This window comes from Gavia stellata, chromosome 1 (assembly GCF_030936135.1).
Source record: "Gavia stellata isolate bGavSte3 chromosome 1, bGavSte3.hap2, whole genome shotgun sequence".
NCBI classification, from domain to species: Eukaryota; Metazoa; Chordata; class Aves; order Gaviiformes; family Gaviidae; genus Gavia; species Gavia stellata.
In genome coordinates this window covers 38,586,406-38,730,584 of record NC_082594.1, presented here as the reverse complement: position 1 = coordinate 38,730,584, position 144,179 = coordinate 38,586,406, and positions in this window count along the sequence as shown.

Below are 144,179 nucleotides of genomic sequence, written 5' to 3'. Positions count from 1 at the left end.
ACTATTTCTAGTCATCTTTAATCTACAGTTCATTGTCATGATAACCTAGTCTGATTCCAAATGCTTTATTTTATGAATATGTACTTGGGGAGTCTTTAATCCACAGATCATTGACACAATAAACTGTAACTCTTTTCGTACTTCAAGCTATTACTATCCATTTGGTCAATAGCTGCTGTATTTAAAAAAAAAAAAAGAACGTATAATCCCTTTAATTTATATATTAGTATATGCACAGCAGGTATGTCTATTCAAAATTGCTTTCAAAAAATCGCTAGCAAATATCTGTAATTTTTTTTCTTTAGGACAAATGGACTATTTCATTTTATTCAAACAATTCTGCACTAATCCAAATTACAGACTAATGTTTCTCTCTGCAGACTGCTTTTGAGATTTACTAATCCAAAAAGTGCATAAAACAACTAAGGTAACGTTTTAACTGGAGCGATTCTAATTAGCACTGATACATACAAATAATTAAAAGAATAAGAACATGCTCTGAAATGTCAGGTATGCAGGTGAAAATAGCGTCTGTCAGTCTAACTTGAAGGTCTAAAGCAGAGCAAATACCTAGTGACACTTTTCTAGTATTACAAAAATAATATTTTACCTTAGGTAACTCCTCTTGTAAGGTTTTTTTCCCAAATTTTGGACAGAAATTTGAGTTCTATGGCTACCTGTCTCATGTGTGCTCCCTTCTAAAAGCACATGCTTTTATTACACCCCAGAATTAATGTAGTTAAAAAGTTATAAGAATCACCACTTTTTCAAATGTCTTTGTTTCTAACAGATCTATTAATCACAAGCCCTTTCAAGGTTACCTTACAAAAAGGTGGTCCCTAGAACCTGATGATCCAATTTCCATGAATTAAATATAGGTTAAGACCATGAACTTCAGTTATTGTCTTAATGATTTTCTCATCTCCTCAAGAAAGAGTTACAGTTCTCTTCCATGAGACACAGTGAAATATATAGACAAAATGCTTATTACAAAGCATTGTAAGACCTGATCCTATAGCTATGAAGCTGCACCTAAGTGAATCCATGATTGGCCATATGTCACAAGCAACCAAGACAGCTTCAGGAGGCCATGCTTTGAAAAGGGGTTTGTAACACATCACTTCTCTGATGGGTGTAGGAGGAAATGAGGACTCTTTCTGCAGAAGGCAGAAAACGCATGTAAGATTGATTTGTGTCTTAGAAAAATGAGGAAGAAATTAAATACATTGGGACAGGTAATGAAAGAAAGTCATAATGAATATATGGAGGAAATGGAATTAGTGGAAAGTAAATGTGTCCATAAGAGATAGGTAAGGATCCTCCTGGCAGATGTATAAAAGTCCACTCTCCCTCCTGTCCTCCAGAAAGGACAAACTAAAGGCAGCAGTCTTAGATTGAGGTAGACATAAAGATGTAATTGGAGAAAAATTAAGAAATCCTTAAGATACATGAGAGATAGTTATGATTTAAATACACTGGGCAAGAACAGCACTGGTCTTGGGATGCCTTCAGCTTCATTAGACTGCCAGGAGCTGTGGGTGGCACTGAGGTGGCAGAAACTCCTCACCCTCCACAAGTTCATGCTTTCTAGCTGGGTGTGTTCAGTCATTGCTTAATTACACCTTCCTCCTGCAGGCAGGAACCAACCAAAGAAAAATCATTGACAAGGTGCACAGGGAAGCTACCAGTCCATGTGCATACTGGCTCCACAACCCAACACTTTATCAGAACGAGGCCATTTTCCCCCTCATCTGTCTGCTTTTCTGGTTGCCACATAGAGGAACCTGGATGCACAGGCCAGATGAAGTCAGGTCCAAATCTGAAGGATGAGTTCCTCTAGGAAGACCACAATGCACAGCAGATGCATTTACCTGCAGGTCATTTTAGACACAGTCCAGGAGAGCGGCTTGAGGGACAGGAAGAAAAACACAGGGGTTTTTGTCCAAAAAAAAAAGAAACCAGGGTATGAAAGCCAAAACTATTCTGCTTTTATGTTATGGACCCTCCCTTTCCAAATATTTACAATCTGTATACCAGGCCTGCAACATTACTATACCTTTTGCCTCCTAAAGAACGGGATTTGAAGAAGATGATGTCAGGGAGATCACGTGCAGATTAGATTAGAAAGCAAAATCTTCTTTTCAACACACCTAATATATTGTATCTTTATTCCATTCTTGTTCTCTATGAGTTTCAATTCCTGTGTTAGAGGTCCAGTGTTGCTAGATATTTCACAATTAGCAGTGAATTCCCTTCAGAATTAAAAAAAAAAAAAAAAACCAAAACCCACAAAATATGCTGATTTTAATGTTTCCTCTGTATTTTAATTGTAAAACATTTGTAATGAAACAGACTAGTGTCCTTTTGTTTTGTGTCTGCTTTTCCAACTGAAATCTCTCAAGGTGTTTCCATGTCAAGTGTGATTTTTTGTAATGCATGACCTTTACCAGCCTAGCTTCATATCACTTTCCTCGTAGGTACTAAAAATACAATTTGCTTTTTTCTTAAGGCAAATTTAAACCTAAATTTTAGCCTTAGAAGACAGGAGTGAAATCTATTTTCTAAGGACATTGCTTAATTTCTCATTAGACAATCACTGATTAAGTTCCAGTGTCTGCTGATTTAAAGCTTGAAAATTAAAACCAGATTTTTTTTCCAGACTAAATAGAATTGTTGTTGACTGGATAATTAACTACAGCTATTGTATTTGAAACAGCAAAAGCTGCCTGCAGCTGCAGCTGAAAACATTTTCTCTAAAATAGATTGATTCCAGAGTTAATTGTCTTGGGTCTCAAACAAAACTAAATTAAATCTGGGCCTGCAGTGTTTTTAAATATATGAAATACTATTTTTTAAATTTCTCAAGTAACCAGGCTCTGCACCAAATAATTCAAAAGAGGAAGGTGCCATCCCTCATTGATCAAGTGTCAGGGTGGCCATTTCAGGTGATATAAGGATACAGAAGTTTATTGTTGCTGTTCAATGTCTTAGACACAACAGTAATTATAAGAGCTTCTTTCTCCACCACAGGCAAGTTTTTATACATACTCTTTTAAGCCACATGTACTTCAGCATTTGCAGCTTAATCTAAACTGGTTCCATCTACCTTATCTCCAAACCCAAGGGAATATACATTTGCTTGGAGGGATTGGGACTATGGAGCTAAAGCCTGTCATTAATGCAACCGTCTGCTGAAGTTAGTTACATTAGAGATTGAAAAATGAGGTTGTGCTCACATCACTGAAGAGCATACCCAGTACTGTTAAGGCAACACAGAGCAGACAGACACCAGCTGGACACATATGAACTGCCTTACACACGTGTACAGGTAAATTTATACTGTACCCAAATCTCAGGAGATAGTCCATATCACTGCGCTGTGGCTTTCCAATCCTTGTCAGAGCTCATATCTGTGAACCACATTCCATTTTGTGATGTGGTAGACTGTAGATGCTGTACTAGTCTCACTCTCACCAAAAATGTTACTCTGATGGCTGTATTGTGAAGAAAGGAATTACTATTATGAATTGTAACAAAGTTAGAAAGACTGCCCTGGGGAAAAGGAGAGCGTTTCAAAAAGGATCAGAGTCACTGTGGTTATATGCTACACTGTTAAATAAAAGAGGGCCAGGAACTAATCTCTGGTTCCAACACCAACTGACACCAACTGGCATACATCTACACTGCTTAGGGCTAGTTTTCTTTAAAGCAAGAAGAGAAGGCTAGTGGAAGCAGACCAAAAACAGTCTGTGGAGTGGGCTGACACCTACACATACAGACCAAATCAGGGTCCTGTGTCAGAGCCTGCCCTTTGGACATCATCAGTTTATCAGTATAGACATATGTCTACCACATCAAGCCTGCCTGTGGACTTAAATACAAAGAGGACAAAACCATAAAGCCTGACCAAATGTAAGCAAGAGGTATGTGAGGAAATGCCAAGCTTACCCAAAATTATGGTGTTTGTGGACATGCAGTAGGAAACCATGTATACCATTTTATGTTTCCTTCAGCTTTGCTCCTTACAAAGAACATCACAAGGAGACCCACAATTCCCTGCCATCCTTCCTTGGGGTGAGCTAGACCAGTTGAACCTACAAAATCTTAGCAAACATAATGACTAGCCTGAAGGGAGCCAGAGAGTCTTAATATGTATTAATTCAGAGTTAACTTTCAGATATATCCAAAATACTTTTCAAAGGAGGAGAGATCTTGGCTTTATTTTGCATATAAAGAAATTACAAGTAATGTTATGGTAGAAAAGGCTTAAATAGAGACAAATCGGTAGAAAAACTACAAATTGGATGGAAGTAATTTTAAAAGAAGTTAGCATAATATTTTATTAGCTAATTTTTTTAATTAACTCTAATACCTACAAACTGCCACCCTAAGCTACTGTTGAAGGATATAGTGATACAGACTTATAGTCCCTGTCTCAAAACACTAATAATCTTTCAGCCATTTCTATTATAAACATTTTTAGACTTCCTTTTAGATATAATTAAGATCACAAAGTTAAGACACCTGTGTTTAGGCATCTACATATAGGTTTTTACCTGAGAGTTAGGTGTATAAATTCTCATTATAACCAGTGGATGTCTGGGGTTTCTATCAGTGATTTAAAATACCACTTCTAGCACCAGTGAAAAGCCATCCCATCTGGCCTCTAGCTGCTATTTCCGAGGGGTATGAGTCTCACCTGCTTCTCCTGTCATATCTGCCAGCCCAGTGTGGATGCTTAGGCTGTCTCAAATGACATTAAGTTCTCAATTAAGTTACCTCAACATAGCATCTAGTGTCATTTGAGATGCCTTCATGTACCTGAGATATCCCCCGGTGATGACTCTGAAGCCATACCCTTGTACAGTAGCATCCAGAGGTCTGGAGACACACCTTAGGGCATCTCGTAAGACAAGTCACCTATGTTTAGGCAAATAAGTCGTATCTCTAAACTCCTTATGCGTAGGCAACTAAATCAAGCCTCTAGTCAATACAGTTGATGGAGCCTGGATGTTTAATTCAGTTGGCCACACATAAGCACCTAATGCTGTTCGAGATGTCTTAAGGTATCCCCACTGTCCACACAGTCTCCTGCATCCCCAATGGTATATCTGCAGCTCTAACATGATGTCTCAGATTCTCTATGACATCCCAGATGACACTAGACTCCTATGTTTAGTCAACTGAATTGAGGCCCATAGAGCTATTAATCTCACCCTAAAACAGATGTCTGGTGGCTGGACAGATGAACCATTACCCAGGACACATTAATTGAACTGGACATGGCTGAGCTTCAGTTGCCAAGAAAAGAGCCATCTGGTACTACCTGCAATACCCAACAATATACGACATATGCATGTGACTGGCACAGTTGACCAAGCTAAACATACAGATATTTGCATGTGGACAACTATATCTAGGTGCCTCAAGCTGTGAACTCTATCCTGCTCTGTATAATACTTATATTGTTTCATATTTTGAATTGTAATATTAATGCATTTGAATTATAAGCAAATGTTTATCTTGTTTTCTATTAGTTAAACAGGTGGAGAAATTTTAATGTAATTACAATGGCTCCAGCTCTTGATTAAATTTTAAATCACTTTTTTGTTTGAGCCTATTTTTTCTTTGTTTTTGTTGTTTTTTTTTTCTTTTCCTGTACAAATCTGCACTTTATGATTGCACTCAATTACAGTCTTTCTAAAGTCGGTTTTAAATCACTATTGGATGGATTTCAAAAGTCAGGCTTGCAATCGTACATAGTGTGAATGAATCAAGTGAAACTATGCTGAAAAGAGTAAGACTCTTTAAATATATGTGTAAAATAGCAAAACTAATAAAAACAAAGTGACAGGATTGATTCAGTTCTGGATTGTGGTATTGCGATATGCTGGTATCATGCACATGATATTGTGGTAACAAATACGCTAGACAGTAAAATAAATTTTTATTGAAATTTCTGTCATTTCAAAAGTTATTTGTCTATATAATTACATCACAGAGGTTCAAAGGTTGTTTACCTTTCTGTCATTCAGTGTGTAGGATCAAAGTCTCATTCTAAAGCTGTAATTTGTTGTCTGAGGAAAAAAAAATTTAAAAAACCTCATATTTTTCACTTCAGTAGTTGCATAATATGTGAACAATAAATAAAAAATGGAATTTCAGCAAGTAATTTTCTTCTGTGGCTGGATATATACCAATATAAATAAATATCTTTCAATGAGCTTCTTCTCACATTTCAACAAAAAACTTTAGTAATGTTAGTAAATCTTTAGCACATTAAATCTCCAAAGAGACACCAGTGAAGATGAGCATTTAGTACATATCTCTGTGTATATGAAATAATGCTAAAGAGCCTTAATAAGCATAGATACTTTTACAGAAAAACAGCATGGTTTTAGTAATACACATCATTAGTATGAATATAGATGAGTACATTTGATTTGCATGAGTGAGTGTATTCCTACCACTCCCTTGTCTTTGAAGACTAAATAAACATAAAACTAAAATTAATTTTTTAGTCTGACATTTTGAAACCTGTGACAAAACTTTTTTATACTTTTTCTTGCTATCAAAGCTGGTAAAGAAATAAAAACCCATGAATTTTCAACAACATATATGTAATTAAAGCTTCTGAAAAATATTTTAATACATATTGAAAGGAAACTGCTGAGTGTTCATAGCAATCTTCCTTCAGAATGGAAGTTACAGGGTAAATTTACTTCTTGCAAGCCTGTGCAAGCAGTGCTTTCACTGTGTTTTAACATGATTTACTCTTGCTTCAGTGAACAGAACATTTATGTAGTTACAAAACATGATCATTAATAGGTTTGTTCCAAACATGCTATAGTATGATTAAGGTGATGCATATGATACGTGATTCTTCTGACAAGGTAAATTTGACAGATACAGATTACAAGTTTCAGTGCTTCCCTGAGTTCTGGTATTTAGGGATTTTTCCTAGGAATGCTTTTCTCATCTTCACTTCTTCAAGGAGAATATCGAAGTGCTTCAGTCAAATTTAGGAGCTTCATTTTTATAAAACCACATGTTTCTTAGATTTTTGTCAGGACCAGTAAAGATCTGATTATCATTTTCCTTAGACTTCCTTCCCTGGCATCATTATATTAACAATATTTTCAACAGTAAGCTATAAGTATATGCTATTGTTTCATTTATAATAAGGCTACCTTAAGCCATCATTTTAATGTAAAGCAATTGTAAAGAGGAATGTAAATTCACAGAATTCTTAATGCAAATAAGAAGCCAAAATTATGTGCTTAACATTTTCCAAGTTTTTGTCTGACCTTTTACTGATCATTCTTTATCATCCGTTAGATTTCATTAGATCTCGCATCAGATGCAAAATGTTTTATTAATGACATATCTAGGTGCTGTTCTTGATTTGGGATATTCAAGTAATTTTTTATAGGTTGTCTGAATATTCAACAAAGTAGGCAGTGCACAACAGCTTTGAATTCACAAGGAAGTTACTGAAATTTATATGCAGAGCATCACACTATTTTTTTCTAAAATGGTTGGAAAACCACTTCTTTTCCTGTTCTGGTCCCAGATAGTTCTCAGTATTTGATACTGTGTTTGTCCTTTTATGCGTCACTGAGTTTCCAAGGAAAGGATTCCTTACCTCCAGCACCTTCTCCCCATACCTGGGAGTAGAAAGGCAATGTTTGCAGTCTCTCATCTTCTGATATTCCCTCCCTAACCAGCAACCATTTCTTGGTGTGAGATAATAGTGCTTCTAGGGGAGGTGAAATGGAACAGGAATACCAGATGAGGAATGGCTAATGAATATGGCTCAGAAAGTGTCTTAAAAACAAAATAAATGTTCTGGGAGGCAGAAAAATGAGGCTCCCCATGGCTGTTTTTTGGTTTCTTTGATTTTTTTCTTTTAAAACTTCTTCTAGGAAAGATCATTCTCTGCTTCTGATTTATGACTCCCTGCTTTCATTGGAACATCTCTGTGGTAGAATTAGAATAGTGTGAAAGATTCTTGTAAATTAAAAACCTTGAGTTCAACATACTGATAAATACTGCAATAAAGTTAATGTTTGTTCTATTTCTGGTTCTACTGTAGAAAAGTATCATTGCCTGTGTTGGCCTTAACATTTCTGGTTTTCATCATTCAGCTTATTTTGTTTATACTGAACAACAGAACTAATATAGTTGCCAGAAAAGCAGCTTGAAAGCATTTGCATTTGAATAGATGATAGTTTGGTCTTTCAGTATCAAAAATTGAGGATTATAAAATAACCTATCACCCAAATGGTTCTGCTAAATTACTGACCCTTACAATCATTAATCACCTTGATATTTAAACAGGAAACTCTCAATAAAAAGACACATTTCACTCCTCTCAGGGTGATTGTTTCAAGATTACATTAGTCCAATGCACTTTATATTTGTTATGGGTATGAAAAATATGATGCAAAAAATGTCCTCTTCATTTCCAAATGAGCCTTCCTAATGTACCACATTCCTCAAAAAGAAGAGAGAGTTAAAAGTGGTATATGAAAGGTAGAAGAGTGTGACTGGGAGGATAAGATTGCTCAGGTAGGATTTTATGATCCAAGTAGAAAAGGAGAGAATGAAAGGCATGATATAGAGGAAACATCTAGAAGAAAACCCGATTAGAGTAAAGATAGCAGTCAGTGCCAACTCCAGTGTCAGTAAGAAATCTTCAGCTTAATATCTAGAGTAAATCTAAGCAGTACAATGAATGATGTGCCATGAAGATACACCTGAGCTGACAAATTAGTTTGTTTAATGGAAATAATACTGTTGAGTTACCTTCACTCAGGCTAATGAAGCTCATTACTCCGTAGAAGTTATTTGTCCCAGTGGAAAACTACAAAAATGCAGTTAGCCATAAGGAAGTGCAAACATGTCTGTCAAAACAGGGAGGGTGACAGGGCAAGAGAAAAAGCATGAGTCAGTGAGGTGATCTAGAGGCCAAGGCAGGGTTGAGTGATTTCTTTTGATAGAATTAACAGTTTAAGTTGGTTTTGGAATTACAGTCCCAGTATTAACCAGTGCAGAGGCTAAGATGTATTTTAGTACTGCAGGTGCACTAGAGAGTATCCCATTTTATTGGGTGGTAACAATCATGTTCAAAAATTTGTTTCCTTAGCTGTTCTTTCACAGTGAGATCATAGCTTTGTGGGTTCTTTCCAGCATTCCTAATGGACCTAACTTTGTCTTGTTAAAGGCAGATTTGGCACAGAATTTTTTTATCTCAGCCATTTCAAAGTCATTAGTAATTTAATTCTCCATCTCATTTATTAATGGACCTACTTTATAGTGGTACTGATTTTCCCCTGATACATTTACACAAGCCTATCTCATTCTCCTGCCATAACCTCATTAAGGGTGAGATAGTGCAGTTTGATAACAGACAATAATAAGAGATACTTTTAAGCTTCCAGCCACTTTGTAAGTTTATACTGTTAGTCAAGCACAGGTCTGTTCAAATTCAGACGTGTCATTGTTCATGATCAAGAACTAGCTCAGTCTCAGTCTTAGACCATATTCAAGAATACTCCCAAAGGGGAAAGTTCAGTCATCTCATGGTATACTCACCCACCATGCTTTTTCTTCAATTTTCTGGACATAGTGAGAATGGATGAGCTCAGTTCAGCAACCAGTACTTCCAGTAAGAGTGTTACTTAGTGATTTAATCTAGTTAACATTTATGATTCTCCTGTGCAGGTAGCTTGTTTTTCATAGGCCAGCGGATTTCAGACAGCTTGCATTTGCAAGGAGGCAAGCAGATAACCCTCGTTTTCTTGAGATACAGGGCTGGAATCTTGCCTAGCATTTAGACAGACTGTCTGAGTCTACAAAAGTCTCCTTCTCTCTGCCACTGTTCAAATACATAAACCTCTATCTTAACACTTTTTCCTTTGTGAACATATGTATTACTGCAGGAATGATCCAACCTGTAAAGCTTTTAACAACTCCTTTACTGGTCCACCTGAAGTTCAGGCACCTGTTTAAGACTGAATCCAAAATACTTCCATTCCAACTAGCCCTCTTCAAAGGCATGCCAACTTGCTCTTCCTTAAACAGGAGTTTGTCTTTGAGATTATCCATTTTTTTTTTCCTCACAGATCTTGAATTCTTCTTCCTACCATATTGTGTTTAACGTATTTATTAAGTCTTTGATATATGCTTTCCCAGAAATTACTGGTTTTGGTATTCTTACTAGTGCTTCAGAAAAAAGTAGAAAAACCCTCTAGGAGCCCTGTAAAAAACATAGAATGGGAGAAATGTTGGGTTGGAATGGACATCTGGGAGTCTTCTTGCCTAATCTCCCACTCATGGAAGAACTATTGCCAATACTAGACAGGTCAGTTATGGTTTTGCGTAGTCCTGAAAACCTCCAAGTTTTTTGGATTTTCTATGGTCACTTTGGTATTATTTCCCAGTTCAGTAATTCTTTTCTGTCTCACAAGTAGAGATCAGATAGGAATAGGAGCCATCAACCATTTAAACCCTGATTTTCTGCTGGCATACGAATAATGATGCACTTTTTATTGCAGGAGTACATTATATTCTGACAGCACTTCCAGGGATACAGTACAAAACTTTTAGGAAAAACTCCTAACAAGGTCAGTATAAAAAGTAGGCCAGTTCTCATAAAAGTTGAGTTATTTAAAAGTCGTGTATCAAAGTATCATAAGTTATACATCTCTAACTTATAGGCAATTCACCCTTCCAATGGAATTTGCTTAGGCTTTCTATACAAGAGAGGTAGGCACCACAGACACAGACAAAAAAAGATCTAAAGGAGTCAGTACCCTCTGAAGTAAGCTAACTCCAATCAGCATGCTCAGCACGCAGTACCCTAAAGTCAGAAATGACTCAAGGCTTAATCAGAATAGAAAGGTGCCTAAGGCAGCTGTCTGCTTGGGGGGCAAGGCAAAAGGCTATGCAGGCACAGCCTAGCTGCCTGCAATGTTTGGTCCCACTATGTCTGCATGCCTCCTTTACTCCCATCTTCCACTGGAGAAAGGGAGTGGTGACTCTGGTCATCTCTCATCACATAATGGTCACCTAAAAACAGTAGGCAAGCTCCTGATTTTCAAACACCTTGGCTGTGTGTTTTGTTTTGTTTCTTAGTGACTAATCTACACGATTTTCTGGCTGTCAAGACTACAGACTCATGAGATCTTATAGCAATCATTTTTTTTAAAACCCCTCTTTAAGTTTTAACAAATGTTTTTCCAAAAATCAATTTGTATAACCTCATATCAGCATTTCTCCTATGCTTACACATAAGTATGCTTCCATTATATTATTGCTTAACTGCTCAGCCAGCATTTCTTCAAACCATGTATTTGGTTTCATACAAATATATTTTATATGTATATTTAAATATGAAAAGATATGATGTATATGACATTTTGGTCTGAAATTTACAGAAAAATCTTCACAGTTTTTTTTTTAAAAATAAAAGTGTTCAACTGGTATGGGGTGGGAAAATGTAGTGTTACTAGAGAATAGTACAGAAGCAAATACGCTCAGTGCTTATCCACAGGGCCATGTACATTTCTGCAGCCAGTCAGGATCAAGCTCTAGCTTTTTTCTTGTGGAGGTGATTACAGCAAAAGAATAAAATATTGTCATTCTAATGAACAAAATTATGTCGCACCACATGAATCCCTGTTAAGTCCCTTTCAATGAACACAAAATCTCCCCTTACCTGCAGATCCTTGATTACACCCAACTGTTTCTGTCTCTAAAATATCTACAACAACAATAACCACACCTACAAGCAGCTCATAAATTTAAGACCTGCATAGATCACATAGTTGACCACAATTAACTCTGGTTAAAAACATGGTAGAAAAGCTGGCAGGTTCCACTGTGAACCCTGATTTCCAAGTCTCTGTGACACATCCAATTTATTTTTATATCAAACTAATTTACATGAGATTGAAACCTGGAATCAAAGTTGTAATTTTTTTAGATGAGGTGCAATATTTTTTATAAACAACTTGGATTTTTGTCTTATTTTAATTTCATAGGGATAATCATAAGTCAGGGAATGAAGATGTGGTTTGTTTCAAGGGAATTCACCAACGCTCCCCAAAATTACTTTGCTTCTAATGAGTTTGAGAGAAGTCATTATACATTGCAAGGTAAGTGTTAAAGAGTCAAACCTGAAAAAGGTATATAGATCTTTCAAGGCTAGTTTTAGAAAGTGACTTAAGTACATACAAAGTAACTGTTGTCATGGCTTATATGAAGGAAGGCTTTGGCTCACAGATTCATTGGCCAAGTCACCTATCCTCTATCTTCATGGCTGGGGAAGAGACAAGCATATGAAAGAGTAGCCTAGAAAAAGACACCTGAGAGTCAGCAGGGGTTTCTGAACAAAGACATGTGTCTTTAGCCACCCCTTGGTCAAAGTTGAGGCAGAGTGCAGGTCATTAGGAGGCCAGCAGAAGATTATGTCAGCCAAGGATTCAGAGGCACAGGGAGGACATCTTCTGCTGAGAGCAGATGCCTTAGTTATCCCTGTACAAATTTTAGCAAAACACACTCTTCTCCTTTAAAATGTGTCCAAAGGTAAGGTCACATGCATTACAATATAATGCTCCAGTAGTTAGATGTCTTGCTCATAAGTGTAAGACCAGGCTGAGAGTTCAAACCACACAGGGTGTTTTCCTTTCAATATCTGCTGGAGCCAAGCTGAGAGCAGAGAGTTGGCAGGAACTGATCTCCCTTTATATTAACATGTGCCTTCACACATGGGATCACTGAATGTGAACCTGTGTGAGTGAGCGTACCTCTGGAGAACTGTTCTTGAGAGCAATCCCAACTCAACATGAGCAACTGGACCAAGGGGCGAGATACGGATTCAAGCACCAGATCCAGGACCCAACTGTAATGTCATCACTGAACACAATCAGTCTGAGCCTCTCCCCATATAGAAACAAGCACACCTGGCCATCCAGGAGCATTTTCTAACTGTAGAGGACTCAAACCCATTTTGAAACCATGCCACCAAGCAAGAAATTATGCCACATAGTTAAGTTCTGTGAAAGTGAAGAGATCTTTTTTTACCTGTCACCCAGGTGTTTCAGAGAAAGAATCTGAGGCACAGCCATGGCCACACCATCTAATCATCCTCATGAGCTAGGAAGTTGTCCTGGTTTAACTCCAGCTGGCAACTAAGCACCGCACAAACACTTTCTCATTCCCCCCCAGGTGGGATGGGGGAGAGAATCAGAAGAGTAAAAGTGAGAAAACTCGTGGGTTGAGATAAAGACAGTTTATTAGGTAAAGCAAAAGCCACGCAGGCAAGCAAAGCAAAGCAAGGAATTCATTCACTACTTCCCATGGGCAGGCAGGTGTTCAGCCATCTCCAGGAAAGCAGGGCTCCATCACGCATAACGGTTACTTGGGAAGACAAAAGCCATCACTCCGAATGTCCCCCCCTTCCTTCTTCTTCCCCCAGCTTTATATGCTGAGCATGACGTCATATGGTATGGAATATCTCTCTGGTCAGTTGGGGTCAGCAGTCCCAGCTGTGTCCCCTCCCAACTTCCCATGCACCCCCAGCCCACTCACTGGTGGGGTGGTGTGAGGAGCAGAAAAGGCCTTGGTGCTGTGTGAGCCCTGCTCAGCAGTAACTAAAACATCCCTGTTTTATCAACATTGTTTCCAGCACAAATCCAAAACACAGCCCCATACTAGCTGCTATGAAAAAAAATAACTCTACCGCAGCCAAAACCAGAACAGAAGTGACCCACAGTTTTGGCATAAGTGTATATTTCAGGAGGGCTACTTAACTAGGTGCATAAAATTCCAGCATGAGTCAGTTGTTTAAATTACATTGACAGGATTACAATCAGAGTGTAAATTCACAGTATTTTTTTATTAACAGGTGGCTTCAAAGATGATGATCAAATAACAATTGACTTCATTTGGTACACAAAGAGAAGATTTATAAAAACAAGAGACTATATTTTCCTAAACAAAATTTCACACTGTACTATTGGTGGAAGAGGAGTAAAATGCAGTCCAAGCTGTGGGCTTCAGAGCTGCTGTTGAGACTACAGTACTATGCATTCAGACAATGTCACTCAGTGATCAGTATGCACAAATTGGTATTTGGAGACAACACAGGAAACATGATAACGGTGTGAACATGTTTTGTAAGTGGGTCTTTCAGTATGTAAGCCAAATAGAATCTAACTTTACAAAAATGGAAATGTTACAGTTGTTTAGAGGGAAATTATCTTCTGAGATGAGTTATTTTTTCACAGAGGACAGCTAATTCACTGAGATTTGACCTCCTGCCCCTTTACTGACATGTACTGAATGCAAGCCTAGCCCAAGGGTAATGAATGGTGTTTGAATGAGAGGTGTTTTACACCAAATAGTGACAAGGGTAATAGCATGTCACTGAGACTACAACAAATGTCAGCAAAAGGCTGAAATCATAATAACTTTGGGGTAATCATTATTTGCTAGTGGAAAAACTACAACAGATTAATTCACCACATATCTAGTATGAATGTGGTACATCTCGATGTAATGTGAGTACAAGTATTGTGTTATTGCTCACTAGTCTTACTACATAAAACCCCAACTGATGTAGCAAGTTACATGTCAACTAGTAGCATATTACTTGCTTTGAAGAACCGTATTAAAATTCATTTTGCATCAAGTCCTTCGATCCTGATATGAATAAAAAGTGCATGACACTGATTATGTATAGAATTCTTATACAAAATCCTGGCATATAAAATGAACACTGAATCAGACCCAGGAATCCAGATGATTTGAGTAGACAGAGAATTTGTTTTACATACTCTTTTAAAAAGAGAAGGAAGGGATGCAGGAAAGAAAATAATTTCTAATTAAATGTGATTGTTACTTTAATAAAATCAAATTAGATTACATTTCTGATGGTTCTGCTATCCTTTCCTCAAGTCGTTGTGACTTGATAATGTAAGAGACAGGAACAAATACATTTAATGCCTTTCAAGATATATTTTTTTTTAAAATCCCTAAATATTGAGCTCAGCAAGAGAAGGAGAAAGAGAATTCAAGACAGTAAATAAAATAGGCTACCAAACTGTAGGAAAAACTAAAGAATGTATCACAAAATGCATACTTCCTAAAGCTGCAGTGCCCAAGGATTTCTTACGATGCAATACTCTCCTCCCCACAGAGTCTTCATACATTTAAAGTGATTGTATGCATATACTGTTATGATTTTTATTTTCTACTAAAAATTTAAAAACAATTAGCATTCTAATAAAAATTGTAAGCACTAGCCCTACCCAAACTGCTTCTTACAGATATTTTCACTGAAGCTGATATATCTCTGACAGATCCTCATGTCGTTCTTCTGTCCTGGCACCCACATTTCAGTCCTAACTGGATTGGATCTTACCCAGGCATTTTCCCTTTCTGCACAATATGGAATAATAAAGATAAGCCTCAGAACACAGAAAACCCATATCTGTATGCTAATCCTGCTTACCCTTAAAGGCCTTAAAACCCTAGAGTAGCTCATTTGGGAGAGTTTGTAGGATCAAAAAACTAACAGCCTGAATTGTTTCCAAAAGACAAAAAATACCTCTTTGTGGTCAATGACATCAAGACCAGAGACATTAGATGCTACACTTTCAGTTCGTCCAGCAACAGAGGCTATTCCATACTAGCACAAGAAGTAATTATAGAGGAGAAAAGCTAGAACTACAGCAAACCCCCACCTTTAGCAAGATAAACAAAGGTCTGGTGACCAATCAAAAAAGGTCCTTTACTGAATTGGAGACAGTCTGTAATCAAGATTTCTTGGTCTAAAGATCATTATCACTATCAGTAAGTCAGCAGGTGAATTAGAAATTTATCTATAGTGTTACCATTAGAGGGAGGGAGAACGCTACACACAACAAGCCGTCATGGTTTAAGCCCAGCCGGACGAATCACCACACAGCCGCTCACTCACTCCCCTTCCTCAGCTGGACAGGAGAGAGAAAATATGAGGAAAAGGTTCGTAGGTCGAGATAAGGACATAGGGAGATCATTCACCAACTACCATCATGGGCAAAATAGACTTGACTTGGGGAAATTAGTTTAGTTTATTACCAATCAAAATCAGAGTAGGATAATGAGAAGTAAAACCAAATCTTAAAAAAACAACACCTTCCCCCCACCCCTCCCTTCTTCCCAGGCTCAACTTCATTCCCAATTTTCTACCTCTCCCACCGAGCGGCGCAGGGGGACGGGGAATGGGGGTTGCGGTCAGTTCATCACACGTTGTTTCTGTCGCTCCTTCCTCCTCACACTCTTCCCCTGCTCCAGCGTGGAGTCCCTCCCACAGGAGACAGTTCTCCACGAACTTCTCCAATGTGGGTCCTTCCCACGGGCTGCAGTTCTTCACGAACTGCTCCAGCATGGGTCCTTTCCACGGGGTGCAGTCCTTCAGGAACAGACTGCTCCAGCGTGGGTCCCCCGCGGGATCGCAAGTCCTGCCAGCAAACCTGCTCCAGCGTGGGCTCCTCTCTCCACGGCTCCACAGGTCCTGCCAGGAGCCTGCTCCAGCATGGGCTTCCCACAGGATCACACCCTCCTTCAGGCATCCACCTGCTCCAGCGTGGGGTCCTCCATGGGCTGCAGGTGGATATCTGCTCCACCGTGGACCTCCATGGGCTGCATGGGGACAACCTGCTTCACCATGGTCTTCACCAGGGGCTGCAGGGGAATCTCTGCTCCGGTGCCTGGAGAACCTCCTCTCCCTCCTTCTTCACTGACCTTGGTGTCTGCAGAGTTGTTTCTCTCACATATTCTCACTCCTCTCTTCTCCGGCTGCCGCTTCCCGGTTTTTCCCCCCTTCTTAAATATGTTATCACAGAGGCGCTACCACTGTTGCTGATTAGCTCAGCCTTAGCCAGTGGCAGATCTGTCTTGAAGTCGGTTGGCATTGGCTCTATCAGACATAGGAGAAGCTTCTAGCAGCTTCTCACAGAAGCCACCCCTGTAGCCCCCCCTGCTACCAAAGCGCTGCCACGCAAACCCAATACACAAGCACAAGCAATGACCAGCTGGCATTTAATTTTTCAACCATATGAAACATTTCCTAAACCTGGAACACTTTTTTAAAAGGGAATTTCAAGGCATAATTAGCCCTGGGTTTTTCAGTTAGATTGCACAGTCATTTAAAATAATTGTAAGAATTACAGTCAGAGTTAATCCTGAGATGTGAAACCATCAGGAAAAAAAAATGTGTTACAAAGATTAAAATAGAAAAATAGTGAGCCAACCCAAGATTTATGTCCAGCAGCCAGGTTCTAGGTTTAAATTAGCTGGCTCATCATGAGATGGCCCTATGTATAGTGAGCATAAAGGTAAGAATTGAATTGCTGGTGAGGTACCTGAATCAATATGGCATTAGAATATTGGACAACTCAAAAATCTTGTGTAGGAAGTGCCTTCATCTTAGTGCAATCAGTGCTTACCTGGTAATGAGAAAGCATCTTATTTTCTCTTCCTTTCTGAATCTTATAATGCCTGTACAAAGTAGATTTTAAAGCCACCATTTTGATTTACTAGTGTTTTTTCAGAGAACCTTTTCTGGGCTCAAAGACGATGATAGTTATTGCAAGCATCTAAAGTAATATAGAACCTTGTAAGTGGGAAAGGAGCATTAAAACAAGAAAAAGAGTATCTAGAGTGACAGTATTAAAATTAAAACAACTAAACTGCCTTTGTTTGCTTGGTTTAGAGCCCTTATCCAAAATCACAGCTTAATATCAGAATATATTTTCTAGCTAAATATTAATATCCCATTTCTTATAAATCAGAGCTTTTATTATCTAACTGCAAACATCAGCCAATGCCTCTAGAATAGAGGTGGATAAGAAGGCTCAAGATTGAGTGCTCCCTCAGCAAGTTTGCAGATGACACCAAGTTGGGTGGGAGTGCTGATCTCCTTGAAGGTAGGAAGGCTCTGCAGAGGGATCTGGACAGGCTGGATCGATGGGCCCAGGCCAATTGTATGAGGTTCAACAAGGCCAAGTGCCGGGTCCTGCACTTTGGTCACAACAACCCCATGCAGTGCTACAGGCTTGGGGACGAGTGGCTGGAAAGCTGCCTGGCAGAAAAGGACCTGGGGGTATTGGTTGACAGTCGGCTGAAGATGAGCCAGCAGTGTGCCCAGGTGGCCAAGAAGGCCAACGGCATCCTGGCCTGTATCAGAAATAGTGTGGCCAGCAGGAGTAGGGAGGTGATCGTGCCCCTGTACTCGGCACTGGTGAGGCCGCACATTGAATACTGTGTTCAGTTTTGGGCCCCTCACTACAAGAAAGACATTGAGGTGCTGGAGCGTGTCCAGAGAAGGGCGTCGAAGCTGGTGAGGGGTCTGGAGCACAAGTCTTATGAGGAGCAGCTGAGGGAACTGGGGTTGTTCAGTCCGGAGAAGAGGAGGCTGAGGGGAGACCTCATCGCTCTCTGCAATTACCTGAAAGGGGGTTGCAGAGAGGTGGGTGTTGCCCTCTTCTCCCAAGTGACTAGCGACAGAACAAGAGTAAATGGCCTCAAGTTGCGCCAGGGGAGGTTCAGGCTGGATATTAGGAAAAATTTCTTTATGGAGAGAATGCTGAAGCATTGGAACAGTTTGCCCAGGGAGGTGGTGGAGTCACCCTCCCTGGAGGTGTTCAAGGAACGTGTGGATGTGGCATTGCGGATATGGTTAGTGGTGGACTTGGCAGTGTTAGGTTTACAGTTGGACTTGATGATCTTACAGGTCTTTTCCAACCTTAATGATTCTGTGATTCTGTGAGTCTTGAATATCCAGGATAAGAAAGAGGACCTCTTCACTCAGTCATGAATCTGTATAGTATGATTAGTAGAATCTGAATAGTATATCTGTAGAATATGGATCTAAGCACCCTTGATACTGTTATGCAGCTTGTTTAGACTGCTTACGACAGAAAACCAGGGAAACTTGATTTGTGGTGAATTGCATAAATTAATCAGTTTATAGTCACTGTACCTGAAACAAAATCTGAAGAAATCAGACTCAAATATCTGCGTTAAAATAATAATACAATCACAAAATAAAATATAGTCAATGTTTTTTGTTGTTTTTAAAATCACCACTTCATTTGAAAGGCAAAGAAAACAAAAGGTTGAAGCTGCTAATATTGACAGGTCTTGGTTAACATCCAGAGCTCCACAGACCTCTCTTGGTGTTCATGAATCTATGCTGACTTACACAAAGCCAAGATTCATCTTTTTTTAAAATGTAATATGTGGCATGGAAGTGCTTTAATTTTCTTTCAAATAGACATCTTCAGCTCTGGTAACTCTATTGAATTCCACTCTGTATCATCCAGGTCATATCTCATCTCCCAGTTCCAAACATCCATCAAAGACTGTAAAAGGGTCTGGCCTATTTTACATGTTTTTAATAATGTTACAAAGACTGACATAACACAAAATTCACTTTGTGAAGATCTAAACAGAAAATATTTTAATGTCAATGTCAGGCACAGTCACATAAATGTGCCCATCACAAAACCATTAAATCAGATTAGCAATGATTTTTAAAGAAATGAATGGCATTATCTCCCAGCCACTAAGAAAATGTGAAAAAAAAATGGCCAAAAAGAATAAAGGCTCCACTTTAGTAGGAGCCTTTTTAGAGCAGCTGTGCAAGTTCCCTGGTTGCTGTGCCGCCTTCTTGTTGTTTTAGATTTTACTTTTGTAATTTTACTATTTTGTTACGCAATGGATAATATAATGTGGGTGAGAACATTTACTCACTCTCAAAAATAGATTAATATAATTTCACAGTGCATTGCAATAATACACAAATGTCAGAAGTTTCTTTTAACTAAGGCAAAGAAAACGTTAAAATCGAAAAAAGAAAATGGCAAAGGACAACTAAGCATATTGCCTAGGAACAAAATTTACACCAAGACTTAGAGTATATTAATCAAATAAATAGCCTCAGTGCAGTAAAAGCTTTATTAAAAGACTGATGACAATATGCAGGCAACGTATTCTGAATTTCTCAGCTTTCTCTGATGTTGAGTGGTTCTTAATAACTCTCAGCAAGAACTTAACAAAATAAATCCTATGGTTAATAGAATAAATTTATGCTACAGTGTAATTATAAAACCATGCAGTATAACATGCAACTTAAAGAGAAATTATTATCACATAAAAGTTACTATAAATTTCATATATACATATAAATTTTAAACTTCAAAATATTGTGTAAATAATAGTAAATTTGTTAAACTTGTAATGTTTGGATGAATTTGGATGAATCTTACTCCCTGACATATCTGTTTATCTCATATCTTCAATACACCTTGATTGACAAGGATAGGAATCTTTGTTAAGAATTTCTATTGCCTTTGCTACATAGTAGCACCCAAACAACTTAGAGTTTGCACAGAACTTAGTGTTCTTGCATCATCTCATAAGTCTTATTGCTCTCCTGGCAATGTTCACTTCTAGCCTGGAGAACTTGTTGAAAACATCTACACATGCCTGAACACACCTTCTGAAGTAAATCTTGATACTGCTTTGTGAGTTGTAAGGCTAGTACACATCGTAGTGTGGGGTTTTTTTAAGTATCCAAGTTATCTTCGGAAAGGCTCATGCTCTGGTGCGACATCTACAATAATCTGAGAAACGGAAGTAGATGTCCAGGGCAAGAAACTGGTTTACTTTGTCTCAGCTTACCAAGATGGTAGAGAATGCAAGGTGCTTTATAATGGGACTCTGTATCAGAAAAAGATGTGAGCTTGATGTGTCTGCACTCTTTTTTTTAAAGTGAAAATACTAAGAACATCAAAAGGGCTTTGACTTGCTACTACTATTAGAAAAAAAACATGGAATAGCAAACTTCTAAATAAAGAATTTTTTTGTTTTGTAAGACAAATTTTTTTTAGAAGTTCTCCCATTTCCCTTTTCTATGTAAAATGTATCTTTTCCTTCAGCCTTTCTCCAGTAACTTCTACTAGCTCCCTGGGCTGCACAAACTCTATACAGTCCTCTCAAGTAACAGGAAAAATACTTTTGTTTCCTGATCCCCTGAGGTCTGGGCATCTGTTCAATGCTCTCTTAGTCTCTGCTTATACTGCAAACTCCAACTCACCCTGCCTCTTCTTCATCTGCTCCTGACACTTCTCTCCAGTAGAGCTCACTTAGCTGACCACTGGGAAGGCAGAGTCCCTCCCTCCTACAGGTGCTTTCTATTGAATCAAAATACCAACAGCTGAACAATGGAAATACAGAAAAGAGTTGAAGCTTTTTAACAAAAGTGTATTGCAGAGCAAAGAGTAAATAAAGAGAACATCGACCACAAACCCTTCTACCACCTTGCTTCAGCCTCCAGAATAGCCTCTTGGAAACAGGGTAGAAGGCGGCAGCCAAATGCTAAGATGGAGGGCTAACTCTAGGTCTACCTCTGTGGGAGGAAGGAAATTTAAACATATATTGTAGGAGCATGACATTACCACAAAGCTACAGTGGCAGGGAGCGGTGTCCCTTCCTCCTGTTGAAGTTGGGCTGCTGCACAGTGAGTGCCTGGATGAAAGGGAAAGCAAGCAAGAGTGATCTTGTCTGAGTAGCCTAGTGATGAGGCATCCATGAGGGAGTGGGAAGTACTGAATTCGAGATTTGTTTTTTAGGGCTCATTTAGGATTTCCCTACTTATCTTGGGTAGGGTGTATCATCCTCTTGAGTTGCCTCTCTCCATTGAGAATAGACAGAGAATAAGTCAATATGCTTTTAAATTTGGGGCCTAAAATTAAGAGGGGTGAGTCTGGACCTAAGTACTTATGCTAATTAGACTCATCCAAGAACAGGAGACAGGTAAAGAGAATATAAATTTTTAACTTAGGTTTTATCATAGATTTAGTCCCAGATCATTCCATATCAAACATTTGAGGACTCTGTTATTCCTCCTCTTGCTTTTTCCTGCTTTTGAATTCATGAACCAAAGAAATATGGGGGGGAAGATTAAAAGTGTCTGTTATTGGGGTTTGCTTTTTCAACAACTGTTTGTATTTTCTGCATTATCTCATTTTTGTGATTATCAATGCATCTGAAAATAGATCAAGCCATTAGACAGAAATTACAAGATGAAAGCATCCAGGAAAATTCTGTATCTGCCTGTAAAAATGAGAAGGTTTAGAGGGAAAAAAAGGGATATGATTTCTTCACTGTGCTATGTGCAGTATTCTGAGCACACGTGAGAAATATTCTGCTTCTCATGTCTAGTAATCACCTGATATGAAAAGATGGATGGATGGATGGATGGATAGATAGATAGATAGATAGATAGGTAGATAATGTTCTTTATATAAAAAAGGGAGTGGAAGGGAAGAAAGGCTATAAGCAACACAAAAATTAAGTCGGATGCATCAAAATTTTGTTGTATACAGAGAATATTGAAGATGAATGGCAAATCAACCCACCCATGGACTATGTCCATAACCTTTATCCAAGAGGTTTCACTCAGTAGCCTCTCAAAAGGAGTCTTCATGTTGTAAGGAAATATCTCATGTTAAAGAACATGCTTGGTTTTCATATTTTAAATGAACCAGGCAATCTTTTGGCTGATTGCTGTGTAAGAGCTTTCTCAAAGACAATTAAAATAAAAGCAAGCAATGATCTTGAAATTAAAAATGTAGCTGACGCATTAGGGATGAAAATAACCTGCAGTCATGCAGAGTTTGGCAGTTTTGATGTAGATTATTTTGTTTGAAGCCAAAAAGATTAATGCCTCCCAAATTTTGGCTTAAGCTTCAAACTTGGACATCTCAAAAGAAAACTCTGTTGAAAAACACTGAAGCTGAATTCATTTAAAACTGTGCCTAATTTCAGTTAAAATACTTGCTTGGTTCTTGTATTGGGTTTGAGAGGCAAGGCTTTGGTAGCAGGGGGGCTACAGGAGTGGCTTCTGTGAGAAGCTGCTAGAAGCTTCCCCCAAGCCCAATAAAGCCAATGCCAGCCGGCTCCAAGACAGATCCACCACTGGCCAAGGCTGAGCCAATCAGTGATGGTGGTAGTGCCTCTGTGATAACATATTTAAGAAGGGGGAAAAACAACTGTGCAACGGCAGCCAGAGAAGAGAGGAATGAGAATATGGGAGAGCAACACCTCTGCAGACACCAAGGTCAGTGAGGAAGGAGGGTGAGGAGGTGCTCCAGGCGCCGGAGCAGAGATTCCCCTGCAGCCCCTGGTGAAGACCATGGTGAGGCAGGCTGTCCCCCTGCAGCCCATGGAGGTCCATGGTGGAGCAGATATCCACCTGCAGCCCATGGAGGACCCCTCACTGGAGCAGGTGGATGCCCAAAGGAGGCTGTAACCCCATTGGAAGCCTGCACAGGAGCAGGCTCCTGCCAGGACCTGTGGATCCATGCAGAGACGAGCCCACGCTGGAGCAGGTTTGCTGGCAGGACTTGTGACCCCGCGGGGGACACACTCTGGGGCAGTCTGTTCCTGAAGGACTGCACCCCATGGAAAGGGCCCACGCTGGAGCAGTTTGTGTGAAGAACTGCAGCCCGTGGGAAGGACTCATGTTGGAGAATTTTGTGGAGAATTGTCTCCTGTGGGAGGGACCCCACGCTGGAGGAGAAGAATGTCAGGAGTCCTCCCCCTGAGGAGGAAGGAGCAGCAGAGACAATGTGTGATGAACTGACCGCAACTTCCATTTCCAGTCCCCCTGTGTTTCTCGGGGGAAAGGACATAGAGAATTCAGGAATGAAGTTGAGCCTGGGTGTATGGGATCACCCAGCTAAAACGGTCTTGGAGCACAAAGGCGAGGTGCAGGGAGTTGTGATTCGACTCAGCTTTGTCTCACCTTGACAGATCCTTATCTATGCAGAGATGACTGGGGGGAGCTGCGGAAACAGCTCAGCCCGGGGTTGTCTGAACACTGCATCATGAAAAGAACCCAAACCCGAATGGAGCCGTGAATGATCCCTTAACAAACAAACTGCCCTGAGTACCATTCCACCACTATTCAGTAACAATGTGTGCAAGACATCACTAAATTAGCCATACAGACTAAGGAGCTATCAAGGCACCAGATAGAAACATTCATGCATAATCACAGAATCACAGAATCACTAAGGTTGGAAAAGACCTGCAAGATCATCAAGTCCAACCATCAGCTAACTCCACCATGCCCACTAAACCGTGCTCCACAATGCCACGTCCACAGGTTCCTTAAACACCTCCAGTGATGGTGACTCCACCACTTCCCTGGGCAGCCTGTTCCAGTGTTTCACCAAATCCTGCCCCCACCCATCAAATCAGGGAATAAAAACCACAAGGTTTGGGCAGAAAAGGGGGAGTCTTTTTCCAAGGATACAGCTGGCCTGTAGGAGATTCTTTCCCTCTTGTCCAGGACGCTGTACAAGGTAACTTCCCAGGGATTAAGAGGCCTTACCTGAGAGAGAGGGTAAGTGATTAAGAAAACATACGTATGGTATTTGGCATGCTTTAAGATCGTGATTAGTGCACTCTTTTTTGTAAGGTATTAATATCTAGCGCACTTTTGAATAGTGTATTTAATTGCACTATTGCATTCCTCCATTGTATCCATAAAAACCTGCAATAGTTGTGTATTGGACCTGTGAGTGAAGTTCAAATAAATTGTTAATTTGAACCTTACAGTGAAGTCTCTTTCTCTCTGTCACACCGGGAAGAAGGGGCGGTGGGGGGAAGGTGTTTTAAGATTTAGGTTTTAAGTTTTCTCACTATCCTACTCTGATTTGATTGGTAATAAATTAAACTAATTTCCCCAAGTCAAGTCTGGTTTTGCCTGTGATGGTAATTGCTTAGTAATCTCCCTGTCCTTATCTTGACCCACAAGCCTTTCATTACATTTTTCTCTCCCCTGTCCAGCTGAGGAGGGGAGTGATAGAGTGGCTTTGGTAGGCACCTGGCATCCAGCCAGGATCATCCCACCACAGTTTTTAAGACATTCAGATTTATCTTTAGGTGTTCCTCTTCATTTAACATTTTATATCACTACTGGGGAAAAAAAAAAAAGGTGGGATAAATCACTATAGATTACTGATTTCAGTAAATCAAGGGCAATTTATACTATCTGAGATTCTAAGAGAATTTTCCATACAGACAAAGAAAAGTTTCTCACAAAGAGAAAAAATCTGATGGGGGAGGGGGGAAATCATACTCTTTAGCCATATATTTAAAAACCAAACAAAAATCGGCCTTCAGAATGACTGGTTTTAGCTCTCTGTACCTGTATCAACTAGTGATGAGTCTTAACCTGTTGCACAGTTTATTTAAAGGAAGGGGTAGATTTGGTTCAGAATCACAAACCATTTCTTTATGATGCCATCAACAACTGTATTGATGACATTCCACTGCTCTGAGATTAAAAATTAAAAAATATATTACCCAGACCCTTACCACTCATTTTGTAAACATGCACTTTTGTTCAGATTCCCCTATATACAGATCCAGTCACCCATGACGGCAGCAGATGTAACAGCAGATATCATTGAAACTCTGTTTAGGAGGAAGACTTCAACGATACACATTTCTGCATAAGAAGTACTTTGAGAAAGTCCTAATCCTGTTTTGTCATTGTCCTGATATGCCACAGGATTCTGGCTTTCAAGTTAAAGCTGAGTGAATCCATTTTCTGTACAATTATTTAGATAGTACCTGCATACTTCAAAGCATAAGTATGTGTTATAGCTCTCCTAACAATTATTCTGAAGTATTACCAAAGTTGATTGCATGCGATGATTTGAATGTACTTCTGTATCTACTTAAAAATTTCATAGCTCCATGAAATCCACATTAGCCCCTCAGTCTTTCAAGTGCTCCAGTCCCCTTAGCGGCCCTCCGTTGAACTCTCCTTACTTTGTTGATATCTCCCTTGGGCTGTGAGCCCTAATCTGGACACAGTACTCCAACAGGCCTCCTCCCAATTGCTGAGGAGAGATGAATAATCACTTTCCCGGAGCTTTTGTCTTTACCAGTGCAGCCCAGTATGTAGCCAGAATTCCTCTCCCCAAGGACTGAACATACTTGTTTTTTTCAAGTTATTGGAGAATTCTCCTGGTCATCACAACTTCTGGAAGATGATAGCAGCCTCACAATGATAGCAGCCAGCTCCCTCAACACCTTTAAATGCATCATTTGTGTATGTCCAGTTTACTGAATTTATCTCCAACTCACACCTCCTTTACCATAGGTACCTCTCTCCCCTGGAGTTTACTGACAAAACTGTGTATATAATGGATAAAATGTATCAGCAGGAATTTGTGAACTGACGGCATCTCCTCATTGACTGGAGTGGTACACAAGCTGCATTGGTAGAGTTTGTTAATTGTTTCAGAAGAGGTTCTTAGATGGCCACAGAAAAGTGCTGGGCAGGGCTTTTCCTAAGGAACTCCTTTGACCGTCATTACAGAAAGTACTAATGTTTAATTCTACAGGAAAACTGGAATATCTTCTTTTTTATCTTCTTTAGGCCAGTAAGAAATAAATTTAACATTCCTTCTTACTGTTTTATTCCAAAACAGGAAATAATTGTTTTGTTTACATGAGTTGGTAGTGCTGTTGCCCTTTTATTTGACAGCCCTGCTTGTAGTGTGCTCCTGCAGATTCCGAGACATCAGAGTTTGTTTTCTTTTCCTATTTGAGAGAGTTGAAAATCTTTTGTCTTACCTATAAACATGACCTCTCACAACATGCTATTAAGCGCAAAGAAAGCTTTTTTTAAACAGGAAAATAGGCATTCCAGAAGTCCCCAAGTAAATTCAAGCTTGGGTCTGAATATGAGAGTCTCAAACACTAAGCTAAATGAGACATACCAAGGCAGGATTTTTTCAGTCCTTGCTGTTTAAGTTGCTCTTTCTGAATTAGCTAAATATTTATTGACAAATGTAGAAATGACCCTCTGACCTGCTAGCTGGACCTTCACACCTTCTGTGGCAGATGGGATTTTTGAGTCTTAGTTCCAGTGAGTGTGTCATATTTTCTGCAAAGTTAACTAAGTAAGCCAGAAAGAATGAGGGTATCACTACTGTATTGTGTCTGAGCCAGTTCTGTGCAAGACTGAAAACCAAACTCAGGTATGTTTTCTGACTGCGTCAGGAGAAACAAATAAAGACAGTTTAGGTCTTGGTGTTGAGTGATTAAGGTGACAATGGAGCCTCATTTTCTTATGAGGATTCTAAAATCTCCTTCCTCTGATCTTGCTTCCCCAAAATTTAGGACTGGCTGGATAGTGAATTTTGTTTTTGTCTAATTTTGAAGAATTATTAGTATTATTACTTTAAAAAAAAGTTAATAATAATCAATACAGTATCACTTACCTTTGAAGATTTTAGAACTGTAGAAAGAGTTCTTTAAAAAAAAGTTACTTAACCTCTCCAGCTGTAGGTCCCTGCTCTACCTACCTACAGATTTTTGAAGTTGCAGCCAATGAAGCATTTGCTTTGTTCACAGAAAACAAATAAAAATAATTATTATTAAGCAGTGGAGTGTCATCTTGATCTGCACAGCTCCCTTTTCATAGGTCTTGAAAATGTAGAAGCAAGTGTTAAAAAGGTCAGTCTGGTTTGTGTTTCTTAACTTCTGTACAAGCAAGAGCATTGCAGCCTCAGGCTGACCCCAGTATTCTCTACTTAAGCTGCTGGAACAAGTGAAAACATTAAAACTGTAACAGTAAGAAACTCACAAGGTGGAGACAACAAAGAAAGGGGAGTAAGAAAAAGAGAAAGAGACCTCATGGAAAGAGAAGAAAAAGAAGGCGAAAAAAGCCCTCAAAGTGAGAATTGTAGGGGTAGCGCATTTGTTGTTTGACCTTCTCTGTTGCAAAAGGATCTATTGAGACAATAAAGATCACTATTGCTAGGGATTTTAGACAATTGTCCCTGATTATTTTACTTAGACTCTCAAGTCCTTTTACAGGTGTTGGCAACTTTTTCTTTATTTTTCAGCCTAACTTGTATTAACATTGTGGCATGAAATTAAAGGAGTTCGACAGGTGAAACGAGAGGAAAAGAGTGGAAACAGTACTGCCAGTAACATATCAGATATTTCATTGAAGTATTTGGAAATAATGGGATGCAGAATAGTAACACACAATGAAACTGGAAAGATTTCTTAATAAATGTTTAAAGCTATAGGGTCACATACAGCAAGCATTTTGCCAGAGCAACCACTAATTTACCTGATTGTTACAACGCATTCCGTCTTAAAGCATTTATAGCTCGACTGAGCTTGCCTAAAAATACTGCATTAGAGTGCCACTGTCACCCCAAGCTTTCAAGTACAGTCAGTAAAAATTCTTAGATGTAGAGCTTCACAGGCCTTCTATGCTGTAACTTCAGAAACCTAAGTAAATAAGCAAGGTAACTCAGAAATTATACACCACTTTGTTGGATGTTCTGAAAGCACTTACACAAGTCTTCTTAAATAATATTTCCAAGATACCTTTAAGCTGTCATTACCATTTTTATGATGGCAAATATAATGCAAATAACACAAATGAACATTAAGACAATGTCATAATCAAGATTAAGGTATTGATGTTCCTTCTAGCTCAATACATGATGTTGCCAATGTGTTCTTTTTCTCTAATTCTTTGCCTCGATTAGTAAAGGTTGCAGTGTCTCAGAATGCCTTTGAGGGTAAAGAGCATGTTTCGATAAATGCTGTTTTCACTTATTATAGGGAGAATATATATTAATATAGGGAGAATATATATTAATATAGGGAGAATATATCACCTGTACAGTACATGTGCCGCAAAGAAGCTTCGGAGTTTCATACATGAACTGTGCACACATGGCTCAAATATGCACAGTAATCTACCATGACAGGACACACAATGTATCATCTGGACAAGTATTGCTTATGCAATGCAGAGCACTAATACACTTTTTTTTTTCTTCTCACAAAAGACTTGATAGAAATAAGAGACCCCTATGAAAATGAAAACCCCAGCAAGCTAGGTACATCTACTGAGAAGTAAGGAATTCTCCATCAGTTTTTAAGTACTGCCTTTGATAAGGAATGAGCTCACTGAGAGTAGCTCTCTTAGCAACAAAATCTCAGTTAGGGAATAGAACTAAGTCTGACAATAAAGTGATTTAAAAGTATGTAATTTATTTACAAAACAAGGTTAAATCAGTTTAGCACTTGTTATGCACATATCACAACAGCCATGTGTCGTTTTATCCCTTCTATTCCACAGTTTGAAAATAAATGGTTCGTTAATCACAGAGAAAGCCCAAAATATTTGTATTATACTAATCACTTGCTTTGAAGGAAGCCCTGTGTTCTGTTTTCTGCTAAATCTGAAAGTTGGAGGAAGCTTGTAAATCTCAGAACTGATGAAGATCAATGATCTAAGGAGGAAACAGTCCCGGAGGTTCCTCGAGTGTGTCGAAGATAACTTCCTGACGCAGCTGGTAAGCGAGCCTACAAGGGAAGGTGCCCTGCTTGACCTGCTGTTTACGAACAGAGAGGGTCTGGTGGGTGAAGTGAAGGTCGGAGGCCGTCTTGGGCTTAGCGACCATGATATGATAGAGTTTTCAATATTTAGCCAAGTAAGGAGGCGGGTGAGCAACACCGTTACCATGGACTTCCGGAGGGCAGACTTTGCCCTGTTCAGGACACTGGTCGGGAGGGTCCCTTGGGAGACGGTCCTGAAGGGCAAAGGGGCCCAGGAAGGATGGATGTTCTTCAAGAAGGAAATCTTGAAGGCGCAGGAGCAGGCAGTGCCCGTGTGCCGTAAGAAGAGCCGGCGGGGAAGACGGCCGGCCTGGCTCAACAAGGAGCTTATGCTGAGGCTCGGGGAAAAAAAGAGAACTTACCACCTCTGGAAAAAGGGGCAGGCAAGTGAAGAAGAGTACAAGGACCTCGTTAGGTCATGCAGGGAGGGAATTAGGAAGGCGAAAGCCCAGCTAGAGCTCAACCTGGCCACGGTCGTGAGGGACAACAAAAAAAGCTTCTATAAATACATTAACAGCAAAAAGAGGGCCAAGGAGGATCTCCATCCTCTACTGGATGCGGCGGGGAACCTTGTCGCGAAGGATGAGGAAAAGGCTGAGGTACTTAATGCCTTCTTTGCCTCAGTCTTTAACAGCCACACCGGGTATCCTCAGGGTATCCGTCCCCCTGAGCTGGACGACAGGGATGGAGGGCAAAATAGGCTCCCCATGATCCAGGAGGAAGCAGTTAACGACCTGCTATGCCACCTGGACACTCATAAGTCTATGGGGCCTGATGGCATCCACCCAAGGGTGCTGAGGGAACTGGCGGAAGAGCTTGCCAAGCCGCTCTCCATCATTTATCAACAGTCCTGGTCAACGGGGGAGGTCCCGGATGACTGGAGGCTTGCCAACGTGACGCCCATCTACAAGAAGGGTCGGAAGGAGGATCCGGGGAACTACAGGCCTGTCAGCCTGACCTCGGTGCCGGGGAAGGTTATGGAGAGGCTCATCTTGAGGGCGCTCACGGGACACGTGCAGGTTACCCAAGGGATCAGGCCAAGCCAGCACGGGTTCATGAAAGGCAGGTCCTGCTTGACCAACCTGATCTCCTTCTATGACCAGGTGACCCGCCTAGTGGATGAGGGGAAGGCTGTTGATGTTGTCTACCTGGACTTCAGCAAAGCCTTTGACACTGTTCCCCACAGTATTCTCCTAGAGAAGCTGGCGGCCTGTGGTTTAGACAGGTACACTCTTCGCTGGGTAAAAAACTGGCTGGATGGCCGAGCCCAGAGAGTTGTGGTGAATGGGGTGAAATCCAGCTGGCGGCCGGTCACAAGCGGAGTCCCCCAGGGCTCGGTTTTGGGACCGGTCTTGTTTAATATCTTCATTGATGATCTGGATGAGGGGATAGAGTGCTCCCTCAGCAAGTTTGCAGATGACACCAAGTTGGGAGGGAGTGTTGATCTGCTTGAGGGTAGGAAGGCTCTGCAGAGGGATCTGGACAGGCTGGATCGATGGGCTGAGGCCAACCGGATGAAGTTCAATAAGGCCAAGTGCCGGGTTCTACACTTCGGCCACAACAACCCCAGGCAACGCTACAGGCTTGGGGATGAGTGGCTGGAAAGTTCCCCTGCAGAAAAGGACCTGGGGGTGTTGATCGACACCCGGCTGAATATGAGCCAGCAGTGTGCCCAGGTGGCCAAGAAGGCCAACGGCATCCTGGCTTGCATCAGAAATGGTGTGGCCAGCAGGAGCAGGGAGGTGATCATGCCTCTGTACTCGGCTCTGGTGAGGCCGCACCTCGAATACTGTGTTCAGTTTTGGGCCCCTCACTACAAGAAGGACATTGAGGTGCTGGAGCGTGTCCAGAGAAGGGCGACGAAGCTGGTGAGGGGTCTGGAACACAAGTCTTATGAGGAGCGGCTGAGCGAGCTGGGGTTGTTTAGCCTGGAGAAGAGAAGGCTGAGGGGAGACCTTATCGCTCTCTACAACTACCTGAAAGGGGGTTGCAGAGAGGTGGGTGTTGGTCTCTTCTCCCAAGTGACTAGTGACAGGACTAGAGGAAATGGCCTCAAGTTGCGCCAGGGGAGGTTCAGGCTAGACATTAGGAAAAAGTTCTTCACTGAGAGAGTGGTGAAACACTGGAATAGGCTGCCCAGGGAGGTGGTAGAGTCACCCTCCCTGGAGGTATTCAAGGAGCGTGTGGATGTGGCATTGTGGGATGTAGCTTGATGGACATGGTGCTGTGTGGTGTTGGGTGGGTTGTGGCTTGTTATTGTTGTTGTGTGGCGTGGGTTTTGTGGTTGTGTGGTTTTTTTTGTTTTGTTTGTTTTTTTTTTTTTTTTTTTTTTTTTTTTTTTTTCTCCCCCCCCCCCCCCCCCCCCCCCCCAGGTTGGACTCGATGATCTTACAGGTCTTTTCCAACCGTACTGATTCTGTGATTCTGTGATTCTGTGATTCTGTGATCAAATTCATGAACTCCCTCTACTATTGTGTACTACTCTGATGATGCAAGGACCTAGTAGCCTGCAGTGTTAAATAAGATTTAAAGAAGTTTTCTGTTTCAATGCTAGTATAAATCAGCTGATATATATATTATTGCATCTGATCCACAATGTCATGAATCTATGACTAGTCTTATGCATACGCTATAGAGTTTGTTTCTATAAAACCTGATTCTTGATGATTATTCTTTCTGGTTCTCTAGGATACCACTTATAAGATGTCCTAACTGAAAAAAACCACCAAAATTTTTACTTAGTGTCTATTTAGGGTAGAGACTCATGGTAATATCACTTGCCTAGCAGACAGCACATTAATGAAAAAAATAACAGCTATTTTAGGTTAAAAAACAGGCTATTAAAAAAAGTAGGGATACAATACAGTATTGAGTAATGCTGTAAGTCCTTTGCACAGCTTTATAGGTATACTTAGTTATAATTACATTCTGTTACAACAACGGACACTAAAAAGCAGGTGTATGTTAACAACTGGCACCCAACAGCATCCCAGCTGTCACGTTATGTTTAGATCTCTTAGCCATGAATCCCACTTCCATACATTTGAAAAATTATTAAAATAAGCAATCAGCTATCCAACAGTCTCATGCTGGGAAAACAGCTTTTCTAAAACATTTGTACTTTGCAGTCCCAACAATTTGTGCCCAGTAATGTTTCTAATGACTTAAGATATTAGCCTTTGCTACTCTTCCCTTTGTAAAGACTATCTTCACAAGCCTGTAGACTAAACACAGAAATAAAGCAATTCATTGGAAGAAAGAAATTAGCTAACTGTAGAAGCATTCGTATTGTTCTAGCACTTCATCTGCTAAGAACAAGTCCAAGAATGGACTTCAATTCATATAACAGTATCAGCAGTCAATGCTGGGATTTCAAGTCTGCTTAAGATTTAAATATTTGTGTCTATGTGCTAATGAGTTAATAGGTTAAATGCTTATAGTTTCATTGTTAGCTCCTATGTAAAGTTAATTCAACAAAATGTGGTACATGCTCCCGTACCAAACTGGATGTCAGGCTACCCTCTATCTCTTCTTTATAATTTCACATAGGTGTAGAGGAGCTCATTGAAATTCTTCATTTTCAGTGTACAGCAAGCTCTGTAAAGGGTAAGAATTGATGGTGTTGTCATTCCAATCAAAGCTAAAAGCTTTTATGAATGAGTGCTCAAATCAAGCTGATAACTAAATGTCAATTCTTTCCTACTTCATGGCTGAAAGTGCCATGAATTCTAAGTACAGTTAACAAGAAGCAAGGCTATGTGTGGTTTAGAGGAACCATCTAAGCTTAGGTAGTGCAAATTGAAAAAGCAGAAAGCAGAAGCAGAGCTATTCAATCAGCTTAATTTTACTATGAAAAATAAAATGATTAGAGTCTAAAATGCAGGAGTTAGTTACAATACAGAGGTATAAGGAATTACCTAATCACAGAAAGTATAATTTGCATTAACTTGTTCCAGAGAATAACACTGTTCTGCAACAAAATACTGATTTCATCTAAGGATGTCTCAGAAATAAAAAAAAAATAGTTAAAGAAACAGATCATTAAAATAGCTTTCTCTATCTGACACGTATGTCAATGGATAGTAGTTACAGTTATGAGTCTAAAACTGTAAGTTATTTCTATGGGTAAAATGGAATAAAGGTAAACTATTATATTCTACTGATTAACTTTATTCACCAATATTACAAAAGCATATTATATAGAGTAAAAATGTGTTTGAAAATGCAGTTAAGATAATTAACAGCAGTAAAAGATCTCTGACCAGAGCCTGAGTTCAATAGTTCTGCTTTTGAACTTCCCATTTTCATTGCACAAATGGTCCTTCTGCAGGAATCTTACTGGTATGAATAAAAATTTGAGCTAGGTATAGGGCCATACACATTTTGGGTAAACAGGTTTAGAAAAAGAAGGTAGGGAGGTGTTGTGTCAACTAGTCTTTTCATCAATCCTGTCTTGCAAACCTGCCTGAAAAGACCATCACACCTGAGGCAGAAGGCAGAATTATCTTGTAAAGAGGCAGAAACTGATTTCTACGAGCTCAAAAACACCCTGAGATTTAGTTCTACAACCCAGTTACATGGGATACAATTAATTTAGTCACACCAGAATCTTTTAAATTTAATAAATATATGTACATCCACAAGCCAGTTAATTTAATTTATTTCCTCTCCACTGGCTATGAAGAGAGTAGATGGTGATTTGCCTATAGGCTTATAATATTTAAAAATCTAACTTAGTCAAATGGATCTCATCAAGCATTTTTTAAACACAGTCACAGAAAGCTTAGAAAGTTACTTTAAACTTAACCAGATAAAGAGGTGCATGGCATTCACCAAGCTAGGATTCACCTGAATTTGATTTAAGAAGCAACTAATTGTCACACATATTTATATATATCAGAAATAGTTTATATGTATTTTTATATATCATAAATAGTTTATATTATAAGAAAGAGTATGTACAGCATATAATGCATATATAAAACAAATATACATGCACATATATGCACAATATGGATGTATATACGAAAATAAAACAACTTTCTGGGAAGGCCAAGCAAAAGGAAAAGATTTTCTTCTTGTTAAATATTTGCCATCTAAATCTTCCATGAACATTTACAACTGTTAGAAAGGCAAGAAAAAACAGAGATACAAATTGCAGAAATCCAAAATCTCCTCTGATTTGTGTCATGCTAATGAAGTATTCATCCAGTACATTGTTATACAGACATTTAGAAATAAAGCAGTTACTTGATCCAAATGGAAAGATGTTGAAACCCCAGAACATAAAGCTGAATTTTACATAGACAGCCAAGTTAAAGCTATTAAGTCAACATTGGACTAAGAAGGAGACGAACTCATCTTCCAAAGATACTTTGCAGGTCTAAACACAAGAAAACAAATTTAAATTAGCGTAGAAAATTTCTTTATTCCACGCCTAACTTCTCTTTCCCATTACTATTACTTAATTTAAATTTTGCACAATACATGACACTTACATAATAGCTCAAGGGATTTGTATTTAAAGTTTCATTGGTTTGAACTCCTTTTAGTAATAAAGGATTTTAGCATGGTTTTTAAAGCACACAGATAATGAAATTGTGAATACCTCTACTAAGTTAGAGATGCAAATTCAAACAATGAACCCAGTCCTGCAAATAAACCATGCTGAAGGTGTAAGGGACTCTTCCATGCAGATGAGCTTAGTCACTGCTCCTAGCTCCAAGTAGAAACTTGGAACAAATCGGTATGCCTTATTTTTAATACATCCATATTATCAAATAAACCAGAGATACCCGAGTCATTAAAGTAAAGCAGATATGAGCTGCAAGACAGCAGATATTCCCCAAGTTTTTCAGCTTGACATTACAGCAAAGCGAATTGTATGAGACTAGTTTAGGAAAGATGAACATAAAAGATGCAAGAAAGGCAAAAATTGGGTATGAAAACAAAGACTACCAATTCAAAATGTGACTGCAATAATAATGCAAAGGTAAGTAATTCTTCCTACTTCAACTGGTTATAACTACTATATGAGATTTCCAGGAGTGTCTATCAGAAGAATGGGAATAAGAAGGTGAATCTATGTATTCTCATCAATTAGGTACAGGTCCTCAGGTGCTTCTGAGAAGTGTTAAAAATATTTCCTTGGTCTTGGTGCTCTGGTAGCTTGTCTTAATGGCCTCTGCTTCTAAACTGCTTTTTATTTGGCCAAACTGAGCACACTGGCAAAGTGTATTCATGTCACAATGAACTGTATTCATTGCACAAGACTCTGTAATACCTGATGATGGACTTCATCTCACCTAACTGTAACTGCTTAAAAAAATGGTATCTAGGGTAAACTAGATATCAAGGCCTCTTTGGAGACAATGGAGAGCAACAAGCGCTTCTGGAAGCTGATAAGGTCAAACTTAAGATAAGAAATTCTTATCTCTCCCAATAAATAGAATATAAACAACTAACTTACTTAGACACTTACCTTGTATGTGGCGAATGCTGGGTGAGATTAATCACCCTCTTAAGGAGGAGTACCTTTTAGAGAACATCTGGCAGGACAGCTTCCTTCTCTGTTTCAATTATGTGGATGATTTCTCCTGTTAACAGTGAGATAGCATGCCTGTAGCCAAGTAAGTAAGCTGATATTATGAAATTGCTAAATGCATTTAGCCATCTTTGAGTGCAGTTTAGTAGGATTTAAAAATAAGGAGAGACAGCATAAAATGAGAATCAATGCGTATGAAAAGTGAATGTCCTTAAGACCAATAGTGATTCAAGGACAACAGGATGAGAACCTCTGTTCTGGGCAATTTCAGAGAAACACTTAGTTTTCCCATTGCTAAAAGCAACAACTCCCCTGCCAGTTATACCAGTTTATTCCACCACTTCAGCTCTTAAACTCTGCTGAAAAGACCTCCATTTTGCCAATTTATATTTATACATTGCAAACTGTACAAAACATATTATAAAAACTTACAGGTTGCACTAACACCAGTCCTCAGAATAATCAGAATAGCACTGATGCAGAAGAAAGGCATGCTGCATTAGCAATAATTCATGCCTGCGTAGTGTATAGAAAACACTACATTGGAGATGATTGCACTCCACTGGACTGTATAAAAGCTATGCAACAATCAAACCAAAAGGGAGTATAAGGACTTCTGATGCAGTGGCTGTCATGTCAGACTTGTGGTTGCCTTTTAGAACATTAATCTGAGTCTGAAGAATTTAGAGCAGAAAAGTCCGATAAAATATATTTTAAAAGAAGGCAAATTAAAAAAAAAAAATTCTTTTTGGTTGCTGTATTTGTAGTCTGTTTACATATTAGCTATTTTCATTACTTCGAAAGCCCTTAATATTTTTTCTGAATATTTTAGGTTTCTGAATATTTAGGTGTCAGGACATGTTTTGGTTTTATGTTTGTTTATTTGTTTGTTTGTTTGACCTATACTGGACTGGTAAGTCCTAGACTTCATACTACAGGACCATACAGCAAACATTAAAGTGAGACGTTATTGCCCACCTGAACAAATGAGCTGGCCACCAAAGAGCAGCTTTCTTCATTTATTTAAAAAGAAAACAACCTAATAGGCAAAAACCTGATATCAAGGTAAGACAACACATGCGTTCACACTAGTTATTGCCTGTTTGAGACCAACAGCATACTGTGGGTAGGCAAAAATAAAAGACAGAGTCATTTGTAGCTTAGCTCAAAGTGACTCCCAAAGGGAAACCACAGCTTCTCTGTAACAGTGGGAATGTCATCTGAGGAGAGCACACTATTCAAATGGTTAAGAAACATACTGGATTTATGTATCCATATCCTTACACACCCAAACAGAAAAACCACTGCTGTAAGCCCTGCGTGTGCAACTGTAGAACTAGTTCCCCTCCTTAAACTATAATGAGTTAATTTCTAGGTAACCAGAAAAAGCAAAGTGAGTGCCTCATGTCTCTGAATCATTGCATGAGTAAAGTGAACAGTCAGATGCAAAAATAAGCATGTACTATTTCTCCTGTTGTTTTGAGCTCAGACTAATAATCTGAGCAAAGAGATAATTGTTTGGAAAGGAAACCCATTCTCTGCTCTACAAGTATATAGCTCGCATAAATATCATCTTACTGCTCTCCATGCCTCCTCCCTCTTTCAGGCATCTAAGAATGCTGCAGGGAGTTCTGCTGACAACTTGGGGACACACAAACAAGGAGTTAGTATAGCTCAGATTTTTTTAGCTCATGACCTGCAAGACATACAAGGAACCAGAACCTCAGCTTCTTAAGATGAATAGAAGAAAAAAAAACACTATAAAGTATATTTTTGCCTATTAGAAATGCGTGTGAATAAGTAAAAAATAAAGACATTACTCTTTAAAAATCTACTTTTTTCAATATATGTGATAGTAAGTATGAAAAAATTTTGCAGCTCTTACTGAATGCACAGCATGATCCCCTCATGTAAATATGGCAATGCCCATATCCTAGTTAAAATTATCATACTATTATTGACATTTCTCTCTTGGTTTTCCTTAATCAGCACTTGCACCTTGGAAAGAGCATTGATCAATTAGAGTTTCCAGTATACTTTTAAGGGTGCAGTAAGTGTCCCTCTGAATTAAGATCATGTGGTTCTTTAGAGATAAACATCACCCTATAATAGTATAAAAAAAGAGTGCATAAAATCTGAAAGCACGGTTTCTGGCTTGAGATAACAGAGCTCCCTTTTTAGTTCAAGCAATAAGCATAAACCCAGGGGGCACAGAGATCTGAATTCTTGTTTTGCCACCTACCTCTCTGCAAATGATTTTGTTAAGTGGGATGAATATCTGCTTACTTTGGAGATATTAGCTGAGCATGTTTCTATTACAAATATTGCAATCAGGGAAGGCATTAGAACAGACAGTAGAGAAGAGCCAGCTGAATACTGAATGGTACTTAAGATAGGCTAATGCCAAGAAAGTTCCCTTTATCCTCACTTTTACAATATTTGTTTTCTACTATTATCTCTGAAAACTGTTATGCAACTATCCTATCACTGATGCCTGTCTTCAGTGATCATTGCATGAATCAAAAAAGCTCTTAAAATTCAACAGCACTCCTTCCAAGCTACAACAGCAGGGTATCTTTCAAATGAATCCAGCAGTGTAGCAAAGATGTAGTGCTCATGTTCAAGGCAGGTACCAAGTCTAAAACCGATTTCACAGATGAAAGACAAGTTATCAACAGCATAACAGCTGTACTGGCATATTTTCTTTGGAAATTATCTACCATATTCTACAGAATAATGATAAAAGGGAAATCTATGAGGCCCTCTGCCTTTGCAGCTAACTTCCCATTGGCTACCACAAGCCATTAAATTATGCCCTGTACCTGTGCCAAGCAATTGAATGACAATGACCCTTCACTTTGCTTTGTTGTGCTGAACTGAATGACAAAGTGACAAACTCATGCTTCAAATTATATGGGAGATAAGTGTTACTCTCTAGAACATCTATGAGTGTTACTGTTGTTAAGTATATCTTCAAAACACATGACCTGCCTACTGAGTTTGTGTGCAGCCAAAGCAAACATTTTCATTATCTTTTCAGTTCTTCTTCCAAGCCCTAGAGGAAACATGTGCCTCAGCTTTCATGGTTCAAGACGTAAATTTCTAGCAGCAATGGGAGACAAGAAATACAATACCTGACTCCAGCAGCGGTGCCATTAGGCAGATCTCACTTGACTGGATTTCTCTTCCTTCTTTCTACTCAAGCTAAAATGCAGATAAAGAGTGACATGAAGAAGTAACATTAGTTTCTGTGCTGACTTCACTTTATCTAAGTCAAAAGCTGCGTGCGAAGTCTGTGGAAGATGCTGATCTTTGTTTATACAAAGCAGCAGTTATTACCCTTAAAGCATGTTTAGACCAGTGCTACACAGACTGCCTTGTTCAAAGATGAGTTTTATATAGGAGAAGTAGTTTCAAACTGAAGAACTGTTCATTTACATTTATTCATCAATGATACTTTTGCCATGGTAGGAAAAAATTAAGTATTATGCCCTTATTTACAAAAGACCAAATTCTGCTCTGACTTCCAAATTCAGTAACAAGGTTTTTGAGGGAACAGTATTGGTAGCTATTATTTTGAAGGTGTGAATATGTTTGTAGGGTAGGAAAAACTGAATAAGCAAGATAAAACAGTAACCAAATTATTGATACAGAAACCTTCCTTGAATTTGGAAAAACAAGTAACAGCTGCTGAAGATAATGCTTTGGCTTGTACATGTGACTGAGGACTTCTGAATGAACACTGAGGAACTCATTCTAAATATCTGAACTTTCCTATTATAGATTAATTACGTTCTCAGATTTCTGGTTTGGAGACCAGGAGGCAAGACTATCTAAGTGCACTAAAAAATATTATATTATAAAAATCTATTTCTGTGCCATACAACCCCTTTTTCAGACGAAAGAAAACTCCACATTCTGCCATCATTATAAATATAAGAAATTAAAAAGTGAAAACAAAAACAGTTTGCTTGCTAAGTGTGACAACAAGAAGACTCCTTTCTGCATCACCATTCTTCCAGCTTGTGTTGAGCTACACAATACATTTTTTACCAAAAGGTAAAAGGTCAAAGAAAGTCAGTAGATAAGCAGATACACATGAAACTACCCACTCTCTCTTTCTGCTTTGAAATTCTCCTCCCCACAAGTAAAAGGTTTCAAAATGCATTACTGGACTTGCAGAAATGGAGTTCTGCTAGAAACTCAACAGAAAAGACAAGAATTAGAGGACTGATTTTGCAAGCTGGAATTTTACATAGGCAATGGGTATCCCAGAAGTGCAATATTCAAAAAAGACATTTGCCTAAAGCTAGGCTTCGGAATCATAGTCCTACTGTAACAGACAGGTGGAAATGCTGCCTGTCATAGGTGACTCAAAGGTGCTCCACTTTTGGGTCAGAATTCTTTGGCCTTTGCTTTCTTTGTGATGTCTGTCTGCATTAAATGTATTTCTGATCTCCTTCTACCATCTCCTTTCCTCTGCTATTTCTCATTTATTTTTTCACTGACCTCCTTTTCTTTGTCTTGCTTGTGTTTTCCTTGCATGATTTTACCAACGGATTCCGTCAAAGCAGTTCAGCCATCTCCCTTCTAAGGCATTTACTGCACTTGAACTTATCATTGACTTGATATTAACTCATGTCACACAGCATCAACATCAAGTATTAAAACAAAAACACTATGCAAAAAGTACTAATTTTGTCTTGAGAATTTGTAAATTTTATGATGTAAAAAAATAAAAGTTAAAAAAAAAATCTTAAACAGGCTCAAGTGTTTAAGTAGGGAACAAAATGGAGCAAAAAGGTCCTGAAAGCCCAAGAACTTTGTGAATAAATAAGTACCTAGCCTCTAACCTTGCATTGTTTGCATTAAGTGTAGACACTATTTTCCAAACTTTTTATGAAGTTCACAAATTTCTTAAACCAAGGCTGTTTAATTAGTAATAGCTTCTTGCTGTGAAGTGTATCTAAAAACCAGCATTTTCAGCTTACACAGCAACATAAACCATTCTGTTTTGTCTTTGAAAGGCATTCAGGGCCACTCTACCCAGGAGGAACTTTTACAGTCAGGCAGCCATAATACAGGAATGCACAACAGTAATTTGAAAGGGTAAACTTGTTTTCTAAATGCTAGACTAAATTTTTGTAGTTGTTATGAGAAAGCCATAACCTGTAAGATGTCTTGTGGTTTTTGGTTTTTTTTTGTTGTTGTTGTTGTTTTTTTGCTTTCCTGAGAATTCTAAAATTAGGAAGATCTTAATCATTAATGCTGGAATAAAAAAAAAAAAAGTGTTACAGTCTTTCTTTGGTCCAGTAATAAACACAACAGTTTATTCTGTTCAAGAATTTTAAATTAACTGTTTCAGTTGTACCTATTAAGCCTGTTTGAAAGCCAGCTGTCTCTTTAAACCCCAGAGAATGAAGAAAAATAATTAATCCCTGTGTTTTCAATATTCAGAAATTTGGACATGTAGGGTTTGGATCCAAATCCCATGTGATTTTCATTTTAGCCTTCCTTTGCAAATCAAAATACCTCAGACCTCCAATACTTTCTTCTTTGAACATAAAATATTTCAAAATTAATTTTCAGCTTTTTTTTTCATCATTTTTTCCCAAGGGGAAAACATTTCTGAGCAGTGCCGCAAAAGATCTGTAATAAACACCAGAACAAAAAATAGAACTTTTTATTTCTTTGACAAAATTCCTAATGCTTCCTGAAAGAGGTATGCATTAGTCTCACTCTGCAGATGATGAAACAGGTCTATGAAAACCAGAAGACACCAATGTGTGTAACTGGAAACCATTATGTGACCTGCAGTAACTCTACTCATGTCAATAATTAAATCAAGTTCTGATTTCATACCAAGGAAGAGCTTAATATGCAGTCTAGTGACTATCATCTGCTCCATATCCTAACTGTGGTTAATTGGCTGCTTGTGGAACTGCTGTTTCTGATGTAATTCTACAGCACTGATATTTAAGATCCCAAACTCAAATTGAGAGACTCTATTTCACAATGAGCTATTTTTTATTCACAATTCAAGGATTTTTTTGTTATTTAGTCTCCTAAAATCATCTCCTTCATAATTTTTTCTTTCTTCTGTGTTCCCTGTTAATTCTGTTCTTATCATTTTAATATGATTTTGTTCTCTATCAAAGAATTGCCACTGCAGCTTACTTGATCAAATGGACTGGATGATTTAATTCATCTTTATCATCTTCCTTTTCAGTTGAAGCCTAAATCACTTCTTCACTCATAAATATATTCAGATCAACACGCAAAAAATTATAGAATTAGTCTAGGAGATACAAACTTCTTTTATGCTTTTCTCAGCAAAGATTTTTTTTTTCTCTGAAAGGTTTTTGACTTCTATCAGCAATTTAGTCAGAAACCAAGACATGAAAATAACCTCCTTTCTTATTTATTCAGGAAGAACACTGAGCAGAAACTCTCTAAGCAGACTGTACTGGGCAATAAGAATTTTTAGATGGGCTATTTCTGCAAAAAAGAAACTCCTAATGAGACACATCACTACCTGCAGTTTTGCACATTGCACGCTGGAGCCTCAAATATATTTTTTTCCACATAAAACCAAAAGTATACAATATAATTGTTCTGAAAAGACAAGCTCATGTCTAGAGATAAGAAGGCTTGGTTCTGTTCTCAGTTCTGCGTATGACTGCATCTTGCTTTCTCCATGTATAAAATGACAACGGGAGTGTTTACACTTCTTTATAGTTCCATTTTGAGATCTAAGAAAGAAAATAGGCATGTAAATGTCAAGTATTATATTTAACATATCTGTGTTGTCAAAATAGTATTCTGGAAGCAGCCACAGACAAAGGGAAAGAATACAAGTGAGGAAGGAGATTCACTTTATTCCATGAGTCTTTGTGATACAGTTAGAATAAAGGTGGGGACAGAGAAATAAAATAAGGACTATTGTTTTTCTGCTAGTGTGAGGGCTAAAACAGTAAATATTTTCCCAGCGAATACTGTCTTTTAAAAAGGGAAGGCACATGAAACAAATTGTGCAAATTGTATTGATAGCTAAAACATATCAGCAGGTGAGTCTCCTAAGATACAGCTTAAAACACATTTCTGATGTCCATGGTTCTCATTGACCTGGTTTTGTACACAGAAATACCTTGAAACAGCAAGGAGGAGTTTTTCTTTCTTTCAAATGTAACTCCCCAGTGCATACACTTACTTTAGAACATTGTGTATGCCTGAGAGCTTGGTTCTTCTTTTCTGTTTTGGCTAGCTGCTCAAATAAAACCTCTTACCTCCACCTACAAACTTCTTTTCTCTGTCATCAGACTATCACAGCTGTAATATCCACAACTATTTCTTTCTGTGACATTATCAGAGTGCAAGACAGCTCTTACAGGCATTAAACTTTGCCTTCCCTTCATGGATATTCATTTATCACCCAGTTAGTCAGCCAATCCAAGGTAGGATTTTATTCAGCTTGCTAGGTTAGGGCTGCCCTGTTTGAACAACATCTTAGCCCTGGGGAGTCCCTGTAGACTGCAGAATCATAGTGTCCACCTCTTGCTGTAGAAAATACTGCAGTATGGGAGGCTTTATACTGCACAGCATCAGTTCCAGCATGTCAGTATTAATGACGTTTTGAGTCAAGAGTGAAACCCAGCTGACACAGAACAACCCTCCTTGTTGACTGGGGAATATTTTCTACAACTAACTCTCATTTAGAATTCTTCAGTGCTGGCTTTCCCACCTCACAGATGTGAGCTGACAAAGCTACAAATGAGGCCTCCAGTTAAAGAAAAAAAGGTTAAAAAATCATAAACTGGAATGCCTCACATTTTTTAAAAGACAAACAGAAGAAGGAGAAAATATTCTTAGGCACTGGAAGGGTTCAGTGAAGAACATCACTTTTGCTGCACTCCAGCTGAAATTCAGCTTTGCTTTCTTATCTGTCCTTTTCATTTGTTTACTGCCTTTGCTGGTGAGTAGTAATTTGTTATCTGCAGAATTAAATGCTGCTTCTAGCTTCTTTTACAGAACAGTAATAATATAGATCATCTGGCTTAGTTATGCACAGTGCTTAAGCAATTTCTTCAAGGAACTAAGCACCATTACTTATCATTTGTTATATACCCAGCTTCTCTCTTCTTGAAGTTCCAAGTTTCAGTGTTCCTTTTAGCATTCTGGTTGTCTTGTTTCAAATCTATCCATTTCCATATGCAAACAGATCTGAATCACTTGGCAAGGCCATTTGTATGTCAGGACAAGGAACGCAGATCACATTTGTAAAGCTAGAAATGGTTATATGGAAAACAGTACAATGAAAATGCAATGGTAAAAAAACTACGATAGAAGTTATCTACCTTAATCCAAATTAGGTGTCTAATTCTGGATTAGAATAAGGTAAATCCTGTCTCCTTTAACAGACAATGAGGATACAGGCACCTCTAGAAGGGAATTCATCTCCTCCAGCGATAGATATCTAAAGTATCAACATTAGAATGATTCACCTTTTGAAGATGTCTATTGTTTGGCTATAAAAGGAACCTACCATTCCTAGCCTAGGCACAGATGTTTCATTCTAGATATCTACAGGTAGGTGAATCCCTTCCTACATGTAAGGAAGACTCATGTTGTTGATGCAGAACTGCCAGATGTGCAATCCTGCAAAAATCAAACAAGTACCAACGTGATAGTAAATTTATATAGCTTTAATGATATTATTCCTTGCATATCGTTCCCAGTTAAACAGTTTTATAAAGGATGTAGAAAAAATAGAAAGCTTTGAAAGAATGACATAGGGGCTGGACTGCCTGACATACAATGAAATGTCTGTGTGAATTTGCAGCTCATCAGCCACGTGCATTATTGGCTCTTTGTATGTTATGAATTCATGGAACCCACAAAATTACTCAGGCTAACTGTTCTGTGAAAGTAGGGAGGTAAAATTAACCACAAGGTCTCTGATTATCTGAAAATAGATATAATATTCTACCAGTGCTAATGGGACTGTTCAGTGTGACTACTCCTGACACTGACATAGAACAATATGTAAATTTCTGCACCATTTAATGCAGCCACATCCATGAAACAGATCCTCTTACCCCTCTTATGACCTTGAACCTTATCTCAGATCATGACTTTGTTTGCCTTTGGAATTGGAATCATGTCTTTTAGATTTATCTTAAACAGGCCAATTCCTCTGAGGATATAACTTGGTATAGCACCATGCAGTCCGGAGATCTACCTCAGCATCAGCTGAGAAGCTTCCTTTATTATTTTTCCCTGAGTCACAATTACTCTTCTTTTTCCCCCAGAGAGCCAACATTCCCATGTTGAGTTAATGGAATTTAATTCAGATATCGATTTTTCATGGGCCTAATGTTAGGATCCATACTGCCAACCTAAAATCTCCATGTAACAGCTCCACTGACATGACTGGAATTATTCATAAGAGCAAGAATTTACTGCAACATGACCAGAGTCCCATGAATGCCCTGTGAAAACAGTTATTTGCCTTACTTATATAAATCTCTCTGCCACCTTATATGATCATCTGTTTCTGTATCAGGTCATATGTTTTCTGATCAGGAAAATCTGAAACTTGCTCCCACAAAACTCAACGAGCAATATCTATCATCTACCTCATTTAGGAATAACTTTTTCACCATGAAGACAGTCAAGCATTGGAAGAGTTTTCCCAGTGAGGCTGTGTGCTCTCTGTCCTTGGAGATTTTCAAGACCAGACTGAATAAAACCCTTAGCAGCCTGGACTGACCTTGTAACTGACCACACTTTCAACAAGAGGATGGATGATATCTTGAGGTCCCTTCCAGCCTGAATTATCTTATGATCCCACAAGCACTGAGACACAGGTCAAAGCCAAACCCCTAACATCTGCTCTTTCAGTACAGTGAAAGATCCTTCTGGCTGGCTCTGGGTGCTGCAAGAAAGAAATCCTCTCCTGCACCCTGTTTGGAGCCTGCTTTAGGGCACACTATTTGCCACCATGAAGGGACTGTTCTTGGACAAAGAATGTCCATCTGTCCCATCTGCCCTTGTGATATGAGGTCATATTATCAACAGCAACTCAGCAATGTAGAGAATTGTAATAGAAATATTATCATGTATGAAGGATGAAATTTAACATCTGGTGTGGAAAAAATGGAAGGAACAAATACTGAGAGAGATTTTATGAGAATGGCATACACTGATATCCACTAGATTTACAGGTCACCGAGAGCCCGGACACCCAAACTGAGAAACAAAGTACAGTGAGTAAATCCTGACAACTCACACAGCTGGTACAGAACAGAGAAACCAAACACTGTCAACTCCTAAAAGGTATGAAAAAGCATACCCAAAACAATATGGCTGCCATACTAAGTGAGAGCCATGAGATGTGAGGAAGAATTGATAGCTGGCATCCTTTGTCCTTCAGGCCACTGAAGGGAATCCGGGACAGACAGCCTGCATACAAGCATCCTGGTGCATATGAGAGCGTGAGTGTGAATGAATGATACAAATTTTGCTTAAAAATAAAACCACTTTATCCTGTAAAGTCTGGCATTGAGATTTGCTATATTGCTGTTTTTCCTACAAGACAGACTGAGACTCCCCAGGGACACAACAGCAGTGTGCAGGCAGGGAGCAGGAGTGCAGTGAATTTTAAGCCACCACCCTTGGAACTGCCAGGAGAAGTTAGAACAGCCAGTAAGACACCCAAGGCACCAAACCAGCCAGGTTCATGCAGTTTTATTCTCAGTACACGGAGGGCAGTCCACATCACACTTTGATGCACTGTGATTCTGTATAGAAAAAAAAAAATTAAAATGTTTGTTTATTCTTTATCATCATTGTCCTCAGACACTTCTCAGAATTCTGTTGTGTTTGGTCATTTAAATTATGTTTTCTTTTCTTATTATTAGTATGAAACTCCCCCTAGCTACAGGAGTTTAAATTTCTCAGTATTGAACTGTATTTATCAGTTCAGGCAATTAGTCTATCCAAGTAATTTTGTCCTATACTTTCTTTTCCTGTCAATGACTACTATGCCTCTCTGGTTTTTAGTATCAGGAAATTTTTCTCTCTCTACTGTACATCTCCTCCTCTGGGTCATTACTTTACAAAGTGAACAGAATTGCCTTAGTGCTCATCCATAGTCATTCAGTCCCTCTGCCCATTTATTTAAAACATTTTCTCTCTCTTGGAGTTCCAAACCAGTAGGTCATCACTGTAATATATTCACCAGCTTTGTAGGTGTATTTCAAAAAGCATTCTTGCACCCACAATTTGAAAGCAGGAAATAAGGTTTCATTTGCCACCTCTAATGGGAATTGCTTAGCTAACAGCCTGTGTAGTACTTTGAAAATGCAGTTGTAAATTAATGCATGGACATATTATGTCTATGACTTTCTCTCATCAGCTTTTTCTTAACTCTTAAAAAAAAAAAAATCAAGTACTGGCTGTAAACTCATTTTTCCAAAAACATACTGACTACACTTAATTAAATTACTACTTACTGGATAGTACCCTAGAGACTGTCACTGATTAATGTTTCTGATGTATTCACACTGAGGAATTCTAGCTTACATGTCCACCGTTACTTGAAATTTCCTTAACTCCTTTTTAAAATGTAGAAGGCATATAAGACTCTTTATTCAGTGAGTTCCACCATCTGTTTCCAAATGTACCTATACAAAGATGTACCTTTTTTCAACCAATGCCAACCCATGTCCTTGAAGCAATCCCTTTTTGGAGATAAAGAAAAATCTAAAGGAAAGGACAATTTGGACAAATCTTCCCATCATTCAGTGCCTGGTGAAGTCAATCTGAGTTTCTGATGTTAACATTCAAGTTAAGTACAGATGTCCTTGAGGACAGCCTCTGTGACTGCAAAGAGCTTCTCTACATATGTGCTGTTGGAAATGTTTCGTTTCTACAGAGCAAATGGCAAGTTTCTATTAGCCCCTTATTAGCTGAGGCTCTTCATGATTTACGTTTTTGCATTTTTCATCAGCTGAGCTCATTTTGATTTCAACTGCATAGTTTGTGGAATAGATTTGGCAGGAGATTAATGTGGCAAGTACCAACCATAGATTTGTTTAAGGAGCTATCTTCTCTACAAGGGTAGCAAACAATATGAAGTAGTCTCTAGATATTGATTTCCTTGCTGGTTTGCCCAGTCAAACATTGAATCTATCAATAAGGCAAGAGGCGCAAAGGGGATAAATGCCACTTGTATCCTCACCATGCAGAATGTGTTAATTGACTGCAAATGCATCTGTTGTTTCTTTTTTCTGTGAGACATAGTATAAACCTATTAATTTTAATAAATTTATATTTTTGTTTTGTTTTTAAAGAAAACATGGTAGCAGTACAAGTAAGCTGCTATAATTTTTATGGTATATCATATATGTTCCTACTTCATGTTACAGCTTATGGTGACCAAGAGCTTTCCTAGTTGCATGTTATCAAAACAGAAGGAAAAATGTGCTTGAGAGCTTTTACTTGGGCTGACTATGCCACCTGATTTTGCAAACTAATTTGCATTCTTTTATAGCTAAAAACCTCTCACTCTTCAGGTATGAATATTGCTTTTTGTTGTAATTGAGCCTTTAGCAGTCAGTATCACATGTAAAACCAGCCATTTTCTAAACTAAAGAACACATTAAGGGGAAAAAAATAAATACTTTTTTACTTGCCTAGAAACTGATAATAATGTCCTTTTAAACTGTAAGACAAGCTGTAAGACAAGGTACAAGAAAAGTAGTACATAAACCAAAACAAAACCAAAAAAACAAACCCAAAAGTAGTCTGCATGATAATTATAATCTTCCTCTTGCAGTCTCTTTTTTTTTCTTTGCTGCATCTCATTCTGAGTATAGTATGTTCTGTAGGTCTGAATATAAAAGCAAGGGTAGTCACTTTTTTCTCCAACTTTAGCTCCAAGGAAAAAGAGTTACTGACAAACCCCAAACAATTCTGGTTCCTGAACAGAATTTTTATGTAAAGAACACCTAGCCTTTTAGTAAAAAAAAGGAGTTACATGGTCTATTTACTTTGCAAATATTATTTGCAGACTGTGGAAAAAGGAAGACAAGAAAAATACATAAAGCATGTGGTACTCTCGTGAACCCAATTCTTCAGTTTTCCAGAGCCATAATCTAACTAGTCATAGACCTATTCAAAAACAAATGAAGGTTACATCTACACTGTCGAGTAACTTTGCACTCAAATTTACCCTTGAACCTTGGTCTCTTTTTTTGAGTTATGTGGTATGGATAGAATACCGCAGCAGACATGTTTTTTTCCTCTCCTACACTGTCTTCCAACAACATCCCAACATTCTTTATCTTCTCAAATGGCATCACACACCCTCATGTCAGACATTCAGCCCAGCAAAACGGACCTTCAGTTTCATGTTGAAAAGACTCCACTCTGTTCAACTGTGCTGCATTTTGAATTAAAAAAAAAAAAAAAGCCACACATCAAAAACAGTTTTTATATCTTAGAGCTTACACTTGTGGCCCAGAGGAGATGCAAAACCAAGTCCTATACAGTGTGGATGTGTCCAGCCTGTGTGGAAGGGGAAGGGAGGGTGCCCTGGGGCATGCATGCACAAGAACTCATCTCTACCAGGTTGGGTTCCAGAGCTCGCTGTCCAAGGTAGGTGTACTCAGTGGTGGAGAACTTTCCAGAATGGGGCAGGAACCCACTGATCATTCTTCCCAGCAGGAAGGAACACTTACCCAACAGCTGAAAGGGCACTGGTGGTATGTATATGAGGGTGGGGGGTTTCTTCTAATTTATTTCATTATTATTTCTAGTAACCACTTTGTAGATCCCTTCCCACTGTCTTAGAAATCGCTAACAGTCTTGTGGCTTGATGGGCATGGTGCTGTGTGGTGTTGGGTGGGTTGGTTTTTGGTGTGTTGTGGTTTGTTTTTTGTGGTGGGTTTGGGTTGTTTGGGTCTTTTTTGGTTTTTTTTTTTTTTGGTTGGACTTGATGATCTTACAGGTCTTTTCCAACCTTAGTGATTCTGTGATTCTGTGAAAACTTCAGGGTCACTTTATCGTGTCAGAAATAAGAGGCAAAACAGCAGAATAGCCCTTGGCAGACCAGGGAGCGAAGTGTTAGCCTTCACCTCATAGCTCTGCCTTATGAGAACCCATGTTTTGTCTCCATGTATGAGAAGCACTTAGTGAGTCACAGACCAGAGTGATCAGCTGGGACCATGACACAGGGTCTAAGGCTGGGAAAAAGCATGCAGCACAGCATGGCAAGTGGGAGATATATGGGCTTACATCTGGGTGCTAAAAGGTGAGATCCATGCATGTAATTCTCACCTTTAGTACGTAACACTGTGGCAAGTCTAATTACAGACTACAGATTTTGAAATGTTTGAGAAACATAACAATAAATCTAACCAAGAAGCATTTTTGAGATAATTCTGTTTTAACATCATATATAAAGGGATAATAGACTGACCTTGTTTTCTGTGGATTTAAGATTTAATGTTACTTACTCCTAAGGGAGTATATTTTTTGCATTAGCACTATTCTGCAGCCACCTGTGAGTTACTGATTAGACAGGATATGTAAAAAACAAAAGGTATCTTTGGGAAAATAGGGGAACAAAAAAATGTCACTGAAACACTATTATGTATTCCCTTTGGAAACATTCATTCAAGGCAATAACACTTCTTCAGGAGTGAGCAATGCTATTCTAATTGCTTGTATTATCTCGTTACCAGTGTTTCACAACAGGTAGTAGATAGATTGTAACTGGCAAATCTCTAAAGACTCCAGACAGAAGCATAAACACACAAGAAAAAAAAATAAAATTCAGTGATTACCTTCCAAGCCTTTAATAAAAGTAGTTAAGGCCTGATTTAAAAGCCTCCCCTCGGATGGTAACAGCCTATTTGTCAGAAGTTATTATACAGTAATGATAGTCATTGTGCCGTAAAATGCTTAGCTTTTAACACTAAATGCTGATTTTGTTTTTTTTCCCAGATGTTTATATCATGGCAAACAGTGGAGCAATTGGCCTGAAGACTGGCTATCTAACCCCAAAAGACACCAGGCTTTAAAATAAATTTTCCAACTGCACACTTATTTAGCTTTGAAAGGAAAGCTATTGCACATTAATAAATAAGAAATATGACTAAGTGCCAAGATGATATAAGTCTTAAAATGAAAAGGATTTATATTAATTCTAAATAAATACTGAATTAATGTTTAACCCATCTAAGACTTTAACTTTGAGTTATTTTTGACTGAAATAGGAATTTCATGAATGGATGTGTTTCTCTGTAATTTCTAGCCCTTAGGTATGCTATATCATTTACATTATATTTTAATATTAATGAATTATTATAAATTATGTTCAGATATATTTAACTGTGGTGACATAAAAACAGGCAAAGTATTACAAATCTTTAAAATCTTGATAGAGCCTGGAAGAAAACGTCAAGTATTCAAGTTATCCGATCTATTTTTACATTTATATTAGTGTTCAGCCGAAGGATGTCTAAAAGACTCAGTTGTAAACATGTTATGCATGTCAGAACTTGAGCAAGAGGAATCTCCTTTTCACTATTCTCAAAAGAGCTGGATCAGGTTCTGCCATTTAGAATAATATTTTCTGGGTATCTTCTATGGAGTTTTATTATATCACTTTGTCAATTAATCATATCACGTACTCTGTTTATTTATTTCTCTCCTTTCACAGAATATATGATGTGGAAATCTAATCACTAGCGAATATGTGTTGGAGGAAAATTACTGCTAGCTCTCTATAAGGTAACAATGTCATAGTATTTAAATTATCTGTGATTTTTCCCCATAAATTTACATAAAATTAGAAAGATCATAATCTAGTAGTGATGAAAGAAGCAAGACTAAAAATTTAGTATTAGAACACATAAATTGTAACAGTTCTTTATTTACCTCTATTTTATTTACAAATAGTTCTTGTATATTATCTTTATCTAAAACAGCAAATAAATCAATGCAATAGCAATAACTGTTTTGGAAGGAACTATAGGTTATATTTTCCTTGATCAGCTTTTACTCTATAAATAACATGGATACTTGATATTCAGTGCATGTAATGCAATAGACACCTCACATCATTTACTTAGTGCAAACCAAAGACTTATTTTGTCTCCAAAAATCCTTACCTACAATAATCAGTATGAAGTATATCCAATTTCCTGTGAAAAGTACCAATATGTTCTGTATGAATGACAAGATATGCACCTAATTGACAATGGATGCATGCAAAAAATGGGAATGTGATCATTGCATAGAAATAGTAAACTGGAAAATATATTTTTAATGAAAAATACTGAACCACGCTTAAAAATCAGTACAGGTTTTCTCTTATACTGTTCTACAGCGAGGATCCTCTGGGTAAAAAAGTTTCATTTTATTTGAGAAAATGCTTTAGATGTATATTAGATTTATTTACCTACCTCACCCAAATTTCTCAAGAATTTTCTAGCTTATATTTATCCAAAAAGTAAAGCACTATTAATATGAGATAGAATGTTCAATGGTTTAATTACTATGAAAGGTACTGGTTCATTGTTTTTAACATACTATCCTTAATGAGTTTTCTCTCCATAGTTATTTCTAATTTAGTCTCTAGTAATTTGCAGTAGCAGGTTAGCTTGCTATTAAGGAATAGAAATGCACACAAACACTATGTTTAGATTGGCTGCTGAAGGTGTGGAGGCAGTGGTTTGGTGACTTCTAGATAAGAAAGGACCTTCTACTGTTGGACTGATGGCAGACAGAGTTGTACTCTAACAAACTTATGATCCTATTTGAACATCTTTCCAACAAACTAAGCACCCCCTAAAAACGTTTCCAGATAAATGTACAGTGCAAAACAGATAATGATTGCCAAAATAGTTTTTATCAAATTGCACAGAAAATTCCTCAGAATTTCACAATAAATTCAATTTATTTAATTCCACAATAAAGTCAGCATTACATATAATACTTAAATGTAATACATAACTGGTTTTGTCCTGAACCAGAAAGAAACTGCATTGCATCACCTCCATATATTTCTTCAACACAAACGTTTACTAAACTTACATATATGCTGCTGAATATGCCCACTGTGGGACCCCAAGCCAAGAGAGGCTATATAGGCTTGTGTCCACCCTGCTCAAGGCTAGCCACAACTACAGCAGATTGGCTGCATCATGTTATATCATATCATATCATATCATATCATATCATATCATATCATATCTTATCATATCATATCATATCATGTCATATCATATTTTCAGCATTGGGTCTCTGGCTTCGTACTGTGCTTTTGTTGCCATAAGACAAAACTGGGTGAGAAAGAGAGGGACTGGATGTTGTTTTCAGTTCAAAGTGTTTGAAATAATTTGAGGACTATGCTGCAGCCCAGTAAAGATGTTTTCTGAAAACACAAAGATGTGAATGTATTGCATAACCAACACCTTGCCTGCAGGGTATGTGATGGAATTTCAAGGTGCAAAGCCTTCTGGGAGAGGGCAAAGGGTGCAAAATCTGGGGCGATCTCATCCATACTGCTTACCTGAGATGGGTCACTTACACTTCCTAAACTATCCAGGAGAAATTAGTTTCTTCTAAACTGCCTTTTGCAGGCAATGCTCCTCACTGAATATATATGGGTCCCACGACCCTAGCTTAGCTGGTTAAATTCATCCTGTCCGCCAAGATACTTATAGTTCAGGTGCTAAAATGCTTTAAGCAACTTTTTTTAAGCATCAGACTGATGATTTGGGACCACTTCTTCAATGCTGCCCTTTACTCTCACTATACGCACAAGCATTCTCAAAAACATGAAATGTTTTGAAAAGCTAATAATTTATGTTAAGCACTTAATGGAAATAGGGCAATTTGAAAATCTGCCTTTAACTCACAAGAGGTCTGCCACAGTTTCATTAATTATAACATGCTGATAACATTACCCACTTACTCACTGCATCCAAATATTGCAAGGATTATCTAGATAGTGATTATAAAGCAGCTTGGCCCCAACTGAGAAAAGCATAATTTTTCAAGAAACCCTTCAGGCAGTCACTTAAAACCTTTCCTGACTGAAGGTCACTGAAGTTTAGGACACTGTCATCAGGACGTAACTCTGGTGCTTCCATGTATTTAAGATGAAAGATAGCATCTAATAATACTTTTGTACAGACAGCAGCATCTGGATTTCTTCTTTAAACTAGATGAAAATATAAACACAAACTCATATCTGTATATAATCACTGTTGGTGAATTAAATACTGTTATACTAAAAGTAAAGGATTCCTGTGCTTCCTAAATTCCTGTCATCCAAATATGGGATTCAATTTTAGTTAAAGATGTTAAATACGAAGATTATTAGTTCTGGAAACATAAATGAGCATATTGTTCAATTCTTTTGATGATATAATATCTTTAGGGAAGATTCCCATTTTATTTTTTCTCTCTTTACACAGTGCATGTGCTGTGTGAGTTGTTTATTGAAGCAATAAAAGGTTCAACCTTTAATTTCTTTTCTTCTGGACAAAACCTATTAATGCACTATACCTCCTGAAGAAAAGCAAATTGCAATGTGATGTTCAATTTGTTGTCTCAAGAAACCTAACAACAGGTCAAATGTGTCACCAACCAGAATTTTGGAAAAAAATTTGGAGAAAGATTTTGCATATGTTAAAGTAATTTTCAAAGGACAAAAGGCAACTAACAACTGTTCAAAAGGCAGGCTCATTCAGTTATTGCTTATGCATTCATTATTGATAACACTACAGCCACAATACAGTGTTCCATTTTCTAGTATTTGATTTAGCATCAGTATGTAAATCCCACTATCATCATAGCATTACTTACATTTAAACTGAATTTAACAATGCTGCAGATTGTTGCAGCTCTCACTGCACTGAGATAAGACCATCATATATTCATTAGATAGCATTTTTTTACATTTGAGAATGAAAGTTATACCACCGTTTACAGCTATTACTGAATTTCTCATGTTGGAGACGTAAATGGTAATAACACCCTCTCAAGATTCTGAAATTGCAGCCTGAGATGTACACAGTATTTCTCAACTTCCCCTCATCCTTTCAGAACTTTTAATTACTTTTCTGTGAAGGCAGAAGCTAGCACAGAGTCTCAAATACTTTATAATTATAGACACTCTTGTGTCTTTTCCAGGCAATCTCAGGCCATTTGCAACTTATTCCCATGACTCACACAGAAGTTTCTGCAACAAGTTCATGTATAAAAACTGTAAAAGCTATTAATGAAGTAATAGTTTTTGCCAGTATTACACTACATACTACACTTTTCCTGAATCACTGAGTGAGAGCAACCCTCATTACAGTTCTCAGCTATCCAACATTGATGTACAAATACTCAAAGGGGGTTCTTTTTAAAAACTTCATGTAATTCCCTCAAATGCTTTTGAATCATATTGCCTGTTGGGATATAGGTTTATTCACTTAGATGCTTTAACTGTTACACATGGGGAAAAAAAATAAACTGGTTTTACTACACTGACTAAGAATTCAGCTGAAAAGACTGAAGCTGCATTTCCTGCCATATTTGCTCTCTTAAAATGAAAAACTCAAATTTAGCAGCCCTGTGACTGAATAGCTTTCCATGTTAAGCAGCATACAGCATGAAGAAAGCCACAAACATACCACTCCACCAGTATGAAAGATACTTTCTTGTAGTGGGTAAAACATAGTTTCCAAGCTCTTTTAGGTCCTTTGCCTTCCTTATCAAGAGTGTATTTATTGTGGCCCCTTCAATACAGAGAAACAATGTGATCTCAGAAGAGAATGGATTTTAGTCCCTACTTTCATGGCTTGAATTCTAACTGATAATCTGAAAATACATCATTGATTCACTGAGATCTGTCTCCATTCTACAACTGTTAGCCAATATTAGCAAGATCATATTTTAGAAATAATATTAGGCTCCATTAAGCTTTAGGTAACCATAATTTCAGGCTACTTGAGTCCTTAAAGTGTGGTAGAACCACGTATTTCATTCCTCTGATACCATTAAACTTAAAATTATTTTGGTTATCATCAGAAGTATTCATCATTTATCAGTATACATCATCATTTCAGAAGCATTGATTTCAGAAAGATCATATAATAATAGAATATTACTTATATTATTTTCTATTAACTCATACTGGTAGTACTTGAATACTTTGCAAACACAATAAAATTTATCCTGGCAGCACACACAACTATTATCCCAACAAATGCCCAAACGCTATCTTCAAGCCTAAATGTCTGTTTTAAAAGTATATAAGCTGGACTTCAGGCAGGACATGGAATTGACACTGACTTAAGATCACAAATTGTGGATTTCTCGTGTGTAGAAGATAGATGTATGTTTTTATCTTCCCAATCTTACTTGCAACATGTACCACTAATAAAATCTTGTTTCATCAGAGAGAAGCAACTTGTACCTAAAAGTGTTCTGAGACCCCCCCTACTTCGTACTAATAAATAATAATGAGAAACGGAACCTCAGTTCAGCTGATTTATTAATTCTTAAATATAGCTGTCTTCCCACTGCTTTTCAGCCCCCAGACACAAGTAACCATGGTTGCTCCTACACTGTGGGATTCCCCACAATGCAAAATTACATCCTGGTTATATCTATTACCATGTTTTGGTTTCCATTGGAAGGAAACTCTGGCATGGGTAAACTGAAAGTCACAGTGCTCTCCAGCTGTTTTCCTGATCTGGAAGAACAAGCATATTATGGAATATAAATGCCACACAGTCTAATTTCAGCCATTGGTACAAAGTCAAGTGCCAATTATATACAGAAGACACACAGTGCTACCTAATCTTCACTACATCTGATTACTATAATTGTAATATTAGAATGCTGGGAGAGGGTTACCTCTTGAATGAAACAGTTGGATGAAGATTCAGCTGTAACTGAAGCTGAATCCAATCAGTTCAGCAATATTTCTATCATCTATAGTCAGGTTGGCAATATCTCTGCTGTTACCTGACAAAAGGCTCTGACTTATCTTGATGGAAAATGATCTGGGCTCATTAATTTATCACTGCTCAGCCAGAGAGCATTCTAATGTGACTCCCTGGCTTTGGGATCATTTCCTACATAACATATTTCTGGGCAAGGGCAATCTGAAGGAGTCAGAGTTAGGGAATGAAACCTGCTAACTGTCTAGAAGGTAAATATGCTGCATTCCTGGGCAGTGTAGACATAACCCAGTTGGTGCCCCTTGGCCTTAAGGCAATGGATTTCGTTTTGACTCTTATTATTTAGCAACATAGTTAAAGCCTCCTCTAAATAATGCCCTCAAGACCAGATTTACATACCTTTGCTGTTCTAAACCTACAGAAGCACCATCAAAGTTTGTCATCTCTAACATGTATGACCCTGCATGTCAAAGCATGCTTAAAATGTCTGTACCTCCCATGAAAACTTCCATCTTATATTTGCTCCAGAAACTGTTCCTTCCTAGTGCTATCTGAAAATAATAACATAAAACTTCAATGTTGAGGCAGATATGAACTATATTGCAAGAAAATGGTTTTCATGTGGGGCAGCTCAAGACTGGGAATTATTAAATCAAGAACTGACAGTTATGAATGTTGGCACCATCTGTTCTTGGAGTAAAAGTTACTTTTTTCTACCTTTCATACCCATACACACATCTACCAGGTTGAAATACTGTTCTAAACACATTTCATCCTCACAGGGATGGGCAAGAATAAACACAGGAGTATCATTAGTCACATTGCTTAACCCAACACTGAGAGGCACTTGGATGTGAACGTAGTATAACAATCTATACATTGTGGAGCAGAAATTCACAAAAAAAGGAAGTAAGGTGCAGACAGAATAAGTGGCCTACAAAGGTCATAATGGAAGTTTCTCTAAAAACAAGAAATAAAACTTAGACCTTCCAGTCCTATGCTTTTATCATAAGATCATCATGAAAGGAAAGTCATCTCTGGTTAACACTGCATGCTCTATTCCCAGCTGTACCATGCTCTCGGGACAGTAGCTATCATCTGTTACAGAGCGACTTAAGACCCCTTTATTACAGCAATAAACCAATCTTTCATAGACATAAAGCTGAATCAAGATTTTGATTGCCAGTCCACCGTTATTTAATAGCACCACAGTGCAAATTTATGGACGTTACTAATCTGACACCCCCTTTGTTTGTATCATTTTTATTATAGCCCTGCCCCTAAGATTTAAAGTGTTCTGTACCACTGAGGAAAACTGATGCTACATCTTTAGTGCACATACAGAAGTTTAATCTCACAGATGAAGTTTTTCTAGTGTAATTTTCCAAGTGTCAGAAGTGCAAGTGCAATCTAGATATTAAAGCCAAAACTTGAAGTAGGGAGACCTGTGTTCTAGCTCTGTCCTTAATCTCCAGTTATTCAAGTAGGAATAATTCTTCTCCACAAAGAAGAAGTATTTACAAAGGCAAATACTATTCATAAAATAGATGGAGATATGTGCAGGAAAGTCACTATATGGGTTGAAAATGTTCTTAGGGCTTCTCCTTTTTATTCAATGTAGAGCTTGTCCACACAAGGAGACTATTTTGTGCTGAGCTGTGGTACTCTAGTCAGAATGGAACAAATGTTCCACCATCATTTCTATGGCTAGATTGCTCAATGCAAATTTAGTACTGCATAGGGCTACTCTCTACACAATATTCTGTACAGGTATTTTGGGGGCATCAGACTGAGGTTCAGATATCAGTAATCTAGATGTCTACATCCAAGCTAGACACCCTACTTTTTCCTTCCTGGTCAATGGAAATGAATGGGCACTTTTAGGACACAATCCGTATGATCCATTTAATGATGTCTAAGTTAGAATGAAATGAGTTAGTCATCCTGAGTGCTTTTCTGTAAAAGGAATGTAGGTAAATACCAACATTTGCACTGGCAATGTCTATATTTCTCAGATTAATTCTACCTTTCACTGTTTGAATTAATGGACCACAGTCCTCCAGTGGCAAGTTGAATGCTCAAGTTTTGACTGTTCTTTGCTTCCTGTTCCACTGTACATCTTTTTCTGTTCTTTTTGATAAAGATCCTCATTTTTATCTTCCAGTAGGGAAATTGAGACTTCTGGCAAAATATTTCCCATCTTAAGGTGGGTCAGTGTGTGTCAGTTTGGACAAGAAGCTTTGGCAGTAGTACCAATAGTTGCCTGATAGCAGCAAGAAAATGAGAAGTGATATATAGATGAGCAGCTTGTGAAGTTGTGTCCATGGATCAGGCTGTGATTCAACCACAGCAGTAAATGAAGCTTCAGCACTCCTGGTGCTGGATAAAATATTCCACCCCAACAAGCATTGATTTGATATCAACTCCTTTTCTAATCATTTGAACACAGAACTATGGCCTCAGTTCAAAACTTTTTATGGGCTCATTTCTAGGAGGGAAAGATTGATCTGTGGTAATGGATGTAGAATATCAAGAAAACAAATGCTATTTTTCTGAAGCTCTGTGCAGACCTCATTTCAGAACTGTAGGTCAGTGTGAAACCTCCTCTATCTATTTGTAAAACTGTGGCCATCACTCACCATTATGAGCACCAGCGTAAACATCAGACCTAAACTACCAAAACTCCCCAGCAGTAACTAACACCTTATCCAGTCCTGATTGTCTGTATGGATTTTAAAGTTTGTAATTTCTCAGAGGCTGTGGATAACTTTGCATGGATTTTTGATTCCCACTTTACACAGGACAACAGACAGAACCCACATGCTTATTTCTATTGCTTCTCTTCATACAAAAGTTGGTTGACCACACTGGCAATTTCACCAGTGTTATTCAAAGTTTATTATGAAAGGATTCAGGACGTCGATTGACACCTCTTTTATTTAACTTTAAAAATATATTTGTTTCCAAACATTATGGATGTTAGTGCCGTTGAAAGTCCCTCGTAATTTTGGATAATCCATTTTTTTCTCTGCTTAATTGACCTATGAAGGCTTTAGACACTAGTTAGTCATTGGCTATGACTAATTGGCTATGACTAATTTACTCTGACTTCAGCTCTGTAGACCACTAATCACCTAACCTCCCTCTATAACCAATAAGGAATAACATCCCAGGCTAGAATACGTATCCAGGTGGTATGAATTGCCCTCTGCAGTACTAATTCTAGTCAAACTTTATGAATTTCCACTGGATCACAGAAAGAAACTCTTTATCTCTTGTCTAAACTGACATCAAATGACTGTGAAGGGTGCATTTGGGAGACTAAGGGGAAGCTGTTGTTGCCTCATGCTGAATGTTGCATGCTTTGTGCCATGACTCTACATCACATACTCCAAAATACACAAGGGGAATAGAGAAAAAGCTTCCCTGTGAACCCTGGCAGGTGCAGTAGAGGAGGTTCTTAAAATGCAGTGAGGAGTTAAAAAAACTTCTCTCCCTCCAAACGACAGATGCCAAAGGCATTGACTCAGAGATGCCCAGTGTTCCTATTCTGAGGAATAGAGTTATTTTAACAATTTTAAACTTATACTTTATCCAACTGGCTATGAGGTTTCCTTGCATTATATTTTATTATATATTTCATATAAATTCCATGTGATAGCTCACGAACAACTTCATAGATGTTTGAAAGAAATGTCACAAGTAGTTTTATGTCAACAAACTGCTTTCATGTTTAAGAACTGGGATGGCTTGCATGACTGGAGTGCTGCAATGGAAGGATACAAAATCTTTAGGAAGGACAGGCCGGGAAGATGAGGAGGTAGAGTAAGCTGGGGTTACTGGTAGACAGTAATTTGAACATAAGCCAGCAATGTGCCCTTGCAGCAAAGCCTATCCTGGGCTGCATTAGGCAGATCATTGCCAGCAGGTGGAGAGAGGTGATTCTTCCCCTTTACTCAGCACTGGTGAGGCCACACCTGGGGTGCTGTGTCCTCTTACTGGGCTCCCTAGTACAAGAGAGACAAGGACATACTGGACACAGTCCAATGAAGGGCAACAAAGATGAACATCTCTTCTGTGAAGAAAGGCTGAGAGAGCTGGGACTGTTTAGCCTAGAGGAGAATACATAAATACCTGCAGGGAGAGTGTGAAGAGGATGGTGCCAGGCTCTTTCCAGTGGTGTCTAGTGACAGGACCAGAGGCAATGGGCACAAACTGAAACACAGGAGATTCCCTCTGAACATAAGGAAACACTTTTTCACTGTGAGGCTGACTGAGGGCACTGGTAGCCCAGGGAGCTCGTGGAGTCTGCATCCTTGGAGAACATGGTTCTGGCCAACCTGTTCTAGGTGGCCCTGCTTGAGAAGAAGTCTTGGGCCAGATGACCTCCAGAGGTCCCTTCCAGCCTCAACTATTCTGTGATTCTGTGAGCAGTTCTTCTGGAAATTTCCATGAATGGATATTTTGTTTCATGTGGTATTTCACTGTAGTTGTAGCTCAGTGTGCTTTTTTCTTTATACGTTGCTTAATATTTCATGAAAATATCATGAATCTTACATGACAATTTCAGAGAGATTTCTCATGAGTGTTTCATGGAATATTTCATGAGCATTGCTGTGACATTTCATGAACTTTCTCATGCTTGAGAACAAAATATATCATCAAATATTTCATGACTGTTTCCAGAATACTATCCATGTTTTTATGGAAATTATGGTATTTTAGAGATAGTTCTGTTAAATACTCATTGACTACTTTCCAAGCAAGCTTTTTTTGAATATGCAACTTCTAAAAATAAATAAAGCACCAAAGCACAAACATGTGAATCTCCTCAGGTATTTTTAGATGTCAGTTTGACACAAAATAGATGACAGTGTAAATATATCCAAGAACCTTCACAGACATACACATTGTCAGAAGGTGAAAATACATGTCTGTTTGGAAATCCAACTTACATCTAGGCACAGAGTTATCTAGGGAGGGTGCTTAAAAGAATGCTTCCTCTGCTTATTTTCCTTTCCACCCCCATTACTACTGCTGTTACAACTATACGCCGCCAAAATCACTGCTATGTGTATTTCAGGCTTTATATATGGTCCCTTTATAGCAACTTGTGGAGTGATGCACCTTAGAAAAATGCACCTCTTCGTTGTGAAGTCACTTTCACACTGTTTGATGTGAGGTGAGTGTGAGATACGGTATGTAACATTTACCAAGAGTGGTAGGCTGTCTGAGCTGCCTTTCAATGGTAGACAGGAAAGAGATAGCTACAGCTGTTTTCAGGTAAAGCAGTCTCCAACAGATGCCTCCATTCATCCTTAGCACTTTTATAATGTCTTGAGCTGTATTGAATCAGCCCTTTATTCTTCCTCTTCTGAGCCCACAGGAACTCCATTCCAGAGATACCTCACTCATGACCTTTGAAACTCCTAGAAAAATCACCAAAGACATTCATTTTTGCTTCCTCTAGCTACCTAGTCATAGGGATTGGAAAACCAGTAACACACTTATCTTTGAGTGCCAGACCAGTTAAGATTTTGGGCTTGTGGGAGATGAGAAAAGTAACAAGAAGCTATTACTCTTTACACATTTTTACTGATTTACACATATCAAAGATAGAATATATCACCCTAAGTTTTGGCATAACATTTTCAGCTCTTCTTCCTTCCCAGTATTAGAATAATTTAGAAACAGTAAGATATTTTCTATCTTACTTATGCCACATTCTGGAACCATGCTGCAATGAGCTTTTTTGGTACTATTTGATAATGTTTGAAAAATGGATGCAAGTTCTGTGCCCAGCTTTTTGGGAGAGCCTGGAAGTATACACTTGATTGGCTCACAAGAAATGGTTGGTTGACTGGCAGGAGTCACTCCTTGACAAGCAACCCAAGCCACTGAAGGAACTCCCAAGCTACTGAAGGAACATGGCTGACATGATAGTTCTGGAAACTGTGGTGGGGTTGTGAGGTCAGGTTAGAACTCACGTGTGCATATATGCAGAAACTGCTTGTCTGGAAGAGATCACTGATATAAGTTCCTACAAAAAAAAGAATGAGCCCACTCAGACCAGAAAGATACTCAGTGATGTCATTTACCCACAAAATACCTCAGGAGGGATCAAGTGCAACCTCCTCCTCCAGGCAGGGTAAGCTATGCAATCAGACCATGTTGCTCAGGGCTTTAACCAGTCAGGCCATGAAAAAGCTTCTAAGGATGAAGAGTGAACAACCTGTTGGTTATTTTCTATCCCCATGGTGAAAAAGTTTCTCCTTATATTCTGCCTAAACCTTCCTTGTTTCAGTTTATGCCCACTGTCTCTCGTCCTTACACCATTCAGCACTGTGAAGAGCCTCGATCCATCCTCTTGGTACCTTTCTCATAGGTTTTGGGGGAAAGCTATTAGATCCCCCCCTGAAACCTTTTCTTTGCCAGGCTCAACAAGATCAGTTTCTTCGGTCTTTCCTCACAGGGAACATGCTCCAGAATATTAGCAATTATAACTGCATATTCAGAGTCAGGTAAAAAAAATCCAAAAAAAAAAATTATAACCAAAACAGAAGTCTAGCTCTGCTTAAGGGCCATTTTATATCCTGTGCAATGCTCGAAGTAAAATTAATAGATTTTTGTTATTAGTGCTGAGAACCTCAGGGATTAAAAATATTCTCCACCATTTGCTCCCCTGGTGCCTTACTATCTCTGTAATTCTTCATCTAGATGCAAGTTTAAGCTGTGAAATGTTTCCCCGAAAGAGTTTATCTACTGCTGAAATGCAAGTCTTTGTACCAGATAAAAATTCCAGATAAAATGCTGTGCAATAAATGCTGTGGTAAAATATTGTATACACAGCTATGAAACGTGTCCCAGAAATTCTGTTAAGTCCATAATTTCAGCCATAGCACTAACCAAACACTGAACAAAATTAATTTGGAAGGTATTTTCTTTTTACAGTAACAAATTCAATTACGTTAATAGTACATTGCAACTTGGACATATGGTAAGAGAGAAGGTGTTACAAAAATAGCAAGAAGAGGATGGTATAAGAAATGATAACGAAAAAGAAATTATTTGGAAGGAGTTAAAGCTGGTTCCAGGTAGAGAATGTAAAAATTCCCAAAGCAAATGTGTTTTAGAAACAATCCCTTTGCTTCCATTCATGTTTCAAGCATATGGTTTGAGGGAAAAAACTTTAACCTGCTCCTACTTCTGCACAAAATGATTGACACCCAACCACCATTTCTCAAACAATGTCTGTGTCTTATAATACTTCAGAAGTTTTTTGAATAATAATTCTGAATTCCCCATAAAATATCACAAAAAGATGAATACTTGATGACCACATCACCATCTTCTGAATTGCTTCAAACTTTTGTCAGATAGTTCAGCTCACTAATAAGATTTCTTTCTCATCAGAACTTGCCTTGGGGTAGGAGAATGAACTAAAAATTGCTGCACCTCTATCAGCAAATAAAACAAATCAGAAACTGCTCTTGATGTCAGCTAGCCTGGCATGTCATGCGTTCATACAGCTAAGCACTTTTGCCTCACCAAACTACATATCCACATCTCAAACCCACAAGCTGGGAATGTTCCTTGGCCACTGCTCTCCTGCAGATCATTCCTGGTCATTGTCCGCCAGGGCGCTGCCTTACCTGTATTGAAATTTTAATATTGTAAGGGTGTGGATCAATGCCATTGATGCCAGGAACATGCAAACATATGCTCCAAATCTGGCTGTCATACAATATTTAAATAGAAAGGTGGTACACAGTCCATATGAACCTATGAACCATATGAAAATAAAGAAGTCACATGGAAATCTGCCTTTGACTCCAGCAAGATGCAAAAGAGCAAGTGACAGTTGGAGGGCTGCCAAACCTGGGCATGGTAGCAGAGCATCTGTACAAGCATTAGTCAATTCTAACACTGCAAAGTCACTTCGATATCGAAGAGTTCAGACTACACATTATCTTGCTCTAAGTGTCTCATGGTATGTACACAGATTCTTTCAAAGGGAATGAACTAGGCTCACTAAAAATTAAACCACACCTGAAGCATGATTAGACAAGCATTTATGAAACTGTGTGGCGGTAGAACTCAATTAGCTGCATCTCCACTTATCATCACCTAGCTGAACAAATCACGAAGCAGCGTGCAGGAGAGTGAACTATAGTTTGGAGTCACTTCCACTGAAATGGTCAAACGTTTTCTGGAGAAAGAGGATGGCAGTATGAAATTATTATAGCTGTGAACTGACTGAAGAAACTTAAAATGAAAAAACATTAAAAGCAATGAAGGAACAACTTTGTCTGGTTAGCTCTCCTTCCTAGTCATTGCACGTGGCACTGACTCCACTATCTTGCAGCTCTTCACAGTTATTACATGCCAGCTCTTTAAAGGCTGCTTACAACATCACAGTGCTGGAAAGTTTGTGACCTTGAGGTTTTTCAAGTGGACTAGTGCTGTCACATGTTAAGAATTTACATTCAAGAGTAATATTTGTTATCTTTTTTCATGACAAAAACCCTTCACTTGTTTTTTGATTTGTGTGACTGTAGTGATTATGTGAAAAATAGCACCACTCTGACTGTTTATTTTCCTAATTCATTATTTTTCACTCCCAATCCTTCTGCTAGTTATCTTCTTCACGTCTTTTTCAAATCCTCACCTTCTCAAGTTCTTTTTTTCCTGTCTCTAGCCCCATGTTGTGACATACTCATTATCAAAAATGCTGATAAATACATTTTATAGAGTTAATCTTTTAACAGTGAGTGCATGTCATGATTTATTCTTTAATTGACTTTCATAGTGATACAGTCAGGCAACCATAGGTTCTACACATCATGACTGTACAGTCTTGGCCAATGATCTACTTTCTCAAATCCTACCTTGTATTAATTGTTCGAAGCATCATGAATGTTGAAGTTAATCCTGTAGAAGAAGAAAAATTCTAGGCAGTATGCAGGGGTGAGAAGGGAGGCAATAACCCAGTTTTTCCTGACAGAAGATATTATGCTGCCGGAATAACTCCACCTTTCCAATATGACCATTGCTTGTGAAGGTGACCACAGCATGAATTTCACTGGTAGTATATGCTGCATGTTAATGGAGAGGAGGGTTTCATGGACAGAGACACTACTGCTGAGATATGATAGATGACTCTTTAAATTTAGAAACTGGGAAAGCATTTAATTAAGATTTACAAGGACAGATACTGTCAGTTAAATATCAGATGATTGTTGGAAGCATTGTAAAACATAGCTGTAACAATCCTAATTGTGATATAACTAAACCTTGCCATCATTTAAAGCACAAAGAATTTTGTAGCTTCTGTCACAGAAGATAAACTAGCAAAACTTCTTGCTGCCCTCCACTGGGGATGTTTACAAATATCAATGCAAAGGCCTATAGGAGACTTCATTCTACTTTAGGTAGGCTTTTGATTCAGGATATTAAGAACTAAATATTAAAGCACTGAGATAGATACAAATGACATTAGTACACTGTGAGCTGTGTGCCAAAAGATTGTATATACCACTTGTTCATGAAAATCAGAAGCTATAATCTGAAGCAAGGCTGAGAAAAGCTCTTTGCATCAACTTCATGGTATTAACCTAAGAAAGGAAAGTTTTGCGTTGCAGTCACTAGCTTTTCACCTACTGTACTGAATCACAATTAAAAAATGACTTTGATTTTTGCAAAATTTTTATTAAAATATATCTGGCTTTCTAAAATATGGCTACATACATATTTATATAAGTAACTGAAACAGAAGAAAAAATAGTCATTCCATCTCACACTTACAGCTGAACTGTAAACTGCATTTTAACTTAGTATTATCAAGTAAAATGGAGTGCATCTGTATATCTCGCTGAAGGCTCGCTGAAGATAAGCCTGTGGGTGGCGTGCCAGTGTGTGAGGGGTGGTATGCTGGCAAGGACCTTTGGACTGCCATCTCAGCGGAAGTAGGGGATGAGGACCCATGTGGCAGCAAAGACGTAGGGGGTTGCACCAGGGGAGGTTTAGATGGGATATTAGGAAAGATTTCTTCACCGAAAGGGTTATCAAGCATTGGAACAGGCTGCCCAGGGAAGTGGTGGAGTCACCATTCCTAGAGGTATTTAAAAGATGTGTGGATGAGGCGCTTAGGGACATGGTTTAGTGGTGGACTTAGTTGTGTTAGCTTAACGGTTGGACTTGATGGCCTTAAAGGTCTTTTCCAACCTAAATGATTCTATGATTCTATCTGGGATACCCAGTCCACCCCTTTTTTTAGAAAATATACTTTTGAAATAGAAAGGGGTGTAGTTCTACACCTTTTAACTCCATGAAAGCTCAGCTCAAATAGCTAACATACATTCACAAGGATGAATAAGGCTGGCTGTCTTGACTTAACTCCTTTTGGTGAAAAATATGTGAGCTTATCAATATGCTCATTTTCCTTGTAAGGCACAAAAGAGGGCACATAAAACCCAATATTAATTGTTGTACACACATTTTGTGACAATTTTTGATGCCCATTCATAGTAACTCTATGAAAAATTAGAAGCATAATGATAAATCAAAATTCTTTTACTTACTTTTTTCTTAATTGGACTGAGTTTGTGTCCATTATAGCCCACTTTCTCCTACTTCACAATCATAAATCATTTCCAACATGTCAACATAACACCATGCTAGCCGCATAGCTGTTGTTACATACCACAATCTCCCTGGGTGGAGGCAATTATGTTTGTTCAAATTGGACAAAATGCAGTAGCTAAATTGGAGTAAGGCAGATAAGTTACATGGTATCATATATTTCTAGCCCGGTATAATGTCATAAATTCACTCGAGAGATCTTGAGTATAATGCTCTTATGCACACAGACACTCAAAAAAATCACATTTCTAACCAGATTGTTTATATTATTATAGCCATAAGTAAACAGGTCTGAGTTTCTCTAGCAAAGTATATGTACTGAAAACAGTTTCTATCATTTGTCCCTATAGCTTACTACTTCTATTCTCTGAAGCTCTAGTTCTTCTCTAGTCTTACTGCCCTGAAGAGTCATTCCAACAACAAGCAGAGCTTGATCACTACATGGTGCAGCACCACAGCTGCCTTCTAGAATTATATTGAATTTCTTGTCATGATATGGACTTTGTGACATATTAACCGAGATCATGTTGTTGATAAATTGGGGTTATGCCTTATTGACCAGTACGTTGGACTATTCCCAAGACTGTGCAGTAACCTGTGACATATTCACTCCTTTGTAACTGAGTTTGCAGAAGTGAGAAGCTGAAGTGTCCTTGTTCTGCTGTTACTGACTTACATGTGACTGCCAAGACACGAAAGGCCTGCTGGCAGAATTTCCTTGTTGCATACGTTTTTCCATAGTATTTTACCTTACCACAGTCATATATGTCACCCTAATTCTGGGGTGCCCAGTTTTCAACACTGAAATGTGCATTGAAGAGTAAGGGTTGGGTGTAATTTACTTATAAATGCAAATACTTTTAAAAATAAAATAAAACAAATATTGCTATAATATTTTTTTTTCCTTGGCATTTTCCTTGATAAATTATAAAGAAAAGGTGGGGGTTTTGGTTTGGGTTTTTTAATTCTGTATATTCCCCTTCCTATTCCCAGTGTTTATTACAGAAATAGAATTAGAAATGTTTTCAGTTTGTTCCCTTATTTCTTTTGCCCAATGATGTGTATCAATCCAATGACTTCATACTTCTGAAAGTAAGTCAAGTACCTGCTTATCTCTAAGTAACCAACAATGAAAATTTTAAGTGAAATTCCTGAAATGCTAAAAAGCAAACAAAGCAGTGTGGAACATGTTTCAGCATCTGACATTTGGCTTTCATACTGTTATTCTCAAAGTAATTACACTTTCCAGAAAAATGCTTGTCAGGTTTAGAAGTGCTAATTCGAATTTAAAAGAGGCTTAGCTCACTTTTTCTCCACATCAACACTGGTCTGGTGCAAAAATGCTGGGCATTCTGAAGTCTATTACTGTTCTCTGATATTGTGCTAGTTCAGAGCACTCTAGTGTGCCTTTCAGAACAAGCAATAGAGAGTTTGCAGCAATGTCACCAGCTGACCCAATAGTCCTGAACACCATTCTCTGCCAAGAACATTCAGGGTACCTTAGAGCACTGTGTGTCCGATACCAAAGCAAGTTTCATTTTAAAAAAGCTTGAAAACCTATCAGTCATTTATACCAAGAGTTCATACCATATTTTCAATTTAAGCAAATGTTTTTGCAAATGCCTCTCATAGTTTGTAAGTATTTCTGAAGTATTTCTCACCTCATGACTTTGTGACTTCCTGTAGTGAGCAAATTGGGCACAAACAACAAGAAGCCCTGAATCTAGATGATTATGTTTTCTGTTGGTATATAATTTTTATTGGATATTATAGAGGCTGGTAATTTTCAAGGAATAGGTATATTGAAAAGTTAGTAAGAATAACCACAAATTCATGAACTGTGAAGCTGATACATTGAAATAAATCACATTAATTTGGTACTAGATTTGAAAACTGTCAAATAAATCCTCAGAACATAGTAATAAAAAAACAGTAGAAACATGACAACATACACTATGAATGAGCCTTTTAAACAGAAATAAATGAGTCAATCAAAAATAGTTGAAAATTTACAGATGACATGCTTTCTGGGCTGTCAGGAAAGATTGAATTCCAACAGTCATTCTTTCGTTGAAGGAAAAAAATGAGTTAATATCAGCTTGGTCCAACCAACCACCAATTTAATGCAAACTAGTTTAAGAGACAACTTAGTTAAGCCAGCCATTACCATCTGTAGAGTCAGAGGCTGGGTATTTACTGCTGAATAAAAGAGGTCAAGGCTAATGGGCACTGACTTGCTTTACATCATTTAGGACTTAGTCCTTCCTAGAGCAGCTTGCTTTTGGTCAAGGCCTTTTGGCGCAATCCAGGGACTGCAGTAAGAATTAGGCAGTGTGGACCACCCTTATTTTATTTAGCATAGATTTAGTCTTAGCTTTATTATCAGTTCAAGACCACCCTCAAAATCAACCTAGTTAATTTGAAAATATGCTTCTACTAAAGCCAGTACAGGAGCTAATTACCTGGGTTTCAGAGCTGCAACTAAATTGTGAACATTTACTAAATTATCCTGTCAGATGAGCGTCACTGAATTACGGGGTAATCCGTGTGCATGATTTACACCGCCCTGAAAAACAAGGTAATAATGAACATTTTAATTTAAGCTAAACAGGCATGTACCCCAGATCTGTAAACAGCAGGTGATAGTCGGCTGTCAGTTCTACACCCATATTCACAGATTCATTTAAAGAAAAGCAGATATCACTAAAACTAAAGAACTCATTTTTAACCAAAACTCATTTTAAGCTAAACCAATTTAATGTGCCCACATTTTAAGCTATTTGAGTTAAGCCTTTGAAATATTTCTGATTCAGACAAAATCTACACTACACCCTGACCTTGTGTGCACCTATCTTTGTTCCAGATGTTGATCTGTTTGGCCATGTGGTGTCTGTGCATTGAGTAAATTAGTTCTTTCTATTTTGCCCAGCTGCTCTGTGAGGATGAAGAATGTCTAATAAAATTTAATAAATGTCATTCAGACACCATGACTTTAGTATCTACTTCCAAATTTCTGCTTCCAGTTGTCACTTATTACTATTTAAATATCTTTAAGGACTTGGACTGTTAATTTACATGATCAAGAACAAGATCCAAAAAGACACCTTCTGGATACCAAGAGTGGGATGTATCGTGTTTATCAAGTGGGCATATCTGTTTAAACCTGTCGTCTGGGTCTCCTTCCCAGGCAATGAAGAGAAACAGTCACTTTTAGGGTATGGGCCATCTAACTCAAGGCACCTGTGTTGGGATAAGATTGTGTATCACCTATGATTTTGCCTGTATAATTAATTACATATTGAAAGCTTTATGCATGTACAAGGTGCTACCATCTTGGATAAGCTGACCGTCACAGCAACTATCTTAGCAATACGCAAATTTGAGGTTCACACCTCTCTGTATCAACATCTCCTAAAAAGACTAAAATGCTGTGTGCATTCACACCCACCAGTACACGACAAGTCATTGAATTCAGTACAAAGCATATCCACTTGTGTCACTTTCATTCAAAAGTGTGGAAGGAAGTAACGTCAGTTCCCAACTTTTATATGAGAGACTGGTCATTGCAGCATTTTCCTGAACATGTGAGAACTAGGTTCTGTGTTAGCTTCAGCTAAAAAGGCTACAATATTACTTATCTGGGCCACCAAATAGCTGAAAGTAAAGATCAATCAGCCATTCTTTCTATTCCTTCTGCTGAAATGCAGCCACCAAGCCCAACCAACTACGAAAAGTTTATAATACCAGATACAGACTCAAGAAAGGCCATGTTTACATGCTTCAGTCACCCTCCATGACAGCGAACTCCTAAGGGCCACCAGTCCATTTTAAACCACAACCACAGCATAAAACACGCAAAGAGTGAGGCTGTGAAGGACATCTTTCAGTCTCTTACTTCCCAGACAAACGTATTGCTTCCTTGTCTACTGTTTTAATGATGAGTATTTTCAGATTAAAATTTCAAAGAAGGGGATTTAACCAATCTGTTATGGTCAAAAAGATAACAAATAATTTAAAAAAAAAAAAGAAATTTATGTGGTTAATCCTAATATCAGATGGGCATTTATAGCAACATTGCAGAAAAGGCTTTAATTTTCAGTGAACATAACGACTGCAGACACATACCACTCTCCAGCCTTTCAAGTTGTCCAGACAAAGCTGTCTCATCCCTTCCCTTGTGTTCAGGGTTTGTCAAAAATTACTCCTTTCCTACGTCAGATTTGTAGAACCCACTTTCAGAGCACAGTGGCTGAGAGACCTGGGGAAGGAATCTGCAGTTTCTTCCATAGTTCTCAAACTGTCCTCAGCAATAGCCAGTTGATCATAAAGCACTTTCTGTTTGGGTCACCAGAAAGAAACAAAAGGCTGCTGCATGGCAGGATTTGGGCAAGGAAAGCAGCTTATGAAGGCATGCCTCTGTTGAGAAAAGTGAGTAGGGTAAGTGAATAATAATAACCATTATTAATGCATTTTATGACAGCTTCCAAAAACCCCTTGTCAGGTCTGATGGGCTACGCTGTGGGCTGCTCCTACTCCAAGGAGAATGAGAACAACGTTCAAAATAAAGCTGAGCTAACAAGGTTCCACGATACTGCTAAGTAAATAGCGAAAAATACTTACTGACCAGGGAATATATGGAACTTGCTATCTAATGAAATCTAATGAAAAATATAATTGATCATAAGAATCTGCAGTAGCAGTCCACCCCTTCTGAGAGTTACCAGATCAGATATCTTGAAGGCAGTTATTAACTCCATATCTTTACCTCTTACAGGGTGATTGCATAGGCTGGGGATTAACGCAACGATTGGAGGAGGGCTGAATTTACTACTTAACCAATCCTTTTTTAACCCTCAGTCTGGCTGCATGCCAGACTAGGAATCCTTATCATAAAATTGACTGCGGGAAAAGAAAGTAATATCTGTTAGCAGCTCGCTCTAATTGATGACCTGGTCAAAAGAGAGAAGTGAAATGGGAAGGACTGGAAAAAAATATAGCAAAATCCATCTTTGTAGCGCTCTGCTACCTCCTTATATCGGTGTTCCTGAAACAGAGCCTCTTTAATTTAAGAAATATTAAAAATGAATGTTCCTGAATTATGCTTTGCATGTAGCATATAAAATTCAAGCCAAACAGTTTGAGTTTTACTCATCGCTTTTGTTAACACAGACTCTCAGGATTCCAGAGGTTAATAAATGCATTAACTTGCAAGGATTAGAAGCTAATGGTAAATAAAACCTTGGTAAATTGAGCTTAGGAAGTAATAGCATTAAAAATCAATGGTTCCTTCAAAAGAGACTAATAGAACCACTTAAATTATTCTGCCATTACACGGTTTCTTATCGTAACCAATTAAGGACAGAATAAGCAAATTAGGTTATTAACACAGAAGCCCACAGATCTCTGTAAGTATAATAAGATTTTTTCTATAGATATAGTGGGAGAGAATAGAACCACTTAGATGTGGAGGAATACAATTGAACCACTTCTTAAAACCTTCACACTGCATCCTAAAACTGTCACCTGTGTTTGCATAAGGACAGAGGAAGCTAATAATTAGAACTTGTTGATGTGAAAATTATGCAGATTTGAGGCTTTTTGAACACCATAATTAGTTTAAAAACTTAAAATTATTTCATACAAAATTGCAAATTACAGAAATATTGGCTACTGCATTGTGGTTTATATCCTTGCCAGAACCGCAAATACTGTAAAAGTTCCTTGTTCGCTGCAACAGATGAAGAGCTTTACCATCTTTACGACTCTTCCAACTATACTACACCAAAAGAGATTCTGACCAAATACTAATGTATTTAATTTTCATTATTATCATTGCTAGTAGAAACTGGAGATAGAACAAGATAAAAATAGTTATCATCAACTAAATGCGGATCAATGATTAATTCAAGAACCTGAGAATAATGGAACTGAGCAGGTACAGAACAGGAGAAAAAGTAAAGGGGGGAAATTAAATTATATTCATTGTTACAGAAATTGACATATAGCCAATAGGGGATCACATAAAATTTTACAACTCTCTATTTAAAGGAAAAAAGGAAAAACAATACCGTACTTACTCATAAAGGTTGAAGATGACAAATCCTGATTTTCAATGGCAATCCACAAACTTGGGCTGATAATAAACACTGTGAAAGGAAAAGATGTAAGGGTACCAAGAATATACAGCTGATAGCTTCAACTGGTACATTTTAAGGAGGATTTCTATCATTATATCATGGAATGAAGTTTTTACAGTGTTTTTGCAAGATGTTCCACTTTTTTAACATCAGGAAGATGAAGTCACTACCTCTTGGTTTTTCCCTTGATAGAAAGGTAAGTGGTATATCTTGAAGAAAATGGGTAATTCTACACAGTTACAACATCTATACATCTGGTTGCCAAGATCAGAATGGAAATATGACCTTAGAGAGCTTATATAATGTCTCTTCCTTTTTCTCAATTTCTTTTCTTTATAATGTGTTAAAGCATAAAGACAAGCATTTCATTAAAAAAAAATTATGTGATTCTATCTAAGTCTTTTGTTATGTAATTAATTGTAAAGCTTGGACAGAAAAGGCAGGATCTTGAAGATGATGTAATATGGTCCACTTGTACAACCCACCCAACCATGCTCTGCAACTACCAATAGATCCTTCTTTTCCATGCATGTCTAGAAGTACCCATCTTGAAGCCATAATTTCACTTTTTTTCACCAAATTTAAAGATTTTTATCTTTAAGTCGTATATAATAAACCTAAAGACTGGGTGTATTGGGTTTGCATGGCAACGTTTTGGTAGTGGGAGGGGCTACAGGGGTGGCTTCTGTGAGAAGCTGCTAGAAACTTCCCCTATGTCTGATAGAGCCAATGCCAGCTGACTCCAAGACGGACCTGCCACTGGCTAAGGCCGAGCTACTCAGCAACAGTGGTAGTGCCTCTGTGATAACATATTTAAGAAGGGGAGGAAAAACTGGGAAAGGGCAGCCGGGGAAGAGAGGAGTGAGAATATGTGAGAGAATCAACTCTGCAGACACCAAGGACAGTGAAGAAGGAGGGGGAGGAGAGGCTCCAGGCGCCGGAGCAGAGATTCCCCTGCAGCCCGTGGTGAAGACCATGGTGAGGCAGGCTGTCCCCTGCAGCCCATGGAGGTCCATGGTGGAGCAGATATCCACCTGCAGCCCATGGAGGACCCCATGCAGGAATGCCCGAAGGAGGCTGTGACCCTGTGGGAAGCCCATGCTGGAGCAGGCTCCTGGCAGGACCTGTGGAGCCATGGAGAGAGGAGCCCACGCTGGAGCAGGTTTGCTGGCAGGACTTGCGACCCCACAGGGGACCCACGCTGGAGCAGTCTTTTCCTGAAGGACTGCACCCCGTGGAACGGACCCATGCTGGAGCAGTTCGTGAAGAACTGCAGCCCATGGGAAGGACCCACGTTGGAGGAGCTCGTGGAGGACTGTCTCCCGTGGGAGGGACCCCACGCTGGAGCAGGGGAAGAGTGTGAGGAGGAAGGAGTGGCAGAAATGACGTGTGATGAACTGACCTCAACCCCCATTCCCCGTCCCCCTGCGCCACTCGGGGGGGAAGAGGTAGAGAAAATCAGGAGTGAAGTTGAGTCTGGGAAGAAGTGAGGGGTGGGGGGAAGGTGTTGTTTTTTTAAGATTTGGGTTTATTTCTCATTATCCTACTCTGATTTTGATTGGCAATAAATTAAACTAATTTCCCCAAGTCGAGTCCGTTTTGCCCATGATGGTAACTGGTGAATGATCTCCCTATGTCCTTGTCTCGACCTACGAGCCTTTCATCATATTTTCTCTCTCCTGTCCAGCTGAGGAAGGGGAGTGAGTGAGCGGCTGTGTGGTGACCAGTTGCCGGTTGGGACTAAACCATGACAATGGGAAGAAATCAAAGAAGAAGAAGAAATGAACAAAATTCATCAAACTAAAAAATTTCTCAAGTCTTTACAGTGTTCCTAACTATGGAAATATCAACAATTTTTCAAAAGGTATTTATTTCCTTTATTCCCAGACATTTTAGTTCTCTTGCTGAAAACAGTGACAAGAAAAGCAAGCTTTTCTTGTCCTGTATAGAGTGAGGTTTCAAAGTTAGGAGCTCAGTTAGCTTGGCTTTTCTTGCAAATAGAAAACCAGGTAATTACAGGACATTATTCAGCACTCTTGAGATTGCGTTCCTCATTTTTAGATGCTTCTTTTTGAGACACAGGAAGACTATATGGTTAATTACATGCCACGTTCTCAACAAGTACCTCAGATAAGTGCCTAAAATTAGATGAAATAAACATAGATGTGGGCAATCTTCAATAGGACATAAAAATAGAACACAGAAAATGAGTGTTTGGGAAAGCTATCATCTAACCAAATCTGAAGGGTATTTGTGTAGACATACTGTACATGGATTAAATAAACTGTTTTGAATAACTACTATGACTTAAAAATTCATAATTGTGGAGAAGTTATGACTCAAAAATGAATACGTTCAAACTAAGTATTTTAGTATTTTGATATAAGGTATCAACATAGGTAAATGCAAATTCTTTAAGACAAAAAACATTTGAAAATTAATCATTTCAGGTAATTAATCCTTTCAGGTAAACAAAATGGATTGACACAATTTTCTGTTGTGATATTTTCTGATTTTTATTCTGGGTAGTTTACACACTTGGGCAGACTGACTGTTCAGTAAGGATGTTCTCAATATATTCTTCATTGTCTCTGCTGAACTTTAGCAATTTCTTGTACTGCAAAACAGAAGCAACACTATTAAAGAGAATGGCTCACCTTAATCTATGCAATACCTTTCTTTCTTTACATGTACATTTTTTAGCATCAGTGACATATTAGTAAAGAAAATGGATTCTTTAGAAATTGGATTTCTTGGGAAGAAAAAACAGCACAGTGCAAAGTATATGCATTATTTCTTTTCTCCCTGCCTCTATCCTATCTATGGCTTCTTGGAAAAAATTCAGCTGTTGCAGTAGTAACAGCTGTGAAAACCACAAAGCTATTGTTGTTTTAGCAGGAGACTGCAAAGCAGGCACCAAGTCATTAGCTGACACACTGATAAATGTGGAAGGAGGTGGGAGCCCCAGAACTAACTTGCTGGTCAACAAGTAAAGTAAAGAGCTTGTCATCAGTTAAGCAGTTAAGTACTATATGAAAGGGACGGTTTGCTACCTAAAAGAGGTCTTGGAGGTGAAGTGAGCGTACAAAATTGAAACAACATCGAGAGACTGGAAACAGCCACAGAAATATCTGTGTTCAGTTTGTTGCCACTTTGTCAAGTGGATCAAACCAAACAAAGCTCTGAAGAGAACCCCTTCAAAAGCTGTTGTGTAATATTATGCAGGCTGCTTTCCATTCTTGATTCAGATCACTAGAGTTTGTTCATCCTAGGAGGAACATAATGTGAGTCAATGCTCCACCACTGAATACCTCATAGCAATACAGGGTCCCACAAATGTTCCTTATCTGTGTTAGATTCAGAGTCTCGAGATGAAATAGAAGACCTTGTCCAGACTGCAAGCAATCCTAACTTGGGCATCTATTTCTGCATTATGAAAAACAGAGAGTATAAGCCTGGGTTTGGGGCATCTTTTACAGCTCTGATGCGATAGCACTAAACTGTAAAAGCTAGAGAAGCTGGCTCTGCAGACTTTGTCATATAACGACTGATGACATGAGCACAATATATTTGGAATTGTATATACTCAGTACCATCACACTCAGGACAAAGGAGAAATGAAAAGGAGAGTACCTCAGCTCTTTAGCATTGAATTATTAATGCTTTATTATATAAAACAACAGACTGAAAAATAACCCTTCTCAGTTTTCATTAAATGCAAAACTTACAACACTAAACTACCAAGTAAGCTCAAAACTTTTTGCTATACGTGAATGGATTGTGATAGCCATGAATAACAAACATTCTGGCCTCTCAAAAGTACTATTTTGCATAATTTTCAATTCATATTTATGCACAACAAAGTGCATGCAAGAGATAGATGTACACTCAAAAGACAGCGTTTTAGAATACCTTTTTTAGTAAAACTGAAACATATTATAATCTCTGAGTCTGGCTTTTAAAATATATTTTAAGGAAACTAATTTTCATATTTTATGCTTAAATTTAGAATTCTGCATTTAGGCATGAATATTTAGGTACCAAAACATACACTTAGGTCCATTAGCTTGATAGATAAGGGCTAGTTTATAGCAAGCACAAACAAATCATGCTACTTGAATGAGAACCACCAAAGGGTAATTTCTAGTTTAAAAGTGACAATGATAGAGTACAGTGGAATAATATAAAGGAATGTAATGCAGCTTTCTTTAAAAATACACATCATTCTATCATATTTCATAATATAACATACTGTCCAGCTATTCTTACTGAAGTGCATTTTTCCATTTGCCTTGTCTGTTTTGATTTGAGAGTGCTTTTATGCAATTTTGTGGGTTATCCTAGTGGGAAATTTATTTGAGAAGAGAATTAAAGCAGATTCAAGAGAACTCAGCTAAAACCTCAGTTATACTCGCAGCATATGCACTCTTTTTTTCTCATACACTTCAGATACGAATACATAGAATTACAAGATTTTTTTTCCAAACAAAAAAAAAATTTGAAAAGGTGCACTACAGAAAAATATATTCCACTACAAATGGATATAAAAATGTCAGATGTATAAGTAGATATGCAAGAATTCAGTTTAAGCACCCATATTGCAAACTAAAAAATATCTTTACATTACTTTTATCTTATATGTTCATCCATTTTAAAATAGGGGGGTTTCTATAAATTATAGAATAGAATAGAATAGAATAGAATAGAATAGAATAGAATAGAATAGAATAGAATAGAATAGAATAGAATATTTTCAGTTGGAAGAGACCTACAACAATCATCTAGTCCCTCTGCCTGACCACTTCAGGGCTGACCAAAAGTTAAAGCATGTTATTAAGGGCATTGTCCAAATGCCTATTAAACACTGACAGGGTTGGGGCATTTACCACCTCTCTAGGAAGCCTGTTCCACTGTTTGACAACCCTCTCAGTAAAGAAATGCTTCCTAATGTCCAATCTAAATCTCCTCTGGCACAGCTTTGAGCCTTTCCCACATGTTCACTGGATACCCAGCAGAAGAAATCAGCACCTCTGCACTTCCCCTCATCAGGAAGCTGTAGAGTGCAATGACGTTGCCCCTCAGCCTCCTTTTCTCCAAACTAGACAAGCTCAAAGTCCTTAGCCACTCCTCATAGGACATTCCTTCCAGCCCTTTCGCCAGCTTTGCTGCCCTTCTCTAGATGCATTCAAGGACCTTGACATCCTTCTTAAATTGTGGGGCCCAGAGCTACAGGCAGTACTCAAGGTGAGGCCACACTAATGCTGAATACTGCGGGATAATCACCTTTTTTGACCGGCTGGTCATGCTGTGTTTGATGCCACCCAGGTTGTGTTTTGCCCTCTTGGCTGCCAGGTCACACTGCTGACATACTGACCCTGCTGTTGACCAGCACATCCAGATCCCTTTCTGCAGGGCTGCTCTCCAGCCGCTCCTCTCCCAATTTATACTTGTGCCCAGAGTTTCTCCACCCTAGGTGCAGAATCCAGCATTTGGACTTGTTAAATTTCATACCTAAATTATCATTTAGGCTATTCACAATTAGTGTTGTGAACGGTTACCTCAAGGATGATTCAGCCCATCATAGCTCTGATGTCTAAAATACATGGGATTAAACCACTTTTGAGATGTTTATCCCTCTCCATTGACTCTAGAGAGTGTCTTGATGACTAATCTAGACTTTTAACTTTTAGATAGCTAAAGTTATACTAAATAAAATATTTTTGTCTTACACTAAAATGAATCACCGGGAAAAGAACAATCTTGAGATAACTCAAAATTAAAAGAAGGCTGCTATATGAAGTGGTTATAGATAACTGCCTAGATACTTATATTTACCTGAAGTAAGGCAGCTGAAAACAGATGTTAAGGGGAGAAAAACAAAACAAACAAACAAAAAAAATACCTCTTCAGATTTCTTCAGGAAATTTATGACACAGATAATTTTTAAGTTTTAGATTAATCTTAATAAAATCAATGGCAGCACCCTTTGCCAGAGTACAATAAGTTCTTATTTCCCAAAGGAGACTACGGAACACCTGGTGTGAAATCTTATAAATGCAAATTTTAAGACAGTTTTAGATTTCATTATCTGATATCTTAACAGATCAGATCTCATCTTTCTACCAGCAAATTTAGACCTTTAATTCACATGCAGATTCCAGTAATGGAAGTTGAGCCCTGCATCCTGAACTGGGGATATAGCACCAGAGATACATGCCATCCTTGAAACAAGAACTTAGGATCTGCCCATATCAGTGTTAGGGCCCTGGGGTCATTCACAGGTTTCATCATCCCTTCCCAGCCTCCCCTGGGGCCTCTGCCACCCTGCCTATGGCCCAGAACCCCATTTGGCTCATCCCAGAGCTGTCAGTTCCTGCTCCAGCAACTCTGTCGGAGCACTGGTCTCACGCCCTGCCTGTGGCCCTGCCTCCTGTATGGGCCTCTGATGTATATCTAGCTTTGTCTCTTGCCCACTTTCCTTTTGCTTTGGGCTGGAGCCCCTGGATGGACCCTCAATCTGGGGCACCACTCACCATCCCAGGGGCTGTCACCATCTATACTCTGCCCACTGTGCTCAGTCCCTGCTGGATGGCATCCCTTCGTCAGGGGCATTGCCCATGCTGGGGTCCTCCTCAGCTCCAAATTTATCCCAACTCATGGAGCAGCCCCACTCCTATAGCTCCCATAAAATCAGCAAGAAGGGCGGTAGGATAGGAGCAGATCTTAAAGAACAAATCTCACTCCTTTGAGGGACAGAGCTGTGTGTTCTACAAACAAAACATGGGACGTTTGTCCTAGCTGAAAGTAGCAAACATTTAATGTTCTTCCTTCATGTGAGAGGAATATTACAGAGAAACCCAGTGCAAAACCCAGTTTTACAAGCAAAAGCATTCAGAGGCAAGAAACAAAAGTTTTGTTGTTAACTTTGATGGGATTTCTATGCTGACATAGCCAAATCCAGGAAGAGTGCAAATACTGCACTTTGTATCGCAGAACTATGAGTCCATGCCAGAGACACAGACAAAAGAAAGTAAGTTTTGCAGAAATGCAGAAGTATTTCAGAAGAACATGTTGAACCACTAAACATGTTATGAAATTATTATCTGGTTTTTTATCAATTTTATGATACCTGATCTTCTGTTTCTGCTAAACTCTTTCTTACCTTAAAAAAAAAAAAAAAAAGAAAAAATACTGTCATGTTATGCCAGAAGGCTTGTTGTTGAATCCTTTATAAGAACAGAGTAACATAAAGGTAAGAAGAGGCCAATATATCCCTGATTTAACCCAAGACCAGACCATGGCTTGCAGGTCATTGACTGCAAGGAACAAACTATGAAAATACACACACACACACTATGCCGGTCAGAGGGCTAGAGTAGTGCCTATGCATATACATACATATATATACATATTCAAGTAGGTTGCATTTACTGCAAGTGTCTAGTAGGGAAAAAAGACAATTACTCAGGTACACTGACCATAAATAACAAAACTAGGAGCAAACAAGACAAGACTCCAAAGTACAAATATCATGCAAAGATCCGTCTTCATTGAAATTATATACAGCCTGGTAGATGTCAGGCTCAAGAGCTCTCTGAGCTGAGAATTTATTTAAATTATCAGGAGGTGAAAATTCTATTATATTAAAGAAAAAAAATCTCTTTGTAAACTGTAGTGGAATAAAAACCAAAAAGTTCCAGAAAAACTCATTGAAAGTTTTCATTTTTAGTGTCAAAAATATGTATGACACAACATATAGCATGTAATACACTAACCAAAATGAAATAAATGGAAAATATAGAATCCAAAATAAAACACTCAGTGTTAGCAAAATAAGAAAAAAAAAAAGTTAAAATTATTTGGTCAGCCTCTTCCCTTCTTGAAATAGACATGTTCCAACTGAAATATTCAGTTCCAATAAAGCTTCAGTTTCCAGTAAAAAAAATGCTTCATCAAAAATTTTCCATCACCTTTTGGTGTTACAGCTGCAAAAATGCCTGGCATGTACTCAAAGGTGGAAGACTTGCGTTTTTCTGGGTTTTCTGGTCATCCAATCTGTCCTGCAACCCCTCTTTTGTCCTTCATCTTTGCTCTCAGTTCTGATCAAAATATAACCCACACCCTGAGTTCCTCAGTCCCTCCATTCACCTGAAACTTTAAGAGGTGACATGTTAGAGGCGGAATGTTCCAGTTTCTTTTTTAGCTCTTTGGATATTAATACTTTAAAAAGAAAATAAGACTTTATTCCTTTCCTCTGCACAGTATGCCAGGTGCCCTGTGTGAGACTCTCAACATCCATTTTTGCAAGGTATCATCATGTTATTTTAAAATTCTATGTATTTTCTGTAGAAAGAGTGAGGAACAGCTCTGCTGAAACAACAAATTACTTGCACTGAGTAAATATATCTGATAGTAAATTAAGGTGGAAGGATAATTAAAAAGTTGCAGAGAAATAGGCTTATAAGAAAAGTATTATGTTCTACACTGTTAGTGTATGTTTAGACAGGTCTAAAAGAGTAATTGTGGTAATTTAAATATTACTCTGTACTGTATTTATTGCTGTATATAGATCCAGTAAGGAGTTTTTTATATTTGTTTGGTTGTCAGTCAAATATAGCAGAGCATTGGGCTCTTTCTGTGGCTTACTTCTTGCTTCATCTACTAATAATTAAATTGAAAATTTGTGACAAATGGCCATAACTTGTTATATGGTGAGTTACCAGTTAATATTGCCAATACAATTTAACAGATCACAACCCCCAGATTTTCCTACGAAATTGATTCTTGAATATTTCTTTCATCTTGGAAGCAACACTTTTACCTCTCTATAAATTTCTGCACTACATTCTTCACCAGGCTAGACACTGGGTGATGTCCTGAGATTTCTTTTTAAGTTCTATACAAAATAAATTAGTATTAATAAGGATGGAGAAATCCCAAGGACCTGAGTTCACGCAATTTGTTTACCAAGAGCAGTTAACAATTAAATGTACCCCCTCGATAAATAAGACAACTAGTGGCAACTGACATAGAGAAGGCTGAGGTACTCCACCATTTTTTGTCTCAGTTTTCAATGGTAATCTCTTTTCCCACAAAGAATCCAAAGAGTTGCAGTCAATGGCTCAATGTCCAAGTGGAAACCTGTAACAAGTGGTGTTCCTCAAGGGTCCATACTGGGACCAATACTATTTAATAACTTCATCAATGACGTGGTGGGATTGAGTGCACCCTCAGCAAGTTTTCAGATGACACCAAGCTGAGTGGTGCAGCTGATCCACTAGAGGGAATATCAATACAGGCTGGTGGATGAAGGGATGGAGAGCAGCCCTGCAGATAAGGACTTAGGGGTACTGGTGGATGAAAAGCTGGACGTGAGCTGGCAATGTGTGCTCGCAGCCCCGAAAGCCAATCATATCCTGGGCTGCATCGAAAGAAGCGTGGCCAGCAGGTCAATGGAGATGATTCTGCCCCTCTACTCCACTTTCATGACACGCCACCTGGAGTACTGCATCCAGCTCTGGGGTCCTCAGTACATGAAAGACATGAACATGTTGGAGCGGGTCCAGAGGAGGGCCACAAAAATGATCAGAGGGCTGGAACACCTCTCCTATGAGGAAAGGCTGAGAGAGTTGGGGTTGTTCAGTCTGGAAAAGAGAAGGCTCTGGGGAGACCTTATTGCAGCCTTTCGATATATAAGGGAGACTTATAAGATAGATGGAGAAAGACTTTTTACCACGGCCTGTAATGACAGGTCATGGGACAACAGTTTTAAACTGAAAGAAGGTAGATTTACATTGGACATAAAGAGGAAATTTTTTATGATGAGGATGGTGAAACACTGGCACAGGTTGCCCAGAGAGATGGTAGATGCCCCATGCCTGGAAACATTCAAGGTCAGGTTGGATGGGGCTTTGAGCAACCTGATCTAGTGAAACATGTCCCTGCATATGGCATGGCAGTTAGAACTAGATAATCTTTAATGGTCCCTTCCAACCCAAACCACTCTATGACTCTATGACTAGTTTTGAAATTAAAAAGTCACTCTAATATTAGTAGATTCAAAATACTTTCTCAGCAAAAAAGGGTAAGACTTGATCTGCACATTTTAAGATAGAGCTATCAATGCGTCTATTATGACTTTGCAATAATTAAAACATTAAAGCTACAGGGGTAATAGTGTTCCTGTGTTATTGGCTGTATTTTATTCTTACTGATCTGAGGGTACAATGGAATACTGCTGAAAATTATATAGTGACAGTTAAAAAGATGCATTGAAAATGGCATAAATGTACTCTTACCAGTTATCATCATAGAATTAGATGTGTCTTCTCAGATTAAAAAAAAAAATCAAAAAGGATTAATTCATATTAATCTTACAAAAAAATCTTCAAACATCCAGCCTAAATGGCAGCGTATTGTGTAGCCAGAAAAACTAGGTAAACCTCAGAAGAATCAGCCATACACATCACATCTATCTGTAAATGAAACTTTTGTGAGAACTTACTTGCTTTTACTTTATGACTCCCTATCTTTCTCCCTAGTCATCTGAATGCTTTCCAAACTCTGCCAGTGAACTTCATTAAAATGAAGCCCACAGTGCACAGCCTAGCCCTCATTTTAGCACAATAAAGATGTAAAACTTATTACATATGCATAAGGCAATCTAAATAAATCATGACTTAAATGTCTGCAATCTCCAAGTTAAATAACCTAATTCGCTTGGAAACAATGTGTACAACTGAAATACAAATTCTATAAATCCGGAATCAGGGATATAAAAAAAGAATTTTAGTTTATTTGAGCAAATAGTCTTGCCCTTAAATCAAAGGAAATTAGACTAAACTTCACCCTTCAGCCTTTTTGTATCCAAAATTACTTCATATTTCTCTGATTCCTTTTCTGTCTATCTAAAACTTATTTCACCATTTGTTTTCCTCAGTTAAAACTCATCACAAACCAAGTGCACTTCCTGAAAACCTTCATATTTGCTTCTCATACCTCATGTCCTACCAGTAATTCTATCAAATTTTAATATATCACAGAATCACAGAATCACAACGGTTGGAAAAGACCTGTAAGATCATCAAGTCCAACCATCAACTAACACCCCATGCCCAGTAAACCATGTCCCACAATGCCACGTCCACACCTTCCTTGAACACCTCCAGTGAGGGTGACTCCACCACCTCCCTGGGCAGCTTATTCCAGTGTTTCACCACTCTCTCAGTAAAGAAATTTTTCCTAATATCCAGCCTAAACCTCCCCTGGTGCAACTTGAGGCCATTTCCTCTTGTCCTGTCGCTAGTCACTTGGGAGAAGAGGCCAACACCCACCTCTCTGCAACCCCCTTTCAGGTAGTTGTAGAGAGCGATAAGGTCTCCCTGAGCCTCCTCTTCTCCAGGCTGAACAACCCCAGCTCCCTCAGCCGCTCCTCATAAGACTTGTGCTCCAGACCCCTCACCAGCTTCATTGCCCTTCTCTGGAAGGGCATATACATGGCTTCTTATTTGCCAGCTATCTGAAACCAAAACTAAGGGGTCCAAGGAAAATGCTTACCTCAATTCTGTATTTTCTCATTTAAGACAGTTAAATCACATTCATTTACTTCAAAATGTCCTGCAGCACTTCCTCAGTGATACAAGAGGTATACAGATTTGGCTTCCCTTTCTCACACTTAATTTCTTTTTCTTAATCTGTTCCTTCAGCTAGCTTTCAGTGTTTCCTTCTCATGTTTCCCAACTTCTTTCCCAAATGATACACTTGATGCTTTCTTCCATTCACTGTCATCTATCTCCGTCATTTTCTTCACAGCACTTTCTTCCTGCCTGTGTTTCAAACTGTTTTGACATGGCATACCTTGCAGCTAGTCCTCCTGATGCTATCTATCACTGTCCTCAGCTCCCCTCTGAAATCTGCTGTCTTTCCCAGAACACAACGAACAGCAGATGCAGCATCCCAAAACAGCTGCAGACACAGCAACCATGCAAAAAGAATAGGAGCTGACAGTATTTGAGTGTAGTCATAACCAAATTATGGGGTGAGTTGCACCCATATTTGAAGCTTTGTCCAGATTTCCACACAGGGAATTCATGATCTATGCTATGGCATTGTCCACAGACATCCAAGAGTATGTTCACTCCCATTTCTGGGATGTTGGATTGGAAAGTCAAAGCTGGTACTTCAGATTTGCTAATAATATAAACCATGATAGCACCTAATCTGAACACCGAAATATATTTCGAAGTTTTTTATAGTTCAAATAATAAATAACAATATCAATAATCTTCCATAAATGAGGGACAGATAGCATATGTTTTTGTTTTTAGTATGAAACCTAAGTGTTTCATACAAACACTACTAAGTGTTTCTCATTTTCTTTCTTAGTAGAAAATTAAAAGTACTATGCATATTAAATTCAGCATATGCCTCAGTAAGATTTCACAGTAATTTTACACGTTTCAATTATACACAAGGCATGAAATCCCCATTGTGAAAATAAAAAGTTAAAAACATTATGTAAGCACTGACACTGCATATTTAAGCAATAAAATAAAAACCGAATCTTAGCAAAGTATTGTGTTTCTGGCTACAGAAGTGAAAAGGCAGGTTTATCATTTGATTATGTCACTTTTCATTTGTGTCCTAAAAAGCTTTCTCTCCTCTACTGTTTTCGTTTTCAGTTAGTGGCACTGATATATCTCAAGGCCACTAAGACAGAAAAGAAGATTAGGTGGCTTATAGCTAAACCATGCCATGCTGACCCTATCATGAGCTTGGTCCAGTGCCGTGAAAGTAAAAAAAAAATCATATGGGTGCTGTGGAAATGGTGAATACTGGACTGAATCCCAACCCTGGTTCTGACTGGCAACATTGCGCTTCCTTGCCTATGGCCGTCCATGAAACTGACATAATTTTCTGTAGAGGGATTACCTCAGGGTAGAAACATTCTTTGGTTGTATAGCGCTTTGGTTGCATGGCAGAGGAGGCATTGCTGGACCATCTCTGAGATATTCACCATACCCATTGACAGTGCAAACCTCTTTCATAGTTATTTTGTTTTTGCCAAATGGAATTTTTTTTCCTAAAAATACTGAGTATAAACTGTACCCAATGTCCAGGATATTAACCTAAATACCAACTTCAAGCCTGCTTGTGCCTCAATACAACTGGATAGCTCTGTACAGACAGGACCACATCCAGAATATGCACTTGTGCAAACAATTACTTGTAACAGAGGTAAGAAAATTAAAATCATGAAACTAACATGTAACAATTTAAGGATACCCTAAATAGAAGATACATAGCTGGTTCTGGAGCTGCTACTTCTTAGATTAGCGTTCTAAGGTCCCTTTACAGGCAATGGAGAGAGGCGACCCTTGACTGCATCTAAGGTGAAAGGGGAGTGCAGTTACCGGGACCTAATGGAGCTCACCAGGGCTCCTGCCTTATCTATGTGCCTGGTTTTCTTCAGTGAGTTGACTAAAAGGGAAGATCACCAGGTCTTGTCCCAAGACACAGTCAGGGTGTGACTTTGTTATACACCTTGATATGACAGTTGGGAAGGGCTTCTCTGTCACATCATTTAGATACAGTCTCTGAAACCTAGGGAGGGAAACTTAGGCCAACTAAATTAAGTATTCTTGCACAGGAAGCTGAGCCCTTCTATAGGCAAGCCAGAGTGGTCTAGGTGACTACCTTTCTTCTTCCATGACTATAACATGTGGGGTATGAATAGGGGTTTATAAGGACCAAAAAAGATATGCACATCTCTCTGTGCAGTCATATGAATATGTTACTCTCTTTTGAGTATAGATATTGTCTGAAAAAAACAGTAAAATCAGCATCCTCCACATTTTACGTAATAGCCTAGATTACTGGCCCAAGAACTGCAAGACCTTGGCTCATGCTCAAGAGGAGGGTCATAACCACAGACTCCAGGGATTTCCAGGGAAAAGATGGCACTGTGCCTTCAAAATTGGGCCACTGTGTAGCTAATGAAGCAAGAAAGCAGTCAAAAGGGAACGGCAGGTTGTTCTGACCTTGATGGACTAGAGCTGATACCACTTTCTGGTTCTTAATATACAATCTATACACAAGTTGTGACTTGTCACATGGTATTTACAGTTCAGAACTGCAATTTGTTATATTCAGTTCATTCCGGGGTAGGTAGTGATAGTTCAGTTGGGTAGGTAGTGATAGTTGCCTTGGGTAGGTAGTGATAATTCAGTTTCATAGTTGAAAACATGCTTCTTTTTTACTGTTAAACTGTTGAAAAAGTTTATTTTTAACATACAAAGCACTAATTCCTCTTCTTAACTATTTTTGAGAAGCACCTTTGTGTTAGCGAGACTGTTTCACATTGCTATATAATCTGTTACACTACGTTTTAAATAAACAGTCTCAACTGAGGTTACTTATTTTAGAAACCAACAATGCTATCAGGTGACTTTATTTATAAATTAACCATCCAACTATTTATAGAAACTGTCTGTTAAACTACAAATATTGCAAATAAACATACCCTAGATGCTCTTCTATTTCTAAATATTTATGAAATAACTAAAACATTTTAAACAAAGTATTTTCCACCATATATATTTTCCTGAATTTTCCAAAAACACTCTAAAGGGTTTGTAAAAAAGGTCTTTTTCAATAAGAATGTTCTTAAAATTTTCCATATCAGGTCAAAACAGACGCTTTCTTTGTGAACAAAGAAGGGCACACAAAAAGGGGGGAGAAGAGAGAATTCTCTTGTCTCAGTGTTCTGTAGTTTTAGAAAACTCTGTGATATACATTAGTCTTCTCTGAGATCCTGTTGAAGCAATGTCATTACCTGGCCATTTAGTATTCCATTGCTCATGGAAGTTTGCTTTCTAACTAAACAGTTTGAAAGGCAGCAATTAACAGTTGCTTTACCATAATTCACACTTCAAATTTCTTATCAAGTACTGCATACAAAATAGGTATGCATTCAAAAATTCAGTTCTACTACCCTGTAAAATAAATTGCACAAGCTGCTTCAACTAAACAGAGGTTGCAGAACTGCATTCTAGCAACTGCAGTTGGACCTACAAGTCAATAGTTTAGATTTATGGGCCAGGAGGACATATTCTTCTTAAAGCTCCACATGTCTTTACTTTATCTAACATTGCATGGGAGTTGCTTTTAATTAGGCAAAACACTTCCTTCAGTAAAACAAACAGCTATAAATAACTATACCACTACTCTATATGCAGCCTGTATATAAGCAGTTTTTTCACTTCTAATAAAGGTTGCAAACAACCTAGGTGTAACAGGTGTAACAACCTAACAAGATAATTAAAATAAGTTTTCTGCTGCCCATGTCTCTCCATGCATGGGAGAATACTCCCCACACTTCAATGATGTGAGCATTTAAATACACTTTTGATGGTAAGTCTATATATTAGGGCATGCAATCAAGGCACAGACAACACACATCTGATACCATCACTAAGGAGAAAAGATCCCAGCAGTCACAAAACTTGCTGAAAATCTCTATATGAGTGTATCAAGAAATGGCTAGGGCACAGGCTGAGCACACACCTGTAGACATCCATGCTGCTTACCTTCAGGCTCTTGCTTTCTCACAGGTGTGGGTCCTGGCCCACACCGCCTACTTCTTTCCCAGACAATGTCAGGCACAGTTCAAGGACAGCAGAAGACAAGGGCTGCTCTATTAGGAGGTTTTGGTGTAGCCACCTCTCTTTGGTGTGATCTTTGGTGTGCAGTTACCATGATGTGCCATGCTATTTGCATTTGGTCTCAGAGATGGACAAAGAGGCCCTGGATTCATTTATTTGTTAGTACAGGCATAGAGGAGTCAGTGCTTCTCCCTTCCCTCAGACTCCCAGCAAATATAGGAATCAGAATTTCCTCTTCTGTTGCAGACTACTTTGCTTGTCAAAGAAGGCTTGCCTGGTCTGTTTCTCTACCACATCTTCTATGGATGAGTGGTTTTCAATCACTGTTACGCAGAAATTGTACCTCTGTACACAGCTGTGCTATGTGCAGCCACCTGCCAACCAGTTTCAGCAACATTAAAGCATTACTAGCCTGGGATCCACAGAAAATGTCTGTCTCCTGCTGCAGAGATGAAGTAATTGGCCCATCAGGGGTTGCCTGCCATCAGGGAGATTCAGCTGATACAGCTTGACAGCTTCCATTCTCCCCTCTGCATCCTTATTTACTCCTAGTTCTTTATCCCAATTTTCCCTCTTTCTCATCTCTGTTTTGCATCCCAGTGTCTCACCCTGAAGCTGTTTCAACTTCAGAGTTGTTTCAGGCAAGTGTTCACCAGAAGAAATGCTAGATTGCTAGAAAAGCTAGATTTCTCCTATCTCTGCAGCAGGAGGGAAAGATGTTGAAGGACCACATCTGGACATCTCAGAACTCCCAAATGTGTGTTTTGAACCTAGCAGAAGGCTTCAAAAGAGAACACAAAAGTTTTCTTTTGTCCAAATCAATTTTTTTATCCTCGAAGTGGACAAAAAGTCATGATTTTATATTAATTATGAACTCTTATCTTTAAAAGAATAATACCTCAGCTGGTGTTGGCACTTGGAAGCTCCCCAAAGCTTATTGGATTACTTATTTGCAAAACTTAAAATAATTTGTGTCTGCAAGGAGAAATATGATTAAAGCAGAAAGCAGCATTAAGTCTTCTTAACAGCTGTCTGCAGAACAAATATATGAGGTGCAGGAGATGAGTTATTTAAAAGTGCCTACAAACCATAAATATAGTTCTTCATGAATCATGTTTAGAATTCTTCAGATTTCATTACTTGCAAGTATTACTCTTGGGCACCCATCTTATTTTTGTATATAAGGCATTGTGGCATAAAACAGAACTCATATATACAAAGATAGAAATTTTAACATTAAGGACTCTTTTCCTCTCCAAACTTGGCAACAGATATAGCGAGAATCTTACTGCGCTTTCATTTCTATAACACAAAAATATTCCAGGCACTAATTTCATACTCACATGGGCTGCATTTTCACTCTACTGTGGCAGCTCTGTAGTTACATGCAGAAGCAAAATCCCTGGAAAGCTCTCAGAAATTCAGGAGGAGGTGCAGATCTTAAGAGAATTTCTGAGAAACAGCAGTGGGTGACCCAGTAGATGTATGTGCTGATGGCACACAGTTTTTCTTATATTTGAGCTACATCCAGCCGTATCTAAGGTCATCACAGGGCTGGGAATAGTAGTGTATCATCTGCCCTGTAGCCAACCTCTGAACAGATTAAAAAAGTGCACATCATGTAACAGTGACTTTCATGACTGTCTTGATCTTATAGGCAGCACTAGCAGGTCTTGAATCACCAGAAGGTACATTTAACAGCTTGCAGGAAAGAATGGTTGTGCTCCGTATGAATGCTCTGGTCATCAAAGTGGGGACACAGACAACTTGGATAGCTAGCTGATGTGATGATACAGGTATCCCTACTCAATGAATGTTAACACTGTTTTCTGGGAACACAGCATCATTTTTGCCCTGAAGACAGAGGCTGCAGTTTCAAAACATTTGGCCATCATGTGAAAGACAAGTGTCCGCAGCATTCATGAATAAATCAGCCATAGTCATCAGTGAGATTTTGGAGTATGGTATAATAATCAGAGTAAACCATGAACCCCTCTTAATGAGGACGGCTAAGAATATGTATCCCTCAACGGATCTGAGGAAAACAAGTCCAGTGTGACTGCTCTCAAAAGGCTTTTGCTGCAGATGTCAAAAGTTTCATGGGCCATGTCTTACGTCCAAGACCACTCCATGCCCATGGGCAATACTGGGACAGTCAGTATTGCAGGGTGGGCATGAAGGAAGCAGGCTAGAATACTTGCCCTCATTGGGCTGGCCTACAAGAGTAGCTGAGCACAGCAGCACAGCCATAAGAGGCTTTTTTTTTCTTTTTTAGTAGACTTACTGCCATCTCAATTTTAAATTTATAGGAGAGTTGCTATTGATTTCAATGGAATAGAGTCAATTTCTCACATGTGAATGCAAGTCAGAGAACTATATTGTCAGGCACATATAGAGAAAAATCAATAAGGCAGTGGTGTGGAATGGGCAAAAACATTGAACTGAATTTTGACCAAATTAAAACCATGCAAGTGCATAGGCAGTGAAAGGCGTCTTAGGGGATTTCTGTTTAGTTGTTTCCAAGAGGACATGAGAAAGAAAAACAATAGCCGACATCTCCACTAATTTCCATTGAACTAGGCAAATCGTGCATTCAGCAGTATTGTACTCAACAGAATAAGAAGCAGGAGGGACATGGTGATTAAATCACAGTCTTCCTTGAGGGTGCATAAAAGACTCTAATCAGGGCAGATTATTATTGCATATCTTGGCTATAAAAAAAAATTTTAAAAAAATCTCTCTGCTCTTGAGTAAATAACTTCCCATGAAAATTCAGCATAAATTCAAACATTTAATTTCAAAAATTTTCAGAACAGGGTTTCACTGTCATCATGATTGTATGATGACACTAAGTTGAAAATATAAGCAGTACTCCACTAAAAGAACCACATTACACTGGTTTTATATTCAGAATAATAAGGACCAGTATAATTGAAAAGGAGGCTAAGACATTCAGCAGAAGTGATATGAGGTGAACTCAAAGAGAAAACTGACAGTGCTTAACTAAATACAGACCAGGTTCCTTACAACACACTGCTGCCTCCTAAACCTATCCAGTAATGATCTCTTTCCTATGCTTCCCCTTTACCATTTTATTTTGTTAACAAGCCCTCACAATTTTTCAGTTTATGAAAACATCAAAATCTACATTTCTCTGGCTACTTCCTGTTTGGATATTGCAAAATTCACAGAATATAATCTTGCTTACATTATATTGATATTCTGCTGATATATGTGCTATTTGAAACCTTTAAGTATACTCATATGAGTTCTTCCTAGAGGTCAGATGACATTTTAAAAAAAACTTTTCCTCTGATAAAACTATCTGTATGTCACAGGCTTTCTGCAATTTTCTTTTTCTGAATCTTTTGTTATTAGAGGCATTTGCATGAAAACAGGAGCTTTGTTTCTGGGAGTTTATGTGTTCGTTCCTCATTTTAAGCCAACATCTTCTAGGTATAACAGCATAATACTGTCTGCTGAAATGAGGAGTGATATCGCAAACATTATATTTCTATTTTATGAAAGAATAAACTTCAAGCATAGACAAACTCTTAAAAGTGGCAAGGGGGGGCAGGAAGGGGGGCTCTGCAAGTGTGGCTTCTGTGAGAAGATGCCAGAAGCTTCCCCCATGCCAGACAGAGCCAATGCCAGCCGGCTCCAAGATGGACCCGCCGCTGGCCAAGGCTGATTCAATCAGTGACGGTGGTAGTGCCTCTGGGATAACACAGGTAAGAAGGGGGAAAAATGTTGCCCAACAGCTGTGAGGGAGGAGGCAGAAACTGTGAGAGCAACAACTCTGCAGACACCAAGGTCAGTGAAGAAGGAGGGGGAGGAGGTACTCCAGGCACCAGAGCAGAGATTCCCCTGCAGCCCATGGTGAAGACCATGGTGAGGCAGATTGTCCCCCAGCAGCCTGTGGAGGTCCACAGTGGAGCAAATATCCACCTGCAGCCCGTGGAGGACCAGAGCAGGTGGATGCCCTGAAGGAAGCTGCACCCCATGGAGAGCCCATGCCAGAGCAGACTCCTAGAAGGAGCTGCAGCCCATGGAGAGGAGCCCACGCAGGAGCAGGTTTTCTGGTAGGACCTGTGGCCCATGGAGGGCTCATGATAGAGCAGTCCGTTCCTGAAGGACGCACCCTGTGGAAAGGATCCATGCTGGAGCAGTTCATGAAGAACTGCAGTCTGTGAGAAGGACCCATATTGGAGAAGTTCATCAAGGACTGTATCCCATGGGAGGGACTCCATGCTGGAGCAGGGGAAACAGCATGAAGAGGAAGGAGAGGCAGAGACAAAGTGTTATGAACTGACTGCAATCCACAATCCCCGTCCTCTGTGCCACTCAAGGGGAGGAAGTAGAAGAGCCAAGACTGAAGTTGAGCCTGGGAAGAAGAGAGTGGTGGTGGGAAGTTATTTTAGTTTTGTTCTTATTTCTCACTATCCTAATCTGTTACAAGTAATTGGCAATAAATGAAATTAATTTCTCCACGTCGAGTCTGTTTTGTCGATGACAGTAATTGCTGAGTGATCTCCCTGTCCTTATTTTGATCCACAAGTTTTTTTGTCATATTTTCTCCCCCTGTCCTCTGGATGGAGCGGGAGTGATAGAGCACCTCGGTGGGCACCTGGTGGTCAGCCAAGGTCAACTCACCACAGCCATTTTGATGTCAATAAAAAATGTAAGCTCAAAAATACAAATCTCACTGTTAAAAATCCATTAAGAGATTTCCATTGTTTAAAAAAAAAATATATGAAAACTAAACAAGACAGTGTGTATTGTGAGTGCAGCCTTATAGGCTGTAGTTTCTACTTGTTCAAGATAAAATTACAACTATCTTCATAGGCCTAATCTTCTTTATCACTCATAATTTATTTGTGGATAATAGCCATCTCCTACAACAAACATATAAATATGCACCTCTCCATTTTGCCATCTTTTCAAACCTGTTTTATAAGAAATCCTTGAATCTAGCTATGAAGTTTGTATCTCAGACTATTTTCTTGCTTGTTACACTCACAGTATCATAATATACCTGTTATGCTTAATTTAGTAGCTTGATTTTCAGAGAAGATTAGATATTCCCTGGTTCAAAATGTTTCCAGAACAAAATCGTAAAAGTTAGCATCATTCTTCTATACTCATAAGAAATTAGTCATTCCACATTATGAATAATTTTAAAATTTGCCCAAATTAAGGAAGGATGGTTGGCAACAGAGGCACTTGAGGGACAAGGAAGAGGCTCTCAAGAAATTTCCTCCCTTCCTCTGCAGGTAGTTTTGCAAAAGTTTTGACCACCACACTTTTACAGGCAGATGGCAGAATGTTCGACAGATGCTTAAACAAATCACTAATGTTAAATGCATGATCAACTATTGGCTACATTTAGAGAACTCAGGACCTTAGGATTTTGCTTAGAAAGTTAGTTGAAGTGGGGCTTAAATATTCTTTACATGCTTGGGGAATGGGATCTGCCAGTGTGAATCCCATTTTTGAGAAAAGTGTTTACAGCTCATCAGCTATCTGAACCTATACATGCTACATACATACCTTGACTGCTTTGAAACATGACTAACTTTGTGACCTGATAGCCAGAAGCAGGAAGCTGCCACCAATATTAATGTGATGGTGATGTTTTATTAGAGAGAGGCTGTGGAAAATTAAATAAACAGAACATTACCACATCCTCCACAGATTGTCTGACCCCATCTGTTTATCAAGTGTCTCCTTCTTCCTTCCTTTCCTGCATAGGAATGTCACCCATTTTGTAACCCCTACCCTCTTTCCACCCTGCCTATTAATTCAGGAAATATTTTGTGTAATGGTACCTTGATTTTAGATTTCTGCGTTTATTATTGTGTGGAATTTGTGTTAACATTTCTCTGAGGTATTAAAATCTACAGGGTACGGTTATAGCTACTGATCATCTCATCACCTCCTATAATACTCATAGCAATTCAGTAACTTAACGGAACTCTTGCAAAGTCACTGAAGGCTAATAAACATTTTCTCATTCTTAGGATTTATTTGTTTACATTATTTTAAATTGCTGGAGATCATAAAAGATAACCCTTCATCCTCCATAACATCATGACCTTTCTGAATGAGAACTGCCATAAAAGAAAACACTGCAGCATTTCAAATCTTTATGACAGTGTCTGGCTGACTGTTCTTTCAACAGCTTGCTGGTTTCCTAATGATCCCTCTTTCTGTTTTATTTCTTCAAACCCATTTATTTTCAGGTCGGTATTCTCTGCCAAGGACATACACTCTCTCAGTACAATATGCCTCCTTTCAAAAACCGAATAAAATGAAATGGTAAGATTTATTAAAATTACTTCTTACAATAAATATATTGATATGTATATAAGCACTTCTCTTGGTAACAGGCAGGGAAACATCCAGTGTTATTGCGAAACATTATTGCCAAAGGAATTCAGATGTTCAACCACTTAAGAACAGCATATGTAGTATTTTCTTTACAGCAGAGAAATTCAAGATGGACTATGAATCATATTTTCATCTAATAGTTGTAGTCAATGGTGGGACATATCAAGCTTTCTAAACGGACTTGGAAATTCAGTACAATACCTAGCCAAACCTGGGATAGTTGAAGGAAATTATTAGCATGCTAAAAAATAATCTAGTCATATTATCATAACTGTCTTTAATGATATAAGTAAGGCCAGGTTTATAGGAAGAAATAACCTCTTTTATTAGACCAGTTGACACAGTTAGAGAAAACAGACACACAAGCTCTTCTTCAATTCCTGAAAATCTGCATGCTTGAAAGCATGTCTGTTTTTTCCAACTACATCAGCTGGTTTATTAAAGTTTATTACCTTTCCCAAGACCAAATGAAGCCTAGGTCAAAGTCTGATAACATCTCAAAAGATGGCATTATGTAGTTATGGAAGTGTTGCCTGCATTTATTATTTTTCTCTATATATGCATATTTTTCAACTAGCTTCCTGAACTATACTCCTGCAGTCACTTATGCCTCTGTTCAACATGCAACACAGAAGTAATGTCAACAATGGCAAGAGCAGGGAAAATAAAAGGTTTTGCATTGGAAATGCTACCATTGCCTTAATGAAATAATATTCTTTCTAATTCTTTTTCTCTGATATCTGAGGGATGAGAAGTTTCCTTCCTATGACTGCATTATTGTTTTGTAATACATACCAAAATGAGGCCCTGATTTCCTTTGATGTTTCTAACATTACTGTAAAGTAAACCCTAAAAATATCAATATACATAGAAAGAAATATTTTCAAGTTAAAAAAAAAAAACCAACAAATAATTAGTATAATTATTCATAAATCAGGGAGGACATACTATTTTACTGGGTGAAAAAAATAGGTACGCAAATTACACGTACATAGCTGGATGCCATTTATTTTGAATGCCTGACCTCTAGTTTTCAAAAACAGTCCATTTAATTAAGGGATGTTATTGTACTCCTCATTAGATCCACACTCCTAAAACAATGACTGTTCAGAACCTCATCTGTTAGACTGAACTTCCCACTTGACTTCCTGCTTTTCAGAACTCTTTGGTCTATTAGCTGTTCCTAAAAAATACCTGATCCATTTTGGCATACTGTCCTAAGGAAAGGTGGGCCCCTCTTTACAGGCATATAGGAAATTTCAGCAGCTAACTTCCGTCTTTTTTCTTTTGCCTGATGAAATCCTCCAATAAATGGTACTAGCAACAGTAACAAGAAGATGCTTTAAAACATGAAAGGAAGTCTTTACTTTAGAATAAAGTGACAGGTCCAAGTTTAACTTTAACGTACTATCAGTGGTGGGTGGCTTGACCTTGGCTGGACACCAGATGCCCACCAAGCCCTTCTATCACTCCCCTCCTCAGCAGGGCAGGATGGGGAGAAAATAAATTGGAAAAAAACATAGTGGTTGCTCCAGAAGACAAACATTGTGGTAACAAATGTCCCCCCGCCCCCTCCTTTCTCTTAGCTTTTATTGCTGAGCAGACATCGTATGGCATGGAATATCCCTTTGCTCAGTTTGGGTCAGCTGTCCCGGCTGTGTCCCCTCCCAAGATCTTGCCCACCCCCAGCCTGCTGGTGAAGGGGAAATGTTGGAGAGACAGCCTGATGTTGTGTGAGCACTGCTCAGCAGTAGCCAAAACACTGGTGTGTTATCAACACCTTTCAAGCTGCTAATACAAAGCACAGCACTATGAGGGCCACTATGGGGAAAATAAACTCTATCTCAGCCAGACCCAATACACTGTCAGTTACAAAAAACTACATACAAGCTTTTTAAGGCTGCACTAATCACTCAAACTTTACCTTCATTATGTTTCTGTGTCCTACATTTCTTCCTTTCTTAATTTTTTATCCTACTGTTTCTCTTCTGACAACATTCAGAAATTACATCTGAGAGAACTTTGACGTCCAGAATTTTGACTTTGAGGTTTTTTCCAATGTGGGGGAAAAACTGAAAAAAATGAAATTTCTTATGCATAATCTCAACAATATGATTTGAAAACATGAGAGTTTCATTTTTGACATTTCTAGTAAAAATAAATCTCATCCCAAAATGAAAATGTTTCTTCTTTAGTTCATTTCTAGTCAGTTCAACATAAAACATTGTTTAAACATTCTGGTATATTTTCTCATGAGAACTTTAGTACAGGAGCATGCTTCATGCTCTTCTAAAAACCAGATTCAAAATGTAGCAAGAGCTTCACAGATTTCCTGACTTCCCCACTTGTGAAAGTGAAGTCTGCATTCATTATGGAGGGATACTTTTTTTCAGGGGCTACAGGCTCTTGAAAAGAACTCATAAACTACAATCTGATTGAGATGAATACTGACAAAGAAATAAAGTTTAACGTTTTGATTAAGTGATTTGAAACAAAATGTTTTGCATCAATTCACAAGTCATATTTTTCAGCATCACATCAAATTGACTGAAAAGAAATATTTTCTAGCAATTCTGGCAGTGGAAAGTTGCAATTTGCTTACCATTTGTGTATGTCTATATGCAGAAACTTCATTTTCCACCAAAATACATTCCTGACCACCTAAAATAAGCAACCTATAAGTTGTATAGTGTAACATTACAATGCTGGCAACAGCAACATGAATCTGCAAAAAATCACCACTGTCATTGGTGTAGAATCCTCCAATGTGTAACATTCCCATCAGATTTTCCTTTCCCATTACTGAATCATTACTTAAGAAATAATGTTACCAAGAGCCAAAGCTAGCAATGTGAGCTCATATGTACAACAGCATATGCACATCACATTTATTTGGTTTCAGTGAGTCTTACATAAGGTAATGAAACAAAGACATCCTAGCACTGTAAAGCATTAATAATGAAAGCATTTCATTTCAACCAAGTTACTCATTATGTGACAAGCAGTAGATGCCCAGAATAGTACTTTAGAGGTTTCTTTTCTTTTTTTTTCGTATTCTGTGTGATGAGAAAGATAATACAAGTTGTCATTACCTATTTAGTACATAGGAAAGCAAGAAAAGCCACCTGGAAATTTAATAAGCCAAAAGATACATCATTGCGGGGGGGGGGGGGCAGACACCAACACTAAAATTATTATTTTTTGCATTGGTTTTCATATTAGTTTCTTTCTTCATTTTCAATGCAGATTTAGCTTTACTCCAAATTTACCTTTCCATCCTCATAATCTCCAACTGTGGCCAAACTTAAAAACTCTTTAAAAACTATGTCTTTGTAGTAATTTCTGGCTAAGTTTCTGGGACTCAATTTTAGAGGTTGATCTCAAATTCCCACACCTACGCTAGCTCAGATATAAGTAAAATGATAACATGAAGGTAAATCATCCACTTTATTTTTGAGATTAGAGGATTATTTGCTATTTTTAAATTTTCTATGGAAAAGTTATTACTTTATGATCTGAACTACCAAGGCAAATCTCTAGTCTTCTACATACCCATATAAACCCAATGGTGTCACTGCCTGTAAACCCAAAAGAGAATTCTGTTCTTTAATTTATTAGAAAATCTTTAAAGTGCTTGATCTCAATAGTGGTGTTTAGGAAAATTCCCAAAATCAAAGAGATATGTGCACTATAACTCAGAGTTTCCTCCGGTCTGTTTTTCTCTTTGGTTTCAAAGGCCAGTGCCTACATGCTCCTCAATTACAGACTGCACCACTTTCCACCATGATTCATCAATTGCATATGTAATTCAGCCTTGTTAATATCTCATTCTTACAGTTGCAGCAGATATATGTGTTTCTTTCTCCATTTGTTAGAGGGAGAGAGTAAAGGCATTTCCCCCCATTTCCCAGCTGATTTTTGCATAACCCGTCTCAGAATATCACTAAAATAGAAAGTTTTTCCTTTCAAGGGCAGAAGAAGAAGATATTTTTGTTTGTTTTCTCCATATGAAGGAAAACTTGTGCTCTGCTTCCACCTCTAGATGCATTAGTATGAATCATGGAAGTCCTGAAAAACAACCAGGTCTACATTTTTAAAAGTTGTCTAATACCGATGCCCAGATAGCTTACTTGAGGCACCAAAAGATCCTGCTGTGTTCATAGCGTAAACAGCTGGAGAAAGCCTGTGAGATCTACAAAATATTCTATTCTAAAAGATACAAGGGAAGGCAGAGGCAATGCATCATGGCCCATAGCTTTGAAGATTTGATAACATTTGACACTGAGATTACGACAGTACAAAGGGATATTATCAAACACTTGGAAGAGAGTGATTTACCACAGCCCTAAGAGCATCCCCACCCAGTGCTTATATGCACTGCTTAACTGCATCTCATGACATCTCTGGTCATAAGTCATGAGTGAGTCAAATAAAAGCTCTGGAGACATCGAACATACTGAGATTAGAGACACTAGAAGCAGCTGTGATGTACCAAATGTTGAGTAATATTGCACATTTGACTGATTGTGAAACTGTTAATTTACAGCCAAGTTTTGGTTGCATTTCCTTCTCCTCAAGATTTATGTCCTTATTTGCATGTTGATGCGCTTTGAGTTAGAGCAGACACTCACTAAGCAAATATGGAATTACAGCCTCTTTAAAATGAGACTATGAAGTGCACTGTACACCTGCTTGTATAACCTGTACTGATAATACTCAGAATAAGATTGATTGTGTTTACATATTCTTTGAACATGACAATATAATAATACGAAGGGCAGTTCAAGCTCTTTCTAATCTCATTTTCCCCTTCTCAGTAAGAATCATGAAACTCACTCTTGGCCCTTCAATGGGTTCTGTATACTTTATCTGAATATTCAAAGCGCTCTGTCAAAGACAAATTTAAGAGGCCAGGTGGCACTTCATGAAGAGAAATGACATAAAATGTAGCTGAATAAAAAAGGTCTTGACAAGGATATGTGTCTTGTGGGAGAATATTAGATACATGGCAAGGACAAGAAAATGGGATGTTATGAAAGCTTTTTTTTTTCTTTTCTTCTGTAGGATAAATTCTGAAGAAGTATCAAGAGCGTTTGATTTCTGGTTTTGAAAGGAAGAAGCATGATGGGGGGGAAATGGCGGATTATCTCTTGGCTAACTGTAAAAATGGCTTCCAAAACAAATGGATTGCCTCAAATGCCAATCTGATAAATACACTGAAATTACTTTTTCGTTTAAACTTTTCAATGCTAATTTATTCCCTTTTCTCCTCTCACAGATCAATTGCATGCCTTATTCTTCTCTGCTATTTAATTAGATTTGGGCTTCTCAGCCTGCACAGAAGAAAAAGAGTAGTAGCTAAACTGGTCTGGCAGAACAGAAGAGGCATTCAGTACAACTGTGTCAGAGTCTGGAGTTTCATTCCTTGTCAGGTTTTCTTTCTCTGTACTTGTACAGACTGAGAGTTGCCCTCTAAATGCTAAATTAGCTCTAGTAGAAGACAAAACTGAATGTAGCCATAGCAGAACAAGAGTTCCCAAGTTTTTTGAAATGGAATTTTCTATTTGTAGAGGAGAGAATATTTTCTTGGAATTCTCTTGGGATTCTTGCCATACAGAAAATGCCAACAAAATGTAGCATAGCCTTTTGGAGGTAGGAAAATCTTTTTAAAGGGACAAAACTTCAAAACACCATAAGAATATGGTGATGGATAAATCTTTGCAGACAGTAGAAGATACTCTACACAATGATAAATCTGCAGGAATAATTAATCTATAGTCACTGTTGACCAAAACTATTAACAAGATAATTTCTTTGGCACTGCGATGGAAAAGAAACCTGATTCAGAAGATAGACATAGAATGAGACTTGACAGGCTTCTGTGAAGAAACTTGGGTTCTTATTCAGAGAGAGCAAACATTCTGAGCTTCTGGGAAACAAAAAAGTCACCCAGAAAGCACAGTCTTAGGAGACATGTGCTATTCACTTTGAAATGACCCACCCATACAACGCAGCCAACAGCAGCTCAGATAAATCAACAGATAAGCACTTCTTGCCTATCCCACCAGGAAAACAATTCTACCACTGGGTATGAAGGTCTGTAACAGTTCTCAGACAACGTTTGTGGTTTCTGTCAATAAGATCTTAAACAAGATAAACTTGTTCCATATGCCTAGGAAATGGCCATCTTTAAGTTTTCTGATGAATGCTTTTATCAAGTTACATATAAACAAAGGTTCAGTTTCAGCCTCAGGAGAGAAAAGTTCTGCTCATTTAGGTGCTTGGGGCTGTCAAGAAAGTAGATTAGGTGCAGCACACAAAATGAATTTTTGAAGGCATCACCAGCTAAGGACAAATGTTAGTCATTAGAAAACCCTACAGCCTGGTTCAAAAAATCATGTTAGACCCTCTCTGCTGACAGCCTCATTGGCTGATGGCAAAGAAAAGTTGCTCACAAACTAAGAAATCATAGCCTAACCATGAAGCAATGTCAGTAAGTTAAAAATTCTCTGATGGCCTTACGAAGGCCACACCTTTCATCCATCCTTAATACAAGTTTCTAAGTATGATCTTAGTGGCAAGAATTTTGTGGACTGCAAGAGGTGAACCCAAGGGTTGTTAGGTTTAATTTTTTTTACCTGTGTGGCCAAGGTGCTCTTATCTTGCCTTAGCACTGTTGGAGCAGATTGATAGAGATCAGTCCCTCTAGGTGTATAAATCTTGGATTGCTTCTGGAGATGTTTCTAGTAAGTTTTCCTCTGCGTGTGCTGGAACAGATGCACCAAGGATCACCCCTATAAATATGTTGACATACTTAGCCATGTAATTAATTCACTGCAGAACGCTGTTATTTGACAATCATATTTGAGAACTTGTGGTAGTCTGGTGAAGTTCCCACTGACTGGGACAGGGGAAACATAACCCCTCTTTTTAAAAAGGGTAAAAAGGAAGACCTGAGGAACTACAGGCCAGTCAGTCTCACCTCTGTGCCCGGCAAGATCATGGAGCAGATCCTCCTGAAAACTGCTAGGGCACATAAAAAACAAGGAGGTGATTGGTGACAGCCAGCATGGCTTCACTAAGGGCAAATCGTGCCTGACAGATTTGGTGGCCTTCTATGACGGGGTTACAGCATTGGTGATGTGGGAAGAGCAACTGACATCATCTGCCTGGACTTGTGCAAAGCATTTGACACAGTCCTGCACGACATCCTTGTCCCTAAAATGGAGAGACATGGATTTGACAGATGGACCACGTGGTGGATAAGGAATTAGCTGGATGGTCACACTCAAAGAGTTGCAGTCAGCAGCTTGATGTCCAAGTGACGACCAGTGATGAGTGGCATTCCTCAGGGATCTGTATTGGGACCAGCGCTGTTTAACGTCTTTGTCGGTGACATGGACAGTGGGATTGAGTGCACCCTTAGCAAGTTTGCTGACTACAAGCTGTGTGGTGTGGTCAACATGCTGGAGGGAAAGGATGCCATCCAGAGGGACCTTGACGGGCTTAAGAGGTAGGCCCGTGTGAACCTCATGAAGTTCAACAAGGCCAAGTGCAAGGTCCTGCATCTGCGTCAGGGCAATCCCAAGCACAAATACAGGTGGAGAATGGATTGAGAGCAGCACTGAGGAGAAGGACTTGGGGGTGTTGGTTGATGAGAAGCTCAACATGACCCGGCAGTGCACACTTGCAGTCCAGAAAGCCAACTGTATCCTGGGCTACATCAAAAGAATCGTGACCAGCAGGTTGAGGGAGGTGATTCTCCCCCTCTACTCTGCTCTCGTGAGACCCCACCTGGAGTACTGCATCCATCTCTGGGGCCCCCAGCATGAGAAGGACACGGACCTGTTGGAGCGAGTCCAGAGGAGGGCCACGAAGATGATCAGAGGGCTGGAGCACCTCTCCTGTGAGGACAGGCTGAAGAGAGCTGGCATTGTTCAATCTGGAGAAGAGAAGGCTCTGGGCACACCTTATAGCATCCTTCCAGCAGCTGAAGGGGGCCTACAAGAAAGCTGGAGAGGGACTTTTCACAAGGACATGTAGTGAGAGGACAAGGGGTAATGTCTTTAAGCTGAAAGAAGGTAGATATAGATTAGATATAAGGAAGAAATCCTTCACCACGAGAGTGGTGAGGCACTGGAACAGGTTGCCCGGAGAAGCTGTGGATGCCCCAACCCTGGATGTGTTCAAGGCCAGGTTGGACAGGGCTTTGACGAGCCTGGTCTAGTGGAAGGTGTCCCTGCCCCTGGCAGGGGGTTTGGAACTAGATGATTTTTAAGGTCCCTTCCAAACTAAACCATTCTATGAGTCTATGACAAAGGCCCTGTTGAGATAGCTGCCTCAGGCTGTATAACTTTCAAAACAACAGCTTTTGTACATTTTCTGCAACTGTATGTACCTTTTGTTGCTTGTGATTCATGCATACATCAAATATGATGCCTAAAAGGCTTTTCTGTTGATGTTGCCAAGTTGATTAATTAAGTCTTGTTGATTTTTCAGTCCTTCAAGTTCTGCCTTGAAAAAAAAAATCGAGTTTAATCTCTCAGTTATGGATGCTTGCTCTCTAAATGTCACAGCAACAATTTCTTCACACTCTCAGCAAGCCAGCACTTTAGAACACCCTGCAAACTTTGATTTGAAACCAGAGAATAATCATGTACTTCATATAAGTTATATTTTTTCTCCACTTTTCAGATTTTTTTTACCATTTAGAACATTCTACCATGACCCAGAAATTCCTTCCGGATCCTCTGAGGTGGAGTTCATATACCATTGCCACTGCTAGCAACAGGCCGCAGGCTTTACACTGGGTTTGCTGCTCCTCATGACTGAGACTTGTCAGGCTTGCTTTGTCTGAAATTGTTTTGACCTGCCTGCCACTTTGTTCCAGCTTGTTTAGATGTAGCAGATTTTTTTCTAATGAACAGGTAGCTAAGCCTAATTTATGTTACTTTCGTTAATCTCTGTATGGTATAACTATAATTTTATAAAGACAGTAATAACAAGTATTCTGTTCAGAATGAATTATTTATGACACTGAGGTAATGATGGAGTGTAGAGGAATATGGGCCTGGTATGGCAGCAGGGGTCTTGAGCTGGGGGCACAAGATGTACTGTAAAGGGGTTATGGGCACAGGGTGACAAGAAAATGGGCACAGGCTGGCACTGGAAATCTAGAAACTGGAAGGCTAAAACCTACTTGGCAATGGTCAAAGAAATGCAGACATGAAACTGGGAAAAAACAGCTTTAGGGGTAACAAAAAGAAGAAAAAACAGCTATCTAACATATATAAAAGCACCATATAGAGAAAATTCAGATATAATGTGAACTTGCAGACCAGAGACAAAAGAGCAAGGTGTAGTGCTTGTTAGCAACTAAATAAACAAGATCCCAAATGGATCCTAGAGTAAGGAGGAAGAAACTATCATTATGATCATACTTCTCCCAACAAAGGGTTTGGGATGCTGACAACTGACTGTACACTCCCCCCACACATACCAGAATTAAATCGTTCATCTTAAGATCCAGAAGAGCATTGGAACAGTGACCATGCCACCAGCATAAAAACAAACAAACAAACAAACAAACAAACTGTAGACACCATATCTGAATTGCTGGGTCCTGGTCTGGGCTTCTCAGTACAAGAGGCACATCGACTGAGAGACAGGACTGAGTCCAGCAAAAGGGCATAAAGATGATGGAGGGACTGGAACACCTCTCCTGTCATGAAAGGCTGAAAAAGCTGGGACTGTTCAACCTGGAGAAGGCTCAGAAGGATCTTATCAATCTGTACAAATACCTCATAAGGGTTGTAAAGAAGACAGAGCCAGAACCTTCTCAGTGGCGCCCATTTAAAGGACAAGAGATAAGCGGCACAAATTGAAATACAGAAAACTGCACTTAAACATAAAAAAAAACCTTCTTCACAATGAAAGAGGGGGAACACTGGTACAGGCTGCTCAGAGAGGTTGTGGAGTCTCCATCCTTGGAGATACCCAAAACCCAATTGGATATGGCCCTGAGCAACCTGCTGTAGTCCACCCTGCTTTGAGCAGGAGGGTTGGACTAGGTGATCTTCAGGGGTGCTTTTCTATGTCAGCCATCCTATGATTCTGTAATTCTGTGTGAATCTATGATGCTATGAAAAGGGGCAGCGTGTGTAAAACTTTTAACTCTTTTCCTTCTATATTACTCTTTTTCTTTTCTTTTCTTAAGAGTTACATCTGGACTAATAATAATTCATTAATGAAACTGTTAAGATTTCAAATACACTAACAATAAATTAGCTTACATATGAGGTGTGTTTCTTTTCTGTCCATAACAAGATTTTGAGCATAACACTCTCTATACTCAAAAAGTACTATAAACAGACACCAAAGTGTGTATGTAGTGTATGTGTAGTGTAGTCAATGACTAGGCAGTGTATTCACCCAGATAGCTCATTCTGTCAGGGACTGTACATATCACTGCTTCACTTCTATAGACTAATTAAATCTGCTTTTAAAAGGGTTACTTTTTATTTTGTTGAAGGTCAGCCCAGTCACATAAACTGTTCCAGCTCTAATACAATTTGACTAGCTGGCAAAGAGGTTTTAAGAAGTTTGATACCCTTATTCACAACTAAGCAATCACGGTGATTCTCAGGTTACAGCAATAACTGGAGCATATTTTGTAAGGTTTCTGTTGCATGTGCAGTAGCCACAGCTTTCAGAGTGCTTGGGATTTTCTGTGGGAGGGTTTTTTTTTGGTTGGTATTTTGTTTGTTTGGGGGGGTTCTTGGTTTTGTTTACTGGGCACGAAACATGTTAGTTTCCACTTTATATTTTATGGGTTTTGTTTTGTTGCTGTCTTTCTATATTAGCAGTAACACTCCCCTAGTTTGGAAAACACAAATGTTGATAATTACGAAGCAGCTCTGAGTTACTCTGATTGTTGCTTTTGGCCAGAAGTGTGGATGACACCGAAAGATCTCACGGGATCCTCAGTGAAAGAGTAAGCACAGAAGAAAATAAGAACTTGTTAGTGCCACAGAAAGAACAGAGGGACCTCACTGAATGCGAAAAATGAAACAAACAGTTCCAAAACCTCAGAAAGGGATGCAATTTTAATTAAAATTATTGTGTCCTATGGAATAGAAGTCAAAGGTGTCCACCCAATTTCTTTTTCAGATTTACACAGAAACCAGATGGATTTTGTAGCACAGCAGATATCAGAAGACTGTGATTACAAGTGGAAATCTCATAACAGATCTTAGATATGAAAAGCTCTCTATGACAAGTTCTGGTGAACAGGTATTTTGTTGTGAACTAGCATGAGCCTCAAAGTGATCAACACATATAATTCCTGTGCCATACTAATATAATTCCCTTGGCAGAAAACATAAGAGACAAGGTAACGAGGAGGAAGGAAGAGCTGCAAATACTTATACATTTTGGAAACAAACAGTTTGGAATTGTTCCACTACTAAGCTCAGCTGAACTGATCATAATTGGTAATTTCTGATTCAAAGAGTAATGTCATCATTTTGTCAGTCTTTGCTTGCTTTGATGACTCCAAATTTAGATACGCCTGTAAACAAGGAACATAAAAGTCAGGGAATTATTTATCAGTTTCAGAGCTTTTTCTTTTTTAACATTTCATGCACATATTTTAGATTACAGTTCACATTTTCCATTCAGCAGCAAAATTGGTATGTTTCTCTCTATATACACATATAAATGTACAAAACACATACAAAGACCTGTAGAAGAAATATGGTGCTGTGTAACTTAGCACTGATTCTAAACCCTGGTGCTTCAGTCAGCAACTAAATACCAAAAATCTGTCTGACAAATGAGAATTTGCAATATTTTACTGGGGTTAAGTGGGCCAAGACCCATTCGGTGTTAAATACAGCAAGACAATAAAATTTGCTGGTTATATTGCCATGGAAGTAAAAACAGCTGTAGTGGAAAATACAGGTAGAATATTTGAGACAGAGAGACTAATCCGGTTGTACAGTGTTGGAGTCTTGCTGATGAGTCTTCTGAGAATAAAATCAGCATTCATGCAGAAGCAATTTCTGACTCTGTCAGTCAGTTTCACCCTGGATAAAGCCAAGCAATGTTCCAAATACTTGCTATTGCTTCTGTCAAAAAAAACCATTGAGACTCAGAATTAATTCTTGCTTTCAGTGAAATATTACATGAGTACAGCTACTAGCAGCAATAGGCAAAGATATCAGCTTTGGTTTCTTTCACTATTGGCATTTTTGTCACATCTCACCAAAGGAAGCACAATGTCTTTGCTCCCCTGTCCTTCTGTTACAGCTATCATGCTGGCTTTCCATGATGAGGGTCATCTCTGATCAATCAATATCTGTTACTGCTGGTCCTAATAGCAGAAATAGTATATCACATCACCTATTTTCCTGATAATTAAAGTGAATCCTGCTTGTGACAGTTATATAACAGATTAAAAGATTATATAAGAAGAAAAGAATTTTGTTAATGTGCAACTTCTTTTAGCTCTTCAGCATGGGAATTATCCCTAATTCAACTGTTTCACATACAATATAGCAAAAGTAATTAAGCTTTAAGGAAACAAAGAGTCAACTGATATGACAACTGGTGGACCACATACTGAACAGGAGTCTCCCTAGAGCTGACCAAATGCAAAGAGATCTCTTTTCCCAGATTTCTCTGAGTTAAGCCCCCGAATCAAGCAACTTTTTCCACTGAGGCTATTGCCTAGAGAAATAAATGTCCAGGACTGTTTTCTGGCATCTAAGTAACTAATATAGAATCACAGAATCATTAAGGTTGGAAAAGACCTGTAAGATCATCAAGTCCAACTACCAACCGAACACCACCATACCCACTAAACCATATCCGACAATGCCAAGTCCACACATTCCTTGAACACCCCCAGGGAGGGTGACTCAACCACCCCCCTGGGCAGCCTGTTCCAGTGCTTCACCACTCTCTCAGTAAAGAAATTTTTCCTAATATCCAGCCTAAACCTCCCCTGGCGCAACTTGAGGCCATTTCCTCTTGTCCTGTTGCTAGTCACTTGGGAGAAGAGACCAACACCCACCTCTCTGCAACCCCCTTTCAGGGAACTGTAGAGAGCAATGAGGTCTCCCCTCAGCCTCCTCTTCTCCAGGTTAAACAACCCCAGTTCCCTCAGCCGCTCCTCATAAAACTTGTGCTCCAGACCCCTCACCAGCTTCGTCGCCCTTCTCTGGACACGCTCCAGCACCTCAATGTCTTTCTTGTAGTGAGGGGCCCAAAACCGAACACACGATTCGAGGTGCGGCCTCACCAGCGCCGAGTACAGGGACACGATCACCTCCCTACTCCTGCTGGCCACACTATTTCTGACACAGGCCAGGATGCCGTTGGCCTTCTTGGCCACCTGGGCACACTGCTGGCTCATCTTCAGCCAGCTGTCAATCAACACCCCCAGGTCCTTTTCTGCCAGGCAGCTTTCCAGCCACTCTTCCCCAAGACTGTAGCGTTGTATGGGGTTGTTGTGACCCAAGTACAGGACCCGGCACTTGGCCTTGTTGAACCTCATCCAATTGGCCTCGGCCCATCGATCCAGCCTGTCCAGATCCCTCTGCAGAGCCTTCCTACCCTCGAGCAGATCAACACTCCCACCCAACCTGGTGTCATCTGCAAACTTACTGAGGGAGCACTCAATCCCCTCATCCAGATCATCAATAAAGATATTAAACAAGACCGGTCCCAAAACTGAGCCCTGGGGGACTCCGCTTGTGACCGGCCGCCAACTGGATTTAACTCTATTCACCACAACTCTCTGGGCTCGGCCATCCAGCCAGTTTTTTACCCAGCGAAGAGTACACCTGTCTAAGCTACGAGCTGACAGTGTCTCCAGGAAAATACTGTGGGAGACAGTGTTGAAGGGTTTTACTAAAGTCCAGGTAGGCAACATCCACATCCTTCCCCTCATCCACTCGGCGGGTCACCTGGTCATAGAAGGAGATCAGGTTGGTCAAGCAGGACCTGCCTTTCATGAACCCGTGCTGGCTGGGCCTGATCCCTTGGTTGTCCTGCACGTGCCCTGTGAGCGCCTTCAAGGTGAACCTCTCCATAATCTTCCCCAGCACCGAGGTCAGGCTGACAGGCCTGTAGTTCCCCGGATCCTCCTTCCAGCCCTTCTTGTAGATGGGCGTAATGTTGGCAAGCCTCCAGTTGTCCAGGACCTCCCCCGTTAACCAGGACTGTTGATAAATGATGGAGAGTGGCTTGGCAAGCTCCTCTGCCAGCTCCCTCAGCACCCTTGGGTGGATGCCATCAGGCCCCATAGACTTGTGAGTGTCCAGGTGGCAAAGCAGGTCATTAACTGCTTCCTCCTGGATCATGGGGAGTTTATTTTGCTCTCCATCCCTGTCTTCCAGCTCAGGGAGCTGAATACCCTGAGGATACCTGGTCTGGCTATTAAAGACTGAGGCAAAGTTGGCATTAAGTACCTCAGCCTTTTCCTCATCCTTCGTGACAATGTTCCCCACCCCCCCCCCCCCCCCCCCGCCCCCCGCATCCAGTAAAGGATGGAGATTCTCCTTGGCTCTTTTTGTTGTTAATGTATTTGAGAAAACATTTTTTGTTATCCCTTAAAACCATGGCCAGATTGAGCTCTAGCTGGGCTTTCGCCTTCCTAATTCCCTCCCTGCATGACCTAACAAGGTCCTTGTACTCTTCTTCAGTTGCCTGCCCCTTCTTCCAAAGGTGATAAATTCTCTTTTTTTCCCCTGAGTCTCAGCAAAAGCTCCTTGTTCAGCCAGGCCGGCCATCTTCCCCGCCGGCTCTTCTTATGGCACATGGGGACTGCCTGCTCCTGCGCCTTTAAGATTTCCTTCTTGAAGAATGTCCAGCCTTCCTGGACCCCTTTGCCCTTCAGGACCGTCTCCCAAGGGACCCTCTCAACCAGTGTCCTGAACAGGCTGAAGTCTGCCCTCCGGAAGTCTATGGCAGTGGTTTTGCTGACCCCCCTCCTTACTTCACCAAGAATTGAGAATTCTATCATTTCATGGTCGCTAAGCCCAAGACAGCCTCCAACTTTCATTTCTCCCACCAGACCCTCTCTGTTTGTAAACAGCAGGTCAAGCAGAGCACATCCCCTGGTAGGCTCCCTTACCAGCTGTGTCAGGAAGTTATCTTCCACATACTCCAGGAACCTCCGGGACTGTTTCCTGTCGGCTGTGTTATATTTCCAGCAGACATCTGGTAAGTTGAAGTCCCCCACAAGAACAAGGGCTTGCGACTGTGAGACTTCTACAGTTGCTTGTAGAACGCTTCGTCCACCTCTTCATCCTGGTTGAGTGGTCTATAACAGACACCCAGCAGTATATCTGCTTTGTCTGCCTTCCCTCTCATCCTTACCCATAAGCACTCGACCTTGTCATCACAATTGTTAAGCTCTTCACTATGAAAACGCTCCCTAACATACAGAGCCACCCCACCACCTCTCCTTCCTTGCCTATCCCTTCTGAAGAGCTTATAGCCATCCATTGCAGCACTCCATTTATCATACTATTAAATGCCTAAACCCTTCAAAATAAGATGACCTCAGTAAATAGACTATTTCAAATGGCTCCTAGTCTTTTTGAATACTGGGAACTGGTACAGTTAACAGTATATGCAGTAGAGATTTAAGTGTATAGGAACATTACCTGGCATTTCTTCACTGATATAGTTAATTACAATAAGAATTATTGTTTACTTTCAGAAGATAGGTACCTAACAATTGAGCTGACTGGGTGTAACACAATAACCCAGGGCTTAGAGCAGGAAAGCTGGGTCCTGGACTTGCTCTTTCAGAGGGGATAGCGTTTCCTCTTTCTGTTGATGGTAGTCCATAATACCATAAAGAATACAAATTCTGAGGCTAGAGGAACTTAGCTTTAGCCTGCACTTTTCACATTGGTGAAAAGTGATGAACTCCTATATGCCAAGCTGTCTATTTCATATAGATAGCACAGAAACCCCTCAGTTTTGACACTTTTAAGAGACGTGAAAGAAATAACATGAATTATAAGAAAGATTCACAGTTCTGCACCTTAATTTGGAGAATTTCGGAGTTGTTTAAAGCCAGTGAAAACCAGTAATTGAAACTAAAAAGTTGACTTCAAATTTCTATTATTATGTAATGAGACTGCACTGTAATGTTAGGTACACTGCAGCTTCTGGGTGTGCACATTGTGAACCAGACACTTTCAGACATGTGGGGTGAGTAAATCTGAGCTGAGTAGTTTTACGAGTTCTTGCATGCTTGGTCCCCAAGTGCTTTCTGAACATAAGGACCATTAGGAGATGAATTACTTTTTCCTCCTTTCCTAATCCCTCCTCTAGACTTACTGACCTCAACATGTCAAAAAATAGCCGGACTAAAAGATAACAACAACCAACAAACCAAAAACCCCACAGATCCATGAACTGTCTACACCTATAGAAGTCCTTCCATAGTTAATGTGCCTGATACTTTTCATGTCCTGACAGTGAAGCACTAATGCCTTCTCACCTGACCCCAGAGGTGTCAGCATTCTCAAAAAGTTAGTAGATCCTCAAGGTCCTGGATCAGTTACCAACTTATGCTGAAGGCTTTTGTCACTGCATTTCTTCTGATGACTGAAGTCTGCATTTGGAGTACTCTGAGAACTACTTATGTCGTCACAGGTATTAAACAAGATTCTTCCCCATGTCAAGTGAGCACTGTAATCACTGAACTTGTGAAAAAAATGAGAGACACTCCTCCCAGGGGCATTTTATGAGCATACCTTAGTACAATCCTCAAGTCTCTAGCCTCCCTTTAAAAGGGATTCAAAGTGGTAAGTCCCATTTGGAGACAGACCCCTCTGGCAGTCTCAGAATATGTGTTTAGTTTCTTGGACATAAAGAAAATTATTTCAGCTACAAGCATTTCCTCTCTGCTTTCCCGTAGCTAATTAGGAAGTGTCTCATTGGGTGAAGTGAGACTCCCACGCTTATGCGTCTAATTCATGAGAACTTCTCAGGCAGAGATGCAATGTACCTAAAAGCTAGGTTTTGCTTCCATAAATTCCTCTGGGGATCTTACCCTTAACACCTGCAGCTGCCTGCTTCATGACACGTCTTTTCAGAGACTCTCTGGATGTCAGCAGAACTTGGCTCCAGATAGTCTGGCAAATCATGGCTTCAGAGAGAAGCTCCATCCTGTGCCTCTCCAGGATTGCAGTATCAAGTTCATAACAATTGTTCCCAGAAAAAAATGTAATGATTCTTATTATGTGATGTTTATTGCAGACTGAAAATAAAAATGAAAATATCAAACAATTTTTAGTAGAGCAGAGTACAAGTCATGGCCTGCTTCAGTTTGGGAGCACACTTGAACTATCCATTTGCAGTGGACAAATTGCAAATTTCTGATGCAGTATTGACTGACATAATTGAGCAGTTTTTGTAGCGCTATCCAATATTTCAGGCACAGCTGAGCTTTACTGAATTTTCTTAAGTATCCAAAAAAATTGCTGAAAGGCTGAATGAATGCAAAAAAGCACAAGCATTCCCTATCAGATGGTTACTAACACTGTGACAGATACATTAAGCAGAGATAATTACTGCTTCTAATCCAAGAGACAGGAATTTTTTTGTGCATATGTTTGTGCGTACAATGATTACCATGTATAAGAAAGAGGATACAAGGGAATAACAGATTTCTTCCCTTTGGGAACATTTGTGAGTCATACTACAATAAAAAAGGAGTTCTTTTTGCACATGTACATAAAAATGCCACTTAGTATGTAAATTCAGTCTGCCCAGCATTAACTTACCTCTGTTATTCAAAAACACTTCAACAGAAGCCCCCCAGGTACATGCTGCAGGGGTGCAGTTGTATGACTTCGCTATCACTCATATAAAAATAAGTAATTAATTAAAATGGGAGTGATCATGAAATACAAAAATCAACTCTATGAACGAATTATTATCCACATAAACTGTTTTAATATAACCTGATTTATGCAGGAAGTCTACCTAATTACCATAGCAAATTGAGATTTCTGAGTTGGCACAAACATTCAAAATAAAGCAGAGTGAATATCTAATTACTGTTTAATTGTAGCTACTAGTTTCTGTCCATCGTTCCCAAGTGTCCGGGCGCATAAGCCTCCCTTTTTCTTGCCCAAGCATAGAAGTTCCAAAGTCTTACAACAGGCTTTTTTTTTTTTTTTTTTTTTAAGAACATGAAATCAAGCTCAGAGAAAAAGAAAAACCATCTTTGTTCTGCTAATCCACAATTCAGGGACTTCTCAGATGTTTGGTTTTTTCTTGTCTTTGGAGTGGAGCTGTGCTTTAAAATTTTTAAGTCCTCTTCCATATGATTATTCTGTTCCTAAGAATTATAAACTAAATTTTAACCTTTTATATTTATTTGTAGAACATGAGATACTTGTAAACTCTAATTAAAACAACTTTATACTGTAATTTTTGCTGATTTTTAAAATTTTGTTCTTTTAGCTGTAATTCTATTTCAGAATCCAGATCTCTGTTAGAAGTAATGTTATCAACCTCCATCATTCAAAAATAACCACCTCGAAAACCCAGACCTCAGGTCCCCTAGGAAAAAAGACACAAGACGTAAAAAGTAAAAAAAAAATGCTTTCTTTATAACTATCCTTAAGATTCCAGTGTGATTATATTTTGGATGTTTCTCTGCAACTATAAGGAATACCAAAAATTCCACAAATTTACTTTTATAGAGTATAAACTGAGATCATTATAATTCCAGAAGCTAGGACTTCATGACAAACCAAACATCATGAAACAATAACTTGAGCAACTAGGACCACTTAAAAAAATATTAAATTTCACTGACTTTATTAATTAGGTTTTTTAATTTTAATTATTATCAAATATTTTATAAAACAGGATTTGAAAATAATTTTGGTTTAATATATTATAAAATACATTTAGGTTGGTTTTATTTAATTAATTAACTCATTATAATTAGTAATACCAGTGGGTGAGACAAAACTCTTGAGACTCACCGTGAAAAGAAACTCATGAGACAAAAGTAGAACTCAAGGTTCTATTCCTGGCAAGATCTTGGCTGGTTAATATTAATGCTTCCCAGGTGCACAAAGTCCTATTTCTTATAAATGTCTAGATACAGCTGAGCTGCTGAACAGTTATCTCAGACCTGTACTTTCAGAGGATTCAAAAAACTGCATTTTTCCAGCAGCCTGGTCATGCAGATCAGGTACCCTCTGCACAGATTTGCAGTTAGCACCACGCTAAGGACATGGTGACCACCACTTCATTTTAAAACAGTGCCAAGAGTACACACACCAGTTGAAGGGGGTAAAGGTTTAACCCCCTTCTCTTTGAGAATATTCAAATCCATAGATCCGTTCCACCAGAAGGAAAGCCCAACGCATAAGCCTGTGAGCTATTCTGAGTTAGGGTATTTTCCATACCCCTCTCATTATGTTCTGCCCAGGTACAGCTGTTGGTTGATTTCTGGGGCGTCTGTCCAAAGTGACCTCATGCTCCCCATGCTCATATGAATGGCTGCACTAGGTAGATCAAAAGTCCATCTAGCACAGGAGCCTGCTTTCCATGGTAGCCACAAACTGATACCCTGGGAAAAGTTAACAACATGAAAAACGTGTAACACTTCTTTCTAATGCTTTCCCAGCTCCAACTATTTTTGACATTATAAATTGAATATAGGCATTTAGCACCTTTTAGATCATAATCAGGGCACTCACTCCTGTGGCTCCAGATCTCTTTACGAAAAACTACCTAGTTTTTTAAAATATGTCTTACAGAACTAAGTCATTGAGACACTTCAAAACAAAACTCCAAGGGCTCAGCGGGCCCCTCTTTGCTATTTTGATATCTGCATTTCCATGCTGCAATGCAAAATGATTGAAGAATGGAAGCAAGCAGTAATTATTCCTCTGATTAAATGAGTGGCTCGAAGTACATTAATAATTACTGATCCTTTTCATATTTTACCTACAGCAGGTAAATTATGAGAAAGGCAAATTACTAGAATGCCTCCTCTATAATCAAGAAGAATATTATTCGTTGACAGTGTTTATTATTATCAAAACCACCTTCATTGAACAAATACAGTACTAGTGACAAATTATATTTATATTGGTATTGATCACATTTATTATTAACCATGACAACAGTAATATTATTAGTGTTAATCACAGCTATTGTTATGCATTTACATGGTGCTTTACAAACACATACTTAAATACCTGGGACCAGATTTATTCCTTTCATAAATCCAGTAATATTCAATATAATCAGTCCAATATCTACTCCAAAGAACTCACCGTCAGATGAAGCAAGACAAAAACTAGGCACAGAATGATAATTCAGACAAAAGATGATCTGAGGAATTAATGGGGAGAACAGAAAAGTAGGGAGAAGTCCTGAAAGAATTGTGAGATTTAATGGAGAACTGAAGGAAAAGAGAGAAACTCATTAAAAAAAAAAAAAAAAAAAAAGGAGGAAAGAGAATGGTAGAAACAACAATACCACAACAGGAAGAAAAGGAAAAAAAAAAAAAAGGACACTATGCAGGAATATGAAGGTGATAATTTGCCATGCTCTCTAGCCAGGAGCTAATTACTGCCACTGTCAGTGTAAACACTTAGCCCCAGAAAATGGTGGGTACTTTTAGTTCATTCATTCCTCGGTGTATTCACTATAAGCTGAATACACACACACACAAAAGTTGTTGACATGCAGCAGCTTGTAATTGCTGATTAGTTGTCCTCTATCTTGCATGCATGTCTGACCTTTCAGAAGCTTCCGATGACCCTTCATGCTATAGATGACCCTGCAGCATGAACCGTGTGGCCATACACAACTGGTAATCGATTCATTAAGTTAACATTTGGCTAAGATACCACCTACTGATTTCTTTACTGTGAACAGGTCCTTAAATAGTTTATATAACCAAGGAACAAACATAGCATTTGTTCAAATAAAGCATTTGTTTTTCTCAGTTTGGAGCATGTTTTAGAATATAGTACTTCCTATGCAATTTTATATTTCTCCCCTATAGAATCACACAAGCATAAAGCACATTATATTGGAAGGGAACTCTAGAGGCCATCCCCCTCCTGCTCAAAGCAGGGCAACTTAAGCAGGTGGCTCAGGGCCATGTTCAGTGAGGTTTTGAGTGTCTCCATAGATGGAGACTCCGCAACCTGCTCCAGTGTTTGGTGACCCTCACAATAAGAAATTTTCCTTCTATCTAACAAGATTTTTCTGTGTTGCAACTTGTGTTCATTACTCTTTGCCCTTCTGCCGTGCATCTCTAAGAGGAGTTTGACCCCATAGTCTCTGTTTCCCCCGTATTAGGAAGTTATAGGTAACAATAAGGTCTCCTGTTGGCCTGTTCTTCTCAAGGCCAAACATACCCAGCTCTGACAGTCCTTCCTTGTACTCCGAGTGCTGCAGTCCCCTTACCAGCTTGGTGACCTCAGTGTGTTAATGTTTTTCTTGTACTGGAAAGCCCAAAATTGGACTCGTACTGAAATGTAGTTTCAAGAGTGTTGAATAGATGGAAATAATCGCTTGCCTTGACCTGCTGCCTACACTTTTGCTGCCCAATATGAGGTTGGCCTTCTTTGCTGCAAGGGCACACTGCTGACTTATCTTAAACTTCCTGACTGCTGGAACACTCAGGTCATTTTCTACAAAATAATTTTATTCCCCAGTTGCCTAGGTGCAGGACTTCACTTGCCTTGGTTGACCTTCATAAAGTTCCAGTTGGCTCATTCCTCTAGCCTGTAGAGGTCCCTCTGAATAGCAGCCCTGCCTACAAGTTTATAAACTGCTCCTCCCAGTTTGGTACCACACAGAAGCTTGTTGAGCATGTCTCTGCTTCTAGAAAGAGTGCTTCTAGAAGATACTTGTCCTGCTTGTTCTTAAAGGCACTGAATGGAGGAGATGCCACAGTTCCAGCAATTTCTCCAGCGTTCTGACATTCTTTCTCTGGATGATTATTCCTTGTTCATTTTTTCTTACACTCATCTCTGCAGAACTGCACTCTATTAAGGCCTCTTCTGCAGCACTGAAATGATCTGAATTCTAATCTTGTCCTCCAGTACACCATAGATACCACCCAGGCTTCTGTCTCCGTACCTGTAATAAGCAATCTCCATATTCCACCATACAGACCATAAGGAAAATTTTGAACAGAAATAAGTCTGGGAAAAATTCCTTTCAAAACAGCCTCAATATACCTTTCGATTTTATTTAGACCCAGTACAAATTACACTCCTATTAAATTTCTCTAATCTATTTTGCATGCATACAGTATGTTTGACAAGAGCATGCTTCCTTATGTGAATGTACTGAGTAGCATGACTGAGATTATGGACTTTGGAAGCAAATGGTTAAGCATTTACACTTCACATAAGGAGATACTTGAATTTAAGAAGCACCACTTAGAGACATGGAAAATCCTGCAGGTGCAATATAGTTTGGGTTGCAAGGGACCTTTAAAGGTCATCTAGTTGAACACCCCCTGTAATAAGCAGGGACATCTTCAACTAGATCAGGTTGCTCAGAGCCCCATCCAACCTGACCTCGAATATTTCCAGGCATGGGGCATCTACCACCTCTCTAGGCAACCTGTGCCAGTGTTTCACCACCCTCATTGTAAAAAATTTCTTCCTTATATCTAGTCTGAATCTCCCTTCTTTTAGTTTAAAACCTTTACCCATTGTCCTATCGCAACAGGCCCTGCTAAAATGTTTGTCCCCATCTTTCTTATAAGCCCCCTTTAAGTATTAAAAGGATGCAGTAAGGTCCCTCTGGAACCTTCTCTTCTCCAGGCTGAACAACCCCAACTCTCTCAGCTTTCCTCATAGGAGAGGTGTTCCATCGCTCTGATCATTTTTTTGTCCCTCCTCTGGACCCACTCCAACAGGTCCATATCTTTCCTGTGCTGAACACTCTAGAGCTGGATGCAGTACTCCAGGTGGGGTCTCATCAGAGCAGAGTAGAGGGGGAGAATCACCTCCCTCAACTTGCTGGCCACACTTCTTTTGATGCAGCCCAGGATACGGTTGGCCGCCTGGGCTGTGAGTGTGTTTTGCTGGCTCACGTCCAGCTTTTCATTCACCGGTACCCCCAAGTCATTCTTGGCAGTGCTGCTCTCAATGCCTTCATCCCCCAGCCTGTATTGATACTGGGGGTTGCTCCAACCCAGATGCAGGACCTTGCACTTGACTTTGTTGAGCCTCATGAGGTTCACATGGGCCCACTTCTGGAGCTTGTCCAGGTCCCAGTCAGGTCCCAGGCTCTATATGCAGTAGAATATTTTCAAAAATACAAATGAAAGCTTAGAAATTTTAGAAGCCAAATACTCATTTCAGAAGGTTCTCTGAAATCCATAAGCTGTAAGCTTTTACATATTTCTAAGGTCACCCAGCCCTGACACTGTAAAGATCAATAGATCTTGACTGAGTTATAAATTCCCAAAGGTTGTGTACTTATGAGCCATGTAGTTCTTCTATGAGGAGTTAGTATGAGCCATTGCAACTCCTGAACCAGCAGTATAGTGGAACTAACAATAAATGTGCTCCCAGCTCAAGTTTTTTCCTTTCTCATTGATATTTATTTATTGTAAAAACAATTGAAGGTCTCCAGCTGGGAACTAATTCCGTTGCCCTTCTGCCGCATCAAAATTCCTAGCCTATATCTACACTATTCAACTTTTTTTAACTCTCACACAGCATTTTTGCCTGAACTGTGACAGTGTCATAGCTGCAGATTCAAATGAGAGTCACAGAAAAGCATATAAATTCCTTTGTTAAGCAAAAATAGTTCTAGAGTGATATGTATGTCACAAAAGGGTGCAAAAATATTGTATAGCCCTTACACCCCCCCAGCATTCAAATGCCAAATTGATTATAATCATCCTCCAAACACCATTCTGTCCAGCACGAGTGAGTCATTATTTACCAAGCCAACAACAGATAAACACACATTCCTATGTCCTCAGTTCCAAGCCTGAGCATGAGCAAAAATGTGGAAGGCGCAGTCATTCATCCACCTACTAGGATTAAAACACTATAAACAGTGAAATATCACTATTATCTTCAGAACCACCACAAAAATTTTGCACTAACCATACTGAGATAGAGTTCATTTTCATGTTCAGACACCTAAATGTATGTACCTACCAGGCATCTATTTCTAGTGTCTAGGCTTCCATTATGGACAGTGAAAAGAGAGCTCTCAGAGCGCAGCCTAAAGAACACATGTACATCTGCCCAGCTGAACAGCTGCCTCAGCTCCACTAACTGTATCAATTAGATCTCCCTTAACTGTAGGGTATTTTATGTACATAATTCACATATAGATATCTGCACTGCAGAGACCTTCTAGTCAGGACGCTGAACCTGGAACTGAAATCCACCTTTTGTATTCTCTAGCTAATTTTTTCAAACAAGAATCAAACTCCAATTTGTTGGCATTCTCCAACAAATATAAATAATAAATAAATGTAAAATAAAAATAAAAATAAATATAAATAAATATTAAAATGTTATCATATGGAAGCCAATCTACATTTAAGCAACAGATTAAAGTAGTATTCATCTCACTTAATTTTAAATTTATGCTATTTAGCTGTCAACAGATGAGCTATTCACCCTAGGCTCTCGTGGCACTCTTACAGCACCATTCACTTCATCTGTTATAGACAGCCACTGTACTGGAAGTACCTGTTTCTTTACATTAACTGTAAGAGAGGATACCTAGCTCAGATCTGGCCACCTATAACAGCAGCCTGTCAATCACAAATATGAAATGGCAGAGCCATGCTGTAAACATTTCCTCTGTTCTCTGAGAAGCAATGAAGCTTTGAGAGCAAGGTCACTTAAATCTCCTGTGTCTTCATTTTCACAACCCACAAAAGAATTAAATGTAGCATCATTGTCTGATTCATAATGGAAAATAGCTAATCTGCAGCTCTCTGAGGAGTTAACCTAGGAGATAAAGTGGGATCAAGTTTTTTTTCCCCTACCAGTGCTTAAGCATAGACCAAGAGGAGTAGTACTGTGAAATTTTGAATAAGACATGGTTAGACATGCTTTGTGCCCTTGATGAGAACTTTCAGCCACAGTCCTTTAGTTCAGTAGCCAAGCAATTTGAAGCTAAAAGCCTTCATTTTAAAGTATTGCAGCATAAATCTAACTTGGGGAGGGCAATACTATTCCAGATAAGATAAAAGCTAGAAGGAAAACACAGCAAACTCCCAGTCAAGCTATCTTACACAGGCAACTTAGCACCCTGGAGTTGCTGAGGAGCCTTACAGAAGCTTACTCCAAAGTGCCCTCTGTGAGAGCTGTCACCTTGTCTGTTGTCAGCTCTGAGCCTTGTGTAACTGCATGTGCTAGTCCTGGGGGGAAAAAATGTGCAAAGAGAAAGCAACATTGCTTCCAAGTCTCACAACTACTTTATTTTAGACAATCATAGAGAAAAAAAGTCTCCTTGAAATCTACAGTGCAGAGTGAAATGCAGGTGTCGGGCAGGCACAGTTTCATCAGGGAGAGGCCAGAAAGATACCATCTGGAAAGCTGATCAGGTACTTGCCTGGAAGTGGGAAAGCTGTTGGACCCTACTTTCTGCTGTTCCTGCCTTGCAGTGGGCACAGTCAGTAAGAGGCATCAAAGATAAACTTCTCGGCATCCTGACTTTGCTCCTGGGCCAAATCCCAAATGTGGGTCATAGTGAAGCCTGGAGACAATTCTGGCAACAAATTGAAAATTATCCCAACAGGGTGCCACCAGCTGAGTATTGCCAGGCTATACAGCTTGCCTGTTACTTTTTCTTCTCCATCCTTGACGTGCACCTTATGCTGAGTAGTGCAGGACGGAACAGGCTTATTATCTGGGTTGCAGCCAGAGTTTTTGTAGGGGAGCAAAATGGAGGAAGCATGACAGAAAAACTGCCATGATTCACCATTTATGGTGGACAGTCATGCACATTTAATGCTTGTTACTCGAAAGGTGCAACAAAATATCTCAGTTCCTGGTACACACATGATTAAATTCTACTTTGCTGTGCACCTTATGTCCTTGAAATGTCTTTGTCTTTTATGTCTTTGATACTTGTCACAGCATGAGGCATGTCCAACATATTGTTTTAAAAAACTTAATACATTGTGAGAGGCAGGAAAAAAAATTGTGGACTAGGGATATATGTTTGGGAAGAGAATGTGAAGATCTGTGAGTAAGTGTTATTTTTCGACCCACATCTTGCGCCTCCCCTTCAGCTGTTGAGTTGCGTGCTGTTTAACAAAACAGCAACATTTCTGGGACATGAAACAGTGCCAGTGGCTATAGACTAGTAAAAAAGTCAACATATGAAAATAAGAGAGAAAAACAACTATCCTTGATATGTTACCCTAGGATCTCAAATAAAGACTTACTCCATGCATATTTTCTCCTCTTCCAATACACTTTGGCTGACCTTTTGCTTTTCTGAACAAAAGCAGGAAATTAGATCTGAAAAGATTCCTAGGTTACTGTCTTACAAATACATGGTCTTATCAGCAAATACTATCATATTTGCTAAGTTACAGGCTTGAGTTTTGTTCTTGATTGTTCCAGTCTTTAATTGTGACTTGATTATTTACTCCATTCTGGAAAAAGAATAAATAACTGCTTTTGCAAGAACAGCAAAGCAATCACAAATGGTTGAGACAACTTTCTTTTAAATATATTTCAATTTAAATTTGAAAAAAAATCTACATAAATGTATTCACATGCATTGGTAGCAGCATATTTCTTAAGTCTGGTAAGTTAGATTAATAATGGGTTTCCCAAAGTTTTCAAGGAGAAATTCAACTCCTTTTTATTTTACCTGAGCAAGTGAGTCAGACATATGATCCCTTGTATATTTCCATTCTAATCTGTATTTAGTTATGTCTTTGAACTCAGGCATTAGTGTCAGAAAAATATAGCTCAAAGTGACCATACCTCTCAAGCCAAAGACATGTAACTTTGCTCATTAATGTGACAGAGCTGTCCACTCACTTTTAGATGATTAAAAAGTAAAAAGAGGTTTGGCTAATACAGAGCTTCTTTTTGAATATCTCGAGATAATAGTCACATGTTTTGAAGACCAAGTGGAACCAAGTAGTACATTTGTCAGTACAAATCACTGTGACTTATATAAGGTTTTCCCTGAGAATAATTATACACAAAAAAATCCTTGTCAGAGCTTTCTGGAAAATCTAGTTCAATCTCCTGGAGAACTTTTTCTCTGTAGCATTTATCACCTTGATTGGTATGGAATAGTATTTCTCAAGAGTACCCCATAGTTACTATTTGGTCCACTGACACTTTACAGGGAGTTTAAAAGGATACCGTAAATAGCAGATTAAATTCTGACTTGATAAATGCAAAATTATGCCCATGGGGAAAAACAATCCTAAATTGCATGTAGAGTGATGAGTTCTGAACCAGTTAATTACCACTGAGGGAAAAAAAATATCTTTGAGCTATAATGGATAATCTAAGAAAATTATCAGTAGCTGTCAAACAGGAAAGCAAAATGCTAGAAATTATTAGCAAAGGAATAGATAACACAACTGAGGACAAAATTATTCCACCATCCAATCCTGTGGTGCACCTGCATCTTGCAAACCACGTGCAGTTCTAGTTCTCACATCTCAAAAAGGAATATGGTAGCCCTAGAAGATTCATGGAGAGAGGTAGCAATCTTCATCAAAGCTAATTGTGGTGGGTTGCCCAGCCAGCAGCTGAGCACGCACCCAGTCACTCGCTCACCACCCCCAGCAGGATGAGGGAGAAAATCAGGAGACCAAAAGCTGAAAACTTGTGGGTCAAGATAAAGACACTTTAATAAGTGAAGCAAAGCTGCATGCACAAGCAAAGCAAAATAAGGAATTCATCCACAGGCACGCAGGTGTTCAGCCATCTCCAGGAAGCAGAACCTCTGCACACTTAATGGTTACTTGAGAAGACAAACACCATAACCATGAATGTCCCCCTTTACTCCTTCTTTCCCCAAGCTTTTATTGACGAGTATGACATCAGATGGCATGGGATATCCCTTTGGTCAGTTGGGGTCAGCTGTCCCGGCTGTGTCCCCTCCCAACTTCTTTCCCATCCCCAGACTACTCACTGGTGGGGCAGCCTGAGAAACAGAAAGGCATTGAAGCTGTGTAAGCGCTGCTCAGCAATAGCTGAAGTGTTGGTGTCGTCAACATTGTTTTTATCACAAATCCAAAACACAGCACCATACGTACTGCTGTGAAGACAATTAACTCTATCCCAGCCAGATCCAATTAAAAAAAGCTTCAGTATAAGAAATGACCAAAAAATCTAGACCATCAAGTTTAATGATCAAGTAGCTGATTTCTTTTCAATAAAGGAAGAATGCTTTCACACAGTATGTAATTAATATGTGGAATTAGTTGCCACAGGTTGTTGTGCATTCCAAACTTTACATTTATTCACAGAACAATTTAAAAAAATCATAGAGGAAGTGTAAGTCCAATAGTAGCTAATAAATGCAAAGGTAACTTGACCAGGTACAGATTTCCCTATACTTGCAGATCTATGAAGGCAAAGCCAATATGCCTGGGAAGAAAAACTCCCACATAACCTCCATATTCATATATTGTCACATAGGTATCCACTTTTGACCACTTTTGGATACAAGACTCTCCACACTTTTGGATACTGAAGACCTTAGTTCCCTTTAAAAATGTGAAGGAAGAATAATTTTGGAAAAGAATTAGTGAGATATCCATTTTAATGACCTTTTAAAACAGATGAGGGTGTTTTCTTTCTCACCTGTTTAGCCCATTAGTCTGCAAACTGATCGACAAACAACAGCAAACACGTTCATGTCATTCCCTTTCTATCTCATTCCTTTTCCTTTCCCTCCCTTTGCGGAAATATCAGCTTGCTATCATTTTCATTTTCACATAGTTACATAGTTACCTGGAGCTAATAGGGATTATGCTTTTGCAGAGCATAGACAAGAAAGGGCACATGAGCTCCCTTTATAGCAGCATATGGCATTGATGCAGTGGACTGCAAATAACATTGAAAAGTTCAAAGTGAATGAACTGAAAAATATCTTTAATTTCTTTCTGATCTGGTGATTTCAGTAGTTACATGTAACAGGGATAAGCCAAACAATAAAGGTCTTGGTCCCACAGAAGTCAATGCTAATTAATTCATGAAAGCCCTATGACCTATGTTAACCAGGACATCAAACAGTGACTTCTGACCTTAAAATATATGAAGTTCATGGCCTTGTTTTGTTCCTATAAATTAAATTGATGTGATTGTTTTGTCCCACACTCTGTTTCACCATAGATCTAATTACGGCTCCGTTCCCTAAATACAGCTAATACATTCCCTATTGACTGAATTTTTAACTGCCTGAAGTCCATCTATACTGACCTTGTTATTGATGGCATAGATTGAACCGTGGTTACTAGGACGAGTTTGGGCACTGGCTCGTATCAATGTTCTTTGTTTAATGCAACCCCCACATCAAAATACTCTTTCTTCCACACCCAGATTTCTACTGATCAGTTTGCTACTTGGAATCCACGGCTGAATTAACATGTGCACTGTGCAGATTATTGGCAGAGCTACGTTCCTGAAGTAAAACAAGAAGCAAACCAATTTGACAGTGTATATGCACCTAGTGCAATCCCATTCCTGCCCGGGCAAAGAATGTTGCTATTGATTTTAATAAAAGAAGTAGACTGATTGCTAGTGATCGCTGGACAAATCTTAATACTGACATTTGAACACTAGCTTATTGGTTCAAACATAGTCTTGAGAAATATAAAAAAGAGTGCATGTGTGTTATTTCTTTTAAAACAATATATTAACCACAGTGAATTGGGACTACCAATCCAGTTCCACGCAAAGGAATATTCATATCCCATAAATCAACATTGCAAACCATGCCTTGTCTACTAGACTCAGCATACAAGCCAAAAATTAAGCACGTAATTCAGCTGTCTCTCATGTCCAGATTAGGCAGAGAATATATGCTAAATAAAACCCAGCCAATCATAGCTGTGACAGTACCCTCAGTGTAGGAAAAATCCTCTTTTTCATTGCTGTCAGGGCAGTGCTTTCCGAAAACATTAAATATCTTTTTAAATAAGTCCACACCTAGTATTTTAAGGAAAACACAGTCATAATGCAAATAATGTATTGTTTACTTTATAAAACTATCTTTAGCCCTTCATATGCATAAACCTGTTTCACCTGTACTTAATTGTTATCTAGGCCAATGCAAAGTAAATCTTACAGAACCTATTCACTCCATCTAATAATTTCCAATTAATATTAATGTTTAGGCATATAGATCCATTAAAAAAAAGGCCAAAAGGGATATGTTAAACTGACTGTCTGCATATGACTGGTGATTAAATTTCAGCTGGTCCTTTCCATAACTGAACAAAAAGCTTGCATGTGACTATAGCATATCTTCTTGAAAAGTCTTGATCTGAAGCTACAAAAAGGTGAAAAATCCAGTATTTCCTTTGGTAGAATACCAATCTACTCCTTGTTTCATCTGCTTACTATTAATAATTCATATCTTACTTAAAATCTGAGTTTATCTGGCTTCACCGCCAATAACTGGTTCTTGCTGTGTCTTTTTTCACTTGTTTGTAAAGTCTTTTATACCAGTCTACTTTCCCTCTCTGGGTATTTATGCATTATAATCACATAATTTTCTCACCTTCCTTCTTAAAAAGCCAAATAATTGAATTCTCTCAAGTGTTCCACTGATTTGTATTATTTCTGGCTCTCCAACTCCTTGAAACTTTTTTTGAACGCTCTAGAATTATCCTGCACCTTTTTGAAAATATGTGCACTAAAATGATCTCACTATTCTAATTAAGGTCTCAGCAGGTGCACCTATACAGTGCATTATAGAAAAAAGGGCCAAGGAATGAGCTTGAACACCAATCATCAACCCTGACGGCTAATTCCTTCCCTGTCTGTGCTTTCTACTGCTCCAACCAGCTCTCTTCAGGACAAACCTGCTGTAGAGAACATCTTAAGCATCATGGATGTGAACTAACCAGTCCACCTTGACCCCAGGGCACAGGCATCATCACTGGCCCTCTTTTATTTATCTGCCTCAGACAGAGGCATTAAAACCTTGGACAGAAGTAAAAATCCCTAATTCATATCATCCCAGGATTATTGGTTTTTCTCTCCACAGCTTCATAATGGGAGCTCAAACTCAGTTTTTTATTTATTGTGATTACTAGGAGACCTTTTAAAAGGTTATATTAGAAACCTTTCCAAAGTGCAGTCCACAGATTTTAGCTAAACTCTGCATTTGTCATTTTGAAAGGGCTACATTTGTACGTGGCTGTACCAAGGTACCTATTGTTGGAAACGCCACAGATAAGAATCCAAAACTGTCTAATTTCTGTGTTTTGAGTAGTATTTTCTACTCTGGCAGTTGATTCTGCAAAGTTTATCAGTGGGAATTTTATATTTCCTTTCAAATTATTGATATAAGTGTTGAAAACACTGGTCCTATTATTAACATCAATGAAGTAATTAAAACTGTTCCTTTCAATGTTCTTATCCCACTGACTACAGCTTTATTAAACCTCAGAATCCACATAAGGTGTATTTTGGTCGTTCTGGATAATCATGTTTATTTAATCAGCACGCCAATAATACTAAGTTAATAGTTTTGCACAGCTCTAACTGTATTCTATTGATGTATCCACAAATTTCAATCAAATATCTCCACCTGTTGGAACACAAAATAACAAGACCTAATTTTTATGTCATCATGTGGGGCTGGCATTAATAACTATTTCCCCTCTTTATTGTCTTATTAATTGTTTCAGCAGTTAAATATTTTATCCAACAACTGTCCCATGCAGGTATTTCGCATGAAAATAGAGCTCATGATCTTCCTCTCTCCTTTGTAGCTGACAATCCTGACCACTAGATGATTGCTATGCTCTTCATCATAGGGTCATTATCTTTTGCACAGCTTCAGTGCAATGGGTGGAAAGCATCTATAGCCTCCCACTTCAAAGGTAGAAGTGGTTGATTCAATCCCCTCAGCTACTACAGAGAAATGAATCAATCTCCCATTCCCTTGATGCATGTTCTCACCATAGATATTTGTTAGAGCAGCAGAATGCTACTGTTCCTGCCATCAAAAGGTCAGGTTTTTAAAGAAAATTATGAGCTTTGTATCATCATCATCTAACTGTGGCTCTTCAGTGGACAAAATTATCTTCCCGCATTGCTATTCAGATATGCAGTAGGTGGCATTTCGGGTTTGTCCCTGTGCTTGGTGTTCAGTGGCTCTCAAGACAGCTTTCCCATTAGCAAGCTGACTTCAGGCTACAATCTGCTCAAGGTGCTGGATGTGTGGATTTCCCATCAGTCCCAATGGTATTCTGTATCATCCTGACAAGTCAGTGCCTCCACTAACATAACCTCTTCCCGCCCTTTCAAGCAAAATTAGCTAATTCAGTAAAAGCTCTGTTTTGACAGGACAACTGTGTGTATAATGGAAGCTTCTACTGTCAACAGATCATCATGTTCTTGATGACAATCACTATGTTGGCAGATGCTTTTATAACAGACACAGAAGAAATCGTGTATTCACGAGTCAATAAAGCACTGTGAAATGCTTTGACAAGCGTAAATAGTCTGGGCCTAAATGTCTCTATTGCTATTGAAAGAGTACTTGGGCTTGAAAGGCATTTAAACATTTTCAGAAAGTTTACCTGGTCTCTCATGACAGAGTAAACAATGAAAAACTGGTAACATTACATTTTCATTTTAATAACTTGTTAGAATATTCCGGTTGATTTTTCTTGATTGATTTTCAGCCTTAGTTCAACAGGCACTCCCACCTGAGTCAAAAAGCCGGGTTTCACTTATCTACTGTCCTGGGGCACTTGATGTTGATTCAGCTGGTGATTTACAACTATGCAAAATGTAAGTAAAAAGGTAGTCGCAGCACTCGCTGTTTGCACCTGCCTTAACTACCATAAATAACAGCATCAAACGGTAAGCAATAAAGAATCAGATCCCAAGCATCATGCACTTTCTTTCTGAATGGCAATATAAACATGTTGAGTCTTGAGTGTTCTCCTAAATTTGGGAAATGATCTGTTCATTCTAATTACTCCAAAACTCCCTGGAGTTAAACATCATCAGTCCCATGGAATTTTATGATTTTACGTAACTCAGAAATTATTGACTGCTCTTCCCTCAAGGATGTTCTGACCTCAGTTTTTATTACCGTTTGATCCTAGTTATTTTATGGACCTAGCATGTGTTGCACATAGAGGAACAAAACTTTAAGACAATGCTTGCTTTAGTGATTCTACAAAAGTAAAGGAGGAAAGAACATGACTTATTGCATAGGCCCACCAGACTATATAAAAACAAGATCACATCAAGCCAACACATTCTCTTTACTACTGAAAAAAGCTATAGGTAAGCATCTGGGAGACATTAAAGGATAAACACTTTATTAGTGTATAGTGCTATGTATACATTCCACAGGCTTACCACTTTATGATGTGATCAAACAAAATGTCACAAGCAGAGCAGAGATGAGCTAGTTTGGTACTTGGCCAAAAGAACTCCAGGGAGCCCATACCTACTGTGGGAAGTGATGTTAGCAATTCATGGCATGGTATTTTCCTTTAAGCAAGCATCTAAATGTAATAAAAGGGGTGACTGCTTGCAAACTGTCATCAGTATATGAAGCAAAAATTGGTTTCTGAGAACTTATTCAAAGCAAGAGGCTTATCTTAGCACCAGCTTTGCTAATTATTTTCTGCCTATGTAAGTTTTCATGACTTTTCAAGCAGGCATCAGTTCATATCGGTTCTAATCAAGCTGTTCATGTGCAATAAAACCAAATGAATCAATATCTTGCAAAAAATTAATGGTATTGCTTTTTGGTGAGCTGAATTTATGAAATATTTTGCTGAGGCACAGTGGAATCACTTTTCAAAAGTAATAGAATAAAGAAGAGTTGAGTGGCAGGTTACCATCTGCAAAAATTTTGATCACATGAAGGAAAAATGAGCCAATAGGTAGTCTATTTAGTATTGCAATATTTCTGACTAATATAATTTTTTTTCATAATAACAGTTTCTTCAGTCAAAAAATTTGTGCTTGATCACCTAGAAATTTGGGGGAAGGGAGGTTGGATTCACTGAAAAATGTCAACAGTCTTCTTTTTTTTTTCAAATTATGTATTTAAAGATGCTGATATGATGGTTCCAGTCTTTTGCACAGTTACCCAATAACCAAAGTATTCATCCAGTATATGCAAGACCAAAGTTCAGGATCTTTCCTTGCTTCATGATGTTTGGGCCCACTGTTCAGATAAATGCTTTTATTCCTGCTTTTTGGAAGATTCTGCAAAGGGTTGTGTTCAATTTCCCCCGTGTACAAAATGAAATTGTGTCAACAGTAATTACATGTAGCCTGGAGCAGGAAAATGAATATAATGCTTGTCCTGATAGGGGAATGTCTAGTCTATAAAGTCGCCTGTTGTGAGATCTCACTTAACATCTTGCCATAGAAGTAAATTGCGGAACCTCCACAGAGCAATTCATCTTGTCTTAAAGCAGGAATGGGATGCAGTTCATCCTACTAGATTTAACTGTGTGTGATGAAAATACAGGATACAGTTCACCTACAATTCATTGCCTAAAGAGGTAATTCAACATATGAGCTAGGACCTTAAGTTCCCATTTAAGTCAAAGGAGATTATAGTCCATTAGGAAAATGAACCTATACTGTGGTTCAGAGCTGATTAAAGTAGACAAATAATTTTATTTTGCCATGTTTTAAAATACTTCCCCAATATAATAAAATAAGAATTAAAGAAACCATTGTATTCAACCTGAAATCTGTTAACCTTTACATTTCAGTAAAAAGAGAAGAAATTTTATGCTTCCAATCAGACTAATTCTTTGCTTACAAAACTAAAAATCAATTACTTATCAACCACTGCTCCTGACAGTCATTTATCTTCCAAGACCTCCTATTATCATGTTATTTGCACCAATTCACTCAAAAGATTGCTGTATTTCGGTTTCAAGATCTTCAGCTTTGAATCTATTTGCAAAGGTAATTTGGATTAAATTCTTGTAATTCTTTAATGCTTCATTGCTAATTGCTATGGATTGACTTTTCACAATTAACACAAAAGAATACAGATTAATATAACCCCAACCTTTAATGAGTTTTTTTTTACTTTCACTTTCTTCTAGAGATTGTAAGCAATGAAACTAATTTGATACAGTGCTTTATGTGCTTAGTGGAAGTAAATGACAGCTTGCTAAGGCACTTTATGTTGGATTTGAGCTGCATTTGAATTAGGATTTTTTTTTATTAGTTTATTCACTGACATATTAACAAAAAGATGAAAAAAATAGCTGAGAGATGAAAGACTGACTTAATTCTATATTATCTGTCAACCATTTTGAGGATAAATCAGAGCTTTCTCATTGTATGGTATTTGTTTACGACTATTAAATGAAATAAACAGTCTGTTTAAAAGCAACATTACAGAACAAACTTCAGCAATGATGAGCAACACGTTGATCTTAGTGAGCACATTTCACCTCATGTTACTTGTGGTTCTGTTAAAGACAGTAATAGCTGAGTCTGATGATATCTTTTAATGTCAGTCTATCAAAAAGAATCCTTTAATACACTTTGATTAAATGGTAGCTGACCACTCTATCGGTAATAGGTTTAATGGTGCCTTTTGACAGTCTTATGTAACCATCTCATTTGTTCAGGACATATTCCCAAACTAAAGCAATTTATAGAAAGACCTTTCCTCCTTGTTCCAGCTTGTTTACTTTCATTTAATCACAGTTTCCGTCTCCTCAAATTGCATTTTTTTCTGTCTTTAGGATGCTTGTCATTTTTATTAATACTCAGTAAACATCTCAGCTCTTTTATTCAGTTTCTTCTTACAGATACTGCTTTTGACATCGTGTCAGTGAGTACATTCAAAGTTCTGGTTTTCTGTGTCTTTTAATAACTTACTTTCTTTCTAATATTAAAATCCTTCTTACTAGTATTCCACAGAATTTAGTTTTCTTCATACACTGTTTTCTATTTATATTATCTCAGCATATATTGTTATTGTAGGACATAGCCTTCTGTATTATGTGACGACACACTAATTTGTTCTTTTTATTACTTGTTGATAATTCCTATTTCCACTTTATCATAGATGAATGCAAACATCTTGGCCTTAATGCTTTGAAAACAAAAACATTACAGGTCGGCAATCTAATTGCACTGAAAAGTTATTGTTTTTTTAACTTTTCCTTTTAAAAAGACAAAAAAAAAGATGATAGCATTTCAAGTTTGAACGCTCATATGAAACTGAAAGATTCAATTCCTCTTGTTTCTTAACCAGGATATGGGGCATATGTGTATGGTTTCATTTGCTTCTTTGCCACAGCTTATCTCAGAAGTTTGATTCTCTGCTACATTGGCTTGGCCAATTCTTTTATCTTGTATATTAACTAGTAAGTGCTTTCTAGTTCGTCTTCCTTATTGTATCATTCAAAGACAGAAGCTTTTTCCAAATGCAACTAAATGAGTTGGCTAGGAATTTTCAATGCTATGGTAAAAAAAAAAAATTGTTACAAAAATATCTAATTACCTATGTTTAAAACTTCCCTTCTGAAATTAGAGATTTAAAATGACAAGTTTTTGATCAAGGCATAGTGGGACAACATGCTTGTGGCCTCACTGAGAACAAAACACGACTAGCACTCCCAGAATTTGAGACCTGCTTCCATTTTGGATGCAACTTGCTGTCTATTACTGCTCTTAGCAAGGCACCTAGTCCACGGCAGAGGTGCAGCTCTCTACTGACTTCGATCATACTCCAAATAACCTTAATTAGGGGATAAAAAAGAGCAGATAATTTAATTCTATGTGCTATTGTTCTGCCTTGAGAATCTTGAAGCAGGTGATACACAGGAGAAAAGAAAGCATTGAATTCTCAGTTGACATTATCTGGTTTGGGGGTCATCTATGCCTTCCTTTCTGTCTGATATAATCTGTTTCAGGATATTCTTTTCTATTGTAGAACAAGGTGCCCTAGTCACAGCCATATGAAAATACAGCTACAAGCTTTGGAACAAACATTTTTTATATGCAAATCATCACACCACATCTGCACCATGTAAAACAATTCCTGTTACTCGGCACAGGATTTCTGCCTGTTTTGCTATGTTCTTTCAATGGCTCAGTTCAAAAAAAGGAAGGGTGCTGGGCCAGAACACGACCCATCAGTGGGCTGTCAGCCCTCCTCACAACACTCCTCAGGAACCTTCATTTGTGCATAGCAGCCCATACAAAACAGAAGAGTCAAAACTTACATCCAAGGATTCAGTATCTCTTTTTTCCTCTAGACTCAGGGACCAAAGCAAACTGGCATGTGCTGTGGTCTCCTGCTGCCATGAATCTTGAATTTGTTATTGAATCAAGACCCCTACCCTTGGAGGGAAGCTTCAGAGATGGTCTTGAATGCCCACAGCCTGCCACCTCCCATGGACACAGAATCCCCAGCTGTGAGAGGCAGAAAGGCCATTTCCAAATTGCAGTGACAGGAACCTTGAAGTTAAGGCCTTTCTTCAGTGTAAGAACTCAGGAAGTAAGACCCATGCCATAATGTCACCTACTTCATTTCCTAGCAAGACCAACACAACTTACTGTTATCTCATACCATGCTCCTGCAACTTATCTCACCCACGGGGCTCCTGTATGAAAATCAGCACAGCCATGATGCCTTGTGGCTACCTAAAAGCCACTTAATTAAGGGTTTTCTACCCCAGTGTTGTTCATGTAAGTTAAGGCAGGGTATAAAGTAAATGGAGAACAGTGCCGAGACTGCCCAGGCACTGAGAAAACATCCCCATAAAAGAAAGGCTACATCAAAAAAGTCCTTTCATCCATGTCTTTTGGAGGACAGCATCCCTATGGCAACAACATTTGGCCTTAATCAACACAGAAACATCACTAGTTTCCCTCAAAATGAATGTGTATTGATGTAGTTGTTAGAGCTCAGAACAGTCCTCAAAAAGCTATAGAAAACTGTAAAGCATTCAGTGTTTCAAATACATCTGCACCATGTATTGTCCCTTTCGTAAGTAGTTACCCTCAAGAACTGCTGAACTGTAATTTTGAATTTAGAAAATCCAGCGCTTTCTTGTGTTTAAGTGAAATTTGAGTGATGAGTTTCATTTGACAATTTAGAGACCTTTCTAGCCAAATCCAGTTTACTACTTATCAGCTATACCAGTGATATTAATAGGGGTCTGGGCAATGTGTTGCAAAGAAGAAGGATGTAAAAAATACACCTGTTTATGGAGGAAATATTTATCAGCCTCACAGTTGGCACTATTATACCATTAACTAACTTATTGTAAAATAGCTGTCTGGTTTTTTAAACATTCAGAAAGCACGAGATTAATCACACTCTGGCTTATCTTCTTCCTTTGGATGCAGAGGATCAGAGAGCAATGATACATGTAGCTGTTAGGTACTCAAAAGTAGCTAGGGTGAGCACAGCCTTAGTAAAGTTTCTTTAGATTAAAAACAAAATCAAAACCAGTGTCATTGCTTTTTGTCATATTTTGTTCACTTTTCTTTAAAAACCATTGGCTTTACTTCTTTAATTTTACAAGTGCTACACTACAGAAGAGTTCATTATCTGCTGACTATTCTCTCCAACTGGAGGAAGATTTATCTCACCTAACCTCTGCTGTCTAAACAGTATAATCTGGTGTAAGTAAGTGATTGTTTAAGCAATGAGGAAGAGATAGGTATCTTCAGACTATGATTCATCTCTATGATAGGCAGAATGGACACTTACCTCTGTCCATGTGCTATAGGAAGAACGTTTATGTAGATGAAATCATGACTTAGAAATGACTGTAAACCTCAGTGGTCACATCACGGCTGTACCTTTGTCACCCATGTCTATGGAGTATAGGTACTCGCCAGGTATATTTATTTTACATTCCTACAAAAGAACTATTTCTGGGAGGAAAAACAAACAAACAAAAAAAACCCACAAAACCCCAATACTCCATTGCTGTAAAGTTGTAAAGACAATTTTTTCTCACTGATGAGTTTCTTAAACTTTTTATATCATTAAATTCATTTAATATTAAAAAGATTTTAAAAATAAGCCACCCATACCAAAATTTGCTGTCTGTTGCTGTCTGCTTTTCAAAGGATTGTTTTAGATTTTGTGTGGGAGAGGGAGCTAAGTACTTTTTCTGCTGAATATATTTGAAAAGGAATCATAGTGACAACAACATCTGCCTACTCCAAAGTCTCTTTAATACATGTGAGACAGTCTTGTTTAAGAGTCACTTTTAAGCATTTTTCAAAAGTGTGCCTTTAAATAATGATGGAGTCTTTCAGTGATATGTATTTAAAGGCCAAATTTGCAAACATGACTGTCTGTATCTTTATGTAAACATGCTTAAGTGCACCTTAATTTCAAATAGCTTTCATCTGCCAGTGCTAGTTTCCACTTGGAATTTGGTTACTGGAGATTTGTATCTAGTTGTTCATGCAACTGAGAGATTTCAGCAAGAAACATGCTTCTGCAGCTTTCAGTGTGGAACACTAATTTTGCAGAAGTGATCCTTACAATTTCTCTGACTTTTAAAAGATTCTTTCTCAGAGTGTTGCAGAATGACAACCTTTCACCAGAGTCCCTCATCCCTCTAGAGATGTCTGTGATATGATAAATCTCATCATTTTTTGGTGGTATAATGTTACTTTGGATTCTTGCTTTTATGTTGAGACAACCGATTAAAACTACTGATAGACATAGGGTTAACACTGGATGCAAAAAGACATACAGAATAAAAGCAGAACAGCTCCACTTGTCAGCTGCTGTAAATCACTTTCCACCTGTTTCTGTCACACCCTTTTTGACTTAAACAAAAATACCTGCTTTTTTTCCACTTAGGCATTTTTTTCCCTAACCCATCACATTTATGAGCAAGTCAGTCAAGACTTCCAGTTACAGAAGACATATAGTACTGTAGCTGAAAAATTTGCTGCAATGACAGATTAATGTCAAGAAACTTACATGCATTTAAAAAAAACATAATTATTGAGCTTGCTTTTTTTTCCATTCATACCATAGAGATATCTATCTTCCATTTTTGGTCCTGAAGCTTAGAGGATTAAGAATAACAAGGGAAAATGCCTTTATCTTTCTGCCTCTGAACTTCATTATTTAAGATAATGGAACTATTTCTTCCACCGAGGTTACTATCTATAGTTCAGTTCTTGCTAACTGTGCCTGCTGCAGTATACTGTATGGGATTTTCAAGGAAATACTTAACAACCTTATCTAAGTACCCTAAGTACACTAGTCTGCCAGCCCAAAAAGTCTAGAAAATGATTGGTGACTACTGCAGTTATTTGCATCAATTATTCTGACATTTACATCACCAAAATATTTAAATCCCAAAGCCAACATCCTGCGTAATTCAAACTCCCACTGAAGCCAGACAGTTGCACCTGAAGTGCCAGAGCACGTTTCCACAGAAGTGCAATGAAGAACTGGAACAGAAGGAAAAGGTTTACTCATTCATCTGACATTATTTCCCACGCTATGTGGCACTCAAGTACTCAGTGATAACTTTTAAAATGTGGAACAGTCTTGAGGAATAGTTCAAAATATTAGTTAGTTGAAAGCTGTTAACATAGTTCCTGGAGGGCCAACCTTGATAATACAGTGAAGTTTATAGTAGCTTTAAAACAAGTAATTCTGTGAGAACTAAAATAATGAATCTTGGTTACTACGTATTACTGTACGTATTAATAGGATCAAATATTTAAGGACTGGGAAAAAAAGATATTTTAAGACATGTGTCACTGTCAAACCAATGAATCAACCAGCAGTTTCACACAATGAACATGCATGCCTACCACAAAACTGAAGCATGAGCTTTATTTCTTACAAAGTTTAGTAATTAAAAAAACCCCAAAGTAGCACCTTCCAGTGAAATTATTTTAAGCTCTTCGTGCAAGACATTGTTAGTGATTAAATGGGTGGTATATAGTGCAGAGAGGAGAATGGTAGAGAAATGTGACTTGACTTTGCTGATGACTGCCTATTCAAAGGATATGTGAAGATTCACTGGAGAAAGGGAAAAAAAAACCTCTAAAATGGGAATGACTAGAGAATGTTTACTTATGAAGTTAATCAGCACAGACAATGTTTATTTATTACAGCAAAGTTGCACCTGCTTTCACTGTACCTGTATAGTTTTGGCAAAGTGCTTTACATAACAATTATTCTTTGAAGAGAATAATTTTGAAATATCATTTCCATTCAATAATAAACCAGCAACTTCTGTTAAAATTGTAGAAAACAGATTTAATAAACCATCAGCTGAACAATATATATATATGTATGTCAGAGTTCAACTACTGCCAACAAATTTTTCTATTTAAAAAAGAAAATAACAAAACTTTCTTTCCTTTTTCTTTTCCTAGAAATGTTGATTGTATTTTGTAACAGCAGTTTTGAAAATATCAGATGAACACTCCTAGGGATACATGAGCACTTGTCAAAGAGATTTGCAAGAAAAATCCTGTAATGCAGGACACTTTTTTTACCACTTCATAGTGAAGTGCAACTTGGCCATCAAAATACTAAAATTGAACTTTCATGTGCACATTGTGAGTTATTCACTTGCAATAACTGAATTTTTCACCTACTGGCTAGAAACTGTCAGTCATTTTAATTTCAAAAGATAGGTGACACACAACAAATTTTTATTGCCTACTAGATTAGATGAACACACATACTGCTTTACTTTTCTTTTTTTTTTTGCACAAAGTAAATATATCTTAGAAGTGTAAGTTTTCTGCCAGGCATTTACTGACAGAACACAGTTTTTAAGTTTTTCTAGAACTAGTGCCCTAGTTCCTGTCCGGAAAACCAGGAACAGCAACTACATTGTCTGACCACTCAATATTTTGTACTTCACAAAAAAAAAAGGTAAAACAAACAAAAGATTTAAATAAATAGATTTTATTGGAGGGGGAAAAGGAGAAAGTGCAATGATACGACATTTTGGGAAATGTGCATATTCTCTGAAAAGCAAAATACCTTTCAGAATAAGGGGGAATACTTCCAAATAAGCCCTTCTCCTTTAGCTGTATATAACTGCTATAGTAGTAAGCCATCGCTGAATCTCACCCTCTCAGGAACACAAATGACAGTGTGTTAATGACATTAAATACAATGTACTCTGGCTTCATGCTATTGGGTTAAGAGGTCCCACTAGGGTCTGCTCAATTCGATCATGTGTTGTACCGCCTGTTCTTCCCCACTGATCAGGCTGAGCAACTCACCCGTGTTTGTCATCTATCAGCTGTGACTTTGATTAGCGAGGAAATCCCTCACCATCTCGGCTTGCTGCTAGCTCCTGCTGCTAACTACTTTCTTTGCTAGTCCTTCTCATAACCAGTTTCCCCACCAGCTGTGCATGTTGCCCAGGCCTGATGAACCAAACTACACGCACACCTTCACCATTTTATTTCTTAACAGCAGTACAGCAGTGAATGGGGGCCACAAACAGGCCCTCCTAAGCAAATCTTTTCTTTCCTTTTAGAAAAAATTTACCAAGCTTTCCTTGCCTAAAATTTCTCACATATGGACTACAAAGCTGTGCCATCAGGTTAAGGTATCTGTTTCTACCATTGTACATGGAGAGCAGTTGGTTTGTCTGCATTTCTACATCATAATTATAAATCTCACATTTTCTCCAACTTTTTAACTAATTGGCTTTAACAGAAATGCCTCTAGGTGTTTCAAGACCCATAAATCAACCTGTTTCAGTGTGCCTATTGGACCATTCTGGCCTGTTTTCCTAGCAGAGCCTGAAAGCCCTTACAGGCTTCCATCTCACTGGAGATCAGGCAAAGATCAACCTTTCTCCTCAGGCTTCAAGCTGCCAGGTTTACCCAGAGTTATTCTTGCACTCTGTGGGAAAAAATACAGATAATAATTTCAAAACTGATACTTTCTATAGACTGAAATTAATAGGCATCAGAAGGTGTTCAGCAGATTTCAGCTCTATCAGTTGACTGGAGATATGCGAGTACTGTCCTGATTCACAACTTGGGATGCATATCACCATGGAAAAGCACATGGAAGTACAGTTATGATGAAAGCTACTCTGAATTTTGATTTATATCAACTGAGACAAGTAATATGTTCACAAGCTGTGTGCTGTGAGACAAAGTCTTGTTAGGTAACTGTTCTTTTCTCACTGCCATCTTAAGAATAAGCATGTGAGTTTAGAAGCAAGCCAATTTAGTTTTACAAAACCAAACTGAAGTCTATATATAGCAATATAAAAACCATGCACAAAATATGAAATCAATTTCTTGCATGAAAGACGACTTACCTCACAAGATGAGTAACCCAGTGACAGAAGCAATGAAGCCATAACACTGTTGCTGAATGATGGCGAGAGCAGGAGAATTAATTTCATCATACAGTGTCATACTACCCAGATGGCACAGCAGAAAATATTCTTCTCATCTTGCACTGAATCTAGACACTCCATGAACATAGCCACGTTGTTTTTCTCTTGGCTTATGTGCTTTTATCTCTTCGTTTATGTTCATTATATGTGCAAAAATATTGTGCATGAAGTTTTTTCTTTTTCTCATCTCCTCCCTATCTGAACAGTTGTGAAAAAATAGATTTTACTGCTTGATAGCTTAATGAGCAAAGATATCATTGACTACTCCTGCTGTACAGGAATTTGTACTGAGGGGCTAAAATCAATAACAGGGAAAAAAAGTGGACTCGGCATGAAGTGTGCATTTGGGTCATAGCAACAGAAGCTAAAGGAGTACCCTGCAGCATCCACTCCGATTCCCAGAACAGACTTACACATTTTTGTCTGTTTCAGTTAAAATGATTGTCAATAGGCCGAGGTCTCTGAACTGAAGAATTGCTTTTGTCCTGTGTGGTAAAAGAGGAAAAGAATACATGCTCTGCTGTTATGCTTTGAGGACGCCTTCTGCACAGTGGTAAAATGTCCTCTGAATCCTCTTGTGAGCTCACACTTTTTCACACAGACCGTGCCTCTAAATGCCATCTGCCTTGAAAGGCACTCTTTGCCTTCAACATTTACCCTAGTCGCTTTGATTTTGGGTTGTGCTTTGTGCAGTTTTTCAGTTGAATGAGTTGAAGTTAGGCCCCGAAGTCTTTTTTTTTTTTTTTTAAATACACAAATGGAATTGCATCAATCATTAAGAAACAGCAATTTTAAGCCAGTTGCCCAGTGGAAACATGCTTGGCTACTTTTCAGCACTACAAGAAATCCTTACTGCAAAGACTATGCAGCTGGATGAAGACTCAAGCTGACATGACAAAGCTTTTGAATCAACTTAGCCACCAGCTTTAGGTGTACTATCCCAAATTTGGTAAGACAAATACTTGGCTGCACATTTGGTCTTCATCTTTCCCTCTCCCTCATGTGTCAAAGCACAAGCAATCAAACCTTTTAAAAATCGCTGCTGAAAGCTTAAATAAGTGCTTTCCCCAAGCCTTTGTCAAACTTTCAATGAATTGGACAGAGAAGCACCTGCACAGGTTTTGTTGTCCTTTTCCATAGCGTAACATTAGAATACTATTTCTTTTTTACTTGGCAATAAAACCAAGTGCCATTAAAGATTGTAGGTGGAAAAATATTGGCAATGAAAACTGACTACAGGTTTTCCTGCCATCTCAGGTATACAATAAATCTGAATAAATGCATGATCATACATCTAGAAATCTATGCTTCCTCATATTTTAATAGACTTATTATAATTCTGTGTCCAATCTGATACATCTGCAAATGACCTAAGTTTGAAAAAGCACTATATTATAAATTTGATAACTTGTCACTTGTCCTGTCAGAGGAAGAATAAGAAAAATACACAGAAGAATAATAAACCTCCATATCCCCTTTACTTTACTCTTTTTCTCCAAACTTCTAATTTTTGCTTTCTTCTTTCTCACTGAACTTCTGTTGGAGAATACTTTCACTGAAGTTTGAAAGCTAGTGACTCAACATTCTTTATCAGTCAATTAAAGAGAGAAACATCTCCAAATAGTAATATAAAAATACTTAAATTGGGGTTCCACTATAAATCCTCTGGATTTATGAACAACCAAATAAATAGATAGACAAATAAGGTAAACTTGTGCAGAAATTTTACATCCTGCAAATGCTATTTTTTTACCTGCCTCATCCTGCAAAACAGTAAAGAACTGAAAAAAAAAATTAATCAAAAACAAGCCAACGAAGGAATTGCTGAGAAGAGACATTTGGTATTAAGAGTTCCAAGTTAGACCAGGGTCTTGGGCAGCACTGTTGTCTCAGAGCTGGTCTGTGTTCATATGGCTTACAGAGGGGTTTGGTGTCCTGGATGCCTCAACTGTTGTTCTGTTGAAATACAATAAATGTCCATCCTTTCCTATTTTATAGAAAAACATACTGATACTTAGCTCTGGGAGACTTACTCCCAAAAAGTTTCAGTAGACAAGATAATTCCCTGGGATTTCTGTTCTTATTCAAATGCAAGCTTTCTCTGATATTACCTAGAAATAAGAACTACTACTTCCTAACAAAAGTGTCTTTGAAACCTTCCTGATTGCAAAGAGGCCTCAGATTTTGGAAAGGAAGTGCAATCAGCATTATTCCTCTCTCATGTCCTCTGTTTGTGTTACTTGTCTCTGTGTGGTCAGAACCAGGCTATAACACCTTCTCATCTGAAGAGCATTACCCTCTATAAGGAGTTCCACCAGGTCTCCCCTCAGCCTTGTCTTCTCCAGGCTAAGCAACACCAGTTCACTCAACCGCTCCTCATAAGATGTGTGTTCCAGACCCCTCACCAGGTCATCACCATTCTCTGGACACGCTCCAGCACCTCAATGTCCTTCTTGTAGTGAGGGGCCCAAAACTGAACACAGGATTCGAGGTGCGGCCTCACCAGCGCCGAGTACAGGAGCACGATCACCTCCCTACTCCTGCTGGCCACACTATTTCTGATACAGGCCAAGATACCGTTGGCCTTCTTGGCCACCTGGGCACACTGCTGGCTCATCTTCAGACGGCTGTCAACCGACACCCCCAGGTCCTCCATGGATGGATGGCTCCATCCATGACACTCCCGGCATTGAAATGTGCTCTAAGACCATGTTGTCATGCTGGCTAATACTAGTTGAGAGAGCGGTATTTCTTGACCAGCAGTGAAAAACCTACATGTAGCCACATAGCTCCCAATCAGTTATTGAGCTGGTTCAAGGCTATTTAGTGCATAAGATGTGAAAGAACAATAAGACAAGTTTAGGAAACTTTAAAGTTTTATCATTCCATATCAAGCTATGGTCTCTCTTCCAATACTGGTTAAAATGTGTTTGGTTCCCAGTTAATTCGTCAGTGACACTTGTACATCACACAGCTCTGTCTGATGAACTAATCATTGCTACTCACTCTTCGAACTGCAAGCCTGATTTTAGAGAATCATGAAGTGTGTCTTACATTCACAAATAAAAGAAACATAAAATAAACCTGCACCTGTAACTTTTCCATTTCTTTTCCTCAGTGGTCTCAGGTTTTAAAGAAAAGAAAGGGGAGTGGAGAGTTTTCTTTGAGTTTTGCTATAGCAGTTGAGAATGTTTAAGAAAATTTGAATCCTGGGAAGATAAGAAAAACATAATGTTCACAGCCCTTGCAAGAACATAATTACAACTCCTTTCTGCTGCTCTAAAATATGCACACCTTCCACTTCATGGCTGCAGATCAGACACAGAAATAGGCATATTTTAAAGTGACAGGGGTGGAAAATGTTCTTGTTCCATGCACGTTTGCTTTCATCCTTACTTGTTGACTGTTGCTGTTGCTGGAAACACTAAACCAGACAGGAAATCACAGATTGTTTGCCCCAGAGATTGAAGATTAAGCTATTTTTTTTCTGAGTTTTACTTTGAATTTAACTTGAGATGTGTTTAATACTTCTTCGTCTCCCCCCATTTTGTTTTATCAGCTTAGATCCTCAATGGTTTGCTAGTTACTCCAAGTTAGTTAAACAACTGTATCCAAAGAGCCCCACAAACAGAGAGTGGCATACCCTTCGTAGTTTATGCAAAGTTCTCTCTAAGAAGAGAGGAACTTTTATGTTATTTTAATGCGTTGGCTCAGCAGTGTCTTCTGTTGCTGAACAACAAAACAACTTTCTTGAATCTCTTACCCTGAGGCAAGGACAAAAAAGCTAGTTAGAGTTAGGCTGTGGGATTCAGGTGTCACTGTGCCAGCAGAGCTTAGCAGAGCAGACAATGGCTGATGAAATGCTCCTTTATGCAAGGAGGATTTCAAGCCACATGAAACATTTCTTCTTCTGTTATAAAAGCTTATCAGGTTCCAGAGGCTTTAAAAAGTCCACATGGGAAATTCAATTTATATAGAGGCGCTTTAATCAATTACGTTAAAAAAGATTCCGAAACAGTGAAAACACATCCAAGTGAACAATATCCTACGCAGAACAATGAAGGAAACTAAGTATCCATTGAGCTGCTGGGGCAGAGCTGAAGGTCAGGACTCCTTTGCTATTGTGGGTAATTACACTGTTTACATAATGCAGTTAGGAATGCAGTCATCCAGGCACGATTTCCAAATTAACAGCAAAGAAAATTAGGGGCTAATTGAACGTTAGGTGTTTGAAACAGAATGATAAAAGCTCATTATTACATTCAAAATCTAGATCATAATTAATCCATCATAAGCTATGTTCCAGTCACAGAAAAGTAAAATTTATCAACACTTTATTCCGGTCTCTTCATTGGACTAACAGTACTAAAGAGACTAAGTCCTACTGTTGAAAACCAGAAAACAAGTTGTAGTGAAACTACACACAATGAAAGAGAACTTGGACAAGAACAAGTTAACACCAAAAAAAAAAATGTAAATCCAGTGCAGTAATTTTCTATTAATTTATTAACTGTTAGAATAAACAGATATTTTCAAATTATTGCTAAAGAGAATGAAAAGAATTGTGAGAAGATTTCATGGCACAATAAGAATTGCAAATGGAGAGAAGATAGAATTTTCTCTTATATGGAGACCAGAAGAGAGTATTGATAGATATTTATATCTTCTCCAAGAAGATCAATACATATTATAAGAGATGCATAGTTCATCATTCCTCTT